General features: G+C 34.7%; 6 protein-coding genes and 1 pseudogene across 8 annotated transcripts in view; 4 read left to right on the forward strand and 3 right to left on the reverse strand.

Moving 5' to 3' along the window:
- LOC128228324 (protein CEPU-1-like) overlaps positions 1-16013 on the reverse strand; it is a 128468-nt gene extending 112455 nt beyond the window's left edge. The window contains exon 1 of the mRNA XM_052939572.1: positions 15893-16013. The gene's annotated coding sequence lies outside the window, so the exon portion shown is untranslated. The remainder of the gene's footprint in view (positions 1-15892) is intronic.
- A 1367-nt stretch (positions 16014-17380) lies between these two features.
- Positions 17381-18481, forward strand: LOC128226175 (uncharacterized; annotated as a pseudogene).
- Positions 18482-69175: 50694 nt separating this feature from the next.
- On the forward strand, positions 69176-99183 carry LOC128228793 (uncharacterized). 2 transcript variants are annotated; one of them, XM_052940295.1, is made up of 10 exons: positions 69176-69510; positions 88152-88320; positions 91584-92053; positions 92771-92965; positions 93301-93408; positions 93748-93897; positions 94320-94475; positions 95959-96138; positions 96565-96612; positions 97871-99183. In XM_052940295.1, exons 3-10 carry the CDS (start codon positions 91625-91627, stop codon positions 97991-97993), a joined length of 1389 nt encoding a protein of 462 aa, XP_052796255.1. In that variant the 5' UTR covers positions 69176-69510; positions 88152-88320; positions 91584-91624; the 3' UTR covers positions 97994-99183. The 2 variants fall into 2 exon arrangements, with proteins under 2 accessions (XP_052796255.1, XP_052796254.1); XM_052940294.1 differs by lacking the exons at positions 69176-69510; positions 88152-88320 and adding an exon at positions 90639-90777.
- Positions 99184-99986: 803 nt separating this feature from the next.
- LOC128229171 (TM2 domain-containing protein 3-like) lies at positions 99987-105489 on the forward strand. The gene is made up of 5 exons (XM_052940898.1): positions 99987-100130; positions 102339-102580; positions 103104-103269; positions 103479-103554; positions 104072-105489. The coding sequence occupies exons 1-5, from the start codon at positions 100037-100039 to the stop codon at positions 104253-104255; spliced, it is 762 nt and encodes a 253-aa protein (XP_052796858.1). The 5' UTR covers positions 99987-100036; the 3' UTR covers positions 104256-105489.
- Positions 105421-110707, reverse strand: LOC128229170 (alpha-methylacyl-CoA racemase-like). Its single transcript, XM_052940897.1, has 7 exons — positions 110619-110707; positions 109911-110033; positions 109469-109622; positions 108915-109058; positions 108211-108393; positions 106510-106674; positions 105421-106194 (listed from the first exon to the last, which is right to left on the reverse strand). The coding sequence occupies exons 2-7, from the start codon at positions 110016-110018 to the stop codon at positions 105791-105793; spliced, it is 1158 nt and encodes a 385-aa protein (XP_052796857.1). The 5' UTR covers positions 110019-110033; positions 110619-110707; the 3' UTR covers positions 105421-105790.
- A 41-nt stretch (positions 110708-110748) lies between these two features.
- On the forward strand, positions 110749-116398 carry LOC128226863 (DNA-directed RNA polymerase II subunit GRINL1A-like). 2 transcript variants are annotated; one of them, XM_052936949.1, is made up of 8 exons: positions 110749-110822; positions 111554-111673; positions 112637-112727; positions 112968-113164; positions 113316-113422; positions 113664-113779; positions 114282-114370; positions 115908-116398. In XM_052936949.1, the coding sequence occupies exons 2-8, from the start codon at positions 111561-111563 to the stop codon at positions 116017-116019; spliced, it is 825 nt and encodes a 274-aa protein (XP_052792909.1). In that variant the 5' UTR covers positions 110749-110822; positions 111554-111560; the 3' UTR covers positions 116020-116398. The 2 variants fall into 2 exon arrangements, with proteins under 2 accessions (XP_052792909.1, XP_052792910.1); XM_052936950.1 differs by lacking the exon at positions 110749-110822 and adding an exon at positions 110891-110910.
- Positions 116151-118907, reverse strand: LOC128226862 (uncharacterized). Its single transcript, XM_052936948.1, has one exon. The coding sequence runs from the start codon at positions 118736-118738 to the stop codon at positions 116579-116581; it is 2160 nt and encodes a 719-aa protein (XP_052792908.1). The 5' UTR covers positions 118739-118907; the 3' UTR covers positions 116151-116578.
- Between the last annotated feature and the right edge of the window lie 2989 nt (positions 118908-121896).

Consider the following 121896-nt stretch of genomic DNA (forward strand, 5'->3'; position numbering starts at 1 on the left):
CATTTCTTTAAATCAAACATTGCATGTCGCAAATTATTGGAGCATTTATTCTTAAAACCAACTTCTGAACACAACATTAAGTGATACACCAGATAGACACAAATGCATTCTTATAATACATAGGGGGTTCATCACTTGGCACGATTAGTGAAACTGTTAGGAATGGGCGAGTAATCGATTCTTCATGATTTTGAAGATTCGAATTTGTATTTCTTTGTATTACTATTTTGTTCGTGGTCCAGCATAACATAAGCGGGAATGATTTCATTTAGAACTCTTGCATACACAACCAGAGTCATTAGTATGTGTTTATTTGTTGTATTTATTCTGTACGTAAGCTTATCACTCTGTATGAACAAGTTCCGTTCAATAAATATATCAATTCAAATCAATGACTTATGATATATTTATTGATACACGTACAATATCTAACAAAGCCATACACAGCCTGCTCGATTAAGTTGATTGTTTTAATAAGTTTGAATAAATTACCTTCACGGATTCAAATATCTAAGATCTACATAAAATACGTATAATCCTTGTGCCTTCGTATTTGATTGCTCAGTGAGGAATGAATCTAGAAAATTATGCTTTATAAAACGCCACCTCGTGGAATTGAAGGTTGTGAAAAATCTGTGTTGTATTTCTAGCTAATGATTGGTCAAATTGTCTGTGGGGTTTTCATAGTTTGTTACGGCTCACATTTTTTTCGATTGCTCCGATTTACTAGCCCATTTTTTTCTAACACAGGGTTACATAATGTCATAGTAAGTTTTCTTGTTTTAAGTAAGTTTGTTTGTTTTGTAACTAATTTTATAAATAAACATATTATTAAATGCTCTGGAGTTAAGGCAGAAAGGTTGATTAAGTTTTTTGCTTATTCAAATCCACGTTTTCAGGTAGAGTGTTGATTTCCGGACATTTTTATAATAGAACTGTAAATTGTATGAGATTTTTTGTATATATACTGTAATTTTAAATGATAATAAATCAAACAATAATCATGTACTTATTGGAATTTAAAAGTGATGTAAAATTTACCAGAGGTATATATATAAATATATATGGTCTCGTATTTAAAACCACTAATTATACCAATAAGATTATAGCGCATACTTTAGGACACCAGCATCGATTTAAATTTAATGCACAGTGCAATATAAATCTATTAATACATGTGTGTATCTGTGTCGGCTTTGAATTAAGATGTTGTTGTTTTCTTAAAGTGATATTTTATTTTACCTCTTCATTACCAGTACATATAATTGGAAGTAACAATGTTGTTTGTATATCCGCTAACCCAAAAAATAAATATAATCGAATTAAATGCTGGTATTAACAAATAATGAACGCACTCATCTGTTGGAGATGGGTTTTTTTTTTTAATTTCTGCATTCCTGTAATTTTGACGCTGTAAGATAATAAGATTCATGACAAAACGTCACTGTTTTTTAACATCACAGTAAAAATTAGAATATTCAGCCGTCTGTTTTGTTTTAAATGCCTTTCTTATTTTTTGTTTAATTTGTATTATGTTCTAAGTACCTATTCCGAAAGTGAGTTATTTCTATTTCACCATTATCAAGGATTTCAGGTGAATGTTAGAGTTAATTAACTGGAAAGGTAGAAGGCTCTTGTTATTGCACTTAATGATAAACAAGTGTTTCATTTAGGTCTCGGTCTGTGTGTTGATTTTTTGACGATTTCAAACAAAATCACTACCCCAGGTCGATACATCCACATGTTGACCTCACTTTATGCATTTTTTGGAAGGTGATTTTCAATTATCACCTCCTGGAGTCGTCACTCAGATGCCTATCTGCAGTAGCCGTTTGGCACAATTTCATACGCTATGCCAAGTTGTTCTACATAAATTAAATGTACTGCATATCGACTGCTTTTCTGTCATAATTTATCGCATTTTGATCAGCTAAAGTTTTATTCGTATTAAATTTAATCTTATATAAGTATCCAATAAAATAGCTTAATAAATGAAGAAAAATATCATATTGTAAAAATGCGCGTTTCTGCTTTTATTAGAATTTTACAGTCTAGCGAATTCATCTATAGAAGTTTTGCAGTCAGATATACTGCACAGTACTTAGCGATAAAGGTATAACTATTTTCTGCTACTGGGCCTTTATATCAATACCGTCTATACCGTCATGTCGTGACACTCAAAACCGTGAATGAATGCGGACATTATTTGCATAGTAACCTGTAGTTGATATAGCTTAAACATAGATTACTAGATTGTGTGTTTTGAACAACTCTAGTGAACAGTATACTTACAATTAATAATGCAACAATACGAATGTTGATACAAAGCAACAAAAAACGCGGCTGAATGATTTTTACTGAATATAATATGTATTCGCATTTTTTTAACACTCCTCATAAACACAGGAATACCCAAGCTATCATGAATTTACGATATGACAAATAGCTATTGGCCTTATATATGTGTGCAGAAAATATATATTCGTCAACTTTATCAATCGTAGTAACTCGTCTCGGGCAAGCGTACCCACGGAAATAACTATCTAGGTTGGTTCAGCTAATTCATATTATGTGCCGTTTTTGAAGTTTACACGTGTGTGTATATATATATATATACAAAATACACAATTTTCAGTAACGTAGAATTGCAATTATCATCATTAGGATTCTTTTCTTATATCAGTACACTAGGCAAATTCCTATTGAAAATTGCATCTTCAGGCGGTGTCAGATAGATGTTGTTGTTTTTTATTTCATATCTATAAAGTACTGTTTTAGGAAATTAAAAAATGGAAACTACCTGACAAGTAAACTAGCCAACATTTAACAAAGACCATATTTAATTACACAAGGCTAAGTTTAACATACACTTAACGTGGGACGCACTACGTGTAAACAGATACATGAATAAGAGATGTTAAGACCACCGCATTGGGACAGTAAACGAAACATAAACATTGAGGGTTTTAACCATGTTAGCTCACATTTGTCAATAATACGTACTTCTTGCAAACTTGATCAAAGTGATGCATGTACTGCAGGGGACTTTTTGCATGATGACACTGTCCTTTGTCGTGTTACCTGGAGAGGCAGATTGAAATCACAAAATGCAATATTGATGTATAATGTTTCATCAGTGAAAAAAATGTCCAACATGTATTGATAAAACAAACAAATGACCCAAGAGAGTAGTTCCTTGCTATATTCGACCAATGACTCTTTTACCCCACGTATGTCTTACTGATACCTCGAGTTTTAATTTGAAACGAAAACCTGATATATATTTAAATGGGTATTTCCGTTTATTAAACCCATTCAATTAATTTGACTATTAGAATGCTGCTAATTTGACCTAAAAATAATCGACATTTAATATTAATAATAATTACAAAAGTTGTCCATCCTGCTGTTCGACTTCTTGGGTAAAAATGTAGGAAAGAAAAGTTGTGCCTACCTACATTCCTTAAGTAATTCAAGATGTTAGAGGAAACTAAATATAATCAAAACATAATAAAAATGGCCTAATATTAATGATAATGAAAATATCTCAAGCATAAATTGTTATATGATTTATCGATTGTAGACCGCATAACTTGCAATTACATGAATACTTATCTCTTTTAAAAGCGGTTCATTTATTTATCATTAGATGTACGTAGAAAAATACTTTAGCAGATATCCATTAAATATGCATCAATGTCAGAAAGTTGTGCCAATGACCTTTTCGAAATTTTTATAAACGATTTTATAATACATATCAATTCATTTCCAACATATTCTCCGAATAAGTGTTATGTATTTCATCTGAAATAAAATGGCGCATAAAAGAAAAACGTACTGATTTCGCGAACTATACAACAGGCAACAGTAAATATTGAATTTTCTGCAATTGCTGTGTATGCCTTCTCAGTGGTGTGTACCATTAAAGCTAGGTTTGAGGACCTTGTTTTTTGCTAAAATGCCTCATAAAAATGAATAAAATATGTCCCATTTATTAGCATTCGTAAATACCTTTATATAATATTCGTAATAAGGGGAGATTTACACTTGAGTAGTGACATACTCGTATATATGCAATTTCTGTTCTACTACTGTGATAAGATATACCAGGACAAGAACAGCAGCTAACAGTAATTGATCTGATAATTTTACATCACACATTGTCACACCAGGGAAAACACTTCAACAAACACAGACTACATTTATATTTAGATTTCAAAGAAATTTGGTATACAAGCGAAAACAGGAGTCCCCTGGAAGTTAATGTTCTAAATCATGTTTACATACGTACATCGTCTAAACACATATAAACACCTTTAAACCCTAAACAAACATTATATGAACAGATAGCATTGAACACTTTGAACCCGCTAAATATGAATTAGTTTTTGTTATTATCTAGTCAATTATTTCGTCTTGTAGTACCTTATATATTATAAGGCTTTTCATTTCTTCCGCACCCTATAACTGTACGTTATTTTCGACAACATGATTCAAAACTGTAACGTGAACCACTATTTTCATGACTGAACGTAAGGCTGCGCGCTGAAGCGCCCCGGTATCATTTCAATAACTTAAAATAACTACTACTTAAACATATTCTGAGTTTATGTCAAGTAACATTTACCCTGACTAAAGCAACAGAGTGGTGTAATTCTATTAATCACAATCATGAGTGCATTATGTATTCATTTCAACTTAAAATATTGGCTTTAATACCGCAAATAAAAATCAGACATCTTCAGATATCCTTTTTGACATGACATGTTTAAGGAATTTTAATCGCCGGGGTTACAAAATGGAATTTATGGTGGTTTGCGGTTGAAAAAGGTTCGAATTAAAACCCATTTATTTAGATGCGTTCATAAAATTGCAACGTTTTAGTGAATTTGAAGCAAGCCAAAGTATCTTAAATAATTCTTTGTTATTCTAGAAAATTACGCAAAAAATGGAAATGTTGACTTAAGGACCCTGCCTTACTTTATTTACTCTAAACACTGGGTTTCACTTAGTTGACTAAAACAAACACCTGAAACGAAATGAAAGCATTGTTCAGATATCCTAGTTCATATAGGTTTATCAGTTACTGTTATGAAAATAGCTAATTGTATTAGAAATTCATTAATTTACAATACCTATTCTTAGGTTATGACAGACACTTATCAGTTACAGTTAAGGGCCACTCAAGAGATTCTTTTGATTCCATTTTATTGTCTGTGATCAGAACAGAAAATAAGTAAACTTACGCTAGTTGCACCTACAGTCTTCCAACGCGTTCAGTGTCTTTAAGTCAAAGTCCTTGGAATGTCCTTTGACCTTTGATTGCCTGACGCCATCTTAACACTGACACATTTTTAAAAAAACATGTATTTCAAAATCGCAAACCTCACCTATTTTACAAAAACTGATGGAAGTTTTGCAGCACGCAATGTAGCCTACAAATACAACTTGTAGTATTATCTCTTTATATTGATGCTTTCATTTGAAACTGTTTTATTCATTGATGATGCAAACAGATTCAAGAACAATTTCAACAATAACGACGTTTCAGCATGCTTTATGCCACTCATTCTATAGTCAGGATGATCTACATGTGAGCAATCTTAAGCATCAATATAGTTAACATCTTCGCTTGACGAGGGCGTAATTAGGAATATATTTAACGACATCGTAATATGAATAACTAATTTTACAACGAGCAGTAAAATCTGCTTGTTATATCAAGTGGGTTATTTTGAAGCTCACGCATGCGCATTGGCTTAAAGTTAGCATTAACTCGGCTTGCCGATCTAGTCGTTTGCGCTTCGAAGAACAAAAAAAAATTACTTATTATACGTAAGTACAATAAACAAGAAACATTTCATTCATTTTTATACCGGTTTATTAACAAACACCTAAGTCTTCACGTTATGCTTGATATCGCACATATCGCTGACAGGACTTACACAGCAGTTCCAAGAGTTTCATTTTGCCGTTTCCGGCTGTTTATTTCGTTAAATGACTATTATGTGGGAAAATTGGCAAACGATTTATATATGCATATGGAAACTGTTTTATTCATACAAGTACATCTAAAATGCGACAAAATGGTTCAGATGATTATTAAGTAGTGTATGAAATTGATGTTCTACCAATTTGTAAACGCATAAGGTGCTGTTAAACGTCAAAATTCCAAACCGTATTGATTATGTTTCCTTGTGCGAAAATAGTCTTTGCATTCTTTATATGTCAAAAAAACACAACGTGCCTTTATGCAAAACTGTTTGTTTTTACATCTTATTTTCTCATTTTTAAACGCAATATTATATTATATCTGAACCGAAATATTACCTACTATTACCAACACAACCACAAGAAGTATTAACTACTATACGCATCACCACCGCATGACATAGGTGTAATAGGAGTATTATTCGACGTGTTATTAATTGACATACTTGTACATATAAGCATTTTAATTCAACGAGTCGTTTATTAACATATGTGTAGTAGAATTATTGCTCAGCGAATCTTGTATTGCCATATGTATAGTAACATTTTTTTTTCACTTGCATTGGCATGTGGACACAAACAGCAAGCGGTAAAGTGTTGTATTCATATAACAAATATACCAGGTAAAATTCCAACTGGTACAGACAAGATATATACCAAAGTTTATGTTTATTATGTTTATACGTCAACGTGTTAACCATACTCTTATCTTTTCAGTTCTACACTGAGAACTTCTATCAAGTTAATGAAGAATCAACCCCCTCTGAGCATTCGAATTCTAGCACACAGCGATTCATCCATGGAAATAATCAGTATTCAATTATGACTTTTATCTAGGTATAAAAAATTTCATCCCGTGATGAAAGATGTTTCTTTCGCACTTGGTAAAACCATCAATTTTATTTAGCGTATGTATCTTGGATTTATTTCGACTACAAAATACACATATTTCATAATTATCCAAATTGCATACAACATATATTTGAAGTATACTTTATAAATATGTCAAGTTAAAATAAATTTAGAGCAATACATTTAAGGTTTATATAATAACGAGGATATAGCGTTCAAAATAAGTATGTCAACTACAACAATTTCTTTTTTCGAAATACGCTGTACTAAATTAAGCTATTATGCAACAAGACTTGTTTTTGAGCTTCTATACAAACATCCTCTGGCAATATGTTTATTGTTCAGACGCGAAAAACACTTTGTTGATCGGTAACATATTGGTCAATATAAAGTAAATACTCAAAAAATATGTCAAACCACTTTGTAAGAACATGTCCAGATAAAGCACTTTAGATATGGAACACTATCGCACTATTATTATAAACTAGCCACATGTCTGGACCTATAGTGCCAATGAATCAAGTATTATGTTAGGCCTGAAAATGGTAAATGGGACGAGATCGTCAACTATGTGCCTACTCGTATTGTCCCTGCAGTTTCCACTGACTAACGCGCTTTGTCTAGAGAAAGAGGTTCGCATTTCATAAATTAATTTCATTATTAAAGTAATAGAAAACAAAAAAGTGAAAACACTAGACTATTTTGTTCACTTCAACATTTAAGGCCACAGGAAGTTGGTGTCTCGGCCGCAGATTAACCGTACCTATTTTTTGGAAAATGTAAAAAAAGAACTATTTTATTTTTTTGCGCGACCGCACCTATATTTTATAATCGCTAACCGGACTTTTGTGGTAATTACCTTTTTGAAAGCTGAACTATAACGTGTTATAATCTTCCTGCGCAGTTCTAGTTTTTTTGCAAAGAAAAGTAACCGATGCATGGAGTTTTATACTGTATATAGCCGGTTTAGCATTTCAATATAGTCAATCAATATGAAGGCTTCCGGTAAAACCTCTGCGGCTCAAATGTTGGAAATTTGATGTTTTTATGGACAATAAATCTATTGTGACCATGCTCGAAGTCATTGCTCATCTTTCCACGCACAGCAAACTCATTAAATATGCAATATAATATGCGTACCTGATACTGGTAGCTATAATGTTGCGTGATAAGGGGTTATTTTGTGGATGGAAATTGGAATGATGAAGTTAAACAATGAGTGTTTGACTTAACTATTTGATTCTATTCATGACACTCGTGATAAGAAGTAACCTTATGACGTTGATGATGTAATAGACAGCTTAACTTAACAGGAATATGTTTCGTTGTTTGGTCCAACATGATGTCCCAACGTCATTTTTGACCAAATACTTACAAAAACAACAATAGCGAACAAATATCTGGTACCAAATAGCGATCAGTAAAACATGGAACACTGGTCCGGATGGACCAAAAATTGGGTAAGTTAATTCCTTGATTTAATTGTTCTTTTACAACATAATCTGGGATGAATCTCAACATACACTAATCACTTCGTTAAGCACATGTAATTGCAAGTATAGTGGTTTTGAAAACGAAATAATATGTGTTTAAGTGTATATTGACTTCTAAATTGTTTGATGTTGGCTGTGTAAAACATGAAAATCAGTCAATTTTTATTTCTTTTTACGAAAACAGCTTTTTCATTTTCAATATGTAAGAAAACCGTGCCTGCTAAACCTTTTGTTTTTACATCTAGTTTTGACATTTCTGAACGCATTTTTGGAAAATAATGTTCCTAGTAGGTGCAAACGTTACACTATTTAGTTCAACTCAATTTGCTGATTTGGCAAACCTTATTTAATCCCCCTGTTGTCTAAGTTTTCTAAAATGAATGTGTTGACTAAATTTATTTTTTATAGTTTTCTATACCCAAAATTACAAGTGCAATATGCTTCGTGCTAAATGCTATTAGGATTTCCACTGAAAGCCATTCCGATGTTTTGATTCCGCTTCTTTCATTTCTAAAACGAATGTGTTGCTATTTCAATTAATATCATTGAACTTCTTTTGTATACTTACAATAGCGTAAGTGCGATAAGAATTATGCTTAATGCTTTAACGCTTTCTGCTTCATCTTTTTAATTCATTCCGCTTGTCCGTCAAAATAACAAGGCAAATGATAGGAAGGTCATAAAAAGTTTGCCAAGTCACCAAATGGAGTTCAGCTATATGTATAAACGTTGGCACCTACTTCTAAATAATGCTTTTAGATGTAACAAATGACATTTCAGCACGGTTTTATGCCATATAGCACTTGAATAGACACAATGAAATGTCCAACAACAGTATTGAAATCATCATCGGATTAGAATTTCAATTAGTTTGTCCTTCCATAGTAAACTGTTTAAAAATAAGACCTCGTTTGAATTCTGTACGAATCGCTTTGCGACTTTTATTACTGATTGAAAAGCAAAGCTCATCCTGAATAGGCATGTTAAAAATACATTTATTATTATCACGTGACTTTGCCTTTAAAAACTCACCTTTGCAGACTAAAAATAAAGTCGTACCATCACAAACGCCCGGGCGCAATATATACGCTCTTAAAAAAGATAAAAATCCATATTTAAAGATGTAAAAAACTTCAAACATATTTTTATAGCAATTCATATTAACGCGGCATTTCATAGTTAATAATAATATTGTTGACTTCTTGTCAAATCAAGCATCATAATTGAAGACGTAAACATTATTTGTTCTGTAAAATAAAATAAATATCGGATTCCATGGATGGCGATATCATTTATTAATAACCACCACAGAATGTGAATCCCAGCTGATTCCTCGGTTTGCATTAACTTCATCGGGTTAACATTTCATGCTTTCACCTTCCATGTTATATGATATTTATATAATACTTAAAACAATGTATATATGATTCACTCCGGATCAAGGAAAATGACAAGTCAGCTGATGGCGACCAATGTATGGATATGTATCCTGGAAACAGTATACACTGTTCAGAGTTTATGGCTGTGTTAGATCAAAGCAAACCGGCTTGTGGTCGAAAGTGGATAAGTGTTAAACCGTACAGAACATATTATTTAAGGAGTAGGGAGCTTTTTGTACCTAAATATTAAAATTCCTGTCAGGATGTATATGTATATTATTTTGTAAGTTTAAGTTTAGCTTTGTGTAACTATTTATCTATTAAATATGACGAAATGGTCCATCATATAACAGACATATTTTGAAAAACCGATTATATTCTTTTAAGAAAAGCAAGGTTATAAACATCAAGTAGGCACAAACGATTGCTTAAATCCGGTCAATAGCAAGATAGTATAATTTGGTCAGCATATTTTGAGAAGCATATAGTTTTACTTCGGCACGAATTGAACCTGGAACCGTTGTTTCATAAGACTAATGCGTTCAAACGGAAACAGTTGTAGAATTTCTAATCATTTAATGGCCTTACTCCTTTGCAAAGATTTGTAAGAGTCCAAAAGGGGAATCTCTGAATTATTGTTGCTGGTTTTTTCTTCTTCGGGTCTGCATATGTATTATTCTTATTCCTCTACGAGTGACAACTTTTATTGATTCCATTCGTTACTTTTATACCGTTTCCCGGATTGAAATGGCCTGAGTACAAACCAAAGCTGCTTATATAAGAGACGACATAACACCGTAAAAAACGCATTTACACAAGGTTGCGTGCTCATCTATGAGGTATAGAAAGGCACAGTTGCAACTGTCTGAAGCTACACTATACACCGTTCGAGTTTTGGCGCAGGCTGCCCTCCGTATTTATAGGCACACAGAAAAAACATTCTGAAGTATTCAATCACTCATTCCGTGACCTTATCGCCCTATAATTGCAATGATTACCACATCGTTTGCGATAAGCGATTACGTAAGCCTCTTCCGTCAACTGCATGATATGTTTCATTAAACTTGCTACACTTCCTGTATATTATATTTGTAAATAATGTCTATCGAATGGTCGCAATAGCAAAAACATGAATGTCTGTTATTCATGTCGGAATATAGCTCATTGGGCTCATGTTTCTTGTTAACACATACCCGACTTTAAATAAAGATTCTTGTATCGTATATGTCTGGGAAATTATTTTAAAATCAAGCCATTGGTTTTTAACAATTTATATAGAAAAATCACCATCTAAATATCATTCCATGGTTTGTCTAAAATTGAGCAATAAAATACGAAAGTGAACCGTTTGCAGTATTTTCAAAATATCATAGTCCTGATTTATTTTGTCTGCAAATGCTAATGCACACTGTTAAGTGATACTTATGCAGTACTTGCAAATGTGAAATGATGACTGATATGAAAACATTTTTTCTGTCTAAATAAATAAGAACAAATCTAGAATCCCAATACCCCCGCCGAATGCTCATTTATGGTAGGAGATCCAAACATTAATGGACTCCAGTCTTTGCAAATTTTCAAAATATTTTGATTAAATGAAATCGGTACAACCTAATCTATTATATTTGCGGTTGTGACCTAAGACATTTATATTATTATAATAATTAATACATTCAGCAAACACATAGATATACGTTTAATAACACAAATAAATGTATGATCATTCCATTTATTAAAAGGCAACAACTCTGATGGTTTTGTCCCAACTTTGACAGAGCATTCGCACTGTGGTGCTGTACTATGGTTGTACACACAACATGTAAGTTGCACAAGTTGTCAATTTGTTATACATATATGACTCAAGGCGGACAAAGTTAAGTTGTTTTTGTCACTAGTTAAAGGGCAATAACTGCTGTGTTAGTGACCTAATCAGACTTGCTAGTGTACTACCAGATTATAGTCATACAAGCAATACATAAGTTTATTTAATGATTGTCGATAAGTGGCATTGATATTTATTTTCTTAAAGAGCAATACAGCTTTTGTAACAAAATATATGTGTTTCATTATTAGTTTGTCGATTTGTAACGAAAAAACATGATGGTTTATTGCTGTTTTAACTATTTAAAGGCCAATATCTCTTGTGCTACTGACCTGATCGAAACGAATATGTCCCAAACACTAGCGTATTATGGTTATACACATTGGACATCATTTTCATTATATTCTGTTAACTAGTTACAAAGAAATGGCTCCGGACAGAGGACAAAAAGACACACGGACAGATAACGCCAAACCTATATCCCTCCCTTGAAACTTTCGATTCGGCGTTGAATAATTACAGTACCGATATTTTGATTCAACAGCACTATCGGAGAAGTATCGTAAAACAGGGATAGTTATCGCGCAAAAAGGATGCAACCCAATTTTAACACAAAAAGTCACATGTCCGATACATCATCATTCCGAAAACATAATTTCCCATACCAATTAATGTCGCCGTGGAACACTTCATAGAAGAGTAATGTGTCTGCGTGTTTGCTGTTTAAATAAAAAAATAAAAACTCGAGACATTAAAATTCGTTCAGGTTTTTTATTTTTCCCTATGTCTCATGTTTGTCTCTGATAATTTTCTATTTCTTATAAAATATTCATTTTCTCATTATTATCATCGCAACGTTCATCGCTCCTTGCAGAACATTTTCTATAATCCACGCAAGGCAGCTAAATACAATATGATATATGTTTAATACCTTTTTGTTTTCTTTTGCTTATAATAAATAATGCAACTTTGGAAATGGATGTACATTCCATTAATGATGCCTTATTTGTTTAAAACGTGTCAAAGTAATTTCAAGCGTAATACGTCAGCTTTAACTTTCATATAGGCAGACAACTACCAGACCTATAAGTGCTAAAGCATACTGAGGCGTCCGTTTGTCTATGATAATAAAACTAAATTTGACATGCAATATATGCAGCAGACTTGGAAATGAAATTCTCAAGAATGGAATAGAAAATGCGTAAACAGCACTGCACCTATATAATCATCCGGTAAATAATATTAAATCGAATGTGCATAACCATTTTGAACAGGTCATAGATATTGGTAGTAAATGGAACCTACTCAATTCATTTTTACAACAATTTATAGTCACAAGTAATCATAAGTTATCTAAACGTATCTCTTCAAAGGTCTCAGGTTTGAATCAAGTTGCCATGTGTGGGTTGTCATGGATACCAGACATATAGATGATGTTCGATAGTATAAAACAGTAAACACAAAAATTCTTAATTCGAAGTAAATATATAAGATTCAAGATTTAAATTTTAATACGAAACATCCAGAGTGTTTCCAACTGATTCAAAACTCGTATATTACAAAATCAAACAATTGAAAAATGTCGAAAAAGAATATATAGCGCTATGTTTATATGTGAGAGTACAATGTTGGTGATATACAGAACGTTTCTGTGCACAGTCAAAGTTTGACTGTAACCTATTTGGTGTTGTTGTTATTTAACTTCGTAAAATAAATAAACGAAACAATAAAAAAAATCTCGATTGTCATTTAGCCACATAAAAATAAGTTAAGTAAATCAAACTATTTCATGATTTCATATATAGTATATATGTATGTAAATGAAGTAAAAAGCCGTAAAATACACTGAATTATAATATTGAAAACGTTACATAAATCTAAATTAATACACACACAATATACATATATTGAGTTTAACATTTTTGTCTGAACCAATGGCCATTGAGGATTTTTCATTTTTTTCGTACATTGTTTGGATATGTGTGTTAACAAACATAGGCAATCGATGGTTTTCAAAATATCTGTTCATTGATTTTACGGAGATCGATTCTTACGAATGCACCAAAAATAGTCCTATTCCGTCTTTTTTTCACCAAAGCTAACATGTTAAACTAGTGTCAATAGTAAAAGGGCTAGCATACACGTTGTGTTTGCATTTTTGTGGGCCAATGACAACAAGAATACGGGCAGGAAAAGTCAATAAAAGAATATGACAAGCAGAAGTACTGGAATGAACGTGGGATTTAGAGTCGAGAAAAATAGTCCCATAAAATCGCACCGAATTCCATACCGATTCACTGATATAATTATTATTTACAAAACCTGAACATATTTCGTCTATTAATACCACATCAATTACTATTTGCAGGTCGTAATGTGTGTTTTACTGTTCTGGCATATTTTACAACATGCATTTTTCATTCAGTTATTTTGGCATTTTGTCTCGCTCTGGAGCAGGTTTAGTCTCATAAAAAGGAAACCTTATATTATCAAATTAAACGAAACGATATAATCATTCCATATTCAATATTTAAGATTTTATTAAATGCAAGTTATTGACATTGTATTACAAAATTTGAAGATTCTTTCATGGTGTACTATTGTTACAGTACCTTTAAAGTCTTGTACATTCTATTCAAGTTCGAATTTACTTGTTTGTTAAAGGTGGCTTTCATTGTTTGCTTTCTACCATATATTTGATTAACAATGTCATTCACTTATTTTGTGGCAAATAGAATCACAACAAGAGGATCTGAAATTGCTATCGAGACTCAAGTATAAATAATGACGGCCAAATATCGGTGGTGCACTGTATTTGTATACGCAGCACCTAGGTTTGATACACATATAATACACTTGCTATTACGAGAAACACAAAAATCTTAGTATGTGTACTTACAAACATTCACCCCCAATGAATATTAAAGCTACATTCTCACAGATTGAACGTTTTGACTTTTTTCTCTTGGAACGATCCATTTTTTTGCAAAAACCCATAGAAGCAAGTTATGTAAAACTGCTGACAAAAAATTGTATTAAAGTTCGAAAATTGATGTTTTATGCAATTTTTTTAAACAGTAAGTAAGGTTTAAGCCATATAACATTAATATTCGAACGAAAATATGAAAATCTACGAACTGATTTTTGTCAGCAATCTTATATCATTGGTTTGCAGATATTTATGCTAAAAATTGGTCTTTTTAAGACAAAAAAATAAAAAGTTGTTAAAATGGTATATCTGTGAGGGTGCAGCTTTAAAAGGATTGTGTACTGTTTTAATTGATTTGCTTCAATTAATCTAAATAATATCAATATCAAAACTTATATTAAGTATTATAATTGAAACCATTGTGTGTATTTTTATCATTTGTTTTATCCTTTCTATATTTCTCGATGCCAACAATACCTATATTAATATTAATGCAGTTTTTAAAGTAAACATGATTATTTCTTTTCACCATTTTATATCAGTTGCAAAACAAAACACTTTCTTCTATTGACTTACTGAATGTACTTTGAAAATAAATTTTCAAACCTGCTTATCATAGGGAAAACGTTTTTCGTTTGTTCTTATCATATGTTGAAAATCTAAAAAACAACAACACACAAAATAAATTCTTAATTTTCTTATGTTTGTATCAATGGGGCTAACCCAATATTAACTTATAAATACTGACATAAAATGTGCATTGTTTTATGTTTCTTCCGTCAGTTTTAGTTTTTGATTGATCCTTTTTTTATCGAATCTTAGACAAATTTTAGACTATTGGGCTATCTGTAGTTTTCTATTGTTTGGAATTACTTTTCGTTTAGCTACATTCCCAAAACACTTCAACGGATTAACAAAAAACATGAACTGTTTCCGAACAAGAGCTGAAAACGTTTCACTAACCTGTAACCGTATACAGGTGACAGAACATATACAAATTGTTGGTATACATCTTAATTTAAGTCCACAGGACAAGATGACAACGTCTTTCACCACGACCATATATATGTACAATAATAATTACAGAATGTACACACATATTGCTAGATAATAAAACAAATTGTCAGATACAAGATATCAAAATAAATATATGTACATAGATAAGGCGCAGAAAATATTCCAAAACCATAAATCTAACTTAACATTTAACATTTATATTTGATTTCTAAATACGACAGAATAATTTTACAAATGTGGAGAAACGTAATAAAAATTAAGAATATTTGTAAAACAAGAACTATATACACATGTATGATTTATATTAGACAATACTGTGATATAATTGATACCTTAATGAATAACAAAACATATTTGGTAAACCAACTATACATGCATTATAGTTGCAACACTATAATACATCACATACCAGCATTTAAATCCAGACTTTGTTTAATAGCTCCAAACGAAACTGAATTAACAACACGGTAGTTATCATGAGGCGAGTTCAAGTGTGTTTAAGTATGTTCGTTCTCCCACCCAGACGTTCTTTAAGGGTGCGATCACTCGACTTGAAGACGGCAAATGAGATAATCCGGGAGTCAGAGAGTATTCCGATAAGCGGAGACCTCCCGTTCAGATACCAATCTTTTGTTTTGAAAATCGATTAAGAAATTGTTACAAACACAAAACGGAGGCATTAAACGTCCAAGCGTTTGTTGAAACGTGTTCATTGAAACATCAAATATACCCTTAGGACATACCACATACTTTGAAACAAGGACGTTTGAAGTTTGGCATCAGTGCCGGATAGCTTTGCAAGCTATCAAACAAACAAAATATCTAGGAAATTGTCCCATAATACATCTTGTTTTATTCCTTCAATTGTCTTAATGTTTTCATAACAGTAATAGTCAAGATGTTGCATCAACCATCAACACCAATTGCATGTCTTGTTATCAACATTTCAGACAGCGCCTTCATCATTAAAATTTGTTGCGTCTTTCTGTTTTTATAGTTCAGTTCGAAAAGTCTAGAACACAAGTGATTGTTGAGATACCGCAGCAGTTGGTTATATACACGCACACCGCTTTGATACACAATTGTTCGTAAATTGTATTTATTTGATTCATATACTTTAAGTAGCAGAATACTTACTCGTTAAATGTGTTTTTTTGAAAATTAATGGTCACGGTATATTGACCCTAACATAAAAATATATCTATGCTTGATGAGAAATATGTACGACATAAATACATTTTATACGGATAATATGTACCAAGTATTGAACGATTCCACTTAGATCGTTGTATAAATCTAACATTGCTATACATGTAATGCATATATTCAAGGTACAGACATTTTCCCAGATGGTCAAGAATCATGACAAAGTTTACTGACCAAGCACAGTTCATCTGGTTTTTGCACGTCATCCAAAATAGGGGTGTTTCCCTTTGGTTTCAAACATAAACATGGCACTGACTCGAGAACAATCTAGAACTGGTCCAAGAAAAACATGATACTGGCTCGAGAACAATATTGAACTGGCTTGAGAACAACATAGTGCTGGCTCGAGAACAATATTGTACTGGCTCAAGAACTACATTGTAATGGCGCGAGAACTACATTGTACTGGCTCGAGAACAACATTGTACTGGCTCGAGAACTACATTGTACTGGCTCGATAATTACATTGTAGTGGCTCGAAAACTACATTGTAATGGCGCGAGAACTACATTGTATTGGCTCGAGAACAACATTGTACTGGCTCGATAATTACATTGTAGTGGCTCGAAAACTACATTGTAATGGCGCGAGAACTACATTGTAAGGGCTCGAGAATTACATTGTAAGGGCTCGAGAACTACATTGTAAGGGCTCGAAAACTACATTGTAAGGGCTCGAAAACTACATTGTAATGGCGCGAGAACTACATTGTATTGGCTCGAGAACAACATTGTACTGGCTCGATAATTATATTGTAGTGGCTCGAAAACTACATTGTAATGGCGCGGGAACTACATTGTAAGGGCTCGAGAATTACATTGTAAGGGCTCGAGAACTACATTGTAAGGGCTCGAAAACTACATTGTAATGGCGCGAGAACTACATTGTAAGGGCTCGAGAATTACATTGTAAGGGCTCGAGAACTACATTGTAAGGGCTCGAAAACTACATTGTAATGGCGCGAGAACTACATTGTAAGGGCTCGAGAACTACATTGTAAGGGCTCGAGAACTACATTGTAAGGGCTCGACAATTACATTGTATTGGCTAGAGAATTACATTGTAAGGGCTCGAGAACTACATTGTAAGGGCTCGAGAACTACATTATATTGGCTAGAGAACTACATTGTATTGGCTCGAGAACTACATTATACCGGCTCGAAAACTACATTTTGAGGGCTCGAAAGCTACATTGTAAGGGCTCGAGAACTACATTGTATTGCCTCGAGAACTACATTGTAAGGGCTCGAAAACTACATTGTAAGGGCTTGAGAACTACATTGTATTGGCTCGAGAACTACATTGTAAGGGCTCGAGAACTAAATTGTAAGGGCTCAAAAACTACATTGTAATGGTGCGAGAACTACATTGTAGGGGCTCGAGAACTACATTGTAAGGGCTCGAGAACTACATTGTAAGGGCTCGAAAACTACATTGTAATGGCGCGAGAACTACATTGTAAGGGCTCGAGAACTACATTGTAAGGGCTCGAAAACTACATTGTAAGGGCTCGAAAACTACATTGTAATGGCGCGAGAACTACATTGTAAGGGCTCGAAAACTACATTGTAATGGCGCGAGAACTACATTGTAAGGGCTCGAGAACTACATTGTAGTGGTTCGAGAACTACATTCTATTGGCTCGAGAACTTTATTGTTCTCGCTCGTAAACTACATTGTATTCGTTCGATAACTACATTGTACTGGCTCGAGAACTACATTGTATGGGCTCGAGAACTACATTGTAAGGGCTCGAGAACTACATTGTAAGGGCTCGAGAACTACATTGTAGTGGCTCGAAAACTACATTGTTTTTGCTCGATAACTACATTGTTCTTGCTCGAGAATTACATTGTACTTGTTCGAGAACTACTTTCTATTGGCTCGAGAACTTCATTGTTATGGCTCGATAACTACATTGTTCTTGCTCGATAACTACATTGTACTTGTTCGAGAACTACTTTCTATTGGTTCGAGAACTTCATTGTTATGGCTCGAGGACTACATTGTACTAGCTCGATAATTACATTGTACTGGCTCGAAAACTACATTCTATTGGCTCGAGAACTTCATTGTTCTCGCTCGTAAACTACATTGTATTCGTTCGATAACTACATTGTACTGGCTTGAGAACTATATTGTTCTGGCTCCTCAAGAGCTACATTGTTATGGCTCGAGAACTACATTGTATTGGCTCAAGAACTACAATGTAATGGCTCGAGAACTACATTGTATTAGCTCAAGAACTACATTGTAATGGCTCGAGAACTACATTGTATTGGCTCGAGAACTACAATGTAATGGCTCGAGAACTACATTGTATTGGCTCAATAACTACAATGTAATGGCTCCTGAACTACATTGTTTTGGCTCAAGAACTACATTGTAATGGCTCGAGAACTACATTGTATTGGCTCAAGAACTACAATGTATTGGCTCGAGAACTACATTGTTATGGCTCGAGAACTTCATTGTAATGGCTCAAGAACTACATTGTAATTGCTCAAGAACTTCATTGTAATGGCTCGAGAACTACATTGTATTGGCTCAAGAGCTACATTGTTATGGCTCGAGAACTACATTGTATTGGCTCAAGAATTACAATGTAATGGCTCCAGAACTACATTGTTATGGCTCGAGAACTTCATTGTAATGGCTCAAGAACTACATTGTAATTCCTCGAGAACTACATTGTAATGGCTCGAGAACTACATTGTATTGGCTCAAGAGCTACATTGTTATGGCTCGAGAACTACATTGTATTGGCTCAAGAATTACAATGTAATGGCTCGAGAACTACATTGTATTGGCTCAAGAACTACATTGTAATGGCGCGAGAACTACATTGTATTCGTTCGATAACTACGTTGTACTGGCTTGAGAACTATATTGTACTGGCTCCTCAAGAGCTACATTGTTATGACTCGAGAACTACATTGTATTGGCTCAAGAACTACAATGTAATGGCTCGAGAACTACATTTTATTGGCTCAAGAACTACATTGTAATGGGTCAAGATCTACATTCTACTAGCTTGAGAACTACACTGTACTGGCTCGAGAACTGTATTGTACTGGCTCCAGAACTACATTGTTATGGCTCTAGAACTAGTTTTTATTGGCTAGAGAACTACATTGTAATGGCTCGAGAACTTTTTGAATTGATGTGTATCAGATTTTAGTCTGATACTCTTTATACTAATACTTTTTTTAACTTTCGGTGGTAAAAAATTATTTTTCTTTAAACGTTTTGGATAAGATTCCATAAAGATAATAGTATAAATGATCCCATTTGTTTCAAATTTAAAATACAACGTTGCCAGTCCTCATGCCCATCACAATACTGATTTTGACGATTCGTTTACATAATGTTGAAGTATATATCATTAAAAATGGCTTTTCCACCAGTATATTTACCAAAAACAATGTTTAATTTTTCGATGTATATATATATTGATTGACATTGAAATTTCATTATAATTGAATACAAAATACAATTGAATTATAATGACAAATCTGACAAATCCTGTTTTCCGTTTAATCGTATGCCTCTTCAAAACTCTGATCATACATTGACTAATGTCATCTTGCTGATGAAATCCTAATGAAAAAAAAAATATATGTATATTGAAATCAAAGAAAATTAGAGAATTTGACATGACCTCAAGCTGTGACAATAACAAGAATGTTTTGTGTTTTCAAACAGTAATCACACTGTCTTTTCCTTCATAACTAATATTCATCGCGGTATTGAAGTAAGGCCATACACAAACTATGTTAAGCGCCAGGTGCCAATATTTAAACGAACTTATGAACCCAGCATTTACTAGCATGAATGTTAGAAATAAGATCAATAATGAAAATGTATTAAACACAGAAAACAAACATTGTCAACATTCAAATTCTAATGTTTTTCAAGCCAAGCGATCATTCTTTAGACAAAGTTGTCTTTTGTGTCCACATGTTCAGGTACAAGGATAATACGAGGCCAATTAGTGGTTCGTGAATAAAAACAAACGCACTTTTGCGTGGGCTAAACGTGTTCACGCACAGTCTCACTGCAATGAATATCATGTATATCAAGTTTAGCAGTAAGATTTTAATATAGCTAAGGTCTCATTTACATTTTTGTTTTCATTATATATATATAATGGCAACGTTCGCGCTTACAGCAATTATGTAACTTATCAACCACATATGCCTTTTTAAAAAACAAATAATCAACATCAGTTTTTAAGCTGTTCAGTTGTTTTAGAAACGGGGTCCCTTTGATTCAAGAATGAATTGTAAAATGTATTTAATGAATAGATTGCTTCAATATGATGTTAATTGTAGTGATGTATTGCTAATATAAGACAGGTATATCTGTTTTAATTATTATAAACTTCTTCCTCCTCAACTATTGAAGATATTGCATGCAGCTTATGAATGCTTATCACGGCATACATCTGCTACTTTGGTTTAGATATAAAATAATTCATTCCAAGATGATGTTTCTCGCACAGTTGTTTAAATAATCAACATCTTTTGGATTGCGAAATATTGTTTTATTAGTTTTTGTTTTCCTGTTGAGTTTATATCTCCGCGCTGCTGGATACTTCTTCTGGAATATAATGTGATTGTTTTGAATGTGTTTTAGAATGGGTTACCTTCATTTATTCTAAAATATGAACTTTGTCAACGTTCTTAGTTTCTGTTGTGATGAAGCTCATATTTAATCTATTATGACGTAGCTCGAAACATACATAACTATGCCGTGGCTGTCTCCTTATTACTTTAAACCTTCTTCGAAGGATTGACTGAAAAAGGAATGTGCATGTTTGTTTTCCTTTCCTTAAAGGCACACAATTTAGGTCATAAAATCCTAGAACAATATTTCACAAATATATTTGTATATGTATGTGTATATTCTTTAATTGTACTTATCAGTGAGAATACATATGAAGTTACCGACATATTAATTTAATTTATAGATTGCAGTAGGAAATATTTTGCTTTATAGACTTGAACAAGTTTACATATTTGCTTATTCGATACTGGTTTTGATTATTTTTTAATATGTTTGCATTAAATCACCTGAAAACACTATAGTCTATATGTATTTGTGCACGTGGGCTATGGCTTTCTGGGTATTCTGTAAATAAATCTGTATTCTTGAATCTATATTAACTTTTGCACATATTTCTAAATTATACTATAAAATGTAACAATAAACAGCTTAGCATAAAGGACGTTTGCCAGGTATAAAGCAAATGGAAAGACAATTTTATTATTTTAAAACCATAATAGGCGGATTGGAATATTTATTTATGAGACCTCGTTTGAATTCTGCAACTTTTTTACTCATTGAATGTAGAAGATTAATGTTTCACCTTGAAGTTTTCTATATATAGCTCATTCTAATTACGAATATACAGTTAAATGTAATAAATACACTTATTATTTTCACGTGACTTTGCCTTTATAAACTTACTTAACTTTCGCGTGCAGACATACATATGTATTTCCGTCATAAACGCTGGGGCGCCAGTGCGCAATTTGCGCATATAAAATATAGTTTAGTGTCCATGCTTATAGACACGAAAGACTCATATTAGATAAACCGGAAACAGATCAGAATGACATTGTTCTCTCCTTGTCAGACCACACACCGCAATTACATACGTAACCAGTGTAAACAATATTTGTTCGGTATAATAAAATAAATGTCGGATTCCATGAATGGCGATATCATGCAATGATTACTGTCAACACGTTAATGTCAGCCACGGCTTATGCCCCTGTTGGCATTAATTTTCTCGGGTTAACATTTTAAGCAAATATAATTTGATCAGTAATCAACTTTTATTGATTCCATTCATTACTGTTATACCGATTTCCGGTTTCGAAATGGCTAAAGAACATCACAATGCTGTAAGAGACGACATTTTACCGTAAGAAACGCATCCAAACAAGGTTGCATGTTTTTAATGGAAAGTATGGAAATGCATAGATACAACGCAAAAAAATAGACTACTAAAATCATACACAAATGTGGACATTTTCATCATCATATGTATGCAAGGTACACTATACACGGTTCGTGTTCTGGCCCAGGCTGCCCTCCATATTTATAGGAACATATTATACTATTTTGAAGTATTCAATAGTTCATTATTTGTCCTTATCGCCTTTTAATTGCAGCAGGTGTCACATCGTTTGCTATAAGCGATTACGTAAGTCTCTTCCCTCAGCTGCATGATATGCTTCATTAAACTTGCTACACTTCCTGTGTATTATATCTGTCAGTAACGTCTATCAAATGGTCGCAATAGTGTAACTTCTTTCCGTGTTACTCAAGACATAATTTTATGTCTGTGAAATTATTACAAAACCAAACCAAGGGACTTTAATTATATTTTATTTTTTTCTAAAAATGCTAATGCACTTGGTTACTTATGCAATACTTGTAAACGGGGAATGTTGATTGATATAAAACGTTATTTCTGTCTGAATAAATGGGAAGAAGTCTATTAGCCAAATATCCTCGCCTAATAATTATTTATTGTGGAAGATCCCACATTAATGGACTCCAGTCCCTGCAAAATTTTAAAAAATATTTTAATAAGATAAAATCGGTTAAATCTCGATTATTGTATTTGCTGTTGTGACTTCACAAGTATAAATCAAAACGTTATATGCAGCAAAAACATAGTCATTCTTTTAAATAGACAAATTAACGTATGGTCATTTAATTTATTAAAAGATCATTAACTCTGATGGTGCTGACCAAACCTTGACAGAGCATGCGCACGGTGACGCCGTACTATGGTTGTTCACACAACATGTACCGTTCACTACTGTCTGTCAATTAGTTATACATAAATAGCTCCAGGCAGACAAATTCGAGTTTTATTTCATTAACTAAAAGGAAAAATATCTGGACGGACACATTAAAGCTCATTTTTAATAATTGAAGAGCAATTTATAACTGTTGTATTACTGACCCAATAAAGACGAATATTGCTGGTCTTATAACACACTGTAGCTATACACACAACTTAAACGTTTCTTAAATGTCTGACGATAAGGGTTTTTTTTATTATTATTTTAAGAGCAAAACATCTTGTTGGTCCAGGAATAGGTGTTCATTATTACTTTGTGTCGATGTTACAAAGCTATGATTGCGAAATGTTTTCGCTATTTAAAGGCCAATACCTCTTGTGCTACTGACCTAGTCGAAAGGAATCTGTCGCAAACACCGACGTATTATGGTTATATACATTGGACATCATTTTGTTTATTTACTGTTCACTAGTATCATAGAGAGCATCTGGAGAACTATCGAAGAAGTATCGTACACAATTGATAGAAATCTGGCAAAAAGGATGCAACCTATTTTTTACACAAAAAGTCACATGTCCGATACATCATCATTATTAAAACATAATTTTCCATAGCAATTATTGTCGCGGTGGAAAGCTTCATATAAGAGTAATGTGTCTGCATGTTCGCTGTTTGAATAAAAACTGAAACTCGAGACATTATAATTCGTTCAGGTTTTTCATTTTTCCATATGTCTCATGTTTGTCTCTGATATTTGCTTGTTATTGTAAAATATTCAAATTCTCATAATAATCATCACAACTTCGCAGAACAATTTCGATTTTTTTACAATGCATTTGGCTATGTACCTATTAAGGCAGCTAAATTTAAATTTGTAAATACAAGTTGTTATATGTTTAATACGTTGTTTGTTTTGTTTTAATTTTTGCTGATAGTTAATAATGCAACTTTTTGAAGATGGCTGTTCCATGAATGATGTATTATTTGTTTAGAACGTGTTAAGGTGATTTCGAGCACAATACGCCAGCTTTTACTTGTAGTTAGGCAGACGACTACCAGACATATAAGGGCTAAAGCAAACTCAGGCGATCGTTTGTCTATGATAATAAAACTAAATGTAAGATGCAATATATGGAACAGACTTAGGAATGAAATTCTGTAGAATCGAAAATGCGTAAACATCACTGAACACCTGCAAAACACTCAGTAAAGAATATAGAATCGAATGAGCATATTCCCTAAGTACAGGTTTTTGTGAATGGTAGTAAATGGAACCTACTCCACAATAATGCATAGATTATCTAAATGTATTGCTTCCCACTGACATGGCTTTCACAAAAAGCGAGACAGTAAAATTCTTTCAAAATTTACACAGGTCATAATTAATCAAAGGTCTCAGGTTTGTGTCAAATTTTCATATGTGTGTTGTCATGGATACAAGAAATACAGGTGCCTCTCTGTTGTATACGACATTATATTTATACGCTTTATTACGAAACATCCAGACGGGTTGGACTGTGACTTATATGTTTGTAAATGAAATAAATAGTAGTAAATAAACTAAATTTACAATATCAACAACATTACATGAATTTTAATTAATAGACACACAATGTACATACATTGACTTTTGCACTTTTTCGTGGGCCATTGACCTTTGTTTTAAGTAGATCGATTCTACTAATGCACAAAAATAGTTTATTTCATATTTATAGTGCATTTTTTCACCGAGGCTTTCTTGTTAAACATGTGTCAGCAGTAAAAGGTAGCATACACTTCGTGTTTGCATTTTTGTGTTGGCGTATGACAAAATGAATACGAACAGGAAAATTCAATGAAAGAATATGGCAGGCAGAAAATAATGGAATGAACTAGGGATTGAGAGGCGAGAAAAATAGTCCCATAAAATCGCTCCGCATTCCAAACGGATTCACTAAAATGTATAGTATTTACAAAACCGGAACATATTTCGTCTATTAATACCACTTTATTTTTTGGCAGGTAATCTAAATCATTACATATTCAATATAGTTTTATCAGATTTTCTTGAATGTAAGTTATTGCCATTGTATTATTGATTATTTCTTGTTGGCATGTGCTTTTGTTAAAGTATGTTTTAAGTATTTTAGGTACGTGTTATTTAAGTTTGAATTTACTTGTTTGTAAAAAGGGATTCATTCTTTTGCTATCTGCAATGCCTTTGATTGACAATGTCATTGACTTAATTTTTGGCAAACAGAATCACAACAAGTGGTTCTCAAAGTGATCTAGAGACTCAAGTATTAATAATGGCGGCCAAATATCGGTGGTGCACGGAATTAATATATGCAGTACCTAGGTTTGATACTCATATAATACACTTGCTATTTCGAGAAATACATTTCTTCTTAAATCTACGTATGTATAAATATCATTTACACTGACCAACAAACAACCGGTTAGCTCAATCGGTAGAGCGTTGGACTGTGAATCGGACAACCCGGGTTCGATTCCCGGGCGGACCAGGTTACTTCTGTTGTGATTAGTTATGAAATCCTTTCTACGACTATTCGCACTGTACCACTGCTCCTGGCATGTACAGAAGTTGTCAGTTCCTTGCAGGGGTGAAGGCACCTAGTACTGGTTAACCGCCTGATAGTCTGCCCAGGATAGGTGTGCGGTGGTTGACCTGTCACCCTGGGACCCTTCAATGTGCTCACGCCGGGACCCGGAGTATAAACTACTAACACCACCACCAACAAACAACCAAACGAGTATTACCAGTAGTGTGTGTTGTTTTAATTGGTTTGCTTGTAAAATCAATATCAATTGAACCTTATATTCAATATTATTATTAGAACTGTCGTGTGTGCTTTTATCATTTGTTATATCTTTTCTGAATTTGTCGACGCAAACAATACATATATCAATATTTATACAGTATTAAAAGTAAACATAAATGTCTACTTTCACCATTTTAAATCAGTTACGAAACTACCACTTTCTCCTATTGAATTGCATAATGCTCTTCGAAAACAAATTTCAAACCTTCTTATCAGAGGGAAAACGTCACTTCTTTTTGCTAATGAAATTTTGGACATTTATTAAGAACACAAAATGTTCGACCTTAGTGATATTGTATGTCTGTGTCAAGGCCGCCTAGCCAATATTAACCTTTTATGAAATAAAATTGTGCATTGTGGTGTGTTTCTTCCGTTAGATTTAGTTTGGGCTTCATCTTTTTTGGGTTTTTTAAAGGATCTAAGACAAACCTTAGGCTAGTGAGTTTCCATTGTTTGGAATGGCTTTTCGGTCAGCAACATTCCAACAACACCGTAGCGGAGTAACATACACATGTACGGATTCCGAATGCCAGCAGAAAACTATCTCCAACAAGTAACCGTACACAGTTGACAAAACATATACTAGTTGTTTTGTTGCATCTTACTTAAAGAACGTCCACAGGGCAAGAAAACAACGTGTAGCATGACGACTGTAAATATGAAAAATAATTATTACAGGATTGGCTCACGCATTTCTTGAAAATAAAACATATTGTCAGATTCAAGATACCAAACAAAAAGTATTTATAAATAGATCAGGCACAGAAAATATTCCAAAACAATAAATTTAACTTAACTTTAAACAACTATATTTGATCTTTAAATACGACAGAATGTGGAGAAACGTTATAAATATTTAGAATATATGTTAAACAAATACTTTATGCACGTGTATAATCTATATTAGACAAAACTGTGATCTATTTGATGCCTTTATGAATAACAAAACATATTTTGTTTAAAAAACTACTCAAACAACACAACTATTCTATCACTATAACAGAATATAATCAAAATGGCATACCAGCATTTAAATCTTGAATTTGTTAAACAGCTTCTAACAAAACTGCATTACCTACTCGATACGTTATTAAGAAGCAAGTTCAATTGTAGTAAAGCATATTCGTTCTCCAATCCAGATGTTTTTTAAAAGTACGACGGCAAAAAATGATTTGAAGTCGGCAAATGAGATAGTCCAGGAGTCAGAGAGTATTCTGATAAGCGGAGACCTCCTGTTCAAAATTCAATTCTTTGTTTTGAAAATTGTTTTCGAAATTGTTCCAGACATAGAACTGAGACAATAAACGTCGAAGCGTTTATTAAAACTTGTTCGTTGAAAGATCAAATATACCCTTAAAACATAGCACATACTTTGAAACAATGACGTCGTAGGGTTGGAATCAGTGCACGCGCGTTTTGAAAGCTATTAAAATTACAATATCTGGCAAATTGTCCCATAAGACATCTCGTTTACCTCCTATTTTAATGTTGTCATAAAAATAATTGAAACGATGTTGCATCAACCTTCCACGCCACTTGTATGTCCTGTAACCAACATTTCAGACGGCGACTTCATCATTTAAAATTACCGCAGTAGTCGGTAATAACCACGCATGCCGCTTTAATGCGGCGTTCACACAGTGCCGATTATGGCTCCCGTTTGAGATCAGACAGCGCTACGACACGAAAAGCGAAAAAGTCGGATTACTATCCTCAATGATCTGGAATGTCCTATCATTGTCTGAACGCAGTCGTATATGTTCGTAACAGAGTCCTACGGATCGGGAATGGTCCGGAGAGGTCGGCCAAGCACTCCTGACAGTTAGGTGCGTCCCGTAACATTCGGGAAACTCAGCCGATTTTGTCTAGTCGGATTACAATCGTGACTATGTCGTGACAGATTCTGCTGTATTGGATCAAAATCGTAACAATGTCCTGTGTTGTCTGGTCAGTGTCCTGTGGAACGGGCATGATCTGGAGAAATACTGCATTGCCGTTTCTTGCCGATTGAGTCCAGATTGCGTCCAGATCTTGCCGTCAGCGTCGGTTCATTGTCTGGTCACTGTCTGATCTCTGTCGGATCGCATTCGGGAGAATCGGGACGCTGTCGGGACAGATTCGGTCGTTTTTTACCATGACAAATATACAAATCGGATCAGAATCGGATTGAGAACGGGATAATCGGGACGAATTCTGCTGGAAACGGCTGGATCGGGACGCCTCCTGAACAGTATCTGATTGTTGTCGTGATTAAATAAATATTTTTACAAATTTTAATTAAAAAGTTTGAATTTCCAGCCACGAATCACAGGATCTTGATCAGACTTTTGACACATTTTAATCGGGAATGGTCCTATCAAGGACGGCAGTAAAAATCCTGAATGTGTGACTTAGGCTTAACACACACTTGCTCATATGAATTCATTGTGTTATTTTACTTTAAAACTGAAAAACTGTAACCGTACGACTAAGTGTTAAACTATTCTAATTCTTTTGAGATCATATATAAAGCTTATTAATTTATATACAGATTAATTATAATATATAATATTCATAAATGTAGAATTATGAATAATATATGATAACTCTAAAGACCGATTGTACTGGCTCGATAACTTTATTTTACAGGCTCGATAAATACATTGTACTTATGTGTATGATATATCAGGTTCATACTCTGTAAATGTATACTTTTTAAAACTTTTCGTCGGCGTGAAATTAACAAGGTTCTAATTGCTTTTCTGAATTTATTCCATTTTGATAATATTTTAAACAGGTCCTCCATTTTTCAACTAAACTTACAACGTAGCCGATCCTTTTTTGGCTTTTCCACGAGTATTACGACCAAAGGCAATGCTCCAGTTATCGATTTATATAAATATATACATTGATTGACACTGAATGCTCATAATAACTGAATACAAAATGTAATTGAACACTTATGACAAATCTAGCAAATCCTTTATGTGCCTCTTAAATACCCTGATAAAGCATTTATTAATGTCATCATGCAGAGTAAATCCAAAGGATATTGGTTAATTGTCTTAAAATCAAAATAAAATTTATTTATAAAGAATTTGACATGGCCCCTAACTGTGACAATTACAAGAGTTTTTTTAGTTTGCAAATATTTCGCACTCCCTTTCAGTTCAAAACAATCATTAATCGCGGTATTAAAGTAAGGTACAAAAACTATGTTACGAATAAGGTTACAATTTCAAAACATACTTACGTACTCAGCGTAAAAAATCAACAACAACAAATTCTTTTGACCAATGACGAGCATGACAAATCTAACATATACATTTGCAGGTCCATATAAAGCTAAAAACGCTTATCATAAAATAAGCTTGTCATGACCGAATCAAATATGAAAATATCAAATATTTTTTTAAATATATTTACAAGCATGAACGTTAGAAATAAGATAAATTATGCTAATATAGTAAAACACAGAAAAATGCATTAAGTAAAGATCCGCGGACATAAGGTGCTAGACGATGTCTTTACTGCTGGATCACTGAGGCATCGATATGTAGCAGGTGTTTCGTAACATTATACACATATTATGCAGCGCAGCGCAAACTGTCAACAATCAAAGTATGATGCTTAACAAGCCAAGTGGAATTTTTTTTGAAAAGGTTTTCTTTTGTGTTCACAGGTTTAGGCACAAGGATAAGAAAAAGCGTTTAATTGAAACCAGTAGTTAATGAAATAAATAACAATGGAATAAAAACAAAATGACTTTTGTCGAGAGCGTGGGTAGTAAATGTGTTCACGCACATGCAATGCAAGATCCATGTACATGCAGTAATACAGAATTTTAAGTATCAGACCTAAGGACCTACATTACATTATTATTTTCATTATAGATACATAATGGCAACGTTTGCCCTTCCGTCGATATTGTTCTTGTATTAATCACATATGTTGTTTTTTTCATGATACAAACAATCAACGTCCGAACGATGACATTAGAATAGTGATTGCCCTGTGATTTAATAATAGCCTGCAACATGAATAAGATATGCAGATTGCTTCAAGATAATATTTATTGTAGTGATGTATTGCTAATGTATGACAGGTATATCTGGTTTAATTATTATAAACTTCTTCCTCTTTAAATATTGATGCAGCTTATGAATGCTTATCACGGCATACATCTGCTACTTTGGTTAAGATATAAAATAATTCATTTCAAGATGTTGTTTCTCGCACAGTTGTTTAAATAATCAACATATTTTGGATCGCAAAATCTTGTTTTATTAGTTTTTGTAATCCTGTTGAGTTTATATCACCGCGCTGCTGGATACTTCTTGTGGAATATAATGTGACAGTATTGAATGTGTTTAAAATAGTTTTTGCAAACGTAAATGGTTTAATGGTAACATTTTCCTTAAATGGCCAATCATATAACAGACATATTATGAGAAGCCGAATTTATACTTTTTTAGGAAAGCAAGATTATGATACTTCAGATATGCGTAAACGATCGCTAACATCCGTTTAATTACAAATAGGTTATATAATTTGAAAGACAAATTTTGTGTAGCATATAGTTTAACTTCGGCACAAATCAAACCAGGAAGCATTGTTTCATATGACCAATGCGTTCAATCAAAAAATAGGGTTGTTGAAATTCGATACATAAGGGCGCGTGACCACTTTGTAAGAAGATAAACTAGAATCATTTTAATTGCCTTACTCCTTTTCAAATGAATTCTAAAGGTTCTGAGCACCATATCTGAATCATCGTTGTTGTTGTTTTCCTCTCCTTTGGGTCTGCATATGTACACTTCTTTAATGTCCTCATCGAGTGACATATATATTTTCATTTTTATTCTATTCATTACTTTTATACCGTTTTCTGGTTTCGAAATAGCTTAAATACATTACAAAGCTCTTTATATAAGAGACGAAACTTCAACGTAAGAAACAAATCTAAACAAGGTTACATGTTCTTCTGGGAAGTATGAAGAGGCACAGTTACAACCGGACAAGAGTAGACTGATAAAGTCACACACACACACGCACGCACACACGCACGCACACACATACACATTTGTACATTTTTATAATCTTATGTACGGATGGTAGACTAAGCACGATTCGAGATTTGGCACAGACTGCCCTCCATATTTATAAGTACAAAAATAAAAACCATTTCGAAGTGTTCAATAGTTCTGTGTCAGTATCGCCCTATAATTGCAGTAATTTCCACACCGTTGGTGATAAGCGATCATTCCTCAACAGCATGTTATGTAAATTAAACCTGCTACATGTCCTGTATATTATGTGTGTCTGTAATGTCTATTAAATGGTCGCAATAGTGAAACCTCTCTACTGGTTACTGAAGACATATTTTGAGAAATGATTTCAAAATCAAGCCATTGAATTTTGACAATAATATTTTAATGCGTTAGTTGCCATGTCATGTTGACTTGAGTTTTATATTGCGTTCAATTAGTCGAAAAAACACTATCCAAATATCATTCCATAGTTTGATTGAAATTTACCAATCGAAAACGGAGGTGAAACGTTTGCAGCTCTTTAAGAATATCATAATCCTGATATGTTTCAACAAGTGCTAATGCACAAGGGTAAGTGTTACTATGCAACACTTGCAATAGTGGAATGTTGATTGATATAAAACGTTATATCTGTCTGAATAAATGGCAACAAGTCAAGAAGCCAAATACCCCCCGCCGAATGATAACTTATTGTAGAAGATAAAGCATTCATAGTCTACAGTATCAGTTTAAATTTAACAAGTATGTCATTATATAAATTCAGTAAAACTTCATCTATTGAATATACTATTTTGACCTAAAAAAATGTACGAACTAACGTATGCTCATTTCATTTAATAAAAGGCAAATACTCTGATGGTGCTGACACAACCTTGACAAAGCATACACACGGTGGCACCGTATAATGGTTGTTCACACAACGTGTACGTTTCACTACTGTCTGTCAATTAGTATACATAAATAGCTCCAGGCAGACAAATGTTAAGGTTTTATTTTCGTTAACTTAAAAGGCAAAATCTCTGGACGGACACATAAGAGCTTCTTTTCAATTATTAAAGATCAATAACTGTTGTCATGCACACAACACATACGTTTCTTTAATTAATGACAATTTTTTACATTACGTTTTTTTTAAAGAGTGTTTAATTATTATTTTGTCGATTTCAGTTCGGTGGGGAATAATTACAGTATCGTTATTCTGATTCAGGAGCATTATCGAAAAATATATCGCAAAACAAGGATAGAAATTCCACTAAAAGGACGACCCTGATATCAACAAAAATAGTCATATGTCCGATACGTCATAATTATGAAAACATGATTTTTCATAGCAATTATTGTCCCGGTAGAAAACTTCCTGTATGATTTATGTGTCTGGGTGTTTCCTGTTTAAAATTAAAAAAACTCCAGACATTATAATTCGTTCAGGATTTTCATTTTTCTCTCTGTCTCATGTTTGTCTCCGACATTTTCTTTTTATTACAAAATATTTATTTGCTCGTAATAATCATCACAACTTCGCAGAACAATTTCGATTTGTACACCGCAGTGTTTGCTATGGACCACACAAGGAAACTTAATAACAAAATTTGTTATATGTAATATACGGATTGTTTTTATTTGCTGATGGATAATAATGCACTTCTTCGAAGATTGGTGCCTTATTTGTTTCGAAGTGTGAAAGCAATTTAAAGCTGCACTTTCACAAATTGACCGTTTTTACAACTTTTAAAAAAAAAAATCTAGGAAAGAGGAAATTTTTGCGTAAATATCTGCAAACCAATGTTTAAAGATTGCTGACAAAAGATCAGATCGCAGATTTTCATATTTCCGTTCGATACGTAATGTTTTATGGCTTAAACCGTTACTCACGGTTTAAGAAAAATGCATAAAACATCAAATTTTGAACTTAAATATAAAAATCTGTGATCTAATTTTGTCAGCAGTCTTAAATAACTGGTTTCCATGCATTTTCGCAAAAATTGGCTCGTTGCAAGACAAAATATAAAAAAGTTGTCAAAACGTTCAATCTGTGAGAGTGCAGCTTTAAAGCACAATACGTCAGCTATTACTCCCATGTAGGCATACAACTACCACACGAAAAAAAGCTTAACAAACTGAGGCATTTGTTTGTTTAGGATAATAAAGAAAAAATGAATTCAACATACTATGTATAAAACACGTAAATATCACTGCAAAACTGCCAAACAACAGCATGTGAATATTCCCTAAGTACAGGTTGTTGCGATGAGAAGTAAATGGAACCTACTCCATTCATGTTAACACCGATTTATAAACAAAAATAGGTTATTTAAATTTATCGCATCCAACAGACATGGCTTTCACAAAAATCGAGACAGTATAATTCGTTCAGGATTTACACAGCAGGTTTGAGTCAAGTTGCCATATATGTGTTGAAGATGTCGTTCGATTGTTAACGACAATATACGAAAAATATCTACCATCAATTTAAATTCCATTTAACTTAATTCCTATAAATTAAAAGAAATATATAAGATTCAGAATTTAAGATTGATTTCAGAACGTCCAGAAGGAAAGTTTTTTCAAGTGGTTTAATACACGTATATGACAAAATTAAACAATTAAAAATGCCGATTTAACATTTACGGCACTACGTATATATGTTAGAGTTCAATTTTGTTGATCTACATAAAGTTTCTAGTCAAACTTTGACTCTAACCTATTTGGGGTTTGTTGAAACTATTTAAGTTACATTCGTCAGATTCGATCTTTGTAAAATTAATAAACAAAAAATCATTGATTGTCATTTGGCCACACTCAGATAAGTAAAGTATATTAAACTATTGCATATATAGTCGTTAATAGAACGGAATTTATATCAAAAACGTTACTTAAATTAAAAACTAATAGCACACTAAATACGTTCATTAGTTTTTTGCATTTTGTGTGGTTCAATAATAATCTGCGTTTTTCAAATTTTCTGTTTATTGATTTACATCGATAAAAGAATGCGCCACACAAATGTTTATCCAATCTTCTTTTCCAGCAAGACTTACTTGATAAAATAATGTCAGTAGTAAAAGTAAGCAAACACTTGTTTTTTGCATTTTTGTGTTGGACAAAGACAAAAAAATATACGAGCAGGAAAATTAAATCAAAGAATATGGCAAGCAGAAAATGCTGGAATGAACATGGGATTTGGAGCTGAGAAAATAGTCTCATAAAATCGCGCCGAATTCCAAACAGATTCACCAAAATGTTTATTATTTGCAAAAATAACATTTTTTTGTATATTGATACCACATCAAATATTTTTTGCAGGTAATCATTTATGTGTTTTATTGTTCTGACATTACAAAATTTGAAGAGTATTTTTTGTTGGCATGTGTTTTTGTTACAGTAACTTCGACGTCTTGTAGGTACGTTTATTTTATCAAGTTCGAATTAAGTTAATTTAAAAAATCATTCATTTAGTTCTAGTTTGTTAAAACATGTTCGTTTTCCCATTCAGACTTTCTTCAAGAGTGCGATCACTCAACATTAAGACGGCAAATTAGATAATCCGGGTGTCAGAGAGTATTCCGATAAGCGGATACCTCCTGTTCAGATACAAGTTCTCTGTTTTAAAAATTGATTATGAAATTGCTCCAAACATAAAACGGAGACATTAAATATCGAAGCGTCTGTTGAAACTTGTTCGTTGAAACATCAAATATACCCTTAGGACATACCAAATACTTTGAAAAAAAGGATGTTTGAAGGTTGGAATCAGTGCACGATAGTTTTGAAAGCTATGTAAATGACAATATCTGGCAAATTGTCCTGTAAGACATCTTGTTTACTTCCTTTTTCATTTTCTTAATGTTATCATGACAGTGTTCAAATGGATTTAAAGGCAATTCCTTTATTAAATCCTTCTCAATATAGTTCATTAGGGAAAAAATGTATCGCTCTTCATTCGCTTCAGGTTTTATGAAAAATGATGAAATTATATTTTTTTGCGCTCGCTCGCTCCATTGTTTTGTTCATGAATCCGAGGAACGAAACATTAATTTGGTGTGACCAAATATTTTAAACAAGTCCTCCTTTTTTAACTTTACAAACAATGTAGCCGATCCTCATGACTAACACAATAATGAAAAGGAGGATTTATGTCCATGAAATGAAAGTATATACCACGAGTATTATGACCAAAGGCAATGCTCTATTTCTCGATTCATATATATATTAATTGACATTGAATGCTCATTATAACTGAATACAAAATGTATTTGAACTATTATGACAAATCTAACAAATCCTGTATGTACCTCTTGAATACCCTGATCAAGCATTTGCTAATGTCATCATGCTGAGTAAATCCAAGGGATAAAGGTTAATTGTCGTAAAATCAAAATAAACTGATTTATAAATTTGACATGGTCCCGAACTGTGACAGTGTTTTTTAGTTTGCAAACATTTCGCACTCCCATTCCAATCAAAACAAACATTAATCGCAGTATTTAAGTAAGCAAACTGCCAATATTCAAAGACTTATATTTTACAAGCAAAGTGAACGTTGTTTTGAAAAAGATGTCTTTTGTGTCCACACGTTCAGGCACAAGGATAAGAAAAGGTGTATTATTGCAACCAGTTGTTTGTTTCTTAGTTCGTTGATAACAACAAAATGACTCTTGCCGAGAGTGTGGCTAAAAAATCTGTTCACGCACATGCAAGGCAAGGAGGTTCATGTATATCAAGTAATACAGTTAGATAGAAATTTAAGTACCAGGCCAGGTCATACATCACATTATTATTTTGATTGTAGATATATAATGGCAACATTTGCCCTTTCGTCGATATTGTAACTGTATTAATCACATATGCCTTTTTAAAGAAATATATACTCAACGTCAGAACTTCAGCTATTTAATGGCATATAAAAGTGGTTGCCCTGTGATTAAAGAATGACCTGCAAAAAGAATTTAAAAAAATAGAGTGCTTCACGATGATATTAGTTGTAAAGATGTATTGCAAATGTATGACAGGTATATCTGTTTTAATTATTATAAACATTATTCCTCCTCAAATATTGAAGATATTGCATGCAGCCTTTGAATGGTAATCAGGGCATACATCTGCTACTTTGGTTTAGATATGAAATAATTCATTCCAAGATGATGTTTCTCGCACAGTTGTTTAAATAATTAACATCTTTTGGATCGCGAAATCTTGTTTTATTAGTTTTTGTAATCCTGTTGAGTTTATATCAACCCGCTGCTGGATTCTTCTTCTGGAATATATTGTGATTGTACTGAATGTAATTTTTCTACTATTATATGAAATAAATCAATGGTCTTAGTTTCTGAAGTGGTAGAGCTCATATCCAATATATTATGACGTTGCTTGATACCTACATAAATATGCCGTGGATTTTACCTTGTTACTTTAAACCTTCTTTGAAAGATCATCTTGATGAATAATGTGCATGTTTCCTTACCTTATGACATAAAGTGTAAAAACATTATTGACAGTTATAAACTAATTTGAACTGATATAGGTAAGGGTATTACAAAAGTATTTTTCTGAAGATTTAGTGATTGCCCATTGTCTAGACTGTCCGATATAGAGAGTTCCTGATATTTGCAAATACACCTTTTGATAGAACAGCTATTGATATATATATAATATGTATGTGTATACTCTTGATTTCTATTTATCAATGAGTATACATAAAATGTTATTGATATGTTAGATTCATTTATAGATTGCAGAATGAGATATTTTGGATTTTTATTTCTTAATATGTTTGCACTGAATCACCTGAAAACACTGTGGTGTATATTTATTTGTCCACATGGGCTATGACCTTCTGGATATTCTGTATATATTATGTATGAATCTTGAATCTTGAATCTATATCAAAGTGTGCACCTATTTTTTAATTGTGTTATTATATATGAAATAAAAAGATTTAAAAATTATCAGCTTAGCATAAAGAGACGTAATTCTTGGTTATAGCAACTGAAGTGACAATTTTCGCACTATGAAAAGTCCAACAACAATATTGAAATCATCTATTTACAGATCGATTTTGTTTACCCTATTGCCCTTCCATAGTGAACGCTTTAAAATGATACCTCGTTTGATTTCTGTTCGTATCGCTTTGCAACTTCTATTGCTGATTGAATGTAGAATATTAATGTTTGAGCTTACCGTTTGCTATATATGTCAATCTCATCCCGAATAGACATTTTAGTGTAATAAAAACATTCATTATTATCACGTGACTTTGCCTTTATATAGCAACCTATACTCTCGTGTGTAGTCTAAAAAGATGTATTGTCTTCAAAAGCGCCTTGGCGAAATTGGAACTTATAACGTTTAGTTGAAAATCAATACTTACTGTTGCAAAACTCTTAAGGTAGCATTTTAAATAAACCGGAAACAGATTATTTTATGGCATTAAATAAAAAGGCACTTCATAGATAATATGATAATTTTGACTCCTTGTCAAACCAGACAACACAACATACGTGTAACTGGTGTAATCAACATGTGTTCGGTATAATTACATAATTATCGGAGTCCATGGACGGCGATATATAACAATTGGTAATAGTCGAAACGTTAATGTCAACCCAAAATTGGCATTTACTTCCTCGGGTTAACAGGGTATGCCCTTTCCCCTTCCAAGGCATATGATATTTATATATTAAACAGAACAATGTATATTTATAATTCACTTTCGATCATGGGCAATGACAAGTACGCTGGTCAAAATTATTCCCGTCGAGGTATACATTGTTCAGAGTAAATGGCTATGTAAGATCAAAGCCAACTGAGTTGTGATAAAAAAAAATGCATAAGTACTAAATCGTACAAAAGTCGCCAACAAAAAAAAAGGTTTCAATGATCAAGATAACATCGATCGATTGCTTATTCATCTTACACGCTATATAAAATAAGATACATCAAAAATCAATATGAAGCTTTTCGTAACTGAATGTTCAACTATCTACCAGGATGTACACATATGTTTATATTATTTGGAAAGTTGTAGGTAGACTTGTAGGTAGACTTTATGGGAAAAGCACTATCCAAAAATTATTCCATAGTTTGGATGAAATTTACAAATGGAACACGGAGGTGAATTGTTTGCAGCAGTTTAAAAAGATCATAATCATTATTATTTTCTACAAATGCTAATGCACATGGATAAGTGTTACTTATGCAATACTTGCAATTGTGGAATGTTGATTGATATAAAACGTTATATCTGTCTGAATAAATGGCAACAAGTCTAGAAGCCAAATACCCCCCGCCGAATGATTATTTATTGTAGAAGATAAAAACATTTTAGTCTACGGTATCCGCATATTTTCAACAAGTATTTAATTATATAAAATCAGTGAAACTTCAAATAATTCCTTTGCTGTTTAGACCTGAAAAAGTTGTATTAATCAAAGAAGTTAAATTCAGCAAAAACATAGCTATCCCTTTAAACAGACAAACTAGCGTATGATCATTTCATTTATTAAAAGGGAATAATTCTGACGGTGCTGACCCAACCTTAACAGAGCATGCGGACTGTGGCATCGTACTTTGGTTGTACACACAACGTGAACGCTTGACTACTGTCTGTCAATAAGTTATACATAAAGTTCCAGGCGGAATTTTTTTAGGGTTTTCCATTTTTTAAAGGCAAATCACTCTTGCTCAGGACGAAACTTCTTTAAGGGCAATAACAGTTGTGTTACTGACCCAATCAAGACGAATCTTGCTCGTGTAATACCACGCAATAGTCATACAAACAACATATACGTTTCTTTTATGTCTGTCGATTATTTACATTATTTTTTTGTTTAAAGAAGTTTCATTATTGTTTTGTCGATTTGCAACAAAACATTGGTTTCGAACTGACGAATTTTAGCTGTTTAAACTATTGAAAGACCAATATCTCTTATGTTTCTGACATAATCGAAACGAATCTGTTGCGAACAATCGCGTTCCATAGTTATACACATCGGACATCATTTCCATTATTTTCTGTTCACAATAACACAGAAATGGTTCCATGATGAGGACGAAAAGACGGACGGACGGATAACGCCAAATATATATATATATATATATATATATATATATATATATATATATATATATATATATATATATATATATATATATATATATCCATCCCATTAAACTCTCACTTCGGCGGTGAATAATTACAGTATCGTTATTTTGATTTAGGAGCATAACCGGAGAAGTGTCGTAATAGAAATCCCGCAAAAAGACGACCCTGTGACACAAATAGTCACATGTCCGATACATCATCATTTTTCATAGCAATTATTGTCGCGGTAGAAAACTTCATGAAAGATTAATGCCTCTGCGTGTTTGTTGTTTGAATAAAAAATAAAACTTGAGACATTATAATTCGTTCAGGATTTTAATTTTTTCCTCTGTCTCATGTTTTTCTCAGACATTTTTTTTATTTATAAAATATTCATTTTCTCATGATAATCATCACAACGTTGCAAAAAAAATCAATTTTGAAAATGCATGTGGCTATGGACCACGAAAGGTTTTGATTTGCTGATAGTAAATAATAAATCGCTTTGAAAATTGGTCCCTTATTTGTTTAAAAGGTGTAAAAGCAATTTAAAGCAAAATACGTCAGCTTTTACTCCCCTGTAGGCAGACACGTAACACACGTATAAAGGCTAAAACAAACTGAGGCGTTTGTTTGTTTAGGATAATAAGGAATTCATTATAAATGAATTCAACATTCAATATATGAAACTTAGAACGACTTAGAAATGAAATTCTCCCTAAATGGAAAAATATACGTAAATACCACGGCACAACTACAAACAAACAAAATGTGAATATTCCCTAAGTACAGGCTATTGCGATTGGTATTAAATGGAACCTACTCCATTGATTTTTGCAACAATTTATAAATACAAACATTCATAGGTATCTAAGCTTATCGCATCCCACTGACATGGCTTTCACAAAAAGCGAGACAGTGTAATTAAAAACTAATAACACCCAAAATCAATTCATTGGTCTTTGCATTTTGCCTGTTTCAATGATAAACTGAGATTTTCAAATTTTCTGTTTATTGATTTTGCTTGATGTTTGCCCTGCTCATTTAATATACGTAGAACGATTGTTACGAAAATAGTTCCATTCCCTCAATTTTTCATCAAGGCTTACTTGTAAACTAGTGTTAGTAGTAAAAGTAAGAAAACACTTTGTGTTTGCATTTTTGTTTTGGCCAATGGCAAAATTGATACGAGCAGGAAAATTCAATCAAAGAATATCACAAGAAAAAAGAGTAAAAGAGGGATTTTGAGTCGAGAAAAATTGTCTTATGAAATCGCGCCGAATTCCCTACAGATTCACTTTGTTTATTATTTGTTAAACCTGAACATTTTTCGTAAATTGATACCATATCTATTATCTTTTTGCGGGTAACCATAATGTGTGTTTTATTGTTCTGACATATTTTACGTAATTCATTTTTCATTCAGTTATTTTGGCATTTTTCATTCAGTTATTTTAGCATTTTTCATTCAGTTATTTTGGCATTTACCAAAGACTCAATAGTATGGCATTGACAAGCTATCAAATTTAACGAAACGATATAATCATTACATATACAATATTTCGGATTAAAATGAATAAAAGCTATTGACATTGTATTTCAAGATTCTTTCTTGTTGACATGTATTTTTGCTACAGTATATTTATTGTCTTGTAGGTACGTGGTATTTAAGTTCGAATTTACTTTTTTGTAAAAAGGGGCTTTCATTCTTTTGTTATCAGCCATATTGTTTATTGAAATGTCATTGATTTATTTTGTGGCAAACAGAAGCACAACAAGGGGATTATAAAGTGCTATACAGCTACAATTATTAAAAATGGCGGCCAATTATCGTTGGTGCACTGTATTTGTTTTGGCAGCATCTAGGTTAGTTTTTGTGTTCTATGTCTTTGGCGTTGACCCTGTACCATTAAACGGGTTTTATGTTTAAACGTTCGGCTAGTGTACTTGGTTGTGTAGTTTTTCATATTGATATTGATATAATTATTATACAATTGCTATTAAAATAAATTTTCGAATATCTAAGTATGTGTAAACATTATTTACCAACATACAACCAAATGAATAGTAACAGAAATGTGTGTTGTTTCAATTGATTTGCTTGAAGTAACCTTTATACAGTAAAATCAATTGAACTTTATATTGAAAATTCTAATTGGAACCATTGTGTCTGTGTTTATCTTTTTTTTGCATTTGTCGATGCCAATCATACATATATCAATATTTAAACAGTATTTTAAGTAAACATGAATATTTACTTTGACCTTTTTAAATCAGCTTTCTCATATTTACTTGCATAATGTACTTTGAAAACAAATCTCAAAGCTGCTTCTTAGAGGGAAAACGTTTTTCTTTTCTGCTTATGAAATGTTAAACATTAATAAGAACGCACAAAAATGAGTTCTAATTTAGTAGTTTATGCCCTTGTCAAGGCGGCTAACCTACTTATAACTTATACTGACATAATAATGTGTATTATGGTATGTTTCTGACATAAAAATGTGTATTGTGGTATGTTTCTGAAATAAAATGTGTTTTGTGGTATGTTTCTGACATAAAAATGTGAATTGTGGTATGTTTCTGACATAAAAAATGTGTATTGTGGTATGTTTCTGACATAAAAATGTGTATTGTGGTATGTTTCTTCCGTTAGTTTTAGTTTTAGCTTGATCCTTTTGTCTTTTAATTGGATCTTAGTCAAATTTTACGCTATTGCGTTTCTGTTCGTAGTTTCCATTATTTGGAATGGCTTTTCGGTCAGCTACATTCAGACAACCCTAAATCGGATTAATAATAACATAAACGGTTTCCGGAAGCCAGTAGAAAACTTTTCCCTTCACTGCAACCTTCGCAGTGACAGAATATGTACCAGTTGTTTTCTTGCGTTTTAATTAAAGCAGGTTCACTGGCAGGGCCAGAAAACAACGTGTTGCACGACGACTATAAATATGAATAATACTTATTACAGAATTAACAATCACAATTTTCGATAAGAAAACATATTGTCAGATACAAGATACAAAAATAAATATGTATAAATAGATAAGGCGCAGGAAATATTCAAAAACATTGAATCCAACTAAACTGTAAACAACTATATTTGTTTTCTAAATACGACATAAAAGTTTTACAAATGCGGAGAAACGTAATAAATATTTAGAATATTTGTAAAACAAGTACATTATAATTGATATTAGACAAAACCTTCATAAATTGATATTAGACAAAACCTTCATAAATTGATATTAGACAAAACCTTCATAAATTGATATTAGACAAAACCTTCATAAATTGATATTAGACAAAACCTTCATAAAAAAATGATTAACAAACTACACAAACAACACCACTTTTCTATCTCTATAACATAATTTAATTAAAATGGCATACCAGCATTTAAATCCAGACTTTGTTTAATTGCTCCAAACGAAAATGCATTAACAACACGGTACGTTATCAGGAAACGAGTTCAAGTGTGTTTAAGCATGTTCGTTCTCCCACCCAGACGTTCTTTAAGGGTGCGATCACTCGTCTTGAAGACGGCAAATGAGATAATCCGGGAGTCAGAGAGTATTCCGATAAGCGGAGACCTCCCGTTCAGCTACCAGTTCTTTGTTTTGAAAATTGATTAAGAAATTGCACCAAACATAAAACGGAGACATTAAACGTCGAAGCGTCTATTGAATTTTGTTCGTTGAAACATCAAATATACCCTTAGGACATAACCACATACTTTAAAACAGGGACGTTTGAGGGTTGGGATCAGTGCACGCGAGTTTTGAAAGCTATTAAAATTACAATATCTGGCAAATTGTCCCATAACACATCTTGTTTACTTCTTTTAATTTTATAAATGTTGTCATGACAGTATTTGTCAAGATGTTGCATCAATCTTCAACACCAATTGCATGTCTTGTTATCAACATTTCAAACAGCGACTTCATCATTAAAATTTGTTTTGTATTTCTATTAAAATTGTTCAGTTCGATAAGTCTTAAACACAAGTGATTGGTGAAATACCACAGACGTCGATAAAAACCACGTAGGCCACTTTAAAACACAATTGTTTATTATATTAGATGACTTTAAAGAATTCTACTAATTTGAAAGGGAACAGCTGTAACCTTTTAAAACTATTAAAATTTGTTTTGATTTGGATAATAAACACCAAGTAACGAAACACTTATCCGTTATATGGTTCCACAGACCGTATAAATTATTAATTTGAAAATGTTTTATTAGATCAAGATGAATTTGTTTGTGTTTACTTGTTTTCTATACGAAAAAAATAAAATTTGAAATTTAATGGTCAAGGGAAATTAACTCTAAAATGAAAAATGACTGCCTGATGATAAATTTGTACAACGATTTCACATTTCATACGGATAACGTGTATGATATATCAAAACGATGCCTCTTAGACAGTTGCACAAACCCAATATAGCTATACATTGAATGCATAAATTCGAGGTCAAGACATTTACCCTACATTGTATGACTCGGGAAGCTCATTGAACTAGCTTGGGAACTACATTTTACTGGCTCGATAATTACATTGTTCTTTTGTCTATCAGATTTTAGGGTGATACTTTTTAAACTTATACTTTTTAAACTTTCCTTCGGCGGGAAATATACTTAATCCTTATTACTTTTCGAATATAATTCCATTTTTATTATGTTTAAAACAACCCCTGCTTTTTTAACTTAACAAAGTAGACAATCCCCATGACCATCACAATAATGTTAGAGACAATTTAAACTATTATTAATGAATACAAAGTGTAATTGAATTATTATGACAAAACTTACAAATCCTGTATTTCGTTTAATCATGTGCCTCTTGAATACCCTGATCAAACATTGGCTAATTTCATCATGAGTTAATCCCAAGGATAATGTTAAAAGGTATTGAAATCAAAATAAATTGGTGTATAGAGAATTTGACATGACCTCCACCTGTGACAATTACAAGAGGGTTTTGAGTTTTCAATCATTTCACACTGTCATAGCGTTCATAACAAATAATAATTACGGTATTAAAGTAAGGCCAGACACACTCTATGTTTAGCGTAAGGTTACAATTTCAAAACATACTTACGGACCCAGCAGGAAAAAACAGATCGTTAAATGTCTTTTGACGAAGGACAAGCACTAAGACAGCAACATATACATTTGCACGTCCATATATTATCTGGAAATTTGGGCTTCTCCCTGTCTATGATATAATTCACGGCTCTGGTCATTTTTATTTTAAATATTAAGCATAAGAACATCATATTTTCTTAATGTGTATTTAAGTAAACAAAATGAAAACACATGAAGGCTCAAAAAGCTTAACATGGTTAAATCGAAAATGAAATATAATTACAAGCATGGACGTTTGAAATAAAATAAATTGTGGAAACGTTTTAAAACACAAAAAGGGATATACACTTAAAGTAAAGATCCGAGGACCTGATGGGCTAGATGATGTCTATACTGCTGGATCAATGAGGCATCGATATGTAACAGGTGTTTTGTAACACTTGACAAAATGACAAATATTATTCATTGCAGCGCAAACTGTCAACATTCAAATACTTATGTTTTATGTTTTACAAGCCAAGTGAACATTCTTTTGGGCAAAGAAGTCTTAGGCGTTCACACGTTCAGGACCGAGGATAATAAGAAGCGTTTAAGAGGTCAATTGCAACCACTAGTTTGTTTTTGTGTTCGTGAATAAAAACAAAATGACTCTTGCCGAGAGCGTGTTCACGCACATGTGCACTGGAAGGAGATTCATGTTCATACAGTTATACAGTTAAATGAATTCTAGTATCAGGCCCTACATCACATTATTTTTTTATTATATATATATATATATATATATATATATATATATATATATATATATATATATATATATATATATATATAATGGCAACGTTTGCCGTTCCGTCGATGATGTTACTGTATCGACCACGTTGCCATTTTTATGAAACAAACAATCAACGTCAGTACTAAAGCTGTTTCATAGCTTTAGAAAAGTGGTTGCTCTATGATTCAAGAAAGACCTGCAAAATTCATAAAATAAAAAGATTGCTTCAAGATGATGTTTATTGTAGTGATGTATTGCTAATGTAAGACAGGTATATCTGGTTTAATTATTATAAACTTCTTCCTCTTCAAATATTGAAGATATTGCATGCACTTTATAAATGATTATCAGGGCATACATCTGCTACTTTGGTTTAGATAAACTATAATTCATTCCAAGATGATGTTTCTCGCACAGTTGTTTAAATAATCAACATCTTTTGGATCGCGAAATCTTGTTTTATTAGGTTTTGTTATCCTGTTGAGTTTATTTCACCGCGCTGCTGGATACTTCTTCTGTAATATAATGTGATTGTATTAAATGTGTTTTAGAATAGTTTACACACATTTTCTACTATGATATGAACCATGAACTACGTCAACAATCATAGTTTCTGTAGTGGGAAAGCTCATATTCAATCTATTATGGCGTAGCTCGATACATACATAACTGTTCCGTGGCTTTCTCCATGTTACTTCACACCTTCTTTGAAAGATTGACTAAAATAACGCATGTGCATGTTTGCTTTTCTTGTGACGTAAAGTGAGGAAGAATTATTTAAAGGGGCATAATAAAGGTGGATGCTAAAATTTCAGGCATTCACATTTTGAACTCATTTGTCTTTAATGATAAAAGTCCAAATGATAAAAGCATATGATTAAGGTAAAGATAAAAAATGTTAGTACAACTTGGAGCATTTTAAACTGGGGAATGAGTGGCTACGAAGCTATTAATTTAAAACCATTTTCTTATCTTACCATTTTTTTTATGATTTACAAAAGATTTTTTTTTTTTTGGGGGGGGGGGGTTAATAATTTGAGTCAAATGAGCGAATCATGAAAATGCATCAGAATTTAAATAAAATCAACAACCTATATTATGCACTTTTAAGAGGTTAAGAGGTATGTAACCTTTCTATTTAAAAGGTTTTCGACACAAATGCGGAGCTATGCGTGCAAAGGAAACTTCACTCTTTTTCCACCGTTACAACAGTGTATTAGAACCGGGTAATGTATTTTGATAAATGAACCGAACTTCGACAAAATTTCGATTATAGAAACCCAAATGAACTTTACGTTATCATCTTGCATTTTTGAAATGATTGTCATTTTTTCAGTTACGCACGGTGATATTTTTAATGACGTATGTTTATTGTTCGTATTTTAGCTATTTGAAGTACCCTAGCAACTCCAGCATATTTTTTTTATCACATTTTTAAAACAAAGACATACGGATGCAAATTACAGAATGAATTCAAGGTATTAAAGAGACATAAAATTGTTAAAGCCCGAGGGTATATGATATGTTTATGTCTGAATAGGAGATGTCAAAAACCATTATATCTATATATGAGCACGCTCTGAAAATGCTCTTGGAAAGTTAAAATAATAAGTTGGTGATGAAACATATTCTGAATTATCTTGATATAAACTTATCAGATAACTAACGATTTCCAACATTTGCAAATCATAAATCTCGTATGTGAATTTGCACAATTTAGATTAGAATATTCAAGGCCACATCAGTTGGCTACAAACAATGGTTGAAATCATTTTTGTCCTCAATGGGACGTCAAATATTCTACTTTTAAATTGCATATTGATGTACGTTTTACGTGCAGCTGCATCGCAAATATATTGGCGCAAAGATATTGGCCGTTTACAGTCAAGTTGAAACAAAATAGAAAATGTCTGATTATTTTGAGAAGTAGACGTCAGATTTTTAAAACCGGAGTGTAAGGAATTCACGGTTATTTGTAACAAGGCTATTTATAAGACTTACAGAAAGAGTGTTTTGTTTTATTCTCTGTGAAAGTCCTGGTTACTTGGCTTCATCGGTTGCTCTTTATTCTTAAAGCAATTTCATTGACGTTTCGTGGTTATACTGGTAATTCATTGTAAGTTATTTCTCTACGTAATACCAATGATATGCTAGCTATTGTTCAGCTTACATGAATAGAGTTTCACTGTTACAAGTCCTACTCATAATTTCTTTTTCAAAATGACAGTAAAACGTTCACCCACAGATGCGTGTCATCATAAAGAATTTTGAAATGTGGAAAAATGTTCATAAATTATTGTTTTAGAGATAGTAAAAAACCAGAGTTGATGCGGATGCAGATCTTCATACATAGAGTAGGACCTAAAGTTCTTTTGGCACCAAAACATTGAACAAGTGCAGCAAGCTATTAGGCTTGAAATCCAATGTACAGTGAAAGACATATCTATCTGATAGTGTTGTCACGTCATTCTGTCCATGTTAACGATAATAAAGAGTGCAAGGGTTAGGATTTTATTTTGCTAGATGAATGCCGCATTTGTTGGCAGAAAGCGTCGGGTTACAGCGGTATTTTTGTTATTGAAACTGAATTCAATTGACAGGATACACTATTATAAATAATGATCCCCACAGGAACATTGACAACATATTATGGGCTCCCTAAAAATCTCCACGACCGTGCATGGAAATGCGGATACAGAGTACTTAAAATATTTGTATTCATTATGATTTATTATCACGGAGATGTGACTGTTACTGATTTATTAATGTTCGCTTTGAAACGGGATCAACTAACTTAAAAATATCTTCTTGTGAGCTGACAAAGCTTCTGAACGAAGTCGAATATTGTAACTGAATTACTAGAACGGAAAGAAGCTAAATATCAACCGCAACTCTGGTACTCAAAAAATCTGGCCCCAATGACTTTTCCTATATCCTTAATTGCAAAAAGTTTAATCTGGGTTAAGCCCATAGGTACATCTCAATGATGTGCCTAAACGGACTTCAGAGACGAATAAAAATACAAAATTAAAACAATATTAAAATGAATGAAAACTGTTTTGATATCGATTTGTTTTTTTTTATTTAAAATGTCAGTTACATTACAAATTGAACATCCCTTGTATACAACAACAACGACTGATCCTGTTAAAATCTTAGAAATGTCTAGTTTGTTAACGATCTTACTTGTGCTTTCAAAATGTTTTCCTGGTTATTCGTTCGATAATAAAATTGCTTTCTCTTCAACTCTATATTCATAGCATAACGTCTTAACAAATGTAATTGCCATGTGAAATGATTTAAAAGGAAACGCTTGCCTTATTCTGAAGCAAGCTAAATACAGCCTGTCAAAGCAAGAGGCATCCGTCTATTAGATGACAGAAATATGTGATGAAAACACCATCAGCAGGAGATGAAAGTTTAATAACGTTATCGGGTCAGATAAAAAAAAATCTGCAAGGAAAGGTCAACGCTAAAGGCAAAGGTTAAAGTGCTGTTAAAAGAAACCAAATGTGTTTTTTTTTAAGATGACTATGTTAAATTCCTCTGATTTGTCCGTGACTATAGGATGGCAATAAGTGATTTTCCTATTGCTTACCTATACTGCTGTGGCAGTTGAATCTGTTTTCATGATTACGAGCGTGGGGTCATCTTACATTCTCTGACATTTGTTTTTGAGTTCATGCTGGTTTTATAATTTAGTCCGCTGTGGAATTTATCGTGTTCATTTTAAATTATTTAACAAACTTGAAAATATTAAATTAACAATGATAAGAGGTCTTAGATAAGTATATTGTAAATGAATATGACGTACATTGCATTTTCAATTATGTCGCTGCTTTTATAATGATTTACATTCGCATTAAGACCCTATAGTCTTCAACTGAATTGATTGATATATATATGTTACATGTTTGTTACAGACTTATAAAAATAAAAGGTTCGAATAGTATTTAACATACTACTCAGGACAATATCAATGTTTTTTTTTTTTAATTTTCCTCCTATCGTTATTGCTTTCTTGCATTGATTGTGATAATAAACAATAATTGAGTTAATTGCTGCATTTACATGGATTGTGTGTTCATATTTTGTGTTCGCATGTTAGTTTCAGTCGTGTGTCACTGACATTGGGATATGGTTGAAGTTAGCACTACAACCAGTGACATTTTTCTATAGGAAATGCGTAATTATTGAGCATGTATTTTAGTAATGATCGTTGGCAATTGTGCAATTCGTGATTCATAATTCACACTTCACGAGTTCCTTTTTCTCTCATATTTAAAACATTCTAATCAGGTTTCATGACTATTGTATGGAATAAATTGTTCCTAAAATAAAACATCTAACAGCATAACTAATCGTATTTAGCACTTGTATCACCTTTAATCAATGTTGTCTCTTTAAGAAGTTATCACAGTACTAAGACCAACAGAAAACGGCGGGTAGACACTGTTGTACCTAATCGCTGTAGTTAATTGCCAATCCATGATGCATAATTGATGTCACGTTACTGTTAACAACGATTATTTGGACCATGATAACCTTATAGGGCTCAACTAACGATTATTTGGACCATGATAACCTTATAGGGCTCAACTAACGATTATTTGGACCATGATAACCTTATAGGGCTCAACTAACGATTATTTGGACCATGATAACCTTATAGGGCTCAACTAGGTCCATAGCGCCACAATATCAGCATTTGGAGTAATGGGTTGATTAGTACTTCTGTATGTGCCATGCCCAAGGTCAAGGCTGTCTGGTTAGGACTAATACATTTTTAAATCTTTTTAAACAAAGTTCCTATTTAACACCATCTTTTAGTCTATAGTCTATACTAATGAATGCAAACTAAACGAGAAGGGAGCGCTTGGTTAGCAGTGGATACCTATACCAAAATACCACAAGTCCCCTCATGTATGTCCATATCGAAACAAAAGGGTGTGGCCACTCCCGCGTATAGATTAGTACTCCAAATACATACATGTAATATAAAATACTGTTTCTTAAAACACACCTTTTTATCGATGCTAACATCAAAGTTTGTAGGAGTCTATTGGGTGCAATAAAATCTTCGATGTTTTGTTACTTGGTCGGTGAGTTGGTTGATGGACGGCTGATTGCAAAAGTTGTGTTGCGCGAACCACCTCAACATTTCCAGACAGAATGTTCTAACATTTGTCACGCATGATCACCATGAAGCCTTACATATTGAAACATTAGTATGGAAACGGTTTAAATTAATTGACATTTTCGATTAGTATGAGTTTTTATACTTTTCAGCAGGATTTAAGTACTCTCTCCTAATGTATTTACAGTTTAAAATTATATATGTTATCACGTTGCACAAAATTATCTTAATCTTCCGGGTAAGAAGTCTAGGCTTAGAAAAGAAACCAGTGTCAAATTAATTTGTATCAGCGTAAAAAACAACTGTGTATTCAATCGCATTTAAATGTATTAGTAACTGGATTATGTTTTTCTTCGTAATTACGTGTCTTAACGTATTGCGATAAAGTGTGAGAACTGTACATTGAATTCTCCTTTTTTCGGGTTACACCTACAGCCAGATTACAGTGCTTTTGTTGAACAAACCAAATAAATGAATACCATTGGTGTTTGCTTGCCATTCCAACATGTGAATTGTACATAATCAAGGAAGATTAGTCTGTCACATCCAAACCTTTCTTCCAATAATACAAGGAAACTACAGGAACAAGCCCGATGCCAATTAGTTAAATTAAAATTTAAAAAACTTCAGGCCAAAATTCCGTTACATGTTTTGATGATAAAGTTTATCATAACTTTAAAAAGCTAGCACTGATTCTCCGGCCTTGTCCATTCGTTTGCAAGAGATGTTTGTACCCGGTTGTTGAGTACTTGAAATTACTTGATCAGTGTTATTTTTTCATTCTTCATTGTTATAAAGTTGATGCTTGTTCTGGTGAGGGGTATATTTTGAATATTGTAATTATTGATATATGGGACAAGTGTGAGGTAATGTGGACTCGTGTTCCAGTAAACTCGTGTTCCAGTAGACTCGATATCACGTGGACTCGTGTTCCAGTAGACTCGTGTTCCAGTGAACTCGTGTTCCAGTAGTCTCGTGTTCCAGTGGACTCGTGTTCCAGTAGACTCGTGTTCCAGTAAACTCGATGTCCAGTGGACTCGTGTTCCAGTAGACTCGTGTTCCAGTAGACTCGATGTCCAGTGGACTCGTGTTCCAGTGGACTCGTGTTCCAGTAGACTCGATGTCCAATAGACACGTGTTCCAGAACACTCGTGTTCAAGTAGACTCGTGTTCCAGTGGACTCGTGTTCCAGTAGACTCGATGTCCAATAGACCCATGTTCCAGTAGACTCGTGTTCCAGTAGACTCGTGTTCCAGTAGACTCGTGTTCCAGTGGACTCGTGTTCCAGTAGACTCGTGTTCCAGTTGACTCGTGTTCCAGTGGACTCGTGTTCCAGTAGACTCGTGTTCCAGTAGACTCGTGTTCCAGTAGACTCGAGGTCCAGTAGACTCGAGGTCCAGTGAACTCGTGTTCCAGTAGACTCGATGTCCAGTAGACTCGTGTTCCAGTAGACTCGTGTTCCAGTAGACTCGTGTTCCAGTAGACTCGAGGTCCAGTGGACTCATTTTCCAGTACACTCGAGATCCAGTGGACACGTGTTTCAGTAAAATCGTGTTCCAGTAGACTCGTGTTCACGTAGACTCGTGTTCAGTAGACTCGTGTTCCAGTGGACTCGAGGTCCAGTAGACTCGTGTTCCAGTGAACTCGTGTTCCAGTAGACTCGTGTTGCAGTGGACTCGTGTTCCAGTAGACTCGTGTTCCAGTAGACTCAATGTACAGTGGACTCGTGTTCCATGGACTCGTGTTCCAGTGGACTCGAGGTCCAGTGGACTCGTGTTCCAATAGACTCGTGTGCCAGTAGACTCGAGGTCCAGTGGACTCGTGTTCCAGTAGACTCGTGTGCCAGTAGACTCGAGGTCCAGTGGACTCGTGTTCCAATAGACTCGTGTGCCAGTAGACTCGAGGTCCAGTGGACTCGTGTTCCAGTAGACTCGTGTGCCAGTAGACTCGAGGTCCAGTGGACTCGTGTTCCAGTAGACTCGTGTGCCAGTAGACTCGAGGTCCAGTGGACTCGTGTTCCAATAGACTCGTGTGCCAGTAGACTCGAGGTCCAGTGGACTCGTGTTCCAGTAGACTCGTGTTCCAGTACGAGGTCCAGTGGACTCGTGTTCCAGTAGACTCGTGTTCGTGTTCCAGAAGACTCGTGTTCCGGTAGACTCGAGGTCCATTGGACTCGTGTTCCTGTGGACTCGTGTTCCTGTAGACTCGTGTTCCAGTAGACTCGTGTTCCAGTAGACTCTAGGTCCAGTGGACTCGAGGTCCAGTGGACTCGTGTTCCAGTAGACCCGTGTTCCAGTAGACTCGTGGTCCAGAAGACTCGTGTTCCAGTAGACTCGTGTTCCAGTGGACTCGTGTTCCAGTAAACTCGTGTTCAAGTGGACTCGTGTTCCAGTGGATTCGTGTTCAAGTGGACTCGTGTTCCATTGGATTCGAGGTCCAGTGGACTCGTGTTCCAGTTGACTCGAGGTCCAGTGGACTCGTGTTATACTAACTGTTTCAAGTGGATAATCTCAACATCGGTTTATCTATTTTGATGTGATCTGTCCATATTGGTTGTATTTGTGTGTTTGATGTTTATACGTTTGTGTCTATGGATATGGTTGAAGTTAGCACTACAACCAGTGACATTATTCTATAGGAAATGCGTAATTATTGAGCATGTATTTTAGTAATGATCGTTGGCAATTGTGCAATTCGTGATTCATAATTCACACTTCACGAGTTCCTTTTTCTCTCATATTTAAAACATTCTAATCAGGTTTCATGACTTTTGTATGGAATAAATTGTTCCTAAAATAAAACATCTAACAGCATAACTAATCGTATTTAGCACTTGTATCACCTTTAATCAATGTTGTCTCTTTAAGAAGTTATCACAGTACTAAGACCAACAGAAAACGGCGGGTAGACACTGTTGTACCTAATCGCTGTAGTTAATTGCCAATCCATGATGCATAATTGATGTCACGTTACTGTTCACAACGATTATTTGGACCATGATAACCTTATAGGGCTCAACTAACGATTATTTGGACCATGATAACCTTATAGGGCTCAACTAACGATTATTTGGACCATGATAACCTTATAGGGCTCAACTAACGATTATTTAGACCATGATAACCTTATAGGGCTCAACTAACGATTATTTAGACCATGATAACCTTATAGAGCTCAACTAGGTCCATAGCGCCACAATATCAGCATTTGGAGTAATGGGTTGATTAACGTATTGCGATAAAGTGTGAGAACTGTACATTGAATTCTCCTTTTTTCGGGTTACACCTACAGCCAGATTACAGTGCTTTTGTTGAACAAACCAAATAAATGAATACCATTGGTGTTTGATTGCCATTCCAACATGTGAATTGTACATAATCAAGGAAGATTAGTCTGTCACATCCAAACCTTTCTTCCAATAATACAAGGAAACTACAGCAACAAGCCCGATGCCAATTATTTAAATTAAAATTTAAAAAACTTCAGGCCAAAATTCCGTTACATGTTTTGATGATAAAGTTTATCATACCTTTAAAAAGCTAGCACTGATTCTCCGGCCTTGTCCATTCGTTTGCAAGAGATGTTTGTACCCGGTTGTTGAGTACTTGAAATTACTTGATCAGTGTTATTTTTTCATTCTTCATTGTTATAAAGTTGATGCTTGTTCTGGTGAGGGGTATATTTTGAATATTGTAATTATTGATATATGGGACAAGTGTGAGGTAATGTGGACTCGTGTTCCAGTAAACTCGTGTTCCAGTAGACTCGATATCACGTGGACTCGTGTTCCAGTAGACTCGTGTTCCAGTGAACTCGTGTTCTAGTAGTCTCGTGTTCCAGTGGACTCGTATTCCAGTAGACTCGTGTTCCAGTAAACTCGATGTCCAGTGGACTCGTGTTCCAGTAGACTCGTGTTCCAGTAGACTCGATGTCCAGTGGACTCTTGTTCCAGTAGACTCGATGTCCAATAGACAAGTGTTCCAGAACACTCGTGTTCAAGTAGACTCGTGTTCCAGTGGACTCGTGTTCCAGTAGACTCGATGTCCAATAGACCCATGTTCCAGTAGACTCGTGTTCCAGTAGACTCGTGTTCCAGTAGACTCGTGTTCCAGTGGACTCGTGTTCCAGTAGACTCGTGTTCCAGTTGACTCGTGTTCCAGTGGACTCGTGTTCCAGTAGACTCGTGTTCCAGTGGACTCGTGTTCCAGTGGACTCGAGGTCCAGTTGACTCGAGGTCCAGTCGACTCGTGTTCCAGTAGACTCGATGTCCAGTAGACTCGTGTTCCAGTAGACTCGTGTTCCAGTAGACTCGTGTTCCAGTAGACTCAAGGTACAGTGGACTCATTTTCCAGTACACTCGAGATCCAGTGGACACGTGTTTCAGTAGAATCGTGTTCCAGTAGACTCGTGTTCACGTAGACTCGTGTTCCAGTGGACTCGTGTTCCAGTAGAATCGAGGTTCAGTGGACTCGTGTTCCAGTAGACTCGTGTTCCAATAGACTCGTGTTCAGTAGACTCGTGTTCCAGTGGACTCGAGGTCCAGTAGTTTCGCGTTCCAGTAGACTCGTGTTCCAGTGGACTCGTGTTCAAGTGGACTCTTGTTCCCGTGGACTCGTGTTCCAGTAGACTCGTGTACCAGTAGACTCGTGTTCTGGTAGACTCGAGGTCCAGTAGACTCGAGGTCCAGTCGACTCGTGTTCCAGTAGACTGGAGGTCCAGTAGACTCGTGTTCCAGTGGGCTCGTGTTCCAGTGGACTCGTGTTCCAGTAGACTCGAGGTCCAGTGGACTCGTGTTCCAGAAGACTCGTGTTGCAGTGGACTCGTGTTCCAGTAGACTCAATGTCCAGTGGATTCGTATTCCAGTAGACTCGTGTTTCAGTGGACTCGTATGCCAGTAGACTCGAGGTCCAGTGGGCTCGTGTTCCAGTAGACTCGTGTTCCAGAAGACTCGTGTTCCAGTAGACTCGTTTTCCAGAAGACTCGTGTCCCAGAAGACTCGTGTTCCAGAAGACTCGTGTCCCAGAAGACTCGTGTTCCAGTAGACTCGAGGTCCAGTGGACTCGTGTTCCAGTGGACTCGTGTTCCAGTAGACTCTAGGTCCAGTGGACTCGTGTTCCAGAAGACTCGTGTTCCAGTAGACTCTTGTTCCAGTAGACTCAATGTCCAGTGGACTCGTGTTCCAGTAGACTCGTATGCCAGTAGACTCGAGGTCCAGTGGACGCGTGGTCCAGTAGACTCGTGTTCCAGAAGACTCGTGTTCCAGAAGACTCGTGTTCCAGTAGACTCGAGGTCCAGTGGACTCGTGTTCCTGTGGACTCGTGTTCCAGTAGACTCGTGTTCCAGTAGACTCGTGTTCCAGTAGACTCGTGTTCCAGTGGACTCGTGTTCCAGTAGACTCGTGTTCCAGTAGACTCGTGGTCCAGTCGACTCGTGTTCCAGTAGACACGAGGTCCAGTGAACTCGTGTTCCAGTGGACTCGTGTTCCAGTAGACTCGTTTTCCAGTAGACTCGTGTTCCAGTAGACTCGTTTTCCAGTAGACTCGTGTTCCAGTAGACTCGAGGTCAAGTGGACTCGTGTTCCAGTAGACTCGTGTTCAAGTAGACTCGAGGTCCAGTGGACTCGTCTTCCAGTGGACTCGTGTTCCAGTGGACTCGAGGTCCAGTAGACTCGTGTTCCAGTGGGCTCGTGTTCCAGTGGACTCGTGTTCCAGTAGACTCGAGGTCCAGTTGACTCGTGTTCCAGAAGACTCGTGTTCCAGTAGACTCAATGTCCAGTGGATTCGTATTCCAGTAGACTCGTGTTTCAGTGGACTCGTATGCCAGTAGACTCGAGGTCCAGTGGACTCGTGTTCCAGTAGACTCGTGTTCCAGAAGACTCGTGTTCCTGTAGACTCGTTTTCCAGAAGACTCGTGTCCCAGAAGACTTGTGTTCCAGAAGACTCGAGGTCCAGTGGACTCGTGTTCCAATAGACTCGTGTGCCAGTAGACTCGAGGTCAATTGGACTCGTGTTCCAGTAGACTCGTGTGCCAGTAGACTCGAGGTCCAGTGGACTCGTGTTCCAGTAGACTCTTGTTCCAGTAGACTCAATGTCCAGTGGACTCGTGTTCCAGTAGACTCGTATGCCAGTAGATTCGAGGTCCAGTGGACGCGTGTTCCAGTAGACTCGTGTTCCAGAAGACTCGTGTTCCAGAAGACTCGTGTTCCAGTAGACTCGAGGTCCAGTGGACTCGTGTTCCTTTGGACTCGTGTTCCTGTAGACTCGTGTTCCAGTAGACTCGTGTTCAGTAGACTCGTTTTCCAGTGGACTCGTGTTCCAGTAGATCCGTGTTCCAGCAGACTCGTGGTCCAGTCGACTCGTGTTCCAGTAGACACGAGGTCCAGTGAACTCGTGTTCCAGTGGACTCGTGTTCCAGTAGACTCGTTTTCCAGTAGACTCGTGTTCCAGTAGACTTGTGTTCCAGTGGACTCGTGTTCCAGTAAACTCGTGTTCAAGTGGACTCGTGTTCCAGTGGATTCGTGTTCAAGTGGACTCGTGTTCCAGTGGATTCGAGGTCCAGTGGACTCGTGTTCCAGTTGACTCGAGGTCCAGTGGACTCGTGTTACACTAACTGTTTCAAGTGGATAATCTCAACATCGGTTTATCTATTTTGATGTGATCTGTCCATATTGGTTGTATTTGTGTGTTTGATGTTTATACGTTTGTGTCTCTAGGTCATTGTCGTTTTGATCAAGTCATGAGCCTCTAAACAGGGTTTATTTTTGAATGTCCGACTGCTGGGCTTTTCGATGGAGTTTTCATTGTATTATCAAAATATAACGTTCGACAAAATATTTAGTTGTCTACATTTTACGTTTTACCAACATAGTAAAACTACTGTGTATATAATGCCTCCCTTTCAATGCTTCATTTTGTATTCTTATACGTTAAAGCATAAAAACAATTAAAAATTGTCTGGTTTCATTCATATTCACATGTTTTAGAAGTGAAAAAATAATTCCAGGGCTGTTTTGTATATCAAACAACAAAAACACGTAAACCTAAACTTACAATTGATAAAATTACCTCCCAAATCTTCTTTTGATACTGTTGCATGAACAAGTTTTAACATTTCCATAACAGCGTCTTTGAATAGCAAGCTTCCATAAGTCGTGTCTGATAAGCATACCGTTGCCATAGAATGCAGTATCAGTCAAAGATGTTGAACACAGTATTTAATATAATTATGATAAAAATGTAGCATATCCTGTTATTAACCTTTGCTTAATAAACCTTTTTTCAAAAAAAAATAAGACAAAAATAAATGGGCAACGATCTGCATTTGTTTTGTAGAACTTGGATGCAAAATCACTTTTAGTTTGCCAAAACCCTTTTAAAAAATCTCAACGGATTTCGAGACATCCAATTTAAAATCCTTTTTAATGTGTTGATTCTTTACAAGAAGTTCATCAGTGCAATGAAAAAAACAAACATCTCCGGCTGTGACTGACCAACCATAGACTACTTCAAATGTTTTCAATAGGCTGAACAACTACGTTTAAATACCTCATAAAATTCAGTGTTTTTTAGGTGGTTTACATGGCATGGATGCATTATATTAATTTTCCAAACATAGTAAGTTAAAAATCTCATATCACCGACCATATATGTTGAGTGCATTAAGGTCGACGTCATTATCGTTCTCTTAAAAGTATATTCACCAAAGCCACTGTCAACTACGAGAACAAACCAATCAGTAACACATTGAAGCTCACTGGGACACTTTTTTGACAGCAAAACTGAGCATACTCGTCTTCCTTGAACTCTTAAGAAGAGCGGTGTCATCAACAGAACGAGAAGTCTCAGGGAACTAATTCTGTTTGACAGATTGCTTATCTTGCCCGCAGACATTGCTTTTACGCATGACTTAAATGTATTCCCTAGATCTGTCCTGTGTTTTGTTGTGACTTTTCAAAATCATCAAGTGACAGTTTCTAGATATACTTCAGTGTATATATTATGACAATTAAAGATGCACACTTACTTCCAAATAAGATTTAACACAATTTGTACAAATGTTAAATATACAGAAAAGGACGAATGAAAGTCGAAAGAATGGTTGAAGAATACCGAGTTAAATTTGAAAGAAAGGTGCAGAAAACACGCTCTTTCTACCTTATGAGACTAAAGTTGATCAATGTAAATCGTTTAGCATTCGCCAATCATTTAATATTTTTGCATTTTCAGCTATTAAATACACGTTTATAATCTTTTTATCAGTTAATTAATATTTTCCATAAATGCATTTTTTTAGTAATTAGTAAAAAGTTTATCAATACACATTAATGTTTGGCATACATGTGTTTGTATTGATTTTAGTAAGAGTGTCACTAAAGGACGCAGTCAGTTTATGGTATTGCTAACATGTAAAATGGTTGTGACCTTGACATTTGACCTACTGAACCCGAAAACAAAAGGGGTCCTCCATTGGTCAATGGCAATCTGCCAGTGAACTGTCGAAGTCCAAGGTCAAGTTTAATTTTATCTATTTTGGATGTTTTAGCCGGACTATTTTCATGACGTGACCTCCATTACAAATTTGTATTAGTATCAAAGCACTTTTAATGTTTCTATATTTTAAAACTAAATGTAACATTGCATTATTCTATGTCTCCATCTATTAGTCAGACATCCGACTGTGAAAGGTGAAGAAGGGAGCTGACATTGCCAATCGTATTGCAGTATCTGGACAGAAATGATAATGGGAAATCTACAACAAACAACAAAATTCACATTCACAGAAACGCAACAGGAAAAGGACGGCTTCCGTGCATTAAGACGTAATTGTACATGCAATGATGGCCCTATGTCGCTCACCTGAGTACCAATATTCTTGGTTGCAACAGTCAATGTCCCCAATACCTAAGCTAGACAGAAAAAAAGACCAATACACACAAGTATATCAAAATAGTTTAACTATACAAGTTGCCTTCTGTCATGATAGACAATGTCATATAATTCAGTTTGTATGATAGAAGATATGACCAGTGCATAGGTAATTTCTTATGATTTTTTTATGCATGTATATATTATTTGGAGTTAAATAATACCTACAAAGCAAGTATAAGTGAAGCGGAGCTAATCCTATTGTCATTTATCGAATATACAGCATGATATATTGTGGTTTTGTTGACAAACATTATGTGCAGCTGTGACAAAATAGTAATGTCAGGTAAACTTAAAATGAGCAAACTAACACGAGCTGTCACAGGAACGTGACAAATGCTCCAGAAAGGCCTCGTAAGACAAATAGCCGTTAACAATATGTCTATATGGGATTTTTGACCTTCCCTTACAGTTTGATATTATTGATCACTGAGGTTTGTAAAGAGCCAAGTATGATTGAGTGGATATCAATTCGTGTCTGTTTTACTTTTAACTGCGATTGTTGGACATCATTGAATATGTTAAATGGTGAATATTTTACATAATGTTTTGCCAGGAATCAAGTTTTTAATGCGAACCTTGACTAGAAAAAAATGATATAAATATAAACAGCGTTTTTGTTATAAAGGAAGGAGAAACAAAATAACAAGACCTGAATAACTTTGAAATGAATGATGTAGGTAAATGGCATGACCATGCTTACTGTACTGAAATTCTGGTATTCATTATCGATTGGGGTCATCCGCTGGTAGTGTTTAAACTACCTGCAAAATATGAGGTTAATAGGCCAAAATAGTGTTCCTCAGTTACTAAAGTTAGCCTTTACCTGCTGACCTCATACTCACTTGGGTTCATCGACTGGCCATGACCAGTCTGCCTACCAAGTTGTTCTTCAGACATCGATCGAACCTTTTTCAGCTCAAGGTCACCACGACCTTGACCAAAAAATAGGGTTTACCTACTGGTTATGATCAACCTGGCTATCAAGTTTGAGATACTAGGAGCGAGTGTTCTTCAGTTGTTGATTGAAAATGGATTTTCAGCTTACGGTCACCTTTGACCCAAGATAAATAGGTCAAATTTGCTGGTCAAGGCCAACTTGACTACCTAGTACCAAGGTCCATGGGCCCCAGCGTACTCTTCATGTCTCTTCGACGACGGCCCAGGGTAGATGATTTTTCTTCCATCCGAGTTTCATGGGCAAGAAATATTGAAGGTGTGTGTTCGAATTTGCTCGACACTTTATTCATCGATGTGCGTCGTTATTAACGTATAATCATATAGGCCATGATAGGTTATTAACCAGTTCCAGACAGAAACGATTAAGGAATGTCAAAGAAAAAAGAATAATTTGATATCAATTGAACCGAGATAATATATCCTTAAAACCGTGTTCTTTTTTAACAGTCATAGAAGTAAAAAAGGTTACTAAGTTAAAATAAAAAAATGTCCTAGTAGGCGACCATATCAAACATATGATTGCGAATGGAAATCATAAATTCCTTTTTGACTAAGAACAACATATCGCGTGTGAGCCTTGACGATATTGTTTGAAAGGTTGAATGTTACAAGCACAAAGAGGGCATTCCAACAGGTTTCATTCCTTATCTTTTGTGGAATATTGCATACGTCTTGGAAATAATTTTAAAGGATAAAATGAAACAAAAGATATATTGAAAATGCGAATGTACGACAAAACGTCAGTAACAAGTAGTCTCATATATCTAGGCGTTGTATATGTACCATTGGGTTAAGATACCTTTTTCTCCCACCTCAGATAAGTAGGTCCAAAAATTTAACCATGCTAGAAATTCTTATCTTGCCCACGGCCAAAAATAAAACAAGTACCCGTATGGAACTCCTTGTTATCACACAATTACCTCCCTTGTTGAAGACTGTCGCATGTACCATCATGGAAACCTTGTCCTGTGGAACTATTTAGAATGCTACTGAATTATTTATCGCTTCAAATGACACCATAAAAAAGTTATCACGCACCATTCAAGAAATAATGCTGCGCTCTCTTCAGAACTATTTTAAGACCGACTTGACTATTAACATATTCTGAATCACTGATACATTTTAACATTACTTTGTTTAAATAAGGTGGGAGAAAAAGCTTCTATCATAGCTGCTCGTGTTAGATAGGTTCAACCCAACCCTTGCGCATGGTGTTTTGCGGAAAATCGGTAAACTTCGTTTCCGCAAAACACCCTACGCTCGGGTCAGGATGAACCTATCTTACACTTTCGGCCATGGAAGATACTTATAGTCTTCTATGGTTAAAATAATTAAAATAACCGGATATCCAGTGTCAGGGCAGGAGAAAGGGGTATTAAGATCGAATATTCAGGTCCGGGTTGGTAGGAAAGAGCATGCTCTACGAATATCCAGGTACGGAATAAAAATGTTTCTTTCATGGGTAAAACGATCACATACGTTGTTGATACAAAACATTACATAACTACCGCTCGAAATGTACAAAAACGAGTTTAGTGTATTCTATGGTCGGCCAAATTTGAAAAATCTAAGACATAGAAGCAGTTTAAATAATCTGTTGTTGTCATACAAACACTTTGAATGAAGATACAATTTTGATGATTCCGATTCGATAAGCAATAACAGTTCTCCATTTCGGTTCAATAATCGAGCATAAAATTTGTCCTATTATACAACACTGGCTTTAAAAGCAGCCATAGTTTAAACATTATGATAGAAGTTTCGGTCAAAACTGTTCGGGAATCAATGAAACTAACACTCAATCAGCAGGTGCACTTTTGGTCGTCTGCGAAAGTAAACAATACAATCTTCTGAAAGACGGTGTTAGTATTGACCATCAAAGGAATTCAACTTCTAATTCAAATGAGTGTCTTTTGCAAAAAAAGAAATCAAAGAAATCATCGATCCCAAACCTTAGCAGATTAGCAAAATAAAATTCCTCTTCAAAAACATTTGATATAGAATAATTACCCAAAATTGAAAACCTTTTAGATAAATATTTTAAAATAATATGTGCAATTTTGACCATTCAGGCCCTTTGTCTCGAAACGTTTTAAGGTTTACAAATTTTAGTCTCGAATTTCATTTAGTCAAATTACTTACCTAAACTTGTTTTGTGGAAAAAATCGGATTATTTCCTTTAAAGGTTTTAGATTTATTTTTCAAAATGAATATTACACAAAAATACCAAAGCTTAATCATGTTATATGGGACTTATACTGTTTTGAGAAATTAGAACTAGATGTTATTAACTTCGAATACAACATTTCTCCAAGGATGTATCAACAAGAAGTTATTTTGATGTTTGTATATATTATGTCTATATATTCTGCCATTGATTTATTGTGAGGTTCCATGGGACTATTTGAGTGTCTGTTAGACATTCACTTTGTGCCTCGTAATAGGTAAATCGTTAAATATTTGCCTACTGGGCTTGTTAGATTTATATCGTTATTGTTTTCCATTTATGTATAAATAGTGTATGCACTCAATAGCTTTTACATTTTATTCATAACGAGCTCGAAGCAATAAACAATGAACCAAGTAGTTACAATCTTAAATCTCTTATGGATTGTCTTATCTCCTCTGTCTGTCACTTTTTCAACGTTCAAATTGTATTAACGCGTAGAGTTAACACACTGTGTCAGTGTATGCAGATAAGTAAATATATGAATATGCAGTTTTATTGCAAATCGTCATTACAAATAAGTAGAAGTTATGTTAGTTGGAATATGTAAGACATTCCAATACTGATTAAACATGATGACTACATCGGTATTCCAGGACGTATATCTATAGTTCAGTCTTATCAAGAGTGCATGACGCCGTTGAAGATTCAGATGAGTTTCACACACTAAATTGTAGGATATACAGAGAGTGTCCGCTCAAAGTCACCTCGGATACACAAACAAGGCGAGTAATAAACATAGTCACTTACTGATGGTTGTTGATATTTATAAAGTTGTGTGTAGAATAGAATAAAAACGAGAATGAGAGTAATAAATCGTAGAAAAGAAGACAGCTTATTCCTACCAAGCTGAAAGAATCTCGTTATTATTAATTATTTTTCTTCGTCGTAGTTAAAAAAAACTTCTGGAGATTGTGTGCGAGCCTTTGTAATAATATAGATATCAAATTTAATGTATTAACACCATCAATTGATGGAAGGAAACATATACAGTCATCATATGGAAACAGGGTCGTTTACTATTTTTGAACACAAACCTACGTCTTACAATTATTTTGTCAAATATTCTAACTCATAAGCTTTCATATAAGGAACTCATTATTGCAGTTGTTGGTAGGGTCACCAGCTCATTGTTATGTTATGTATGTTTGTTATTCATGTCGGAAAATAGCTCAGTGAGCTATTGTTTCTTGTAATCATATACCCGACTATAAATAAAGATTCGTGTATCTTATAGCACAATAGTAAGGCAAGTTATGTTAATTGGACATTTCTGTATCTGACTCGTTGAGGCTTGCTCAAATAATAGAAACCATATATAGCTTTGAACAATAACGATGAAATTAGCTTTCAAAATACGAAACATGCTGTGCTAAAAGAATAGAAAATATTTTTAAATGAAACAATAAAGTACATTGTATATTACTTTTAAAACTCAACACTTTTATTTTCAATAAACTACACTTTGGGCCGGATTCAGAACATCCACTCTCACTCACATTCCAACCACATTCCCGTGAGGGACACTCAAGTGATCACTTGAGTGAAATAAGGGGAGTGACCCTCAAGTGACCTGTTCATATTCACACGCCTCGCTAACACTCCACTTCATCAAGTGACCAATACAGTACATATACATGTATGTTTTCATGATCATATCGGATTATCTGTTTGACTATGGTGGTGTTTACAGTAAACATATGTTTATTTGCGATTTGAGTATATTATTGGTAGATATGGCGACAAACAAATGACATTGATTGTTATTCTGAAACTTAACATTTTAAAACATTTAGTTAAAAAAAATAAACGTTTTGGATGGTAAATAAATGTTGCAAAATGCGTTGAAATGCATGTTTTTTGTTGATGCTGTTTTAAATATGTAGCCGTTTTCCATTGTATCACATGATTTAGATATGTATTGGTATATAATCTTGCTTTTGTAGTTAGCATAAAGCGGTCTTTGACGTTTGAAAAAAATATGAAAGTTGAAAACACTTAATTAAAAATAGCACATTGATAAAATTAGCGAACGAATCTACCTCTTATGGGGAAATTACACCTCTGAGTGAAAAACAACTTATAAAATGTAGGGGAAATTTGATGAAGATGACGATAATAATAATAATAATAATAATAATAATAATAATAACAATAATTATGTTGTTGCTGTTGTTGTTGTTGATGCTGGTGTTGTTGTTGTTGGTGTTGTTGTTGTTGGTGGTGATGATGATGATGATGATGATGATGATGATGATGATGATGATGATGATGATGATGATGATGATGATGATGATGATGATGATGATGATCCAACTGAATAAAGGCTGGAAAATACATATCATTTATCTGACCATGCTCTGAATTGAAAATAAACATTGCGTAAAACTGTGTACATAAAGTCTAGCGGCCTATCGGCGTATAGTTAGCGACCTGGCGGCCTAGCTGCTTAAAATTGTTGCCTTTCTCATTTTAAACAAAACAATGATAAATTAAATGTTGTATTCATAAATTCAAATCCCGCTTTAGGGAATATCAGTATTTCCCCCTTTTGGGAGGAAGCTGGATTGAGTTTTTGGGAATTTTAGGCCACTAGGCCGCTAACTACACACCACCACGCCGCTGGAATGCTTGATTTACTTTTTTTTAAATGCTCCAGCGTGACGAATTTTGCATAGAAAAAAAAAAATTATTTAAGCATTGTTTTAGAGGAAACTCATATAAACATGCTTCGATGTGGAAAACAAATTAAGACCGCTATGATTATGTACGAATAAAAACATTGATTTATCATGTTTTCCAATTAAACGCATGACCAATAGCTTTGAAATAGAGAACAAATTTAGACCGCTAGTCCGCCATGTTCAAGCCGCTAGGCCGCTAGGCTGCTAATTTCGCGTACATTTATCTGCATGTTCCTGCAGCCATCGATAAAACACAACCATCAAGTTTGCTGGTCGTTAAAGATCATTACGAAACAAAACAAATATATATGAATGGCGCATCCTTTTGAAAATTTGATTTTTATAGAAGGCAACGTTTTTAAGCATGCGTACTTTAAATGATTATCCCGGTCTCTTAAATATGTTCTGGGAACGAGGGTGTCCCTTATTTGTTCCACAATCTGATATATTTCACCTTTTATACTTGTCATGTACATTTATCCCTCACACTCATTCATTTCGTATTCAAAACCAATCCTTGAGGGTGGTTCAAGTGGCCTAGCTAGCCGAGCACTCACAAATGTCCCACTCACGCAAAACACTCGAGTCTCACTCACACCTGTGAATACGTATAGACCTTTCACTCGAAAATATCTCGACCGCTATGTGATTACAAAGGATTAACTCATTGAGTGTGAGTGAGAGTGGTTGTTCTGAATTCGGCCCTTTATATTTTTTGAATTTCTCAAAAGACATAAAATTAAATACAAATTATCAATGTATAATTAAAGTATTTTTTCTAAAAGATATTTATCGCATGGCTTTGGTTAAACAAACATATTTCATAATGCAAGTATAAGCGTCCGTTTTATTGTTACACATCAAATAATGTTTAACCTTTAGTTATCGACAATGACTCGAATCAATGTCAGTAAAATATCTATGTTGAAGATTTTAATCAAATATATTTTTTCTGATGGCAGCATTTTTTATTCAGGTTTGATTTATTATTATTGACTTGTACCTGATATAAGGGTAAACGTAACCCCCAAAAATTTTGCACTTAATCTCATCAATACTATTTTTATACGAGAGAAAAAACAGTAAGTAACTATCCGAATCTCCGTTTTCATGTGATAATCAAGTTATTTCGAACAGTTTTGCTTATGCCTAGACTGCCCGGAGGCAAAGGTGTAGAGTCTAGATTGTCCTGAAGATGGCGTCGTACTGAAACTTTGATCACAAATGTCGCAAATGCTTGAGTCACATTTCTCACAGGGCACTCTCTTGCACAGTAGGCATTGTACTTTTATAAATATTATTGACAAAAGTTATAATAGATAACAGATAGTTTTTTGCTACGGACACATCAGCCAATGAACAATTTGTTAAGACCACTTTGAGATATCGATAACCGTGTAGAAATTAATGAGTGTATTTAATTTAGAATGCAGAATGAGAAGGAAACATATTTAGGTATAATGTTTTATAAATGAAGGCATATCAATTCTCCATAGGCTAAGGCCGAAAGTGTTGCACTTCTCATTACCATCAATCATGACTTAGGTAGGTTTGTGATGTTAAAGGATATTTTTTTAGAATCTATACATAACATTTGTAGGTGTCTTTGTTCTGGTTTCCGTCTTACTCCGTACAATGTTTCTGTTCAGTTTCTACATCTGAAATAAAGTGTCAAAGCATTCATACATGGCAAATTGGAAATGATTGTAAGAAATCATAGTTTTCTTTAGATGTTCTCCATTTTCTGCAAAGTAATGTAGCAAACTACGGTGAATACGGCAAAAACAATTAGACCTTCAATTTGAGGACATGGGTCCTAATTTATGGGCGTTCAGTTTTGACACAATATACTGATTAAACATGAAAAATGTAAACCTACCATGCTCTTGTCGAATTTGCAGAAAGTTGGTTTTTCTACTTTATCAAAACTATGCCCACGTGATTGGCACTCGTGAAAAAGTGTACATACTTAGGAAATATAGATTTAACAGTCAAACATGACCAGAGTGAACTTAACTGAAAACAAACTCTCAGTATAAGAACCGGGTAACATTTTGGATGTTTGAACTACATTCAAACAATTCTGACTTTTGTAGGCAAAGAGTTCAGTTTTTAAATGTTATCGAATCTTCTTGCCTCAAACTATTTTTGTCTACATGGTGTTTTTATATTTTTGTAAGTTCTGCAGAAAGAGAAAATTAAATCGAGGTTTTCATAAATGTGTCTCGAAACGACCAGACCACAGTAACCCAACCATAGCAATACACATCTGAATCAGTATGGACAATCTGCATCGACAATCACAACGTCTTTATTCCCTTTCTTTGAGAAATACTGAAAAAAATGCCGTTTGCAAATGCATTTAGAAATGCTAAAGTATTGAATTTAAGATTTAAAAGATACATAATTGTTGCCTTTTAACCACGTCCATCAATAATGTCTGTCTGAAATACGCAATCTAGTTTGCAAAACAAATACTCGTTTATAGTCATGCCATCTATGAATGAATGTTGTACCGGATTTAGAACAATCTTGATTTAACCTATAAGAGCTGCTACTCAAAACATGATGGTTACTAGTATAGTGTTGTTTTCATAACGAAACAACATTAATTGTTTTGTTTGTCTTTTGTTCACTGGATAACCTTCACGACCGCTTGATGATTGATTAATACTCATTGAGTTAACACATTACTGCATATTCAGCATGTTTGTCATTATCTCATATGTTACTTACAGTGGACCAATTGTTGAAGCGAACATTTACACAATTCTACAAAAGTGCTGCGCGTAATTAAGAAAACAAATAGCATATTGAAATGGATTGTGTGTGTGTGTGTGTGTGTGTGTGTGTGTGTGCGTGTGCGTGCAAACATTTATTAAACAAATGATCTGATGTTAGATTGAACACAGATCGAACGTTTTTAAGAGGTTCGATTCGCGGCTGTTACTTAAAATTCTGAGTTATGTTATATTTCTTTTAAGTACGGTTTCTTTCATATGTTCCAATTCCAGACGTAATCAAACGAATTTGTTGGTGTACAATTTGCGTAGTGTACCCAAATAAACATTGATCTAGATGTCCTTAAAATCTCAAGTTATCTTTAGTTCGGTATACGAGCAAGTAGTTAATATTGACAACGTGTTATACTGCAAGTGAATACAGGAAAACATGATTGTGTGTCGATCATAAACGGGTTCCAACTGTTCAATAATGGAAAACATTGCATCTTTTCTTCAAAATCCATATTCTCCCAATAACTTTAAATGTCTGCGTTGCCTTAGGCATTTTTCAAAGGTTTCAGTCTGGTTTGGGTACCACAGAGGGTATTGTGGTTTTAGCTTTTTGATTTGTTTCCACAGTCCATGATATTTTTTTTAAAACTTCGATATTAATGCTGTAAATCTACATATTTAAACATTGTTTGGTGATTGCCATATAACATTATGATTGTATGAAGGTCTTATATTGACTTTGATAAATGGGAGATTGTCTTACAGACTGGCGAATGAGTGATAGCATCAATTATATTAGAAACCGACTGGCAGACGATGTATCCCATTGTGTATTCTATTGTGTAATAAACTTTTTCAAACCAGACATTTTACTGATAAAAAAGAGACAACGTATTTATGTTAATGATTTTATTTTTTAACACTCATTAAACATGGTTATCTTAAGGGGACGCATCAAACTTACTGTTTTAGATTGTCACGTGGTAGGTACAGGATGTGTCACGAAATTACAGTTTCAGGAATACCATAGAAAACTAGAAATATGTTGAATCGAAGCGGCAAGTTCGAAAACTAATAGAATGTGATATACGCTTGTTTTGGTGCTTACTATTTTTATAATGGCTGGATTTGATTATTAACTGTTACCAATAGTCAATTACTTTCTTACACAATGCAACGCATGGTTGATGGCAGTCGACAGTCAGAGAGTGCCCCGCTCACAACATCGCCCCCGAAACCAAATGACAGTGATGAAACCTGTGACAGTGGGGACGTATGCTACGTCGACCGAGGGATCTCCGCCTTTTGATGCAGATGTTGTGATAATCCCACAGCCATCTGTCATCGACAATGATTGCGAGGGTGTGAGATCCCCTTTGCTGATACCATCGAACAGGACGTGATTGGGTAACACTCCCCTGCGGTTGTGTTATTCTCTTCTGTGATTGAGGTACAGTCCTCTGCAAATGTTGTGCAGCCCCTTGTGAGTGTGGTATAGACTCCTCGCGAGCGTTGTACTTCACGTGAGCTTATCTGATGAGGTACGAATTACTTGTCATTTTCAAATGATGCGTAAGGGTATCAGGCAAATTAAGCGAGTACTTTTGGCCATTGCGTGTCGCAAACCCGTAAAATGTAAACAATAACTGGGGGCATATGCTGCTTTGGTAACATTGTTGCCAGTATGATAGTGATAAGAAATTATCATTTAGCCGATATGGGGAAACAGTAGTTAGCACAAAACTTTCGGCCACACATATTTCTATCATTGAATTATGGACAGTCAGCGCCATTTTTCTGGCAGCAAATTAGCATACAACCCAGGAATTACTTTAAGATGCGCTCTTACTCCCACATAAGATTAAACACAGTTAAAATTATTGTTTAAATATCCCAAAAAGGAAAAATAAATGTCGAAAACAATGGTTCTTGTGAAGGATTCCGAGTTTAATTTGCAAGAAATCTTTATAAAACACGGTATTTCTACCTTATGAGACGACAATAGATCAAGTAAATCTTTGAGCATTCACCATTCATTAAATATGTTCATGTTTTTAGCTATTAAATACTCGGTTACAATGTTGTTATCAGTAATAAATATTTTCCATAAATGCATTATTTAGTAAGTAGTTAAAGTTTTTTCACTCAAAATTGATGTTTGTTATACATGTGTATGTATTGATTTTGAATAAAAGTGTCACTTTAAATATGGCAATGATGTACGCTTAACGGTTAAGAAATATGTAGAAAAAAGGTATTTCGATCACAATTTTGCTTGAGGATAGCGACGGACTCTTGTCAACTGTCTTTCGCAGCTATTGATTACCAACTTTGCACTGGTATGTGCCCGTCAGTCACGTGGCTTGAAAATGAAAGAAGAGTAGTTCGTGAAAAGTGTTTGGCTTTCAATTTCAATTCAAGCGCAAAAAAAGCTTCACCAATGTTTTATGTGGAACGGCGATTATGCTCTCAATTGCTGTCCATTCCAGGTTGTAAGGTCAAAGCACTCTTTACCGGACCCGCGTGCATTTCCCGACATACACAGGGCGTTCCAAATTTACACCGCGATTCAGTCAGAATAACAGACCCAAAATTCAGGTTGTCTGCTTTAGAGCCTACATTAATAAATGTAGGAATGTTTATAGAATATCTAAAACAGTAAAAACCTGTTCAAATCATGAGCACACGGAGATTCTTAAAACATATATCTACATTGATTTTGGTTAAGCCCGAGTGACGCGAAGACTTTATTTTAAATCGGCTGAAATTTACCACATGAGATATAAGAACGGATAAACAAAATAATATCATATGGCAGAATGGCACGCCTTTTAAAAAGGCCCGGAAATGGACAACCTTTACACGCCTATTGTCTAAATCTAACGAACGTTTGCGTCTGATAACACATCAAATTATCCTAAATCGGGTGATAATGTTGATGCGGGTAACGAGGAACCAATAAACATGTTTCTTATACACATTTAATAATGTTTTGCGCACTGCGTTCGAAACGCATTCAGATTATATTACCCCTTTAACATGGCTAGTCTTTGAAATTTCACAGTCACAAACCGTAGACAATTAGCTAGATGATTCAAAGAGTTTGGTTAAAACCTTCAATTTCGCATGTATAAAGTTTAACTAGAAATATCAAAGAAAACAATGTTGGCTTTAAATAACCATTGACCTTGAAATTGATTCCAACGAATTCAATTTTGAAAGATTAAAGTGATTAAACGTAATTTAAATGAACTCTTCTGGCAAAAGAATGAAAATAATGCTAAAAATAAACCAGTCACCATAGCCATTTCTGCAACGTTGGGAGGGTTTTGTGTTGATACATTAATCAATGCTGCCATGTGCTTTTATAATTGATAAAATTTAATCTTGTTATTGGTCAACAGAGTATTCATCTAAACTGGCGGATGGTCTATTACGGTGTTTAGTCTGCTTTGTAAGGCAGTTTTATGATCAAAAGAACACCCAATTACCTAAGTATCATACGAGAAATGTGGGAAAGCCTTTCCATGTGCCTTCTATTCCGGCTGACATTAACGCCCTATCATTTGTTTATGAGGATCAGTGCAAAAAAATATATTTATGCAATTATTTATTCTGTTGGGTTTCTTTGTCTGACTCCAGAGTTAGTATTCCTCCGAGTTATTGTTTGATATCGCCTTCTAAGAAAGGATTCCAGTAGTAGTGGCTATGTTTTATATGGTTCTTAGCTCAAAAACAAGATAATATTGTTTATAATGGATAATGAGGGACTAGATTGGGTTTCATATGTCTTCATCATCAAACCGAGCCCGCTGACTTATAACATTGGATATGTTTTAACCCGCTTTACCTTACACGGCAGCAGTTCGTTTGCCGTTTACCCTATCTTTTTTACATTTCTTTGGAATAGGAAGATATGAGAATGAAAATAGAGTTGTACCCGCAACCGATCTCATAATTGATCCATTCAAATCGTTTATGACTGTTGTGTTTCGAGGGTCCAAAACGGGCCAAAAACAATAAGCGCAGACCATTCGAATTCCGCTTACATAAACACACGTTCGTTTATTGGATGCCATTCTTCTATATATGCAACGTAGGCTTTTATGCCGCGTCGACGGCAAACCATTATCAATAGTTTAAGTTCATCTATCTTGAACACAATATTTGAAATTTTAGGAGTTGACTACAAAATGTTCAGTTCCCATTACTTTCACATTTTTGCATCGACATCATAATAGAATCAGTGATCGAAATGTTGCTTCATAAGTTTTGATATATATGTAATAGATTGTAGAGATTATTATATTTCCGGGTTTAGGACCGACAACTGACGATTGCCGGTTGGGTTCGTCCATCGTAACTGGGGCATTTGCATGAAAAGCTTAAGTTGCATTGATTAAGGAAACAAGATACGATTCATGGAAAAAACAGCTTCAGATTAAAGCAAAAAGTATAATTCACTGTGGCGGAAGCGAACTAGGGATGTTTAAATATGCAATCATCTCAAATACTCAGGGGGAAAACATTGCTTGAATTGCTTTAAACTATTGTTTCCTGCTACAAGAATTTTTGTTTCCCCCATACACTCAACAAAAGAACAAGAACTCAATGGCGGTATCCCATCAAAATAAGGGCAATGGAAAATGCCCGGCGCATAATCAACTGCGATGAAAGGAATAAATTGCGTCTAAATAGGTGCCTCTGGTTAACTCATAAAATTACAAAATCCAACTTGAAAGAGGATGGGATACAATTTTAATGCCGATGATGTCTTGATTTTTAGATAGAATATCATAATGGATTTTGTAAATTACGGCAAACCCCGTGGAGTTTGCATTTATTTTTGACAGAATTAATATTTACTTCGTTTGTGTTGTTCAATGGATGTTATTAGAATGGCTCAGTTTCGAATGCTTCCGTGTAAAATATTTGGTAATTTTGGCAATGTCGAGTCTTTCATAGCCACCTATGGCACACGGAGCATTGAAACCTTTCTTATTATATTACAAGTATATGGCTTTCTACCGTTGGCTAAAACGCAGGGCACTTTTATGTTTTAGCCATTGGGTCCATATGTCCATTAAGTTTGTCTACTTGCTGTCAGTTCAAGAAAAATGACATTAAATTTAAACAATTTTGCTATACTAAGAAGTTTAAGTAAGCATGACTTGCGTTGCTTACACCGCTTAGAAATTGTTTTCGTACAAATGTTAAATCAAATATTAAACGTTTTCATTTACGTAAAAAGAACGCATGCCATAACCGCCAAGTTGACCGGCAGCTTAGTAGATTTTGTCGGTTGTATGTTACATGTATTTTGTTTTTCAAAGAACCAAGCCATGTACTGGCAAACCATTAAATGAAACTCAAGTTACTGAATCCGTTGTGTATGATTTTGACAACAAGACGCTGTCTTGATTGTACCCGCTTTACTGGGGTTTATCAATGGATGTCACCCTTGCTTATTTCCATCACTTATAAGAACTTTAAAACGTTTGTTTACACTCATTCGAATTATAGTAAAAATACATATTCACCCTTGATCCGATTCAGCCGCATCTTTGATGTCCTGCAATAAATACTTATAAGTAAACACTATTTCAATTAAAGACTGAACCGTGTGACGACTTGCTCTATGACCTCCAAAAATAATGACAGAGAGTTATGAGGTACTGATCAAAATGACCCTTCCTAAATGTGTTGCATAAACATGTATTAGGAAAACGAATCGACGCCTTTTTATTTTAGTGTACCCTAGAATTACCATATTCGGGATGAACCTGGCTTCTAAAAATGCACATAATGAACCATCTTTAAGTGCCGATTTATCCCCAACACGGGCGATCTGCACTCGGAAAACAATATTAATACCCATTATTGACCGAAACAAGATATCGGATGAGACTTACACGAAAGAGAATGGTATAAAATCGTCGTTTTGTAGTATTAAGTGCATTTAGTGACTCGGTAAGCCAAGTAAGAATTTTTTTTGTTATCGAGATATTTTGACACAGACTAAATTTTCATCCAAAACATCATAAAAATGCAATTCCTCTTCATTCGGAGAACAAGGTTGTTTCTGAAAATTGAAACATATAGAAAACATTGTTAATACTCACCGAATCGAGGACGTGTTTTACCCCGAACAACGAACCAGGAGACCTCGGCGCACCTGTCATTACTGCCCTTGTTCACTGTCTTGGTCAAACGAATTGGTTAGACACTCTGCTCGCAAAATCGCTATATATTCATGCGCATACCTGTCGATAGTTTTTACCATAAAAACACAGGGTGCGAATCAGCAGTTTACTGCATTGCTATACTGATTCATTCCAAGCGATTACGCCCATAAGCCATAATGCAGCCATTATAGGGCGAGAAAATACTTTTATAAATATATTAATAATTGCCTATAAAGTAGTTTTGTCAATTCATTCTCATTATTGGATCCATTCATTCTCTTTGTTGTATTTCACTGAATTGGGTTACATTTCTCTTGGCATGAAATGTATGGTATTTTAAAGTACTCATATGTGTTTATATTTTATATAATATGTTTATAAGTTAGAATAACGAGATACTATGTATAGTTTAAGTCAATTTATGTTTTGTTCTGTGTATAAACTCTACGAATGCGATTACGCTACTAGTTATAACCTTACATGTATGGAATATTTTCTACGTACATGTATCTCCTCAAATTGTCCCGCAGACATTTCCATGAAACATGAGTTATTTGTTGCCGTACGGTGGTGGAGGTATACATGTTTTATTAAACTTAAGATGTGTTTCTGACAACATGGTGCTATCTTGTTATAATATGTTTCATATAAATTCATGTCATTCCTGCTTTTTTCAATCACTTATAAGAATGTTTAAACTAATGTTTACCTTCATTCGAATAATGATACTTGTTTATATAATAACTCACATGTAGTCCTGTTCAGCCGCATCTGTAATCTCTTGCATTACAATAAGTCTTGTCCTATAGGGCCATTTCACCAAGGATTGTTTTGGTCCCGAGAGTACCGGATCTCGTTTTTAGTCGATCGGCCCTATTTTTGCAAAATAAGTCGGGAACCTGCGTGCACTAACGTGCACTGACCTATACCTTCGGGGTAAGATCTGGCGCGATCGCATTAGTCCCCCGAGGGTCGGGTACCTAAAAAGTGATCGGCTACTGTTTTTAAACAAGTTGAAAAACAGTAGCCGATCAAAACAGTCGGCCCGTGGTCGCCTTGGTCGTCCGAGGGTCCTCTGAAGGTCCACTTGTCTCGCCCGCCCCCTGGAGCCCTCTGGAGCCTTCTGGAGCTTTCGTTTAGCCTCTGCCGCTCTCTTCCGAGGGTCGTGCGTAGTGTCATCGGAGTGTAAGCACCCGACCATCACCAGAACATATAGAAATCCTTTCAAATGTCACAAATAATTAATTGTTACTTAATAGAACAGCAACGCATATATTTACTCAAAGTAATTATAAATAATAATAAATATACAAATTAATACCAATGCCAGAGAACTATAAAATATTTATAATAAAAAAATAAACTGCAAACTTTTCTCAGAACAGGTACTGAAACAAAACACAGGTGAAAAACCTTTAACAATTCACAACAACTTACTCCTTTAAGCATATCTTCTCTTGACCCTGTTCCTTCTCCTCAGCATACTTTCTAGTCTTGTAACATTTTGCTGTGCTATAGCAGTACGAAGTTGTAAAGCTACAACAAGCCCCAGCACTGCTTGTTTGTCCATGACTTTCACTGGCTCGTCAGAAAATGGTGAAAGGCTTCGATCTGGCTCGATTTATATAGTCGGGCCACAAAACACCGATCTCTCGCCGATCTGGGCAAATTAAGTCGGCCAAAGAACGTTTAAATCTTCCGAAGAACGTTTACTTTCGGGTTTCTGCGGCTACCTGCGTCAACATAAGCCTACATTCGGCCACTCTCGCGCGAAGAACGGCGTAAGAACGGCGGACATCGGCCGCAGAGCGGCCGAAAGCGTCCTCTCTCGAGCCGGGATCGCCCATTTTCGGTCCCTCTCGGCCGAACAACGCGCGAACATCGCTCACTTGCGCACGAGATGCAGGTCTCTACCGGGCCTTTGTCTTGTACCTGCGGGTACTTGCGCGTACTTTCGCATACTTGCACCCCTGAAACGTGTCGATCGCTCGAGGATCGTCCGTGAATCGTCCCTCGCCGTGGTTCAATGGTCGGGATTCAATCGGCTTAAAAAATGGGGACGATTGGAGGCGATTCAGGACGACAATCTGGCCGATCAAAAACATATATCATCGGGGATAATCTGGTACAGATCGGGCCGATTGGAAAAAAACAATCCTTGGTGAAATGGGGGCATTAACTAGACCCAGACTGAATCATCAATCTGTAACAAGTCTTACCTGAAAAGCGTAGCAAATCGTGCGAAATCGTGTCTTTGTCGTGCTCTCGCAGGTTACGTTGCTGCTACAATATTGCCGTGATAAACCGTGTAGGCAACGTCAATTGTTCATCGAATATTTCTATGACCAACCAGCAAAGCAAATGGTAAAGTAAAGAAGGAATACAACATTTTCATATTTTCTGCAGCAACCGAAGAGGTCCTTTTAATATACTATATTAATGAATTGAAATATTTTTTTTTAAATACAGTTAAACATGTTCTTCATTATAAAATTGAAATGGGATACTTTCCGACCAAATTTCAATATCGGTATGTTATATACATGTACGAATATGGTACTTTTTAAATGTGCTGGCAGCCATCTTGGACGTCAATTTCACAAAAGATGACCACAGGCCATCAGTTGGATTATTGTATAAAAAGGGTTACGGTTACCAACATGTTCAATATACCGCCATGCAAGGTGGGAGGGATTAAACGGAAAATTTAAACATACTGCAATCCAATTGAGCTAAATAACATATCAAACACTACTCATTCATATCGTGTTTCACATCGTCGGATAACCCCGATACACTACGTTTTGCCTCGTTATCTTTAGCGATTTGGCTTGGCAAATCTCGTAAACATGTCATTGAATACTTTACGAGGCACTATCATTGGTTCCGCAAGGAAACGTTTCCGGAAATCTGCCTCTCACTCATAAAAAAATAATTCTGGCGAGAGCTCGTATTTAACTCGCTCCCCCTGATCACTACAAAATTTTGACCAGCTCTCGGAGAAAACTGACAGTGCAGTTTTATTTAAGAGTATTTAATTGTAATATGCGATTTCATTGGATTATGAGATATCTCCCCTCCCTCATGCATATAATTATATGTATAAACGAGGCTTTCTCCGACTATTTTCCCACATACCTGTTGACGAAAGTTCCTCGACCTGCAAAAATAATAGGCAAAATACCTACGAATGGCTGAATCACACCAAAACAGTTTTAAAGATAACTGCAACATTGCACTTGTTATATTTAACAAGCAACCAACATGACTACCATGCAGGTTTAAGTCCGCTCCTAGCTTTAGGAAGGGATTTAAATGTTGAGAAATTTCGACTAACTTAGCTGAGGCCATGGTTTCTGTAATCAAGTTAAAGGTCCCAAGACTTTAATGCAGATGTTCACGTTTTTGATGCCTTTTGTAATGAAACTTTTATGATCATACGGTTTTAAGCCTTTTATGTACGAAGGCAGACTGTATCGGTTTTAATTGTTTCAAAAAGGAACTGTATCATAACTTAAACAAGTTTGCATTGGGTACTCTGGATTGTGTTCCTTTGTCAGTAGACAGAGTTGGGGTCCCCAATATAATAATATAATAATAGAAGATTTTTTGGGTTTACTTATTACTTTTATTATGTTTTACCCTTTAGTTTCTTAAGTTAATGCATACTTGGATAAGGTTCACCACTTACGTTTTACTTTATTCGGAATTACTGGGATAGGATTTTGTACTAGTCTAAACCCTAAGTATAATTACATTTCCTGACCGTTCCAAGTCAAACAACCCTTTATTATCAACCCTAGTTAATACATTCTATATGGTGTATGCTGTTTGTGAGTGTGTTTGCAGTTCTGTGTTTCTTGATGCTATTGAACCGGGTTTATGTTTAAGCTTTCTACAACTGCACGTGTTTCTGTAGTTTTTCATATAAATACTGGACTGATTCGTGTCCCCATAATTGATATAAAAGTTAAGTAATTCCGATTGACTCAGCTTAGGACAAAAGAGATGAGGAACCCAGCAGATTTCGGTATTTATCTGCTCCAAACCCTCATATTACCATAAATAGCGGTCAACATATTTTTGTCCAATGCGAAGGCAGTGTACATTTATTTCAGTAATTTAGCAGTCAGCCGTTGTTAATTTTAATCAGGTGCAGCGGAAACCGGCGCATGCCAAGTTAGTGGATAAATTATAAAATTAAATGATTATTAGTTTGTAAATATACATAAGATATGGTTATGCATCGCATTAAAGCATTCATTTTTAAGTATATACTAACACTATTTAATCATTACTTATTGCAAGCTTTGTGTTCAAAGTATAAAAATGTTTACTAGATGTCTGTGAACTTGTTACTTAGTAATGTGTTGTCACATTAAACCATTTATTTTTTAAGTACATACTAACAATCGTTTAAGTGTTTAGTGTTTAACTACCCACTAACACTAATTGTACATACCGCTTCATCTAATTACAATTTATAACGGCTGGCTGCCGAATAAAGTATTGGCAAATTGGAAATATATTGCATTCCTAACGAACAAAATATTATGTTGACCACTAAGTTCTGTTACCCAAAACGGATAGGTATTTTTAATAATCAAACATTGTTTGTTTGTCAGAAACTAAACTTGTCAAGTTTGATCCAATTCGTGAAAAGGGATATATAAGTTATTATTATTTTGGAGTGCATTGTGGTTTAAGTAATAACAAACCAGGAGCTGTCGGCGTTTTCATAAATAGTGTGTGTTACCATTTATACAAGTTTTAAATGATTCTAATGAGAACTGTAAATGGTATATGTATTCAAATATATTATGGGGCACCGATGACGTCATTGATTAGATGGCGTATCCGATTAAAAAAGAAACGAGCACACTCATTTCCGACACACTCGGATAGCACCGATGATCAGTTCGGCAATCCTCGTTTCTCATGGAAAAAGAAAATGGCGCAGTTTCAGAGGCTAGGTAGGAAATATGTGGTGATTAAAAGGTTATCTTTTACTGTTTTTGCAAAGGACTACAGACATAACCTGAAGTTAAAAATACTGTACTTATTTTTTAGACTTTATAACCCACTGATAACCTTTAGAAACCTATATTGAGGTATATTTACTTCGACCTCAACTTGTTCCATCAAAAATCATAACAACACATATAATACGTGGACATTAACAATCTGAATATGTTGGTTTTGGTAGAAGACAAATTATTATAAGTGCATTGTACTCAATACCTCTCTAAGCAAAACATTAAAGTATTTTTAAAGAAGCGAAATAGAAACTTCTTCTCTGATGTGGAACTTTATTACCAAATTTCTTATTTTTGTCCTATATAAAAGGTTACATGTGTTTTACCGGTTGCTTATTTGATACCTGCATGTTGCAGAGAGTCCGTTAATACCATCACGAAGAAAACCCCTGTAAGTTGTAGATAAGCGGGCTGACTGAACGAATGTTTTTGGTCTTTTCAATGTTAAAAAGAATTTGGTTTTAAACAGAAGCAGGTGGGATTGTCGCCAAAACGGCACCTACATATAATTTCCCCAGTGAACGGACATCTAATACAGCATTTTTGGCTGCATTTGATGTTCCCAGAAGAATACGTACGAAATCCTCCTGTTTTGCAACTCCATGCCTTTGTATTCTTTCTTTAACACTATCAAACTTCCAGGCAATACAAAGACACTAGCACACAAATATACCAAGTTCCATCAAGGCTGACATCAACACAGGCAATTCAGACCGTCTGCCGCTGTGAGCCACCAGAACCACATACAGTTACTTTTTGACCTCAATTAATGTTTTTTTCACAGCCGCTTGTTTATTTTTCAAATCAATTTGTTGTCCATTTGGTGTTTCGTAACTGTTAACGATATCACGTTTGATTCAACTGCTGACAGTAGGGTACTTTGGGGCATATGCCGTCCAATACAGAAATATTTTAAAATGACCTGAAGTGTGATAATATTCAAGCTTGGATAATCGTATCCATAAAAATTGTCAATTTATTTATGGTAGTATTTAAATATCTGTTTTGAATTATGTCCAAGATTTAGCACAACTATACCGCCATCGAAACACAATATCAGGACTATATCATTTTCGACAAACATTTAAGTATGATAAAGTAATGACAACAGCCATAACTCCTCAGATAACAAGAAAAGATATACCAATTTTAGAAAGACAATTACGATTCTTGAGACAAAGTGATGATAATAACGATATTTATCAATAATACTATGATGAGCTTTGTATAACTTATTGCTTCACAATTGTTAAGGAATCGTTAGCTGCATTTTGAGTGGAACTCGAGTGGCAACTACTTGAATGTGTCTTGCTGCACGGCATTTCAATAACTTTCAAATTCTTATGATTAATTGGCTCGGTGTATAATGTTGTCAGGAAATAGTTCACCCCACCAGGACCATCAAGACTGTCAATCATGGCGGGAAACACAACAAAGTATGTATTAGTCAACATTGATTATGCCTTCAGCAGACACTCAGGGAATAACAGAAATAGTAGACGTTAAGAGCTTGGTACAATCAGCTTGTTTTTGTAAAACTTATATAACAGTTGAAATAGAATTTAAAAAATGCTCATGGTTGCTGCATGTGTACAAAACCATTATGACTAAGCGTTTGAATAATGAAAACCTTAGGTATGATAATAAAACGTATGGAATAAATTAGTGAAAAACAGTAAGAACCAGCCGTCCGTCTGGTAAGCCAAAAAACATGTTCAGTTTATGTGCTGGCGGCTATAGGTTCAAATCACATACTTAATATATATTTCATCATACGAATACTAAATCTGCATACTTCTTCTTAATACTTACAAGTGCCAAGCTTGTTGTCAACAGCAAAATTAGGGATGCCTTAATCTCCCAGCGTTTCACTTGATTGGGCCTCTCCATATGCTGCAGTGTTGATTTGGCCACAGTCAATGTGGCTGCAATGCCACCCAACTCTCTCTTTTATTCACCAACAACGTTGAAGTTAGTATGTTAATGGCATTTTAAGGCCCCAATGAACAAAATTTAAGGTGTTTAAATTGGAAAGAAGGATTCATGGCTCGATGGCAGGACTCCCTTCTCTCAACCCTCTTCTGCCTACGTGTTTACCAAGTTTCAGACTGTTGGACATAGGAGAGTCTTTGATTTTACACCACCATAACATAATTATGTCAAGAGACGTAATTGTGACTAAGGAACACACGACCAATCTTCGATTTCTTTCTTTTGTTCTTACTTGATTCGGTATTTGCTGTGCGACGCCATTTTTGGTTACCCGGGTCTACTCTCAATGACAAAAGCGAGGAGGCGAAGTAGAGGAGCAAAAGGAATGCGAATTTACTAAGAGTGTTCAAATCCTGGCTCTTTGGGCTCTTCTTTTTTAATAACGATACACCTCTGGAGGGCAAGGACTCTCTTCTCTCAAGACTTGAAACTCTTCACTGAAACCGCAAGGCATCTAGTTGGTGTGTAGCCTCATGTAGTGGTCCTATACCAACATTGTTTAGATTATATTCCTTGGGTCAATCTGGTCCAAATCCTGGGGTTTCCTGGTTTTCTCAAATATATGTTAATTGTAAAATCTTTGAAATTCTCTCAGAAACCTCAAGGCCTGGCCCCAGACCCCTGATATTTGGTATGAACCAGTGGCTCCTCAGCAACCAATAACCTTCTTAGCAGCCAATGTCTTCTTTAGTAACCACTTACCTCTTAGCGAACCATCCAATGACTTTCTTGGCAACCATTGACTTTCTTAGTCACTTATTACTTCTTTAGCAACTAATGACTTTCTTAGCAACCATGTACTTTCTCAGCGACTTCTTACACCCATAGCAACCGATGGCATACGTCTTAGCAGACACTGACCTCCCTTGCAACCATTAACTTACTTAGCAACAACTTACGTCCTTGGCAACAACTACCTTCCTTAACAATCAATATTTCTCTCAACAACCACTTACTTCCCTAGCAGCAACTTACATTCATAGCAACCAATGACTAGCTGAGCAACCGTGACATTCCCAGCAACCTAAATTTCTTAGTAAAATATTACAACATTTGTAACTTCATCCATTCATACTATTCAATCACTTCCTAATTTACCCCTAACTTCCTTCAAGGCATATACCTCTTAAACACAATTTTACGAATAGAGATTATTTTAAGTTATACAAGGCGTAACAAAACAAAGCGATCGACTTCTGTGTTTCAGCAAACGTAAAAATACTAACTGGAATAACATAATATATTCAAGCTGATGTAAGAAAATGTAACCCCCACGAAGTATTATTTCACAATAAAAGTTGCAAGAAGGTGGCTGGGGGCTGGGTCGTGTATTTTCATGAATGGGGGAAGTTAACAAGTTCTGCAGGCACAACTCACAGGCAATATTTTAATATACCGGTTGGATTAACTATTGGCAAAAATTGTGATATTTACGATATTAAACTGTTTGGTCTATATTCAAAAGGGGATGCCATTACACTGTTTGGTGATTATTTAAAAGCTAATTATATTTAACTGTTTGGCATATATATAAGCCAATTTCATTACACTGTTTTGTTTTTATTGAAAAGCCAATTATATTGCACTGTTTTGCTTATAATTAAAATCCATTAACATTACAGTGTTGTTATATATGTATCATATTTACAGTCTTCACCATTCCTTTAATTCACCGACAAAACTTTCGAACAAGTTAATGGTAAATGTTCTTCAAGAACTTGATTTGTGTGGCAATTACCCGCATTTCATTGTTTTCAAATGTTAAATAAATGTCAAGATGACATACGTAAAGTTTGTTATTGTTCTTCAACTTGTAAATAGACCAAGGACAGAAAACAGAAATTACAAAAACGAATAATAAAATAACAAGATAGTGTGCACCATTTTACTGAATGGAATGAAGACGTTTTATTGCTGTTTGTTTTTTGGTAATATGGTGCAGACAAATAGTCACCGTGAAATAACTATACTTCAAATATTCCCGTCAGTCACGAGTAGATACATGCTTAATTCATCATCTAGTAACTAAAGAAACGGAAGTGGAAGGCGGAAATTCCACAAATAAATACCCTGGAATTCCACGGTGCATTGTTTATTGTAAATGTTCTATCGCATATAGGTGTATTGATATGATTTTGACCTGTGCTAAAACCAACTTTTAAATTTTGTGATACAATGTACAAATATAAACAACAATGTATCTTAATGTGAAGAACCTTCTTACACGATATGGATTTAATTATGTATGGTGTGATGATTCACAGATAAACAAAAACCATTTTATTTGTATTTTTAAACAACGTCTTATAGACGAATATTTACAGCAATGGCAACGAAATGTGAACAAAAATGGTATTTTAACTTTGTATAGAGAACCTCATTAGAATTTGAATATTATTTAGAAAAATATCGCGTCAAGAAGACTGAGAATTGCTATTACAAAATTACGTATTTGTTCCCATAATCTAAGAATACATACTGGTAGATATGATAGACTGGAAAGAAACTTGCGTCATTGTCAATAATGTGATTCTAATGAATTAGAAGATGAGTATCACTTTATGTTTAAGTGTTCATTATATGTTATGTTAAGACAAAATTATATTAAACGTTATTACAGAGTTAGACCTAGTATGTTTAAAATTGTTCAGCTATTAAATACACAAAATAAATCTGAAGCATTTATGTTAGGTCAATATATATCGGAAGCATTTAAGATTCGTAATACTTTATTAATGAATATATAAACCATATCATTAATTGTTCATCGTAAAAAGTAGATTTTTATTGTTTTTTTACATTATCATTTAGAATATTTAAATCACGTTTTACCTTTAAGTTATGAGATTCAATTCTATTGTCGTCATGCATTCAATTATATATTGAAAATGATTGTTCCAACATGTATACATATACAAATGTCAAATAAAAACCTTGTACTAACTTTGATGATTGCAATAACACTTTTTTTCAGTTCATCCTTTGTATGTCAATAATACTAGTCGCTATCAGCTTAGTTTAGTTGTAATGCTGATATGATTATATGAAAACATAACACACATACTGTTAAATTTACGTGTTATAGAATATATTCCGTTCTGTATACTTTTTAGTTTGATAGATTTGTTATTTACAATTCCAGTTCATCCTTAAAAAAGTTGATTATAATATTTATTTAATATTTCACACTACACTGTATAATTGTAATTGTAATATATTTATTATGTATATGAAACACAAAAAAACTATAGTTTACGTGTAATAAATTCTGTTCTGTTCTGTTCTTAATGCAGATATGGCAAAAAAAATGATGTCAACGTATGTTAGTGATTGACCCCACGCAATTAGGTTTTAGGCCAATCAATATCCTAATTGTTCCATTGTGGCTAGAAGGATTTGCACGCGAAATAACACTGATTTTAGTGTTTTATCGAAACCATATATTGAATGAAAGTTCCACTTGTGGAATGCGCATTTACCAACATCAGACAGTTTATGAAAAGAGCAATAACATTGATTGAACGTAAACACTATGTATTTCGATTAAGCTGCGCAATTCCGCGTAGGAGTACAGCCAAGGAGGTTAAAATGTAAAATATAGAAGTAGATCAAGCACATCCAGCAGGTTGAGCTAGTTTTTGTTTCAAATCATTCAGCTTCAACGCCGGCAGAGATAGTCTGATATAGTATAAACATGCTTTGATTTACTGCCATGTGTTAATAAAAAGGAAAAAGGCCCAGTGAGCAGACACGTTTGACATGGCGCAACTTGCCCATAAAAAGGTCTGAATGTGTACATGAAAGGTGTAGAAATTTGTTAAGAAACTGTTGCAAATATGAAACGATATATTTTCTTGAAAATTAGTTTAATTCAATAATGCTTCCTAAGCATAGGTCAGCGTTATATAAGTATAATGGTTGATAATGTTTTTGGAGTAATTGGTAGGCAGGTGGGGGAGGGGGGGGAAGTTACACAGTAAGTTGAGAGAATGCAAGGTGTCGTTTTCGGCGAAATTGAAACGTTATATATATATATATATATATATATATATATATATATATATATATATATATATATATATATATATATATATATATCACAATTATTTTATATCAGTCAACTAAATGAGTATCATAAGCCCAGAGGTTTCAAAAAAAATACTCTTTAAGTATTAAAAGATTGAAGTTTGTAAGAGAGTGATCATATGAAAGTCTACTTGTTCAGGAAAAGTAGTGAATGATAAAGACAACTGGATTTCAATAAGACGAGGCTTTGTCAGAAACAATCATGATTTTAACCATTTTATATATACGTTATCATTCATTTGAAGGTCTCTATATGAAAAGTAATCGTTCGTCTGGTTGCTTCAGACTTAAAGCATTAATTTTCGTGTAGACCTTCAAATTAACAATAAAATATGCATAGACGTGTGAAATATCTGCAATTAGAGTTGGAACGGATCGCTTTGTCTTTATTTCAGAAATGACTGTAGAAGTTTTTGTAGAAAAGACGAATCCCAGACATGTTTTAAAATAATTGATCAATGATGTAGATAGGCTGCCTTTTATACTATCAAATGATATTCTGTCAAGACCTTGTGCCAAAACCTTTCACGTTATTCTTTAAAAGAATATTTTTATAATGTAAGTAATGCATTTTAACTTTTTTATATTTGATACAAAGCTAGAAATAAGCGTGTATCAGTTCATCTCCGTTCTGCTAGCAGTAATCATCGATCTTTTACTTCCATTTCTTAATAATGAAGGATAGTGAAATATTTTCCGTATTCTGATTTCCTTTTTTCATTTATTTTGATCCTAAGATTAGCATTCGTCTATAGTCACCTTTTTATATCTACTCTGTCACCTGCAATAACGGTTTAATGCTGACTTACTAAAGTTAATATATTGGAAAACTTGAGAAATACTTCTTTTTATTTGGACAAAACATCATGTTGACCACTAATGCATGTTAAATCATAATAGCATATGTTGTTGATTACCATCGTGGATCTGTGTCATTGGTATGTTCGCATCGTTAAAAGTTTATTTCATGAAACTGTTCATGTCCACTGCGTGCATATCGTTTGTATATGCTGGTATACGTAAGTACCTGAACACAGTGTTGTATTGGGTGGTAAATGGTTATAGGCCTGATATCGCCCCTTATTAAATTGTTCATAGTTTAATTTACTTTCATTCTCTGTAACCACATTTGATAAGCACGAAAAGATGCATACTGACGCATATATAAACTCCTATAAACTGGAAACACCTTGAAGTTCTGGTTTTGAACTCATTGGAATTATATTGCATAATAATTATTAAGATAAGATACTACAGGAGAAATTTAATTCAGTGCGGTATTCTCCCTTCTGCCTGCTATGCTCTAGCAGTGAAAATTAGCTAAATGGACGAAACATACCCAGTATCATTGTATGTTAGATGGAAGAAAATATGTCCTATATCATTATCCATTAATATACACCTCAGGACCGTAAATTGGCGTTTATATTCGAACTTCTTGGTAAGCTGGGTCATTTTCCTCTGTATTGCTATGTATCTTTGTGTAAGTTTAATAAAAATAGTACCCCCTGAGTATGTAAGTCATATGTTTATGAACATGCTAATGATTCTTAACTCTATATAGTGCTGTTATGGCCAATTGGTTTGAATATGTACATTTGTAGATAATTTGTTTTACTTTTTCTGTTTTATCTATTATCGAAATTGAAATTGTATGTTCTATACTACAATTGTGATCACCTTCTCTTAAAGTTGAAGTTGGTAGGCATAATAGAATAACACCCTAGTACAAAAGTTTAGTTGAATCTGAATTCCAACTTTTGCTATGAGGCCCGTTTTAGTCTGCTGCTCGTGGAATACACCGAAATCAATCAGTATGGTGGGTGGGTTGTGTTGTGAGTGGGGATTTAGTGGCGAGTGAATGGGTTGGTGGGCGGGTGTGAGTGAGTTTGTGTCGGCAGTTTGGGTGTGTGGACGGGCAGGCGTCAGAGCAAGCGAGCGAGTGTGTGGGTGGTGGGCGGTGGTGTCGGCAGTTTGGGTGTGTGGACGGGCAGGCGTCAGAGTAAGCGAGCGAGTGCCATGCCACATTCGTCTGATATTCCTTTTCAAATATCACACAAAGATGATCTGTCCTACTGATATTTCTAGTATAAGTTTACAATGAACAATGGAAATCATATCATATTATTCAGTTCATTTCCGTGATTCACAGGAAGTCAGGGTGATTTCAGACTGGAAAAAAGACTAAGGATCATTTTGTAGGAAGATTACAAGGTTGTTTTGGAGATAAGGCTGCAAAACTGTGTATCAATCTAGTACACTTTCATATAAAAAAACACGCTCGTTCTGCTCCTTATTTAAAACATCAGTGTACGTACACGAAGGGCAACGACCAACCTCAATGTAAACTGTGTATGTAATTATCCTTGAATACAATCTTCGTGAATGAAATCAAACTGAGAATATTTTTACTTGAGGCATTTCCTGTACAAGTAATTAAGTTAACCAGTGTAACGGAAATAGCACGAATATTCTTTATTTAATTGATAAAAAGGCAATAACCTCTTTCTTGTCATGCTATTTTCGGCTTGTTCAAAATTCAAATGCTATTACTGTTAGTGCTTCGAAATCATTAAAGGAATTTGAAAAGCTTTCGTTTATAAGTATACACTTCTGATTTAAGCACTTAAAATGTAAAAATATAAACAATGGTATTAGCAACCGCTTTACACATGCAGTTCCAGTGCTCCAGCCAAGATATGAAAAGGGAAGGGTGCTAGGTCAGAATGGGCACTTTTGATGCGCATTGAATGAGCCATAGTGAGACACTTGCAAGGGCCAATGATCAATATTTTCTGTGTATGTGTTGTAACTACCTTAGCTGTTATCTCAATTATAGTTTCAAAATTATATATATTTATTATTTTAATACTTTTTTTTCAGAATTGACTCTGTCAAACAAAAAGGGTAGAGCATGGTGTATTATAAATGCAGCAGGGTGCCAGAAAGGGCAGCGGGGTCCCCCACCCTGCTATTAAAGTCTAGCTGGAGCACTGCAGTCTAGTGCTCATTTTCCATGCTGATAAGGAAGCTGATAAGGTCAAAAATGAAGGTGAGTACGCGGTATTCAATGAATCTCTATAGAAGAGTTAGGAAGGCGGTACGGGTACAAAGAAACTAACAAATGAACAGTTTCCGGTAGGTATACTCTCAATGTGTCTAAAAAGATTTTTTTACGCATGGATACAAGGTGAAATGGGCTGAAAAATAAAATATTCCATATAATTAAATTAGTTTTCGTATTAGATGCATTTTCGGAGGATGAAATGAAAGACGTTATCATATATATATTGTATAATCATTACAAATACTTGTTCGTGGTAGTATATAATCATTGCATACACTTGCTCGTGGTAGTGTATAATCATTGCATACACTTGCTCGTGGTAGTGTATAATCATTGCATACACTTGCTCGTGGTAGTGTATAATCATTGCATACCCTTGCTCGTGGTAGTGTATAATCATTGCATACACTTGCTCGTGGTAGTGTATAATCATTGCATACACTTGCTCGTGGTAGTGTATAATCATTGCATACCCTTGCTCGTGGTAGTGTATAATCATTGCATACCCTTGCTCGTGGTAGTGTATAATCATTGCATACCCTTGCTCGTGGTAGTGTATAATCATTGCATACCCTTGCTCGTGGTAGTGTATAATCATTGCATACCCTTGCTCGTGGTAGTGTATAATCATTGCATACCCTTGCTCGTGGTAGTGTATAATCATTGCATACCCTTGCTCGTGGTAGTGTATAATCATTGCATACCCTTGCTCGTGGTAGTGTATAATCATTGCATACCCTTGCTCGTGGTAGTGTATAATCATTGCATCCCTTGCTCGTGGTAGTGTATAATCATTGCATACACTTGCTCGTGGTAGTGTATAATCATCGCATACACTTGCTCGTGGTAGTGTATAATCATCGCATACACTTGCTCGTGGTAGTGTATAGTCATCGCATACACTTGCTCGTGGTAGTGTATAATCATCGCATACACTTGCTCGTGGTAGTGTATAATCATCGCATACACTTGCTCGTGGTAGTGTATAATCATTGCATACTGTTGCTCGTGGTAGTGTATAATCATTGCATACACTTGCTCGTGGTAGTGTATAGTCATTGCATACACTTGCTCGTGGTAGTGTATAGTCATTGCATACACTTGCTCGTGGTAGTGTATAGTCATCGCATACACTTGCTCGTGGTAGTATATAATCATCGCATACACTTGCTCGTGGTAGTATATAATCATAACATAAACTTTCTCGTGGTAGTATACATGGTATAGAGTGACTGTGGATGAGTGCATGCAATATTAGAACATATTTATGTAAATACGTCTTTCCTTGCCCTGTCGTACGTCTTTCCTTGCCCTGTCGTTATACCAACAATCTGTATGGGAATCTCATCACAAATTGAACTAATCAAACTTCCTTTATATTTAAAGGAGTTCTTGTAATTAGAAATACTATACTGCTAACAATAAAACTTAAGTTTAACCTCCAGTTATATTTATTATGTTCTTGTATATATTCTAAATACACATTTGCATGGTTTATGAACAAATGTCGGTTTTATAGAAATGTAAGTTTTACAAGTATTCATATAAAGTATGTCTGTTCTGTTCAGTTTTGTTCTGTTTATTTCTGTTTTGTTATATCAAGGTCAGATATATTTGTTGTGTTCTGTTCTAGTCAGTTCTGTTCTGGTCCGTTATGTTTAGTTCTGTTCTGTTCTATTCTGGTCAGTTCTGCTCTGGTCAGTTCTGTTCTATTATATTCTAACGATTTGTCAAGCTCAGTGTAAGTGGTTTTTTGCTTGAAAGACGCGATTACAGCATAGTTTGATTATAATGTTCATAAATTGCCGACATACATACAGTAGGTAAGTAAGTAAGTAAGTAAGTAAGTAAGTAAGTTCCCTCACTTAAAATTCGGAAAATACAAAACACGTTGGACCTCTGACTGTTGACTACTAAAATAATATAACATTGAAAATAACATTAAAATATGTTGCCTACAAACTATTTTTTTGAAATCCGGGGCAGACTATCAGTTTCAAATGATGTGGATACTAGATAGATAGATGAAAATGAGGTCTTTGTTTAAGACCAATGCATGAAGCATGTCGATATCTGAATTCAAAGTCTTTGTTTAAGATCAATGCATGAAAGTCAAGTTTATCTCGGATAAGTGTTTAATTAAAAAGTATACAGATCGATGACTTTTAAATGAGGTTTTAATCCGGCTAACAATGCAAACATGTGTTGCTTAATCCTTTCATACAGCATTGATCAATAGAACCATCGATCATAGTATATACAAGGTAGGTATTGATCACGGCCTTCTAAAGTTGTTAACAAATGTGCATTACTGCTATTATACACAGATTTGACCACATGATATCGACTTAATGTGGATAGTTTCGAGGTGTTTAAGTTTTGGAATCTATCGAAATAGGATGTCATTGTAATTTGCTTGTTTCTCTTACTCCTCCATCAAAGGTAAGTCATTATATAATATATATACAGCTAAATGCTTACTTTGGTATTCATTTTTAACTTATCTTTTTCAATCTCATTTTTAGTTCTGTGTACAAAAATACATATACATTTAGGTTGAAAATAGTTTAAAAGATTTTAGATTCTAATATAATTCCTTATTGATTATGCATGTAAATAACTGCACTAACATCAGCCTTGAATGAAAACAAAATGTTACCACTCGTATTTAATTTTCAATATGTTTGATTTACGGTTCGTTATATGACCAAATGTATCAAAGTGTATCATACTATGATTTACTGTACATCATTTATTCTTTATTCCTTAATACATCAAAGTGTTTTATAGAACTGTTCAAGTTTGTATTTTATCATCGAGTTAATGAACTAATGCTGATCGAAAGTGTGATAAAATCGAAAGAACATTCTGCCATATTCAGATACCTTAACATTTAAGAATTGAATAATAGCATACCTAAGGTAGTTTGACATGATAACCTATATAAAGGGTAGCTTCATCATGGCATTCCACACTGGATAAGATATTGAATGATTTCTCATATGTATCAGTGATTCCGAAGCCATTTCCATACGTCGCCTTTCAAACCTTGTTCAATAGGTCGCGGCTTTCGTTCATTGAAAACCCATCTTAAATAAACATAAACAGGGTTGGTTATTCATAAATCATTAAGAAATAAAACATAAAAGGCTATAGATAATACGTTTTTTTTCTTATTTATGACAGAAGTGCGGTTATAGCATATATTTAGTATTCCAGATTGTCAAAAAGAATTAATTTGTTTGCAGAAAAAAAATCGGTATGCCAATTTAACTTCACCAATCATAGCATGTCGTTGCCTAGCAACCAAGTGGAACATATGAGCGGGCGGTCTCGCTCTGTGTCGCCAAGGAGACACCGTATACGCCAGACACACGACATATCAGAGTACGAAACCGTGCGCACCCCGCGAGGGTCGGGCAACACGCCTTCAATAGTTGAACTAGAAAACCTACACATGGAACGGTCGGGAGAGTTTTCCGTGAGACTGGAGAACGAGGGCCGCGGCAGCCTCCCACCGCTCACACACGGCAGACGGAAGCCGATTCAAGCGTTCCAGCCGCAAGTGACGTCACGGTTTGAGGGCCGGAAAAAGACGACGGTATATGTAGCGTTCGTGTTCCTGAAGATTGGTCAGGTGGAGACCATCAAAGAGTACTTCGAGGCGGACGTCTTCTTGCAGGCGCGCTGGAGGGAGCCCGCTCTAGACAACACAACTGTACGTAGCCTGTAGATATCTCTTTATTGTGTTCACTGCATAAAACATGTACTACTTAAACAAGATGTGTTATATACCAGGTAAGCCAAAGAGATAGTATGCATTACTTTCAAGTTACCTTATGAATGGCATTTTCTTCTTTAGTTATTTTATTTCGAATTTCATATTCTTGCTTGAGTTGACGTCTCATGCATAGACTAGCTGTTTTCATTCCTTCAATGCACTCATTTTTTGTAAGTGATTGAAGGTAAGTAAGGCATGATCATTGTGCTTTTTAAATACTGTTTATCTATAAGCTTCTAGTTATTCCAATATTAATCTGTAAATAGAATTAAAGTCACATTTTGTATAAAGAATTCCTCGATTGTACTTCCTTAGTGTATATATCATTAAAATTAATTAAACACATTGTGTATGTACGCGTATGCATACTTTACGTTATGGCTTCATTACTTTCATATTGCTTACTGACAAAACAGCCATGCAGATACTCATTTACACATCTTTAAAAATAAGAATAGGACAGCCTTGCCTGTTCCATACGATATTTTCCGACACTATATGAACCATAGCAGAGGCGTCTCCTGGATCTGCCATCACAAAGTGCGCACTAGAGTGAGGCTCAACTTAGGTATTGCGCCCACTACCCCGGGGACTGGAAACGAACAACCATTACGTGTACAACATTGTAAACATGATCACTATTATCTCCGTTAGGTGAAGGTGAAGGACTTCAGGGAGTACTGGACTCCCCAGCTAGTCCTCCAGAACATATTCGAGGACCCAAAGGAGAAAGTGTGGCACGAAGTCCGCCTCAAGGGCCGCGGGGAGGCGTATATATACGAGATGAGGCGCATTAAGGGCAAGTTCTTCGAGAAGATGGAACTCAACACCTTCCCATTCGACGTACAGGTAAAATACGTATTCGCATTAGCCTACAGACAGTGACAGTTTTAGTGATTTACATTTTGTATCAAATACGAACTCAGTTGAAATGCTTGAAGTAGATATAAAATCACACACGGACCTACTTTCTTGATAACAGATGTATTGAAAAATCATATAAGTAGGTCAATCATAGGTGAGAGTATGAGTCAAAGATGTTAACACAATTAAATGTTATATAATGTACTCGTATATAAATTGTTTAACAAAACAGTTTTAACCATCTCAGCATTAACCTTTTCTTTAAATTTGACCATGCAATAGTATAGATTGATATATCTGTTATTACTATTCCCATATAGAGCATATCTCTGGTGCTATCCTCTGAGCTGACTAATAACAAGTTGGAAATCGTGGAAGACATGGACGAGGTCTCTTGCATCTACGTAGACTGCTTCTCGGACAGTCAGGTACATTCCCGTTTATTTCTGAAAAACGACAAAGTGTACAACACCGTCTGTTATAAACCCGCGTATTTGTGTATTGAGTTGTGCCAAACAACTGTGTGGTATGACCCTCACGCCATCTCTTGGCGTGCAACAAAGGCTCCATGGGCTTGGTGTTGATATCAGTGGATATATTCTTCGTTAACGTACATTACAATCGTATTTGGTTGCATATAAGTATTGTTATTATTTTTCACTAAGTTCCATTTTGAAGTTCAAGCCAATGGGAACAAAGCACGTCATTAAACGTGTTAGCCCGGCATGCTCCATCGCATTGTCACTCGTTTCGTTTCTCGTTTCCAGGAATGGGAGTTACACAACTTCGTAGAGCTGGAACCGCTGGAGATCTCAGCCCAGTACACACGTGACCGGAAGAATTACCCGGGGCTCGTGACTACCTGTTGCGTCTCCCGCAGGTCGGGCTTCTTCGCATGGAACGTTCTCGTCATCGTGGTAAGGCGGGTTGGGGTTGAAGCCGGGACTGTCTCTATATGCAGGCATTCTTATCTATATGTATATGTCTTCAAAGTTTTTTTTAAAGCAGCGCAGTCGAATCTCACGGTACTGACGATTGTTTTATTATTTTGCCATCTATAAGTGTTTGTTTTATCTAGAAGTGTAATGTTATGTTGAAATTAGAATTCCGTTATCATAGTTCTTTTGTTAACAGCGTGATTGCATAACACTACCTGGTTGTGCAAAAAGTAAATGTGTCCATCTATGCCATTCGACTTTGAAAATATTAAGTGTTTTTCTCCATTTAGTTTTCAGCAAGGAAATTCATATACTATACTAAGTATACTAAGTATACCCCCGTTCGCCAATGTAAGGCCATCACGCTGCTTAATCTTTATACGCACAACTCTCATTTCCAGAACTTGCTCAGTATATTCGCATTCACGACGTTCGCGGTGGACCCGACGTTGACGCAGAACCGACTGCAGCTGTCTTTCATCCTCATCCTGGCTGGCATCTCATTCCGTTTTGTCACAAACCAGAGTATGCCCAAGATCTCCTACCTCACACATCTTGTACGTAGAGACGAACACTGGTCCAGTGTATTGTTTTGTTGTTAATCACTATTGTGTTATCTCATCGGAGGGTGGTGGGTACATATTCAGGTTTGTTTCAAGACAGTGGTTTGTTCCCGGTTAAAGTGACACTCTTATTTAAAATCAATACATACACATGTACAACAAACATAAATTTTGAGTGATAAACTCCTTACTAAATAGGGCATTTATGAAAATATTAATTACTGGTAACAAGATTGTAACCCTGTATTTAAAAGCTGAAAACGCAATAATATTAATGATTGGTTAGTGCTAAAATATTAATTGTGGTCTATTATCGTTTTACAACTATCGTTTTACAAGGAAGTCGTTTTACAAGTGTTTTCTGCACCTTTCTTTCAAATTAAACTCGGTATCCTTCATAAGAACCCTTGTTTTCGACATTTATTCACCCTTTTGTGACAATTTAGAACAATTGTATTAATTGTGGTAAATCTTATTTGGGAGTAAGAGTACATCTTTGATAGTTTGAAGCTGCTACGGTGGAAATATATATACACACACTTCATATTCAGATATAAACATATCTGTTAAAACCCTCTATTGCCAGAAAAGAGCTTAAGCTCAGGCACAAAGTTAGTTTGTCTACAACCACAATTATGCCAGTTTCCCAGCCCCTCAATAGGTAAAAACAGTAATTGGTGTAAGCAGGGACAAGAAAAAGTTCTTCAGGCTATGGGTTTATTGTGTTCATTTAATATAATTTAATACTGATGTCCACAATGATGAACACTTAATATCTATTTAGAAACTGAATATTGTAAGACATAAAAAGTTGGTGTTTTATTCCTTATTAATATCGATTCATTTCAAATTGTATAAGCATTCGACAGATAAGCCCTTAGGCATTTTACAGATACCATGGCATTCCCGTGAATCAATTGAGATTGTTTTCTTGCATCTAACTTGTTTATTACAGTGATAATTATCTATTTCATTAAAAACGGGTTAGTAACTTTTCTCTTGTGATAAAACCGAACATTAAGTATAACTAGTACTCCCACACACATAGTTTGGAGCAACATTTATATATATTCTTAATCTATTTTATAATTGAAATACAATCAACTATAAGTATGTGGTGAAATCAATATTTCTGATACAAAAATGAGACCAACTGCGCTCTATTTAATCTAACTGATTATGTACAGACGCGATGACATTGCGTTGGAATTTTATCACGATGAATGCTTAAACGTTTAAACGGTACATGGCTTTAGCTTTGTGCACTTTTTGAGAATAGAAAATACAATAAGGCCATGTGGGGTGACTGGCAATGAAGGAAATCATTTTATTGAGAGAAAATAGAAAATGTTCTACAAAACTTTTAATGCATGTTCATATTATAGAAATCTATAAAAAAGTGATATCCCTTCATATTTTCCCCGCCATTCTGAATTTGTCCCTGTCATTTATATAGTTATCCCATGTCTTTCTCCAGGACCGATACGTTTTGATATCGATGATGTTTGCTGGTTTCATCTGCTTCTGGCACGCGGTCGTCTCGCGCTTCAAGTATGACGTCGAACTGCAAAACACCCTGGACTTCGCCGCGTTCATCGTCTTCCTCATCTTCTTTTTCGTCTATAACGTCGGCTTCATCATCCTCATGGTCTACCAGGTGAGAGTCATAGAAAGAAATTCAATGTATTCATTACGTAAATAGTTTAGTTTTTAATTAAGTTTACTATGCATACTGAAGCTGCGAAGACTATTGTCGATTCTTTCACACATATACGTCAACAATATATGTATATAAATTTATGTTTTAAGACGATAAGCATCTGTATATGGCTAATAAACTGTATGTCCTGTCATACTTGTTAAGTCAGCAAAATGTGTGGCTTAGCCGAGTGAACCTTGAAATGGCTGAAGCTGTTTGTAGAAGCGTTATATTTTAATTTATATTCAAATTGGATGCCCTGCAGATATATAGTTTTATCTTCCATATTACTGACAGCTCATTTAAAGATGCATTTCAATTTCAAGTATTTTGGCTTCCCACTGGCACGGGGAATGAAGTAATAATTTGTTTCTTGTTTTTCAGAACCGGAGAAACATACAGGAAATACGAAATAGGGAGAAGAAGTTTGAGGTAATGCCACATACAATCTCGAAAAAATATGATTTTCCAACTGTTTCAATTTGCATTTACATTTCATATAATGAGTAGATTTTAACATCTACCATAGATGCGATAAAACACTTTGTCTGTATCGCTTGACATGATTTTAGCCCACTTTCTCAAATGTTTGAATTTTCACGATCTTGATATCACATTCTTTAAGGAGAACTCAATAGAACGTATTTTCAATTTAACCCCAAAACACAAACTCTTGGGTGGTATTCGATATGTACCTCAAGTCAATCTTATGGTCATGCATCATTGACTTCATTTGCTCTATTGGTCAGTAATTAATTACAAGTAATCCGGTTAGCTACATCATTCTGAGATTCAATTAAGACCATATTGAAATACGAGCCTTTATTTTCAAACCGTGTTTCAAACGACAAATCATCGTTCAAAGCATATGATATAATTATGATCATTTTAGGTGAAATTATATTTACAAGTATTTACATGTATATAATAATATGTTTGGCATTAATTTTGGGTTTTTTGTATTGCACACAAAAAGACACAGTAAGTCAATTATCTGTCCCAAGTATATAAATACTTGACATTAGTTTTCTCTAATACGTGTGCATTGCATTAGTTTTCTGGTTTTCTTCACTTTGTAGTTGTCATTCCGTAAATACTCGCTGCCAGCCCCTCCCCTACACCCAGACTATTTACGTTATAGTGCTTTGAATAACATACATAAACTAACTTAAGTTGTCAACAATTGCATGGTGATGTTTATAATTGAGATAAGGTAGAATTATTTTATATTAGATAATTTCATAATTAACAACCTTTGCAAAAGTTGACACTGTAGATTACATGGTAAGTCGAAATAATGAATTATAGGGACTAATATTATTATTAATAATAATAATAATTATTATTATTATTATTATTATTATTATTATTATTATTATTATTATTATTATTATTATTGATAATGATAAAAGTAAACAGTACTGGTATATTATAAGTAAGTTATTTATTGATACCATTGACCATAAATTCGTTTTGCTTAACTTATTTTGTATTATGAACGCTTAGATGTGTTAAGACTAATAATAGATTATAATTCAAATTAAAATGATTTAAAAAGTTAACATGTAAAGTTATATAAGAAGCCCTTCTTCAGCCTTATGTTAAAAAATAACTTTGAAAATAAGCAGAATTTTCGTTCGCCATTTATTTACATACTATGTTTGACACTCATTGTATTTTATCGCGGCAGTCGAAAGCGTTTGGCGTAATGGGGGAGCTGTGGACATCCGTGAAGGAGAATGTGTCAGCCCCGGTAAACTTCCTGTCTCGCATCGACAAGACACGTGCCTTCATTCGTCACAGACACAGATAGTATCCAGCCGGCTCCAACATCCCCCACTGCATCGGATAACGTCCCCTCTCCAATGGACATCGACACCTGTTCTAGTAGTTTGTTCGGCCTCAGTATCGTAGATTTTCGCTGTCGGGGTCATTCTGTCTGTTAAAATCTAATTATATGTCTGTCTTTTGACAGGAAGTATTACAGTTTAATGTTGTACATCGGAGTCCTTTACCCAGCATGACTACATTTGCAATAACACACACTGCTGCATAGCCTTTTCTAGAAACAAGATAATGATTCTTTGCATCTGTCATACATTGCTACAGAATTTTACGAATCTTGTCTGTAAGAGCTGAAGGTTTTTCAATAAAATAAAGTATGTATAATGTTTTACTTGCAATGATATTGTCCGTGACTTTCTTACAAATAATCCAGTAAAATAAATGATCATGGTTGAAAGGGGTAAAGCATGAGCCTATAATAGTAAATGGCCATGACAAAAGCTATTACGACTGATTTGTATTTTATTTTTGTGTTTGTAAATTATCTGTTTCAGCTGCACTCTCACAGATTGGCCGTTTTGATATAAAAAAAATCTTGGAATGAGCCAATTTCTGCGTAAATGTCTGAAAACCAGTGATATAAGATTTCTGACAAAAGATCAGATCGCAGTTTTACGAGAATTTACTTTCTATGGCTAAAAATGTTATTTAATCTTTCAGAATAAATGAAATTGAGATCTGTTTTATTTTGAGTTATCTTATATGAAATTTGTTGAAGGCATTGATAGCAAAATCAGCTGATCCTGAGACAAAAATGTCAAAAACTGTCAATCTGTGAGGGTGAAGCTTTAATAATGGGTTATGTATTAAGTGCTTTATGATAATAATTACATACATATTTCTATTCTTATTATGATATGATGATATTATTTGTGATACATGTTTATAAACTGTAGATATAATTTATTAAAATGCTGCATTTATAAATGCAGGGGTATAACTTTTAATAGCTTTTATCTGTGATAAAATAATCCCTGTGAGTATCGATTTGTGATTTGTTTTTTTTTTTTGTTCGTTGTCGGAAAATAAAGAGCAGCATTAAGTATAACGTGTTTGCATTTAGTTTCACTGAAACAGTATTGAATTTTGTTATTTATGAAATGTCTGGTCTTAATAAGACTGTTGTATTATCTTTTATAAAATAAACACATAAATATATGCTTTCTTGCTTTGGCGCAAACATTTATGACGTTTTGATTGTACAAACCGTGCAACGTGGGCAACAGTTGTGTCATTTTTACTGTATAGACATTATGTAATGATGATCACTGAATGAAGTATATAGCTCCGGCGAAAATCAAACTAAATGAGTCAGTAAATACCATTTAATAACACCAACACCACGCAGAGTAAAATATCTGTGAAAAGGGATCATTTCATTGCTCAAAATTGGATCCATCGTGGATAACTGTCGGTACTCGATTCACTATAGCGACGAACATTCAAAATCTGCTATACGGCTAACGTACATGTGCGATTAATTAAGAATTAAACATATTAAGGTGGAACGCGACTATGATTTTTTTTTCGAGTTACTGTCTAAAAATTGGTATACGAATAGAAGAGCATATGCCCAATTAGGGACTCTTCTTTCGCTAGTCTCCTGTGAACGGATTTATTTTGTTGGTGGCCCTCGCGCTTGGTTTGCAATATTTAGCCTTAATTTTACAAAAACAATTTTCGAGTGAAAACATGTTCAAAATGAGATCAAGTGATTTTTTCTCTTTATATTTTTTTAAAGCTCGACGAAGTAGTCAATTTACATATGTCATAATGCGCACTATGGCCATCTCCTTCACATGCAGAGATGATCTTTGCCACCACGTGCGAAATCATCATTGCGGATGCTTGGTGGACTTTATGACAAAGGGAAGTAACCGCTGTGTGGTGTTTTCGCTTTTCACCGCACTATCTTCACCTATCTTTCTTGCTATTTTTCTTTGTGTCAAAAATTGCTTAGATCAAAAACGCAAAAATAATTAAATTTGATGTAAGCGGCCAGAAAATAGAAATGTCAACATTTACTTCCTTTAAATATGCGGTTATTATAACTGTCATCCTTTTTGCCTGTTCGATTTCTATCAGTGGAAGTGCCCAGGATAATGGTAATTGATAATGAATAATCTGATTTAAAATGCGGAGTGTCATTTAATTCATTATGCCCAAAGTGGCACAATATTTGGAATGTAATGTGTTGTGTCCATGCCTGAAGTCATAGCCATAAATAATTAATTAAAGTATGGAAACAATCCATTCCAAGATCTGTAGACAGCATATTGTTCAAACACTGAATATGAACATTCATATGCAAATAACATAATGGTCCATAAATTAATAATCTTCACGATGACCGTACGCGTGCGCTATTCTATTCAGCTTGCGTTGGGTATAAGCTAGTTCAAAGAATTGTACATTTACGGATTTTTTTTACGATTTTTGATATGGCAAATCCTTCACATACAAATTGTTTAGTATCAAAACTGGGTAGTTATTCTGATCGGGATTCTGGGTTAAAGCATTTAACATCAAAAAAATATCATAAAAACAAGAAATATTACCAGATTATGTTATATTATATCAATTCCATACATAAAAATGTCATATCCTACGAATATTTATGAGTTTGACGTGTTTTTTCATTTCTTGCTGTCAAAACATAGCGATATATACATGAAGGGCACCTGCAAGGCATCAGGGCACAATTTTTAAATAATCAGAACATTTCGGCCATGGCCAAGTTGTAACGATTGTATTTAAGAGGTCTATCTCGAAGCTTCTCGGAGGTAGCCGAGTTATTATGGTTGGGTCGAGTTGTTCCGCTTGGCATAATTGTTGTCTGTGTCAGTCAACTTCCGTTTTATTGGAAAGGTAAATAATGTGTTTTAATGCATTAAATGCTTGTTTTGTGCAAAATAACTTTTCAATTACATGGTAAAATATGAATATAAACCTTTATGATCAATTTAAACCATAAAATACTTCACTTAATACAATTTCAATATTTTTCAAAACACCCCCTGTTTTTGCACAAACCCGTTTAGACGTTAGGGATTGGAAGAATCCTGTATAACACATCTATAATTTTAGACTAGGTATAAGCTGGTTGCTTACTTTACCTACACGCTGAATATTTGAATAAGTGGTAGCCGGTGTGCTAAATAGAATAGAAATGCATGGGTCCATCGGGTGATGCAATGTAAACAAAACAGTCAAAAAGACTTGTTGAAGTCATTTATGTGATATTTTTTGCGAGCATGACTAAAACATTTAATTGCTTATTGATGGATTAGGTGAATGGAAGTTTATAAATGAGTTTCATGACTTCAAGCATGGTCAAAATGTAAGGTCAATAATAACATTAAATTTCCATTAAATTGAGTGCGTTCATGCGTTCATTCAATGGTGAATGCATCAGTGGCCAGTATTAAACCATTTTAAGCTCCTCCAGTAGAACCGAGTTTTTAAAATTGTTATCAGAGACGCTATGATTCTTTGGTTAAGTTGTGGCTATATTTCTTCAGAAACAAACACATTAAAAATAAAAATTCAAATATCACGGCATTAAAAGATGGACATGTGTGACCACTTTGGGACTGATGTTAGGACCCATTCCTGACGCTAAAACATACATATTTTTCCCAAAAGTGAAACTGAAATTCCTATTTGTGTTTTGAAAAAATATGGGTATTTTTTCTATTAATTTTTTTAATTTACTTCATCAAAAATTTAAACCCAAACTGTTTCTATATGCCAGAATGGGAGCAGGACTTTCAACCTCATTGTCATTTGTCAATTAACTGGAGTTAAATAATATTGCTTTGTTTCCATTGACTCCTAATGTTGTTTACAAAACGGTCAAATTCTTGTTGGACAGAAGTAGTTCTCGGATGCTTCCTAAAATTAAAAACAAAATCAGATATATTCCATAGCTTTTTCTAAATTTGGTGTGCGTAAAAGCAGTGTTTAAAACGGAAGAAATAGTTTTCAAGCATTAATTTGCCTTTATAATAACTATGATCACTTTGTTGAGCAGAGCATACAAATATTCTGTAAACATATTATGACATTTAGACATACATTGTTCTGTGGAGAGAATGATATTCAATTTGTGTCCTTACTCTTTGACAGTTGTGAAATATGTTGTTTCAAAATATGGTTCACACCTCGATTTCGGCCTAGTTTTTAAAATGTAAATGAACTAGTTTGCTTTAATCATACCTGCTGTATAAGAAATAATTTTAGAATATTTATTGTGGCACTTAAATGTAATGTTAAAAGTTAAAACCAGCTAGATTATTTTCAAACTCTTTCAGCTGATGTAAGTACCACAGTTCCTAATTTGCCAACTGAAGATGGTGATGCAGATGTTGTCATTGACAACTCAACTACAACTGTGAAAACATTGACTACCCCTGTGCCAGACTATCCATGCCCGGACAATGCCCCCTGTGAGAACCTGGGAGCATCTTGTATTGACTGTAAGATGAACTTCTACTGTGTGTATGGTCGGATACTGACTGCACAGTGCTCACCCAAGCCTTATGTCAATTGCACAGTAAGTAAACTATATCAATTCTGATGAAATTATTATCACATACCGGTACATGTATTTAATGATTGGCAGTATAATGGGACTAAAAGAAAGTTGATTGTTAAGGTACCTTTTCTGTCAATATTGATATTTTGTCTTGTGAATTACTGCTTGAAAAATGAAAAATAAATAGTCTGATCAGTAAGATATACAATAGTTGATCTAGATGTTTTCAGAAACTTAAATTATCTATGAACAGTTATGTATACAGTGGTCGAAATTAACACAAGCCCGCAAGCCCTGCACTGGTAAAATGTCTTCTGGGCTTGCTCAAATTCTGAATTTTTTATAGCAGGGTTTGTTAAAAATCTTTATTCCAAGCAATAATATAAGAATTCGGGCTTGTTCATCCTCAAGTCTAATTTCAATGACTGTGTGTATGGTCTTCTTATTCTGTAAAATAGTAATGTTGTTACTATTTAGTCATATGTCTGTGAAATAAACTAGAAGATCAAATAATGTATCTAAAGCCTTTACAATTTTACAGGGTAACAAGACTTTCCGTAGGCCGTATGAGTGTCGCTACAGCTATCAACTCTCCCGGGACCAGTATGCCTGCAACATGCACAAAGCCACCACCTGCGACATGAAGAGTGCCCCGCCAGAGACTTTTCTTGCAACGTGTAGCGTCAATGAAGATGTTATCTGCTTAGGTTGGTACTACAATAGTAAATGTATTGGTATTATAGATATAAATTTGAGTTACTCTAACTGTTTGCTTTTATCTAACTTGATAGTTAGTGTCCTTCATAAGTACTTAAACTTTTATTTGAAAATATGTTCACAATTTGTCTGTTGATATAGAAATGGCACTGTCTTTTGTGCAGACATACTACAATTCTATTCTATGTCTCTGTTACAGGAAACAGAACATTCCAAAAAAGGTTCCCTTGTAACTGGACAAGTGGGTTTAAATGGTTGACAGCATTAACGCTCAGGTATACTAGTTGTTAAAAGTAGCATATAAGGATATCAATTTAGTAAAACTTATCATTCATCTTGATGCATTTTCTAACTAGCGTACATAATTGTGTGTCTTTTAATTGACATGATGCTAGACCTCCCTGATATAATTATTCAGAACTGTTAAATCAATTGAGGGGTTTACTAGTCATGTGATATACCAGGACAGATGCACATGGACTTGAATTAAACATATTCTTTTGTTAAACAAAGAAGATAATTATCCAGTGCTGTCTTAATCTGATTTAACATCATATCAATGGTAACATAAGAGAAAAAATCCTAATAGTAAACACTATTTATTGGCTGCAATTTTCAATAAAAAAATTCAAACAAGGTAAGAGATATGTATATGCATGCATTTTGTATCATACGTATGTACATGTAACAATACCTTCACTATACATGTACTTAAATTGGCTAACTGGTACTTTCTGTGACTATTTTAATTCAATTTATGTTTTATCTAAAACCTATTTCATGTATTTCCAGTGTAACACTGGGAGGATTTGGAGTGGACAGGTTTTACCTGGGGATGTGGAAGGAGGGGATCGGCAAACTGTTTAGCTTTGGAGGCCTAGGGGTATGGACCATTGTGGACGTTATACTGATAGCAGTCGGATATGTGGGACCGATAGACAGCTCATTGTACATGTACCCCTGGGACCTGTTATGATACAGCAGCAATGTGAAATGTGTGCTCAAGTGTTCAGACAGGAGGAATGAACATTATATTCACTAGTTTGAAGACTTCCATAACTGCAGAATGAACTGTTTACAAGTCCAAGTCTTCAAATATGTGGTATGTGGCGTGAGCCAAGCAGGATATGTGCATGGCACATATGATAGAATTTATCTGTGATTGACATCTGAGTCTACAAACATGACAATGATGATGTGAAATTTTCCATCCATTGGCGATGAGATGGATATAATGAAGGTGCATCTTGATGAATGCATATGCAGCTCAACTGGTATTAATAGTTATGAATTACCTGTCATCAAAATTTATTCTATGATTAATGAGGCCGTTAAAGATCTAGCTTAATATTGATTTCTCAATAAAAGTTAAAAAGACTGTTTTGGATCTGATAATGTGAGCTCTTGGCAACGTACTGGTTACTTCAAGAACATTCCAAGTTTGCATACATGTACCTATTGGATTTTAACATACACTATCATATGAAATGATTTATTGTTATATAATACTATTAAATAACAAAAAAGATGAATTTCATTTTCGAACTTTTATTTTACATGGCAATTGTTAACATTTCATAGTACTGAGCATAATAATTACAACTATGTACCTTGGATGTATATGTTTCTAAAATTGCTAAAAAACCTTACTTTGATTGTATATTATTGTTACATATAATTATATATATATATATATATATACACATGCAGGTTTTTTTCCAATCAGGGAGACAAGAATTGATACGATGCCAAAATCTGATACTGACTGCCCTTGTTTAGTTCAAGTCCAGGAGTAAATGTTTGTCTGTGTTATCACTGTAACGGATTTTAGAATATATAATATCAGGGCGGTTGGGCGTCATGTCAAATGTCTGAATGTTGTCATGTTCGGGGAGTGCAATATTTGGAAGAATTATTTCAATCGGAGCTTCAAATTCAAAGTACAATTCCTTGTTCAGTCATTGTTCAGTCACATGTTTATCTATGCATGTTTCAGGAATATGTATTGTCAATGAAACATTGTGACCATTTGTATGGAGGCGAAATACATACAGCATGAAAGGGATGATAAGTTCAGGATCTTTTCTGAAATCCAGAGCTTTCAAAGTCAGACTATGGCACAGTTTTTGCTGGATATTGTAATATAATAAATATGAATGTATAAACTTTTGTTAAATCAAAGTTAACGTAATAAAAGTTTTTGAAATATTTTTGCTTTTACGATTATACATTTGAAACCCGTTGGCTCGATAGCGATTGGCTTGATTTCCTTGTTGGCTTGAGCTGGTGATTTTGACTAACGCGCAAGGCTTGAAGTATTTTGGCCAGTCCCTGGGATATGGAGGCAAAAGGTTCCTATTGTAATTCATACTGGTATCACTTTCAACAAGCTTTCCAAAGGAATCCAAACTTCTTTCACAAAAAATTATAACTTAAATGTTGGTTAAAATTTATTCATCAAGTGATCAAGTATTGCTCAAAATCCTTCCACCGTGAACAATCGTCCTTGAATTACAACTTGGCTTTGGATTTTTCATTCTGGAAAACTACTCCACTGTCTAATAATTCCTTAATCTCACTGTCACCAAAACCACTACCCCTCAACACTGTCTCCGTGTGCTCCCCGACCTCTGGTTGCCGCGGCAACACTGAGACAGCAGGTGTCCGTGATAACATGGGTGCAGGGGCGGGCTCAACCTTTCCGCTGGGATTTGATATGAACACGCCCAGTTCAGTGTTGTGGGGATGGCACTCAGCCTCCTCCCTTTCCAGGATTGGCGCATAGCATGCATCAAGGTCTTTGAATGTCTCCGTCCACTCGTCTCGAGTCTTTGTGAGAAAAATCTCGTTGAATTTCTCTGTCATAATATCCCCATCTGTATATTGTGGCATCTCCTCTTGTGTAAGACCCAAACCTGTTTAAACAGTTTGAGGTGTGAATTTACGGTTAATGAACACAAAAAATGTTTTTAAAAGACTAAACAAGATGAACAGTAGGTATTAAAATGTTATATTGGGCAACATTTAACTTATAAACCCTAGTATGAAAACAGGGCTTAATGGTTATTCAGATTATATCATAACATATTGAATGAATACAAGTAAACTTAAATTGATTTTTAAATTCGTTTTTACTAGATGTACCATTCCTATTTTAGTGTTTAGACAGTTGTTTTTGTGTTCGTTATATAACTGTATAATTTTCTTCACCGATCCTGTGATAACCATACCTTTCAACAGATCAGCATAGAACTGAGGTTCTAGTGGCCCCAGGGAGACATATTTATCGTCTTTGGTCTTGTACGTGCCATAGAAAGCTGCCCCTCCATCCAGGTTGTTTTCCCCACGTTTTCCAGGCCAGATGGGTAAAGCTCGAGATGTCCATAGAAATGTTGCTGAATAACAAAATCAACAAAAAGTGAGATATCGTCTCTATTTCTGACTATGTTATATGGTATCATATATGCTAGTAGTTGAAATAAAAATATATCTACCATATACTCTAGGGTTTATAAATCCATATAAAACTACAGCCATCACAGAATAATTATGATAAGAGCCCCGAATGACAACATATTTGAAAGGGAGTTTTTAGGTACATTAAATTTAAGTGTGTTGACTATGCAATAATGGCCTATGCAATAAAAAAACTGCTCACAAATCAAATGTTTAATTTTAGTATTCATTTATGTAGAACACATTCATATGCTCAATAAACAAACCATGTGTGAATATTAATCAAGGTGAAATGGTCATAAAGAAATAAAAAGTATGTGTCAAAGTGTTAATATCCTGGTTCTATGTACATTTTCTAAATTGTCATCTGCTCGAAGCCAAAGTAATGCCAGTCCACTTTGAATTAAGCCCAAAGAAAGTTACATATAGCAGCTCAAACATAACTAGAGTTCCTTGGAATTAGATGTGTTGCATGTTTGTTGTGACAATCATAGTCAAACCAGTTATATCCCTAGTTCAATGAAAAGAAGCAAATATTTTGTAGTAAATTTTAGTTATTACGGCAATTTTTCACGAGGACTAAAACATAATGCCTATAAATATTGTAACCAAGTTTCATCATGATTTAATAATAATCACAAGAATTAATGTCTGGGGCATGGTTTCGCTCCAACCAATGCCAAAAGTAATACAGATTTGTAAACTTTTCAGAGGACACAAAGCCAATAAGTAACTAACGAAGGTTACCTTGGGACTAATGGATAATAAAGTTATGATTCTTCATAAGGGTACAAATACATAATACAATCATCCAGTTTCCAATTTCCATTCATGCCTAAAAAACTCCAACATACAGGTCTGTCAAAAGAAGCAACCTGTGAACAACAGGTCATAGTGTTATGGTTGTTTCGATGTGTAAAGCCTACATCAAGTTTCATTTAGTTACATCAATAAAAATAACCAACAACTTCTAAAAAAAGTTCTGATAAAAAGTAAATTCAATGTTAAAATACCTAACGCCAAGGGAGGCATTTGGAATCAATGAGCTACAGGGTTATGGTTCTCGACATGTGCACCATAGAACTGCTCTATGTCATTATATCTTTATATCAAGGGAGGCATTTTTGTGATAAATGCCACAGAGTTATGGTTCTTGTATTATACAAAAGTCGCAATTTGATATATAATAATGAATTCAAATCCATTAAAACATATTCAAGTTGCAATGAAAAGTAAATTCATTTCTTCAATTTGAATCAATATAGCAAAGGGTCATAATTTTTCAATATTTACATGAAGTTTGTATTTGATATCTTTGGTTTTTAAGTATAAAACAACAAAATGTGGACTGACTGACAGGTGAAAAAACAGGCAGGACAAAAAATGTGGGCCCTTATTATTTCTTTAAATTTTTTAAAATGCTTTTATTGTGCATTGATTGCATCAATATTTTACTGAGGCTGACAATATCTTACACAGATATGCTGATCCATTCACCATGTTTGCATCTATGACCTGGCCCTTGCCTGAGGTGTGTCGCTCCAAGAGTGCGAAAGCGATCCCCAGGGCGCAGGTCAGGCCCCCACCGGCAAAATCAGCCACAAGGTTGATGGGCGGGTAGGGGTTCTCATTCTTTCGGCCTAGTTGGGATAACACGCCTGTCAGGGAATACAAGTAGATTTAACCTGTATATGCTGGATATGCAAATTATTATCTAAGTAGATATTTGGCCACTTTAAGGCCAATATACACTTGGCATCAGCAAGTCTATAAATTACACTAAATTATTATGACAACATAAGTCAGTTATCATTGGTATTAAAAATCATCTCACTTAAACATTTGGTTTTTATATACATGTTACAATAAACTAAAGTACAGTTATGTATGTAATTAAGGTATGTATAATGATTTAAAACATAAAAAACTACAGCTTTTTTTATGTACCGTCACAGCCTTGCATAGTATCATGAAAACTCTGCAGTTAGAAATAACTTAGAACCTGTTTATGATACATGTGTTTAAAAATGAAGCTTGTTTATAATGACAGTGCATAGAATATGTATCAAATTTAATCACTGGCATATATTCTAGCCTATTCCCATTGGGCAACTGAGGAAAAGGGACAAGCACTGGAAATAGCTTTTTGCCATGCTCTCGTTCTTTAACAATGACTGACCAGCCATGGCAATGTAGTTGATATCATGCCCAGCCTTGTTGGCCAGATGTCCTTTCTGACCGAACCCTGTTAGGCGGGCATAGACGAGGCGTGGGTTGTCGGACGTCAGCTGTTGGGGACCCAGACCTAACTTCTCCATCACTCCTGGGGGTAAACACTAGCAACATAAATTGTGTGATATGTATCGGATCAAGGGAAACATTTGAATATTTGAAAAAAAAATTATAATAAGAGCAACTGTCTTTTATATATATGTAAATAAATCTATGTTATGTCAAGCTGTATTATTACATGTAACACCATATATTTAAAAAGTTCCAACCTACAAAATAGCTTCAGGGGATAAAATTAATGCAGATTGTTTTAATAATTTAATTATCAGTTGAATAGTAAACAAGAAATTTTGGTCAAACCCTTTTGCAATTAGATAATTGGGTATTGAGAAGCTATTAAAGGGCCTTATTCAACTCATTATTCATTTATTTATAAATGAACCTGCCAAAGTCAAGAATACCCCTTAAATACCACCAGGGAGGATAAGATTAAGATTGTACCTGGTCTAAAGGGCTCTATTAGAACATCTGCCCTGGAGCAGAGTCTCCGCAAAAGGCTGACCCCTTCCTTTTGTTTAAGATCTACAGCAAGAGACCGTTTACCACGAGAGAGCGTATCCATACTGTACACTGTCTTCTGGCCTTTGGACGGGGTCTGGAAAGTAATTAAGTCATACATTATTAAAATTTAATCCCAAAGAATAAAAGAACAGTAGTTAATCTTAAAGCATTACAATGTACATGGTTAAATTTGGATGTATCTATATATAAATACAATTACAATTTTGAGGTCCAATCATGATAACTGAGCACCATAAAAATACAAAAATGGTTTGCATTTTAATGTCCAATGTACATTAAACAGTCTTGTATGTTGAGGTGGGTTCATTTTGATGTTTTTCTTTAATCTACACCGGTCTACTTAGGAAGACCTTAAACATACCCGGTCTATCCTAATAACAGAAGCCCCAAAATCAGCCAGGATCATACCACAGAAAGGGGCCGGGGCCAGCCCCGCCATCTCGATCACACGCATTCCCTTTAGGGCCATCTCCGCGCAAAATGTCTGAAAAGATATTGGTTAATGGTACATGGTCATGCCAGATCTATTATTTGAAGAATCTATCGGTCTTAACTTTAATTTCAGGCAGCTGTTCAATGTATCAAGAGGTTCCGTCATTCTTAATTATATATGTGGGCGGATTTTTTAACAATTTTTGTTATTGCAAATCCTTCACAGCGTTAGGCAGAATCCCTAGTCATTCTAAAATGCCGTCCAGGCTTTTTTTTAATGATGGTTAGCCTGGACCATCATTAAAAAAAAAGCCTGGACGGCATTTTAGAATGACTAGCAGAATCCCATAATGAACGTCTATTATACTAATAGACTAATGGTTCCGTCATCTAATTACCAATAGAACGTGTTGTAAGAGTTCAGATTATTCAACAAAATAACTGTTAGCTCTACTATGTGCAGAAAATGCTGACAACATTGGTGTATTTTTTACTGGCTTACTTAGTCTTTAACAGTTGTTTAATATATTAACTTCTCTTTCACTCATTTAATGTTACCAGTGGACGGGGCACCAGCTCACAGTGCAGTTAATTGATCCTCCAAATAACTAAAGAAGCTTTGTAAATCTTCATTTACCTTTCACAAATCTGCTGTGAACTTCTGTTCTATCCCAACAAAAAAAGGGTAATGTGTACAAAGTCAACAGGTCACAAACTGTAATGGTGTTAGTGTTACAAATCAAATTGCAGTTACTTCCCTTAGTTTTGAATTATCCATTGCTGTTACATGAAAATAGGAAATTGTGAAAAAAAACTGTGTCATTATAAAACAGTTAAGAACGTAAGACAATTAAGATCTTTTTCTTCCTATTTGATACGTATTCTATTTACATTAAAGGATACTGTACAGTACAATTATTAAAAAAATGGTGAGGTTAATTGATCAACATTTATAGAAGACCCCAATCCGGATTGTTATTTCGGATAATATAAAATGTTATTTTATGACAATGTCACTGCTTAAGAAAGGTTTCATGTGATTTCTTTTCATTTTCAATGTAGCTAAAGCAACATGACAGAAGCTTTTAATAACCACTGATAAAGGTGTTCTTTCATCTGACAAAATCTGTAAAATTATGCAGCCAAATTAGCTTGTTAGAAGTAACCTCTCATACACACATGTACTTACTAAAATGGGATTTCACTAACTGTTGATATTGGCTTAAAAGTAAGGCTTTTTCTTGGCTTAGCCACAATTAATTATGTTAAATCGTTTTTACATTTGTCTGATATCATGTTGTTCTCTGCCTAGCTACAATAATGAATGTTTAGGGATACTTTATTATTTTGACATTTCTTATATATCCCTGTCTTGAGTCAACTAATTTTTACCAAGGTCATAAAATCGTCCTAAGATTCGTTGACGGCCATTTAGATAGACTAGTATACACTAGAATCAAAAGTGGACTGCTTAGTAGCAACTTTTTTAAATTGTTTACTTATTTCATTCATGAATATAAGTTAACTGCCTTTGATGATTATTACCAGTAATCATGAATTTTCTCTGGACAGGTTGAACATGGGTGAGGCATTTTATCCAACCAATGATGGTAAATTTGGGAATATACAGAAGCTGTCTGACGTTGAATTGCACGATATCATTAGGAGACGGGAACATTTACTGAAACGGAAGTATGTCTCTTCTACTAAAATAAATACTTTTCTTTTTTATTCACTGGTCAGCAGCCATTTGTATAAAAGTTAAAAATTTGATAGAACTTTTTTTCAAAGAAATGTACAACACAAAACATATTTGATATCGGTCAACAGCTCCATGATTAAATTAATGTAATACAATGGCATTATAATATGTGTATACATGTATGGGCTTTGATGAAACAGATTTATAAACAGGTTTATTCATATCACAGTATTAACAAATATATCTGTTAAATTAATAGAATCTGCTATTTATATCAATTATGATGTATCTCTCTACTTTGACCTTTAAATAAATAAACGATATAAACGACACTCAATACTTTGATTTTTATGATTTGTTAATAAGAACTTAACGTTAAGATTTGCAGTACAATGTTGTTAGGCTATAGCATACCGGTGATTTGCCTGGGTGTATCCTAGATTTGCAATAAATGTACAATCTTGTGTGGCTAAAGCATACCAGTTATCCGCCTGTGTGTATCCTAGATTTGCAATACATGTTATACTCTTCATGTACTAATACCTTCAATAATGAATGGCTAGTTTAGACTGAGGTTTTATAGAAGTTGTCCAAAGGTTACCTTTTGGCTAGTTGACTCATCAAACCAATTGGATCTGTTAGTAGTTATTATTGGATAAGTATTGACCAATCAATACACATTTTGGATAACTAAATGGATAACCAAACACAAATATTTAACCAACTTTATACAATTGCCTTCAGTATTGTATTGAATTCACCCATTATATCATTGAATGATATAAGTTGGCCATGTTCATATTCAAGCATATTCCCAATGTATAAAGTTTTGTTTACTTCTAAGAAAAATGTTTAATAACTGTGGCTAAAATATTTTTGGGTTATATCCCTTCATCAACTGAGTTTTACCATGATAAAACCTTCTTTTTTTTCTTTTTTTTTTATCTATTTAGAGCATTCTTGAACTCGCTGCCAGACAAAGGTGCTAAGGCCAAGGGGAAGTTGGAAATATTGAACCAGGAAAGAGAGAGAAGAAATTTACTGGTAAGTTTGTATGAAATAAAAAAAATACTGTCTGTTTCACATTACTGGTTTGATGACAAGGACTTTTGATATTAATAAATCCAACTCACCAAAAAGCTATATGAACGGTAGATAAATGGTAAGTTTTCCAATGAGAAATGCAGCTTCATTCTTGATCAGACGTAAAATGTTTGTTTTCAGGAACACTAAACTTAAAAAATTACTTAGCTTTAGTTTCAATTTTAATTTTTTTTTAACCAGAAAGCTCAAAAAACACACAAGTGCACTGAACAAGTTGGTGATAGTGAAGAACTTGCTGAAACAATACAACATCTGAGGATTGGTGACCTTGGGGATGAAGGTCATGTTCAAGGCACCAAACACCAGTTCGAGATAGTAGAGCAGAGGGCACAGGAAAATATGAAGGCTGGCATGAGGCAAACCTTTAAACCCAACAGGTAGGGGTTTGATCTTGTTTTGATGGTCATTCTTTTACCAACTTATAGGATGCCAGTCATAGGTATATGTATTAAATTTTAATGGTGACTACCAACATAATTATCTTTAGCTTATTTTTAAATGTGCATCACTGTGTTTACTATATTGAAGCAATATTCATGCCGAGCATGTCAAAGATTTACCTGAGGAAATCAGAAACCTCCAGCCCCACCCCCCTGATCCAGCAAGGCGGTCCCATGTTTCTGGTACTACTCAAGGTATGTGTTGTAGTACATGTACATGTTTTTGCTAGAGCATACATTGCTTATTATAATAATTTTCAAAGAAATATACTGGTGTAGGTCGAAGTTCTTCCAACAAATCACCTTTAGCTTGCTTGAGTTGTTATTTTGTATTTCAAATGTTCAGGTTTCTTATTTGAGCTAGTGTTTTCAAAGCACATCTTGTCGCTGGTATAATTAATTTAATGCTACCTGAATTACCTGTCACAATTCCCAGATGTGAAGCTGGCAGAGTCTGCAGCTGTCCCACCGAACTACCGGTACTTATCAGCACAGCCTATCAGTCTCCAGGAGTCTCTAGACCTCCAGAAACAACAAAAGCTCAAATATCAGGTGCATAAAATCTTCTGGTTTACTGTGTTTCTTGGTTATTCTGTAACTTTTGATAGTTTTTGGTATTGGAATTTTGCAAAAATTGCAATTTATGAATAATAATTATATCCTAAAGAAAATATCAAGCATACATGTATTTGTAATGCAGATACAAATGCATTAATATAGGTGAAAACTTAGTTTTGACTTTGTCAGTTTCATTTTTTTGCTTACCTAAAGATTTCCTGGGAATAACAAAGCCAAGTTAGTTTAATAGTGAAAATTGCCACTATTTTATTTTTAATTTCTTTCTACAACATTTGAACTTTATGTCCTCAATTATTTAGATCAAATCAACTTATATTCCCTTGTATTTATCAATTTACAATATTTTTTTATTAATTCAACTTCATTAACAGTCAAAACTGATCAGTACATTTTTATGCTTAGGTTTTTCATAAACATGGCCACTGGTTTTAAATTATCATTTTTAACTAATTATGAAATATGCTTACCTCCCCAGGAGCTTCATGCTGAACTAACAGCAGAGAGACTGGCCCAGAGTCTGGGGATAAAGATGGACTCCTACACTCCCGAGGGCGTGGATATGAGGTAATTTGATACACAAGTAATGAGAGGTCCTTGAATTGTATCTTAATGCAAATAACGTGAAAAGACACAATTCCACAGAAAACAGACTAGCATAGTATTTCTTTTATTTCATAACTACATGGACCTTTAAGCCTGTGATACCTAAATCATATTTTTAGCTCAACTTTTTTGAAGAATAAGGAGTGCTGTATTGCCCACCCTATACTCGATGTTGGCATCACACCTTTGTTTAGGTTTTATATGTTAACACATTTCAGTCAATATCTCAGCAAATTCCTTATGGATAGCATTGGAATTCAACACAGGTTTTCCCAACCAACCAACCAACATACTTAATCAATTTAGTGGAAAAACTCTTCCAGGTATATTGAATCGAAGGCAAATTTTGGACCTATAAATTCTGGTGCATATAAACACACACACAGTTATACCTCAGACAGCAGCTATGTTATGTGCCACATTTAGACTTTATTCAACAGTAATCAACCATCCAACCTACTTAAATACTAGTAATCAATTAAGATAACTCTTTTGTGCATAAAATGCAAATTATGGTTCTTTATTATTCAACTACATTTAAGTCAATATCTCAGCCAGTTCATTATTTATTGCATTCAAACTAACCTACTTAATCAATCAAGTTCAATTATGGCCCTTCTTTATTTGACTTAAAAGTTCTGATATAAGTTTTGCATTAAACCACATTTAAGTCAATATCCCGGCAACTGCTTGATGTATTGCATTGAAACTTTATACAAGGGCTCCTTACCATCCAACCTACTTAATTCATCAAGTTTAATAATTATCTTGCATGTAATGCAAATTCTAGCTCTTAATAATTTGACTTAGGAATTCTGGTTTAAAGCAGGGAGACAGGGGTGATGTCTCTGTGACAGCTCTTGTTTTAGATAAAAAATATTTGCATTCGCCTAGTCCTAGTCACCAATGTAACAAAAAATAGCTATTCTTTTATACAAACATATGTTTTTGGTTACATTTCTCTAAGAACAAATACTCAATTAAACAAGATACTGCTAATTTTAAATTGTAATGAATAATTACTTAAAATGTTAATACAGGTATTGATCACTGTTTTTCTTGCGTTAATGCTGTATGAATGCAGTAGGGCAAGCGAGTAAATAACCAAAAAGGCGTGCTTCATGGAATTTGCTTGTGTGCCCAACTGCATTCATACAGCATAAATGCAAGGAAAGATGTGATCAGTTATTTAATAAATTTATTTTAAAAATCATTTTAATTTGACTGTAAAATGGTCATCTTTCTTGTGCTTAGTTTTTTTTTGCTGAAGTAGATTTGCACATGAGAACTAGGCTTTTGTGTGGTACATATCAGAAAACCAGGTTGGTAATGCTGTATTTCTTTCCATATGTCAACCTAAATAGTTTTCTTGTCATAGGACTTATGCTTCATGTACAAACATGTAGTTATTGTTATCTATGAGCATGTCTTCAATAACTATAATGCATAATTCAAGATTGATAAACTGATTGTGAAAATATTTTATTTGACTTAACAGTTACAGACAAAAACTAGATGAAAATATCGACAGTGACGATGATGTAGATAATGAAAACACAGTGCCAGGCCTAACAATGGGTGACTCAGACAGTGAACCGGATGAGACTTGACACCGTGACTCAGCCACATTGCTTATCAGTTCGAACATTGGTCAAAGTGCTGCTATTGGATTTGTGATACATGTGTGGGATTTGTAAATCTGCAAATGTACAAGGGGCAAAATATAACGCAAAATATAACAAATTTTGATGTTATTTATTTTGAAAAAAAATGTTCTGCTGAAGTTAGTCTTGAACTTGTTACTTATATGTGTAATTGCAGTTCATTTATTTGTCTTTTACATATAATACATAGACGGTTGTAAACATATTGGCCATAAGTTTTGCTTAATCAAAAATATAAACAATTATCATAACCAACAGAGGTTAGCATGCATGTTTACCAAAGATGTGATCTTATTATTATGATAATAAATAAATGTGATTTTAATACATAGTATGTTGAATCATTTGAAAAAATGGAACAAACATCTGATCAGCAATAGCTGCATAATTTTACATACAAAATACATCACAAATACATATGAAAATAATGCACGTATAAGATTCCTAATGCGGATACTTATGGTGTTCCAATTTCAAATACATTTACACTATATACAGTGGGCTATTAATCAGTGTCATTATCATCGCTTGTATTTGGTTGATCGGAGTCGCTCTCTTCGCTGCAGAAAAGTGGTTTCAATCTATGTATATGCCTGTGTGCGGCATTGTTGTTTGGGCTTTTCTCTCTCGACTCGCAGTAGTAGTGGTAGGCGGCCCAGTGGTCCCCGGCCAGCTCGTAGCAGTGACCAAGCAGATTTGCAGCCGTCTCTGCGTGACAACCTTTATCTGAATGGTCCATGACGTAATCCTCAAGCTTGTGTAATGCGGCGCTCATGTTATCCGACTGGTCTAACTGTTTGAAGGTGATGTATTGCAGGTAATAAAGGAAAGGGATGGGATCCACAATGGCCAGGTCCATCCAGCCGTCACGGATTGGTATCCTCTCCCTCATGTCATCATCGTCAATGGTTCTGTACATTTCATACACCAACGCTTCGGGCATGCAGTATAACTCGTGCCTTCCAAAAACTACGCTGAATGCTACATGCGTTCTTAGCAACTCTGTCTCCGCCATTTCTAGTACCTTCAAAAGAACATTCCCATGAGCAGGAACTGATATTTGCCTGCTGCATCCACATATTTGCCACAGGCCCGCATCCAATAAACCTTCACAATAGTCGAGCATGTCCTTGGCTGTATCATACTGTTCCAAGCAGAAGCATAGTGATGCAAACTTCAGACGAGAAGACAACACGTCTACTTCAGCACAAGCTAAACTGTACATACCGAAACTGTCTCGGTGGAAACGCCTCTGATTTTTTATGCCCTCTGATGCATTGACAGAGGCAATATGACTGAATAGCATGTGTATGAGTGGTTTGGCAATAATCTGTTCATATTGCGACCCCGTGTCAACGAGATGAAACAAGTGACGCACATCGGACAAAATCCGTTGTAAAGCTTCATTTGGACAAACTTGCGATACATCAACCTGAATTTGAATTAACTGAGATAATAATATGCTGAAGACCCATTTACGCATAGATGAAGCAATGGTGCGCTGGTTGTCGATTCTTTCTGCGGTTTCAAACTGAACCAAATTGCACTGAAAAGCCGACATTCTTCTACCGAGGTCGTCCATGTCTATGTGATATACACATATCAACTTGTTGTCTATCATACTTTGGATGATGTCCTCAAGACGAAGTAGTTCACGCTTGCTAAGTTTGCCAACAAAGAGGTTGACATTAGAAATGGTAAAATGTGGAATGTACCGCTTTCGTATAAAGCCACGGAGGGTTTGCAGGCAATACAATGTGCAACACAGCAAGTTGTTCTCTTGCCAGATATCCGATGGACATGTTTCCATGGTAAACAAGACAGTAGTTTTCATGTCAAATGTGCTAAATCTGTCTCCAAAGATTGGCTTCAGTAATGACTTTCTTATCATTTTCAACAAGACATATACTTTTATTTGAGTGATGTTCATTGCAAACATGAGTGTCCGCTCAATAGTTGAAGTTGAAAACCGCCATTCTTTATTTGAATCGTAACTTTCTGCATGCCCCTGGGGAACGAGGAAAGTCCCACATTTTCGGGCAGATGCAAAGATTTCCTCTGTTGGCCAGTGGCCTTTGCGAGGTCGTTTGAACATGAATTGGCATTCTTCTGGCAATGATGCACAATGATATGCGTACACCACATCGATGTCTTCATCTACGCTCTTGGAGGGCCCGTGTTTCACGAACTCTGCACGGTAATCTTCCCTTATCTGATGGTCTTGTATGGTATTTGCCATAAAAACTCGGCAATTTTCATCCACAAATACATCCCGCTCCTCTACTTGATTTTCTGTAGCAGGTGTCGGAATGTCGGGTCTTAATATCTGCAGATAGCAATGCTGTGGTGGTGAACAATCCTGTTTTACTACAAGGAGATTATTCATGTCTAGTTTCCAGTCTTTGAAATCCAAAATAACTTGGCATTTGTCATCGTTTATCAGCAGGTCGACATCGGAATCCATACCCAACGTGGTGGTACCTTCACTTTGACTGCCAAAGTGGTAGAATGTTTTTGCTCGCCTTTGGTAGAAATTGTCCATTGTTTCTATGGACAGCCACGCCCTCCGACGACATTTGGTCATCTCCTCATCAACTCCTATGTCCGCCAGCACCCTTGATAGGCGACAAGACACCGTCCACAAATAAACATATAAATCTGACATAGCTGATCGTTAAAAACACCCATACAGTCCACTCGAGTATGTCATTATGGTTTTACACTAACTGCATATCATCTCACAAAATCGTATCCAGCTAAGCTTTAACACTTTTTGATAGATGTTCAATCCATTTTAATGCTACATGATATTATATCAACAGCTATTCACTCCAGTTTCAGAATCAATAACTTATGACTGGGAACAATAACTACTCCCAGCCTGTGAATAGTGCAGCTTTCGTTATATTTAAAACGAGTTGCTAACGTATTGATAACCGTGAAATCCGTTGTGTTGCCGAAAGTAACCCTATGATAGAATAACGAAGAAACATTTATTAATGGATTTTGCGACACGAACATAATTTCTCAACGAAATTGTCGAAATGAGATGGTAAATGTCGTGTATGCTAAAAACGCTGAAATGCTTACATTTGGCATTGTGATTATCAACAAATCGAATTTCAATACAATCCATTAAATACGCGGCTGAATAGGTTCAAGTGTGAATACATTTATTATATTATCATATTTCGAATGAAGGTAAACGTAAGTATAAACATGTTAAAACGCTATAATGGAAATAAGCAGGAGTGACATGGATCGATATACATTGTACCCCGGTAAAACATATTAAATAAATAAAGACAGCGCCATGTTGTCAGAAACATGTTTTAAATATGTTAAAACGATTAGATAAAACACGTATGCCCCACCACCCGAATGATAGGCAAGAAGTCAGTTTGCATTAAATGTGTGCGAGACAATTTGAGAGATATGAAGAAAATGTTCCATACATGTAAGGTCGATATCAGGTGCCTGATCGCCTATTTGTCTGCCTACTATCAAGAGTATCGATGGAATCGATGGATGTACCCTAACTCTCATTGTCTATGAAAAGGCAGAAATTGTTATACACATACGGGGGTGTTCAAATCGTTCGACGAAAAGTGCTCTCATTTCTTTATTTCAAATCGCATTTTCGTGAAAATTGCTGTTATAATACTTTTAAGAATTAAATTCATATATTTTACAACAAAAGTTTGACATCGCAAATTGTGTTACCTTGTGAAATTCAAAGAATTGAACTGAAAAAATAAATAAGATTTGCATTGGTCAGTATAAACTTAAACCAGAAATCCAATTGGTCATTGTAAAACAAGTTAAATAAAATAAAAGAGTATCGGAAACGAGCTCTTTAGATCTTTAGTTTAAGAATTTATTTAAGACAGGTCATCATTTAAGCGTTAACGAGAGAGAGAGAGAGGGGGGGGGGGGGGGAGAGAAGGAGAGGGAGGGACGGGGAGAGACTTAATAAATGGTTCGATACCCTTAATTTGCTGAGAGTAATTATGTATCTTTCAATGTTGACACATTCTAAATATAACTGTAAATCAAACCGGAAAACTAATGAAAACGCTAAGGTTCGAAGATTATTGTGAAGATTCGTTGAGTCTACCTTGGATACTTCGTACAAAGTTTTCTGATAAATTGTTTAGAAATTAAATGGAATTCAGGGTATTCTCCAACACCTTGCGATAACCATCCTTCATCATAGAAACCCAATAATCTTAGAACACATTTTACTTGTTTAGACCAGTTGTTTTGTGGGGATGACTTTCAAAAATCGTCTTACATGAGTTTGTAAATTATATTTACATATGTATGTTCTGGAAAAAAATAACCTTGAGCCAATATTTAATCATGTTAATTGTACTTAATGTTAAGAGGTCAAGCCTTCCCATCTAGAATAAAATCATTATGTGTGTTTTACATGCAGTACATATTAATTATAAATCAATTGTGTATGTATTCTCTCGATATGAATTCGTTTAATTGAACCCCATATTTCTGAGCCATACAACAACATAGGCTTATCAAGTTTATTAAAGAGTTTTTACATATGTACGGAATTGATGCTAACACAATTTACTTAAATATTATTGTAACTTAGACATTGTCTTCTGTGCTTGCCCAGCTAGTGTATTTTTGTTGCTTCCAAAAACGATCCTCCTGATGTAAAAACTATTTCCGGGTAAGCTATTCACGATTTCGATGGTTGTCCATCATAAAGAAATTCTAATGCTCTTAAATATGAATACTTTTGTCTTAATTATATTTGTCTTACATGTACATTGAGTTTACAGTAATCGCACAGCATATCAAGATTCTGTTGAGTTCTTCCGCATAATTGGCAAGAATTACAATGTCATCAGCATTATAGTACGTAAGTAAGAAAAAAATAACCCAGTTTCAATCCCTTTCACCCCTTTGAGATATAATGTATCTTCCAAATCATTAATGTAAAGAGAAAGGAAATATGGGCGATAGGCGTTTACATTGCCTTAACCTTAGGTACTTTTCAGATATTGCACCTATTTAATTTTGGAGCTTCACTCGTGTACATGATCATACATTAATAACGTAAAAAGGCCTCCCAATAAAACATAGTCCTTGTATTTTAAAGAACATACATGTATTTTATCTTACCATAAAGTCGCAGGCTATAGTAAAGTCCAATATAACTGCTTATTTTCATTGATAAAATGAGTAATTAGTCCATGGAAAGAAAAAAATCAGTGGTTAAAATTTTAGCCTTAATACCTGCTTATTCTTCAACCAGTCCTTCCATTAAGGGAAGACTACCATGCCGAGTTGGTGAAGCACGGTCCTTCCAAGGGCGTATATGAAGACATCCATGTGGTGTACGCATATTGTGAATCATTGCCGGAAGAATTCTAATTTACGTTCAAACGCCCTCGCAGTGGTCACTTGTACAGAGGAGATCTTTTTTATCTGCCCGAAAGTATGGGACTTTCCTCGTCCCCCAAATGTAAGCAGATAGGAGCACTTTTGCATTGAATACGTTCAAGGGTAACCTGTCCATCGGGTACTGACAAAAGGAAGCATGTATTGAACAACCTCCAAAACATGTATCATGGCAAGTCAATCTGATATGGTTAGTTCATGCCTGCGTGCGTGCGTCATTGTGTGTGCGTGTGTGCGTGTGTGTGGGGGGATCCTTTTGTTTGCGTGTATTTTTATAAGTGATTGGTAAGTATTGCTTTGTTTATGCGTTTATATTTTGTCAGAATAAGACGTATGTTATGTTTATTGTGTTATGTGATACCTTTGTCTTTATGTGTTACCATCGTTAAACAAAGT

The sequence above is a fragment of the Mya arenaria genome, chromosome 3 (assembly GCF_026914265.1).
Source record: "Mya arenaria isolate MELC-2E11 chromosome 3, ASM2691426v1".
Classification (NCBI taxonomy): domain Eukaryota; kingdom Metazoa; phylum Mollusca; class Bivalvia; order Myida; family Myidae; genus Mya; species Mya arenaria.

Excerpts from the sequence above, each read along its gene's own strand:
- LOC128228793 (XM_052940295.1), top strand. The coding sequence starts at position 91,625 with ATGTCGTTGCCTAGCAACCAAGTGGAACATATGAGCGGGCGGTCTCGC. Across the intron at positions 92,966-93,300 it reads CCTTCCCATTCGACGTACAG|AGCATATCTCTGGTGCTATC; the intron begins GTAAAATACGTA and ends ATTCCCATATAG. Across the intron at positions 96,613-97,870 it reads ATAGGGAGAAGAAGTTTGAG|TCGAAAGCGTTTGGCGTAAT; the intron begins GTAATGCCACAT and ends TTATCGCGGCAG.
- LOC128229171 (XM_052940898.1), top strand. The coding sequence starts at position 100,037 with ATGTCAACATTTACTTCCTTTAAATATGCGGTTATTATAACTGTCATC. Across the intron at positions 102,581-103,103 it reads AGCCTTATGTCAATTGCACA|GGTAACAAGACTTTCCGTAG; the intron begins GTAAGTAAACTA and ends ACAATTTTACAG. Across the intron at positions 103,555-104,071 it reads TTGACAGCATTAACGCTCAG|TGTAACACTGGGAGGATTTG; the intron begins GTATACTAGTTG and ends ATGTATTTCCAG.
- LOC128229170 (XM_052940897.1), bottom strand. The coding sequence starts at position 110,018 with ATGGCCCTAAAGGGAATGCGTGTGATCGAGATGGCGGGGCTGGCCCCG. Across the intron at positions 106,675-108,210 it reads GAATGGATCAGCATATCTGT|CAACATTTCTATGGACATCT; the intron begins GTAAGATATTGT and ends TTTGTTATTCAG. Across the intron at positions 106,195-106,509 it reads CTATGCTGATCTGTTGAAAG|GTTTGGGTCTTACACAAGAG; the intron begins GTATGGTTATCA and ends CTGTTTAAACAG.
- LOC128226863 (XM_052936949.1), top strand. The coding sequence starts at position 111,561 with ATGGGTGAGGCATTTTATCCAACCAATGATGGTAAATTTGGGAATATA. Across the intron at positions 112,728-112,967 it reads GAGAGAGAAGAAATTTACTG|AAAGCTCAAAAAACACACAA; the intron begins GTAAGTTTGTAT and ends TTTTTTAACCAG. Across the intron at positions 113,780-114,281 it reads AACAAAAGCTCAAATATCAG|GAGCTTCATGCTGAACTAAC; the intron begins GTGCATAAAATC and ends TTACCTCCCCAG.
- LOC128226862 (XM_052936948.1), bottom strand. The coding sequence starts at position 118,738 with ATGTCAGATTTATATGTTTATTTGTGGACGGTGTCTTGTCGCCTATCA.